Source organism: Saccopteryx leptura, chromosome 1, assembly GCF_036850995.1.
Source record: "Saccopteryx leptura isolate mSacLep1 chromosome 1, mSacLep1_pri_phased_curated, whole genome shotgun sequence".
NCBI lineage: Eukaryota > Metazoa > Chordata > Mammalia > Chiroptera > Emballonuridae > Saccopteryx > Saccopteryx leptura.
In genome coordinates this window covers 275,372,331-275,516,509 of record NC_089503.1, presented here as the reverse complement: position 1 = coordinate 275,516,509, position 144,179 = coordinate 275,372,331, and the positions used below count along the sequence as shown (strand labels likewise).

At 38.5% G+C, this 144,179-nt stretch overlaps 1 protein-coding gene across 4 annotated transcripts; it reads right to left on the bottom strand.

Moving 5' to 3' along the window:
* Positions 1-25,094: 25,094 nt before the first annotated feature.
* Positions 25,095-143,351, bottom strand: BCAT1 (branched chain amino acid transaminase 1). 4 transcript variants are annotated; one of them, XM_066354388.1, is made up of 11 exons: positions 143,208-143,351; positions 101,021-101,092; positions 93,879-94,079; positions 86,869-86,979; positions 84,196-84,315; positions 67,817-67,980; positions 51,832-51,974; positions 45,517-45,602; positions 42,601-42,741; positions 40,482-40,556; positions 25,095-31,710 (listed from the first exon to the last, which is right to left on the bottom strand). In XM_066354388.1, the coding sequence occupies exons 1-11, from the start codon at positions 143,232-143,234 to the stop codon at positions 31,669-31,671; spliced, it is 1,182 nt and encodes a 393-aa protein (XP_066210485.1). In that variant the 5' UTR covers positions 143,235-143,351; the 3' UTR covers positions 25,095-31,668. The 4 variants fall into 4 exon arrangements, with proteins under 4 accessions (XP_066210485.1, XP_066210466.1, XP_066210476.1 ...); XM_066354369.1 differs by lacking the exon at positions 143,208-143,351 and adding an exon at positions 102,171-102,357; XM_066354379.1 differs by lacking the exon at positions 143,208-143,351 and adding an exon at positions 101,518-101,884.
* Between the last annotated feature and the right edge of the window lie 828 nt (positions 143,352-144,179).

The following is a 144,179-nucleotide window of genomic DNA, read 5'->3' as shown; positions in this document are numbered from 1 at the left end:
TTGTTACTTCTCCACTCTCATTTCTAATTTTATTTATTTAATTATTATTTATTTATTTGTGTCCTCTCTCTTTTTCTTGGTGAGTCTGGTTAAAGGTTCATCGATATTGTTTACCTTTTCAAAGAACCAGCTATTGCTTTCAATAATCTTCTGTATTGTTTTTTTAGCCTCTATGTCATTTATTTCGACTCTGATCTTTATTATTTTCTTCCTTCCTTCTACTTCCTCTGGGCTTTACTTGCTGTTCTCTTTGTAGTTTTTTTAGATGCATGGTTAAGTTTTTTATTTGAGCTTTTTCTTGATTCTGAAGATATGCCTGTAATGCTATAAACTTACCTGTCAGGACTACTTTTGCTGTGTCCCATAAATTTTGAGTTGTTGTACGTTCATTTTCATTTGTTTAAAGAAAGTTTTTTATTTCTTCCTTGATCTCATTGTTAACCCATTCATTATTTAATAACATACTATTTAGTATCCATGTGTTTGAATATTTTTCTATATTTCTATTATAGTTGATTTCTACTTTTATGTCATTGTCATCAGAGAAGATGCTTGATATGATTAAAATTTTCTTAAATGTATTGAGACTCATTTTGTGTCCTATCATGTGGTGTATCCTAGAGAATGTACCATGAGCACTTGAGAAGAATGTATATTCTGCTGCTTTAGGGTGAAATGTTCTGAAGATATCTATTAAATCCAGTTGATCTAGTATGTCCTTTAAGGCTGCTTTTTCTCTGTTAATTTTCTTTCTTGAGGATCTATCCAGTGATGTTAGTGGGGTATTGAAATCTCCTACTATTTAGTATTGCTGTTGATATCACTGTTAATGTCCATCTAAATCTGCTTTATATGTTTAAGTGCTCCTATATTAGGTGCATAGAGATTTATAATGGTTATGTTCTTCCTGTTGGATTGCTCCCTTTATCATTATGTAGTGACCTGCTTTATCTCTTACTATAGCCTTTGTTTTAAAGTCTATTTTGTCAGATATAAGTATTGCTAACCCAGCTTTTTTTTTTCATTTCCATTTACCTGAAATATTTTTTTCCATCACTTGACTTTCAGTCTATGTGCATCTTTTGTTTTGAGGTTGGTCTCTTGTAGACAGCATATGTACAGGTCCTGTTTTCTTATCCACACAGCTACCCTATGTCTTCTGATTAGAGCATTTAATCCATTTACATTTCATGTTATTATTGATATGTAGTTGTTTATTCCCACTTTATTCTTTAAATCTACATTCCTCTTTTACTAGATTTTTTTCCCCTTTGTTCTGTTTACAACAGTCTCAAAACATTTCTTGCAGCATTGGTTTGGTTGTAATGAAATCCTTGAGTTTTTTGTTTGGGAAGCTTTTTATATCTCCTTTAATTTTAAATGATAGCCTTGCTGGATAAAGAAGTCTTGGTTGTAGACTCTTGTTTTACATTATTTTAAATATTTCTTGCCATTCCCTTCTGGCCTCAAGTGTTTCTATGGAGAAGTCAGATGTCATCCTTATGGGGGCTCCTTTGTAGGTTATTGACTGCTTCTCTTGCAGCTCTTAGTATTCTTTCTTTAGCTCTTAACTTTGCTATTTTAATTATGATGTGTCTTGGTGTAGGTCTATTTGGGTTTCTCTTTAATGGGATTATCTGTGCTTCTTGAACTTGTGTGACTTTTTCCTTCATCAATTTAGGGAAGTTTCCAGCTATGATTTCTTCAATCAGAGTCTCTATCCCTTGTTCTTTCTCCTTTCCTTCAGGAACCCTTATGATGTGGATGTTGTTTCTCTTCATGTTGTAACAGAGCTCTCCTAGAGTTTCCTCAGACTTTTTTTTTTCCTCAGACTTTTTGATCCTCTTTTCTTTTTGCTATTCTGCTTCTGTGCTTTCATTATCTTGTCTTCTAAATTGCTGATTTAACCCAGAAACATATTGGAAAGGGATTCTGAGAATTCTATTTCTGGAGTTCTCCCCTGCAAGAGGAGAATGTATAAGGGAACATGGATGAATGAAGCTACAATGCTAACAGACAATCCAGTGTCCCATGGCTGTTCCCCATGTTTTAATGCTTTCTGACTCTGCTCACTGACGCACCACATTCTCTCCTGCCCCTGGTACTTGGCAGGCTGTTAAGAGCCCAGAATTTGCCCACCACAAATATGAATGCCACTGAAGTCTGGCAAGAATACAATTGAAAAGCAAGAAATACCATATGAATGTGCATAAGGGCTTTCTATGTGAAAGTGGCCTGATTTCTTTCAGGGCTCATGGGCACATAGTAATTTGCTCAGCTAACTGACAACTATATCCTTTTACTCTTCTCAGGCGAAGAGAAGTCCATTTTGAGAAAATGTTATAGCAACATTGCCTTGGGCCACTTGACATATATAAGTCAATTGCTCCTTGACCATTCCCACCTTGCCCCAGCATTAGGCAAATACTCACCAAAACAGTCATGTTTGGAAATGAGAAAAAATATACCATAATATTTTTTAAAGTAATTCCAGATCCTCATCTGTCTCTAGGACCATATTCTAAAATAGAATTGAATTGACATCCTTTTGGAAGAAGACTAATGCACTTATTGATATAAAGTACTATGTAGAGAAATATATCCAAGAACTCACAAATCCATGTTAAATCTCTACTTAGGTAGTTAATTGGCAATTAAGTCCTCTTGGCAAATATTAATAAAACATTCCCCATAGATTATAGACAAAAAGTAAAACCATTAGCATAAACCAAATTACACCAGTATTAGAAAGAAGTTAAAAAATATTCAGTAACCTAAATGCACAAAATGTCTATATAGAAAAACTGCCAAGACATGTTTTTTCTAAAATTTTTACTTAATATTTGAAAAATAGAAAGCATTTCTAGAGACATGTACACATGAAGCCTGGGCACTAAAACTACCAAAAATATTTTAATGTTATATGAGAGTTTTCAAATTGGTATATCTAATTAAAAACATTTAATAATAACTTTTAAAATGACTTAAATGCTACATAATGAAACAATGAAAGAGAACACACTTATCTTAAAAACTAGCTAGATAGAGGAGGGTTCAGAGGATATAATTCTGATTTGTGAGCAATAGAAAGCATAAGTTAATTTTTAAATGTTTAACTTCTTCGAACAAGAAAAATGACAGCATTCTTTTATCAAACTCAGGGATTACTGTTCTTTTGCATTTAATCATTGCTTGCTTCAAAAAAGATGAGTGATGACATTTTCTTTGGTTAAGTTGTCCTTGTTTCCATCTCAAAGGTTAATATTATTAAATCACACGAGAAGTACAATGACACACTTTTAAAATTTGATTTTTTTTCTTTGTACACAAGTGTAGTGATATTATATAAATTAGTATATACGTCATCAAAATTTAGCTAAAAAAATAGCCATGTATTGAATCTTACAAGTGAAATCATTTATATAACACGGTATTTCAATTTTAAATAATTCCCATTTATTTCTATGTGAATTGAGACAATGGCTATCAGATTGTGATGAACAAAATTAACATTTTTTGGAGACCAAAGGAATTGCTAATTTTTCCTCAACAATAGTCAAATGGGTCTTGTTTATCTCCCTCCAGAAAATAATGCTTCTGGTTTTCTGTTGAAATATTTCTAAAATTCCCTCATGAACCAATTACTGATTTTAAAAAGGCAAAACTAAAGCAATTTGAGTACAGAGATCACACATTGATAAGCCTTGGACTTGTTCAATATCTCGTTTGCAAATGGTACTTAAAAGCAAGTCAATAAAATAGTATGAGCCTTAGAAGAGGCAAAGAGAGAAGAATGCTAAAGAGAATATATTAATCTCCGTAGGTTGACTCTGATATATCTCAACCATTCTCAACTACTCTCTCAACCCATTAGAGAAAACACTTTCTTTCTGAAATACTTATCCAAAAAACTTGTGACTAATGGATATTTGCCAAACATTCTGTTCAAGGATTTACTCTCTTATTTTTGCATAGAAGTAAACAGTAATTAAGTTAATGTCTAAACTAAGAAAAAAATAACAGTATTTTCTTTTCAAAATTTATCAAACACCTCTTGAAACATTTCTTTTCTCACTTGGCTATACTTCTTTACCATCACATTGTCCTTTCTTTTCCGCCCTCTCCATTACCCATTTGTTCTTTGCACCACCTTTGTGTGTTGTGTGTGACACCTTCTTGTGTTCCTTAGTTCACTATTGACAAATTCATGGGGAACATCTGTTGTTCAGATGTTCAATTCCTTTCTGTCTTAATCACTTCACAATCTTAGAATGAAGGGAGTTAGATAAGATTACTCATTTAAAATGAAATTACAAAATTACACTCATAAAACTAAATTCTCTAAACTTTTCTGTATTTACCAAACATGGAAAAAATGCTCATATTCATTTAACTAAAAGGTCCCCATATCTAAGAGACACAACTAGAATCATATCAATTTATCTCAGTTTCTTATTAGGATAGCAAAGTCAACATTGAGATATATAAGAAATAGGCAGAAGAAGTTTTCTAATATTCTGAGGAAGTGTGGAGTCTCTAGGAAGTTATCTATCCAGCTATATTCCTAAACTATAGCTGTAAATTCATGAAGTCTAAAAAGCAATCCAAAATTAATCCTACCCATTCTTTTTCCTTTTTTTTTTTTTTTTAGGTGAAAGGAGGGGAGATAGTGAGGCAGACTTCCACATGCACATTCATCCTGACCAGGATCCACCTAGAAACCATATCTGGGGCCAGTGCACAAGTACTGGACTGTTTTTAGTGCCTGAGGCTGATGTACTTCAATGGAGCTATCCTCAGCTCCCAAGGCCATCTTCGAACCAATCGAGTCACTGATTGTAGGAGAGGTAGAGGGAGAGAAGGGGTTGGGTGAGAAGCAGATGGTCACTTCTCCTGTGTACCCTGACAAGGAATCAAACCAGGGATGTCCATACACTGGGTTGTCTATCCACTAAGCCACCAGACAGGGCCAATCCTACCTCTTTTTTTCCTTTTTAAGTGAGAGAGACAGATAGACAGACAGGAAGGTAGAGAAAGATGAGAAGCATCAACTCATAGTTGTGGCACCTTAGTTGTTCACTAATTGCTTTCTCATATGTACCTTGACAGGGGGGCTTCAGCTGAGCCAATGACCCATTGCTCAAGGCAGCGACCTTGGGCTTTAAGCCAGCGATCACAGGGTCATGCCTATGATTCCATGCTCAAGCTGGAACCCCGTGCTCATGCCAGAAACCTCGGGGTTTTGAACCTGGGTCCTCAGTGTCCTAGGCCAACACTTTACTGTGCCACCACCTGGTCAGGACCTACCTATTCTTGACAAGCTAAGGTAATATTTGACTTTCCCTTACCATTCTTCCCCATTTAAAACATTAAGTTTTTTTAAAAAAAGACATAATTTTCTGTTTACTAGATCATAAAAGTTCTCAGGGACTTGCTGTGAAGAACGAGAATTTGAAGCTAGAACAAAGGGCATTGACGAAGTCACTGATAGGTGGGTGAAGAGAGATGGAGGGAGCAATACTCTTTTGTATTAAGGAAAAAAAAACAAATCAGATCTCCAAGCTAATTTAAGACAGGTAGAAGAGGCCCATATGGCCTTTTGAAAGTGAAAAAGTCATTGTGTTCACCTCAACATAACAAAATCTATGCAGAGTCTGGTGTGAAGAATAACCTGGAGTGATATGGCAGCCAGAATCAGAGGAGGCCTCTCTACTCCCTGGAGACCAGTATAAAACGTTAAGTAAAATGAGTAAGAGTTGAAAAGTACATTTCATCAGTAACAATATGCTCAAGCCACTCAAGCAATGAAAATTAGATTATTTTAGAAAAGCCAAGATAAGAAGATAAAAGTGAAAGTAATGGTTTGCTTAAAAAGGCTGCAGATTAAAACATTAATTTAAACTCTTATGGAGGAAGGCTCAGGAACTATAATCTATAAAGGTGTTCATCATCTTCCACACTTTAAAGAATGCAGATTTCTCTATTGAAGGATTGATTTTTATGAGGGCGATTTTGCTCTTTGAGGGGAACAAAATTACTCACTTACCTTTAAAAAGCCCCAAATATCAAGCAATGAGATAAGCTACAGTGTTCATAAATATACTGTAGTACTTTTTAATACATAATTTAAAAGTTCAAGCTTTTAGGAATGTAACATTCAAAACCAAGCCAAACTAATCTATACTGCTCCCAAAAATTAGGGGATATTTCAAAATGAATATGAAGTGATACAGTATCCCCTGATTTTTGTGAGCAGTGTAGTAGAAATGATAATGAGGGGGAAAAAAACAGCTAATAATCCACAGCTATGACTGTCATATAGCTATAGCAAATAAAAGATAAATGAGAATAAGCAGTTCAAGCAAAGCCATAAAACTCAATATTAAACACAGAGAGGAGAATTGGTCCATATTGGTAGAACTACAAATGACATAGGTTCTATCTATCTGGCTATCTACCTATCTGTCATCTAGCTAGCTAGCTAGCTAGCTATAAATTTTAAACCAGTTATATATTGAGTTAATAAGTAATAGTAAGAAGGGTGCGTGTGTGTGTGTGTGTGTATGTGTGTGTGTGTGTCTGCAAGCGCGCGTGTGTATCTGTATGTAGGGAAGACATTCAGATTAAATTCCCTAAATGAGAGCATCTAAGAGAAAACGATAGAATGATCCCCCTAACTTTTAGATCCCGGATTTACTTCAAAAAGCCTTATTTTTCTTATCATAACAAAAGCTGGCACTATCATTTGGCAATTTATCACATTTTGACTTAATATAGTTGTAAGTTCCACCTTTTTGTCTCTTAAGGTTCCATGTCTATTTACTCACAAGAAAAATTATCATTTTATTTATCTGAAAATAACTGCCTTTAAGCTTTGGTGAGTCTCAAGACAAAGTAAATGAAAACTACCAAAATAGCTTTAAATTTGTGCCAGGAAAAAATTAAATCTGGGAAAAACTAAACCAACTGGGACATTTCAAATAGAAAAGAGTAGTTGGGAAGATAGAAATTACCATCTTTTAAAGAGATATTAGATGTCATATAATTTTCTAGGTATTCTGGAGTAACAATGAGCTGATTCATAGAATAAGGAGTTTGAAGAGGAGCCAGAAATTACTTGCTAAAACTCCCCACCTCCTTTCTCTCTCTCCTTTTCCCTCTCCCTCTACCTTTCTTTCTCTCTTTTTCTCAAGAAGGGAATTTGGGACAATTCTCATTTAAAAAAAAAATCTAAAGCAAAAAATAAACTGCAATGCATGAGGCAATATTTTCAACGAGAATGGATGAGAAATAATCCATAATCTATGTGTAAAGCTGCTGAAAGAAACAATACTAACCAGAAGAGAAACTAAATTCAATGGCTTGGGTTACTTGTATATGATTGAATGTCCTGTTTAAGTTTATTAAAAATATTCAACAAGTGTTCAGAGCTACTACCATGGAGAGAGTGTGGACAGTGCCCATCTTAAATACCTGACCTGTAAAGCACACTTTTAAAATCACATTTTATAATTTTTAGAGTGGGAATAGAAATATATATATTTGTACTCAGTAAAAATTCCCTGCAGGAGCTTATTCTCATATTTGAATTCAAAATACTTTTAAAATTTTGGTTTAACAGAACAGTTCCAAGAATACCACAAGCATGTTCATGCTGGTAACTTTCTGTCAGAAATGATCAAGGAGAGAGGAGCCTGGTTAACAAAAGCCCTTTAGAAGAAAAAAAAATTCACATGTTATTTCAATTCTTTGAAGCTGAAATAGAGCAGTTTTTCCATCTAAAACTTCTAAGCAGTGTGAGTATCTTCAATAGGTAAAAAGACATTCCCCAACCTTTCATACTTGGAAATGCATTTATCAATTGTAAGAACTCGAGAGTTGGACAGTAAGGAAATTCCCAAGATACAGCTGTTTATGGGAACAAAGCGTTTTACAAACAGGGCATTAAGTGCCTCTGCTCAAGTCAAGTCGAAAGGAAGCTGTCTAACACATACAGGCCATCACTGTGTGAAGCAATCATTATTCATTCATTTTTCTTGCTGGAAATACATCTGTGGCATTTAAATTCAAGGAAGCTGTATCCTCAGTAGAGTCTGTTGTTCCGTTTTATATCTGGATAGTTCATTTTGGGAGAAAGACTGCACATAATGTATGATTAATAATCCCTTGTTGAGAATCTGTCCTATAGAGCTAGTGACCCTCTTATAAAAAGACTTTTTGTTTGCAGCATCTAAAGGCTTAGGTCTTGCCCAAAATAATGGTCTGCTGTGGCTTACTGAAATCTCTCTTTTAGAAATTTTGAGCAGACATTGAGAGTGTGATGGTGGTTATAACCCTCAAGTAAAGAAATATGTAAGGAAGTTTCCTAATAATCAGCTTGTCACAAACTTGAAGCTTCAGGCAATGAAGAGTTGAGGCACCAAATTCATTTTTTTCCCTTTTATAACCACAATTCCTGGATCATTCCTAACAACACTAAGAAAAGTTCTCTAAGAACACTTAATTCTCATTCCATATTCAAATTTTCCCAAAGGTCTTGGCAGCCAATTTTTGTTCCCAGCCAGGGTATAATCTATGATCGCACATGCTGTTGCTCCATCTCTAATGGCTTTATAAATCTTAAGCAACCCCTGTAACACTACCACCACCTTTACTTTCATTATTTTAAATTAAAATCATTATTAAGATAATTGTAGACTCACAGGCTACCCAGAGGAAATAATACAGAGATCTGGGTACACTTTACCCAGTTCACCCAAATATAAGTAATAGAATATAACACCAGAGGATTTTATCGCAACCGGGATATTGACATTGATACCATTCATTGATCTTATTCAGATTTTCCTAGATTAACTTGTACTTATAGGCCCTGAATGGTTGGCTCAGTGGTAGAGCGCCAGCCTGGCATGTGGATATTCTGAGTTCAATTCTGGTCAGGGCACACAGGAGAATTAACCATCTGCTTCTTCACCCCACACCCTTTCCCCTCTCTCTCTTTCTCCATCTCTCACTTCTCCTCTCGCAGCCTTGGCTCTGTTGGAGCAAGTTTTCCCCAAACTCTGAGGATGGCTCCATGGCCTTCACCTCTGGAACTAAAATAGCTTGGTTGCTGAGCAACAGAGCAACGTTCCAGATGGGCAGAGCATCACCTACTAGGGGACTTGCTGGGTGGATCCTATTTGGGGCACATGTGGAAGTCTATCTGCCTCCCCTCCTCTCACTTAATAAATTTAAAAAATAATAACTTGTACTTATATGTATGTGTCAGTTCTCTACCTTTGTTCATTTTTTAATATTAATTTTAACTAAAATATATGGAGTATCTAGTATTTAGGGGCACTGTTCTAAATTCATTACATGTACAATCTCATTTAATACTCAGGTATTAAGTACTGTTTTTACCCCTATTTTACCGATGAGAGAGGTTAAATGACGAGGTGGTGGCAAAGCAAGGCCAGCTCACTGACCTGTGAGCCACACATCTGTCATTATTTCAGGGCATCTTTCAGTCTACAACGTACAGTCTTGTGGAGTTAGACTGTGTCCCGAGGGGAGGAGGCTGGGAACACAGTTCTAAAATAGCTAGAAAACTAATTGGTTCTCATAGTGAACTTTTAGGGCAGTGAAATTATTCTATATGATCTTATCATGGTGGATACATGATATTACGAATTTGTTAAAATCCATAAAACTTTACAACACAGAAAGTGAACCTTAAGCAGAGTATGGATATTAGTTAATAATAGTGTAGCAACATTGGTTCATTGATTATAAAAAATGTACCACATCATTGCAATATGTTAATAATCGGGGAATGGCGGAGGAAGTATACCTTGATACCTTTGCTCAATTTTTCTGTAAATGTCAAACAGCTCTAAAAAACAAAGTCTATGGGTTAAAAAAAATTTTTTTTTTCTTTAAGTCAATGACTCTTTTAGATGGACCCAACTAACAAAGTAACTGAAAATACTTTTATCTTTGGAAATCTACAACCTGTGTGGTCACTGAACATTTGTACTTCACCAGCTGCCTTACAATACCTGAAGTGGCAGGAAAATAGTGACAAAAATTCAAACACTTAAAGAAGTATGTTAGCTTCGTTTTCCACGTCTTCCCCTGCACTGACCTCCGCCACTGAGCAGAATGAGGACAGTGTAGTAGAGTGTCTGTAATTCCCATCTATTCCTGGGACCTGTGGAATTTGAACAGAAGCTTTTGCTGCATTGTCACTTGAACATTAAATATTAAATGTCAAAATAGTCTTCAAGGCAGAGGACTTCAACATGGTATGCCAAAATCTCTTTTCCATACTTTTTGGCAGCTCTGAAAGAAAATTTTGCTATTGCTTTCAAAAATATTGTTTTCATGTTCTTGTGGAAATTCACAACGGGACTATAATATTTCATCTTTACCACAAGCACAAGTACTTATTTCTGATGGAAATAATATTAGACACAAATGTCATGGAAAATATTATCTAAACTTCTATATTGAGTAAGAATTTCATTCTGCACCTAAGGAGTATTGCACACCTCGAGCAAACGGGAACGTTGCAGTGACTGCCCACTGCGGAATTTGCTCCTTTGACAAACATGCTGTGCTCCCAGGCAAATTGTACCACCACACATTATCATACAAAACCAGACAGACAAATTAATCTTAACAGCTATTTGGAGGAAGATATCTGCATAGGCCTCACCCTCCTCTGCCCCAAATCACTATCCAATATTAACTCATAATCTTTTTCATCGGCTTTGGTAATTGTACCCTTTGAAGACAATCTATGAATATGTATATGGCCCTTAGGCACTTTAATTGCCATCTCATCCAACTAACCTACTAACGGATAATTAAAAATGCTCTGTATGTGTATCATTTTCCCCTTCCTTTTATCACCAAAGAATGAGCAGTGCTGTAAGGAAGAAGTGCAGGAAGCAGTCTGCATCAATGACTCATGTCAGGTGTATCAAAGGCGAACACAGCCAACTTCCTTCCATCTCTGAACCCTCTAGATTTGGATGTCATGATGGCTATTCTCCTTTAGCTAGTTAACTGCCTCTTATGGGACTAGTTATAAAAGCTTCCCAAAATTTTACTGTGTTGCTAAAGTCATTTTCATGTAGGGTTTCATGGGCAAATTATTTTAGAGCAAACAAGGAGTAAATCAAGCCTGAATGGTGGTGGCACAGTGAACAGAGTCGACCTGGAATGCTGAGGTCCCAGGTTCAAAACCTCGAGGTAGCTGGCTTGAGTGTGGGATCATAGACATGATCCCAAGGTCGCTGCCTTGAGCCCAAAGGTCCCTGACTTGAAGCCCAAGGTTGCTGGCTCGAGCAAGGGGTCACTGGCTCAGCTAGAGCTCCCAGGTCAAGATACAAACAAGAAGCAATCAATGAACAACTAAAGTGAAGCAACTACGAGTTGATGCTTCTCTGTCTCTCATCTCTCTCTCCCTTCCTGTCCCTTAAAAAAAAAAAAAAGTTAACCAAACTCATGGCTAAATTGGTGGTGAGACCCATTAATAGATAGTGTAACCAGCTTTATACTCATCAATGGGAGGAAATGGAAATAGAACTTGACTTAATAGAATAAGCAAATAAATACATTTTAAAGTTTTTTTTTTAATAACAACCAAGATAGGCTATATTATGAATTAACATACGGTAATGAATTAACCCTCAAATCTAATGACTCCATCCAGGTTTATTTCTCATTCATGCAACATGTTCAACATGGGTCACTAGGGGTCTCTGCTTAATTTAGTCTCGCAGGGACACAGAATGACAGAAACCTCATGCTAATTTATGATTCCATGATCACTGAAGCAAGAAAAAGGAAGTTTTTGGTAAGCATCACCAATTAAATGCTTCCACATGGAAGTGACACGTGTCCATTCCACTCATGTGTTATTGGCTGAAGCGAGGCACTGGCCAATCTTAACTTCAAGGGGTCAGGAAATTACAATCTTAGCAGGGCCTCCACAGGAGGAAAACCAGAGTATTTGTGAATAGTTCTAATTATTACCATACTGCTTATTGCCTACGATGGAACCACAGGAGATTAATAATTCAGTGCAGTTTGCTGAAGGTTGAGAATTTAGCACTGAGTGTTTTAACCTATATGTGAGTGAACCCAAAAGTCTATGATAAGGTATAATATCTGGTGGGAGGTAGCTGCTTAGCTAATGAGTTAGTTTTGTGGTTTTCTACTTGTTTCATATTTGCTGTAATTTAAGGAAAGGGATAAAAACTGTATTTCTTAGTAGCATACGTATTTGTCTCTTATAAGAACAATTTATTATTTTAGGTGTTAAAAAAAAAAGGCTTTACCTATCTCTAAATGGTTGGTTGTTTCCCCTTATAAATAATTGGAATCTGTTGACTTTGTAGACAACCAGGTTATAAACTTAGAAATAACCTCCAGAATTAGCATATTCTCTTACATGTTTTTAACCTTGTTTTCTCCTTTTTAGGTCATTTTAAAATGATATTATATTTATCCCTTTTATAAACTACTCAAGCCTTTTTGTGAAAAAGATGGAGAATGAATAAAGAATTTAAACTGAAAAAAAAAACAACAACCTGCCACTAGATTAAAAACAATCATTTTCCTGGTTATGATAGACTATAATAATGCAAAATGTTACCACTGAGGAAAACTGACTAAAAAATTTACAGGATTCCTGTGACTTGTTTTTCTTCAGGACAAGTCCATGTGAATCTATAATTATCTCAAAGTTAAAAAAAAATTAATCTACAATAGCCCCCAAAGATGGTTGATTACAAGTGTTTTAAGTATGTTTAGAAGACTTGGAAACACCAAGATTCTCTTGAAACAAATAATTTAATGAAGAAATGTCCAATTTACCATGCAATAGAAATCATTATGGCACAGATTCAGAACCCCAGTCATTGGATATTTCCATGAATTACGTAGTCAAAGTAAAAATGGCAAAAGATGCATACGTAAAACACACATGCTTACTCTCACTTTACCTCTCTTCCTACCTCTCTGTCTCCCTCCTCCCTTTCTTTCTCCTTTCTTTCTTTCTTTCTTTCTTTCTTTCTTTCTTTCTTTCTTTCTTTCTTTCTTTCTTTCTTTCTTTCTTTCATCTCTTTCTTTTTCTTTCTTCCTCTTTCCTTCTTTCACTTTTTTATTTTCTTTTCAAAGATACTATTAAATCCCTTCTATTGCTAAGGATTATGGTCTAAGTAGTTGAAAAAGTGCCTTTTCACATAGTGCTTATATTTTAATATTAATAGAAGAGACAGCAATATTGCAGTTAGGATATCTGCTTTGAGGAAAACTAAGACTGCTGAGATGAGAATAAGGGGTGAAGAGCCACTCTAAGTAAGGTGGTCATCTGAGGAGAAGAAGTGACTTATGTAGAAGGGCAGGATGGGAGTATTCCAAGCAGAAGGAACAACATGTGCAAAAGGCCCTGGAGGGAGATGGGTCTGCAGTATCTGAGAACCTGGAAGGTGGCTAGTATGGCTGACAGGGGTTAACAAGGAAAAGGCCAAAGGTGACATTGAAAACATTGTAGGCAGAGCCCCAGCTCAATAATTCCAAGGGTTGTTGTAGGTGACTCTCAACTGGGGTTGACCTAATTACCAATGTTTGTCTTAAAATAATAAAATTCATTGTTAAACTAATGCAACCTAAAATTGTTATGCTTTATCTCTCTGCTATATATATTATTATTGTTCCCATATTTTTTAATATTCAATTTCTAATGAGATAGCTAATAAACAAGGAAGGTAAACAAATACAAAATGGAAAAGTTAGAATTGTTGATAGGTCCCTACATATGTAAATAAAGCACCAGTGATGGGGGGAAAATGGATTGCAGTATATGTAGGACAAAATATAAGTATATTATGATTCTTAGAGCTCATTATTACCACTGGGAAGGACACTCCACTCTCCATATCTTTTCCATTTGTCAAAAAGTTCTGCAAAAGACCTCTACAATCTAGTTTATTATTAGAGTTTAAGTTGAATACAATATCCCTTGCAGGGGTAATACTATGACAAAAATTTATATTAAAGACTAAAGGATTATTCTGGAGAGAGTTTAACTCCTAAAAGTAGAAAAGGAAGTGCAACAGAGGGAAGGGTAGCCAGAGGATTAAACTTCATATAGCACTTGATTAAAGCTGAGATGTGGATGCATGGATGTGGCAGGTGTTCCTCTTTATAATGTTTGGGCTTTTATGTATATTTCTTAAAAGTTTCTTTTAAAAAGTATAGTGTTACCTTCAGATTCTCTCTTGTGTAATTTTTAAGCAAAGGAGCTCTAAAAACAGGAAAATTAAGGGAGAAGGGTGGGATGAAAAGAATGTTGGAAAAGACTGAGTCCACAAACGACAGAGTCCTCAGAGTTGAGGAAGCCGACAAGAGAAGGGGTCAACTAATGAAAGCCCTTTATTTCAGAGGGGTCAATCTGTTGGAGGTCATGCAGCAGGTGGTGGAGCTGGTGGAGGAGGTACGGATCAGAGCATCAACACCAGAACTCCTGACTTCAGTCGGTTGCTCAGCATTACATGGTAACTTTTTATTTTGTCACTGGTGACACTGAATTTCATGTTAGTGACAAAGGAGTATCTAAGAGTTAGAAGTAGACCTCAAAATGATATTTGTTGGCAAACTGGAGAAAGTATCTTAAACAAGAATGATGATGAGAAATAGGGACAATCACCATGGCTGAAGAGAAGAAGGCACTGAAGAAATCACTGCAATTGATTAATCATAAAAAGTAACACAATGTCACAAAACACAATGTCACAACATATCAATAAGTATAAAAGAATTCCACTTAAAAGGACTCTGTCCTCTCCATTGACTAGCATGTTGCTAAAGCTCATTGGCCCGGGGTCTGAATGGTGAGAGAAGCAGAGACCTTTGGGAAGCTTAAGACAATAGACACAAAATTTAAAGAGAAAAAATGAGACACAAAGAAGAATTGAAACTTCACTTAAAGAAGCGAGAATTATTGATAATATTCTAACATAGAAAAGGATGTTACATGGGAAACTCAGCTTTTCTTCAGCTTGTAGATGTCTGCCTGTGGATAGAGTATGAGCATGTCTTTGTCTGACAGCAAAAGAAAAGGGGGCAGGATGTAGATGTTAGAGAAAAGAATTCCTGACACTTTAAACATTAGGGTGATCTCCTGAAAGGTCCAGCTGCTTCTCCTGTTCTGCTGATACTTGAAAAAGAACAAATTCCTCATATCTGTGCTGGTTTAGTGTCAGTCCATCTCAGTGTAAAAGTTACTTCTGCTCTACAGTGCAATAAATAAGGAATCATATTTCTGGGGGGAGCTAAATCCAACTGACTTTACTCTCAAGTTCCTAATTTCAGGTTCTAGGAAACCTACTACACTCAGAACTGGAGGTAGATATCATTGGGATCCCCTGGCCTAGCACTGCACCTGCAGTTCTTTGCAAGAATACTCAAGTACCTCAGCTTACCTGCCAACCAACTGTCATTGGCAAAGAACTTACTTCAATGTTAAAAGGAAGCACTCGTCTAGGTTAATGATCTAAGAAACTTAAGAACAACTGCAACTTGGCTGGGAATCTTGTTTATCTTTTTAATTGTATGTATTTGCCCAGAGGCTTTCTAATAGCTCTAAATATAAAAAAATAAATAGTGTGCAGGAACTTAGTTATTAAGAGTCTCCTGTTGTTTCCTGTGTGGTAATTTTCACACAGACCACCATCATAATTTACTCACACAGTCTGAGACAGAAAGGAAGTACCAGGAGAAACCTCAAAAGGAATTAGCAATCTAGGAAGCACACATTTCATACACTTGCACAGGTTAGGTTTTGAGCAGACTCAAGTCTACCTTGTGTTCCATGATGTAGTCATTTTGACTTTGGAATGGATGCCTTCATTTCTAACATCCATCCTGCCTATCAAGTGAGACTTGTTCCTAACCTCAGGATAGTTTCTTAGTCCTACCTCTATTTTATGTGGCTTTGTTCAGCTGAAAAGTGTTTAGAGCAATGCTTTCACATTTGCAAGTGCACATGAATTATCTTGTTAAAATGTGGATTCTGATTCAGGTCTGGGGAGGGGCCTGAGATTCTGCATTTCTAACAAGTGCCTAGGAGCTACTGATGCTGCTAGTCCCGTAATAGTAACAATGCTTTGGATAGCAAAGTTTTAGCTGACTCATCTAGCAGTTGCTATTTTAGATTTTAAAAGATACTCTTGGCTCTGGCTGACTGGCTCAGTGGTAGAGCATCAGCCCAGCGTGTGGAAGCTCCAGGTTCAATCCCCGGCCGGGCCACACAGGAGAAGCGCCCATCTGCTTCTCCACCCTTCCATCTCTCCTTTCTCTCTCTCTCCTCCCCTCCTGCAGCCAACCCTCCATGGGAGCAAAGTTGACCTGGGCACTAAGGATGGCTCAATGGCCTCTGCCTCAGGTGTTAGAATGGTTCCAGTTGCAATGGAGCAACGGCCCCAGACAGGCAGAGCATCGCCCCCTGCTGGGCTTGCCGGGTGGATCCCAGTTGGGCACCCGCAGGAATCTGTCTCTCTGCCTCCCTGCTTCTCACTTCAGAAAATTTAAAAAACAAACAAAAAATCTCTGCAAAAAATTAAACTAAGCTCAGGTAACAGAAAGCTAGGGAGATTTTTACTGTCAAATGATTATGTCTCTTTGGGCCAAGAGAAAGCTTTTACAGGTTGAGACCATAAGAGCAAGCTGGCAGACCAAGCAAGGCTCCACCCTGTGGAAGAGGTAAAAACCAGCCCAAATCACCATGTCCACGGGGTTATGGCGAATTCAGTTCTAATCAAGGTCATTTCAATAATGAAGAGTTGCAATCTTGTTGATGGGGTCAGGAAATCAGCATAATTGAACAAGAAGCAGTGATTTGTTCCAAAGGTGTCAATCAATATTGAAACTGGGTCCATCTATGTCTGGTGGTAAGAGACAAAGTCCAGGCTTGAAGTGTCTGAGCCCCTGTCAAGTGGGCTGAGGCTGTGAGAAGGGTGACCACTAAAGAGAAAGCTATACCAGGGCAGAGATCCAATAAATCAGGATGGGTGGACATGCAGGTTGAGAGATAGAAAGAAAGCTCAGTGTGATCCAGCAGTTTATCCAAGAGACATCAGATGCTGGATTAAAGCAGCAAAACTAATTTCATACTCCTGAACTTCAGCTGTTAATGCACTATCAGCTGTTTTCAATTAGTTCATGAATTGAGTGAGACTGAGCCGAAAGATGAGAAGTATTCACTAGTTGGAGTTAAATAGTGCTTTAAGAAAGGAAGGTGTGGAGCTGCCAAATATTGTGTACCTACTAGAAGCTAGGCACTGCTAGATGCTTAATAGATATTATACTTCTTATATATGATTGAAGTTTCTAGCTCTGGGAAGAAAGGAGAATGAGTACAATATAATCCCTTGAAGAATTACTGCCATGGCTGTGTAGCTCAGTTGGTTAGAGCATGGTCCTGATACACCAATGTTGCAGGTTCGATTCCCAGTCAGGGCACATACAAGAATCAAACAACAAATGCATAAATAAGTAGAATAACAAATCAGTGTTTCTCTCTGTCTCTCTCCTGCCTCACTTTCTAAGATCAATAAATACATAAAATTAAAGAGTTACTAGTTATGTGGGAGGGTCAACCATTGACATAATTACAAATTCTCATAGTCACCTAGATAAAAGGGGAAGTATGAAAGCAGAACTGTCTGTGGCCTTAGTACACTTGACTGAATGCATGGTTCAAATAAGTGATTAGCAAGAAGAAATAGCTGTTGAATAGTATCAGGATTATTGCCATTAAAGAAAATTTGCATTTAACTAGGGGAAAATACTCTTGCATGAAATTAACCTTGTGATTCTGACAAAAGCAAGCCCCCAAAAAACACTGTTCCTTCTCATAGAAAATCGAAAATCACCTTCTCCTCCTGAGACAACTACTAAACTAGTGAGGAGGTATTTTGGATGACCTCTGTCCCCTTCACTTAGCCTCATTTGGCTTCTTATTGCCTTTTAGATTGCCTTGTCAAATCTCACTGGAGAAGCAGACCAATTTATTCTCTTCACTCAGGAGTTTAAAAAATGTCTTGCAAAATATAACTTTAATGTATGGGGGAGATAAAGAAAAGTCCAAATGATTAAAGGTGATTCCTAAATTGAGCATGGTCGTGAGCATTGGTATGTATGGATTTGAACCTGGTTGTCATGCTGTGAAGTCAGCATATGACTCCCATGATGGTTGTATGGCCAGTAGCCACAGTCACCATCACAGCCACCTGGCTCATGCAGGTTCGCATTAGATTCAGACAGACAGTAATGAAACAACAGAACCAAAAACTGGTGGGCCATTACCTTTAATCCTAGCTTGCACCTGGCGGGCAAGCAATACACACAGTGGGAAAACACTTCCCTTTCCATTCAGGGCTCCCAAAGCCACTGACTTATCCGAGTTTCCTAGAATCAAAGGTTTCTATCTCACCAGCCTTATTCACCTCTGATCCCCATCTTCTTCTCCCTGCACAAACTGGCTTCTCCTTCAGCACTCCACCATCTTGGCTGCTTCTCCTCTCCTCCACGTGGCCTTTCTCTGCTCTCCTCCAGCATGGGCTTCTATGCCCCATTTTATAGTGTAGAAATCAAAACCTTTAATCCAATATACAAACAAGGAAGTCTCTGATATAAAGTCACTTATCTGAGGCATAATGGGATTCCTCATGAGAGTGCACCACCCCCAATCATGCAACAGTCAAGGGTGTGGGGAAAAGCTTAGTCTTAAAACTAAGCCTTAGGCTATAAGGACCCTGCCTGCTTACAGCCTGTCCCCTACACCCAATGCAAACTATAAGCAAGCAAACATATATATCATATTTACAAACTTATTTGACCAACATTGGTCAATGTAGCCCTACATTTAGGGAATCTATAAAAATGATTATCAGGATGGCTGCTTACCTGAAGAAATAATCCCATCCCTCAATTATACCAAAAAGGGGATTTATTTGTGGTCACATAGTGTTGGGGACCAAAATATAAACTGGATGTTTTTACAATCTGGATATCTTGGGGACAGAGGTGCTGGGCCCAAAGCCCCACCTTACCTGCCTAGTTAACAAAAAGCTATACCTGATTCTCACTTGTCCTACCCATGTTCTCCGGAAGAGGCTGGAGGCTAGTTTCTTATTGGTGTTGTTGGGCGGATAAAATGTATTATGCTCACTTTGTTAAAGATGGAGGCCGTCGCCCAGGTGATAGTAATGTGTGTTGAGAATCCTTGTAGCCTGGGGCTTGGTTTTGGGATTAAGCCTTTCCCACCCTTTTTGATGTGGGGTGGTACAATCCAATCATGCCTCAGAGAAGTGACTTTGTATTGGAGACTTCCCTATTTTGTATATTGGATTAGAGGTTGTGAAGCTACACTATAAAATGGGGACGGAGTGGGAGCTGGGACTCTTGGTTCCTGAGGTTAGCATGAGAGAGCAGAGAGAGTAGAGCCAGCAGTGGAAGGAGGCCACATGGAGGAGGCCAGGAAAAGCAGCCAAGATGGTGGAGTGCTGAGTGAGATGCCAGTTTGTACAGAGTTTGTATCTGGGATAAGGAAGGAAATGGGGAACTGAGGAGAATAAGGCTGGTGAGCTAGAAACCTTTGATTCTAGGAAACTCGGATAAATCAGTGGCTTTGTGAGCACTGAATGTGGTTGGGTTTTGGAGCCCAGTGTGTGTTTTTACTTGCCTGCCGGGTGCAAGCTAGGATTAAAGACTATGGCCCACCAGTTTGTGGCTCCATTGTTTCTTTACCGACTGTCCGAATCCAATACGAACCTGCAGAGGCCGGGCAGCTGTGATGGTGGCCCTGGCCGTGGCCACTGGCTTTACAGGTGTAAAGTTAGATTTGAATGTTATGGTGGGGGTTGTCTCGGAAACAGTTGAATTGCAATTGGACCACGTTTTTATCCCTGAATAAAAACAAATGCGTCTTTGGCTCGGCCATTGCATCGGCTCTGCAACAGTAGAGACTGTTCATCGTGCTGTCCTCCCGAACCCATGTGTATGTATATATCTTTAAGTCTCTATCATTTATTTAATTCCATACCTTTTCCCTTTCGAGACCCCGGAATAGACTCATCATGGCTGGACCTTGACAACATAGTATTTTCAGGGCATACATTCAGGCCAGAAACACTAAGTTAACAATATTTTGGGGGACTTTTTGTGGTCCAAAACTCAGAAATATTTTTCTCACTGATGCCTGAAATTTCACTGGTGATGTCTGCTTTCATTTAGTTAGTTTAGGTTGTACAACCTTGCCAGTCTTGGAATTTTTATTTTCTCTGAAGTACCATGGTTACTGTTGGAGTCTGCGAGCTGACAGGGTCCTTGCAGTTTAGATTTTTGGGGAACAGAGGTGTGGGGGACTGCCAGTAAGCTGACAGGCTTCCCAATCCCCCCCCCCCCACCTTACGTGCTTAAGTTGCTAAAGGCTAAGTTTTCCCCCACACCTCCATGTTAGCTGTGAAGCTGGATTGTTTTTACTCATCCTATCCCCCATGTTTCTGGAAGAGACTGGAGGCAGTTATTTTTTATCCCTTGTTTTGTGAAGTTAAGATATTATGCAGGAAGGAGGGTTTTCTACACTTGGGAAAATTCTTGGGTTGCCTTGGAAATGCGACTTTGTATCAGAGATCTCTTTGATTTGCTAATGACTTTATTCTGCCCTATAAAGTGGTTTGGGGCTGGAGACTCACTCTTGCAAGCTATTGGCCTTGCAGAGACCTCCCGATCCCATCCTTTTTCTCTCTGAGTTTATTTCTTCATTCCACACTATTCTCACTCAGGACAGGGACAATTCCTAGCCATGCTAGTCCGCAGCAGTTACAATTAGAGCAAATCATTGTTGATACCTTATGTCAGTGGTCCCCAACCTTTTTTGCACCACAGACTGGTTTAATGTCAGAAAATATTTTCATGGACTGGCCTTTAGGGTGGGATGGATAAATGTATCACGTGACCGAGACAAGTGTCAAGAGTGAGTCTTAGATGGATGTAACAGAGGGAATCTGGTCATTTTTTAAAAATAAATCATCATTCAGACTTAAATATAAATAAAACAAAAATAATGTAAGTTATTTATTCTTTCTCTGCAGACCGGTACCGGTCCACATCCCCAGGGGTTGGGGACCACTGCCTTATGTGATTAACAATTTTTTGAACACTAGGCATGCCTTAAGTTAGATACTTGACTCAAAAGGGAATAAAACAGCACATGATTTTCTTCCTTAAAAAAAAAAAAAAGTTGTTTTATTAGGGCTCTATAAACAGAACCAAGACACATATAGAACTCATATATATTATATAATGTTATATATTTTATGTATATAACAAAGATTTCATATATATTATTGCACTAGGACAAAGACCTTTGGAGAACATGACCACGGGTGTCAATATAATAATTTATTATATTATTAATTTTAATTATATATATATATATATATATATATATATATATGAGAAAGAGAGAGAGCTTTTAAGGAATTGGACCGTGGAACTGTGGGGCTGGTAAGTCCATAATTCACAGAGCAGGATGACTGGTAGGAAATTAGATGTTTCAGTCTTGAGTCCAAAATCTCCATCATAGGCTAGGCAGGCTGGTGACTCAGGCAAGGTTTCTATGTTACGACCTTAAGGCCAAATTACTCCTTTGGATAACCTGTTTGCTCTTAAGGATCTAAACTGATTGGATGAGGCCCACCTGAATTACAGAGAGCAATCTGCTTTACTCAAATTATACCAATTTAAATATCACATCTAAAACATACCTTCTGGGCCCTGGCCAGTTGGCTCGGTGGTAGAACGTCGGCCTGGCGTGCGGAAGTCCCGGGTTTGATTCCCAGCCAGGGCACAGGAGAAGCGCCCATCTGCTTCTCCATCCCTCCCCTTCTCCTTCCTCTCTGTCTCTCTCTTCCCCTCCCGCAGCTGAGGCTCCATTGAAGCAAAGATGGCCTGGGCGCTGGGGATGGCTCCTTGGCCTCTGCCCCAGGCGCTAGAGTGGCTCTGGTCGCGACAGAGTGACGCCCTGGATGGGCAGAGCATTGCCCCCTGGTGGGCACATGGGGTGGATCCCGGTCGAGCACATGTGGGAGTCTGTCTGACTGCCTCTCTGTTTCCAGCTTCAGAAAAAATAAAAAAAATAAAAATAAATAAATAAATAAAATAAAACATACCTTCTGCACAGCAACACTTAGGCTAGTGTTTCACTGAACTGAGCACCGTAGCCTACTCAAGTTGACACATAAAATTAACCATCACAGTCATATTCATGTGGAATATTGTACTTAACTCATATTTCTAAAAACTAAAAATATCTAATTACTTCTTAATAATTTTATCGTTGTTTAATCTAGACCTGGCTCTTACCTCTGGGCTTGAACGTCAATAGATTACACATTACTAACTCCCCCTAAACACTTTGGGGAAGCTATATTATGCCACTCATTCTGTGACAACTATTTGTGTTCTGAATCTAGGGACTTTCACCGCTGTACTGGGCATGGACGAGGGGCTGATAACCACAGCATTTTTATAAAATATCTATTTGCCCTGTCTTGGGTTCATTCATTTATTTCTAATAAAATTCCATCAACTTAAACTTTACACATAAACTGTCATAAATTCTTTATAATATTAATTCATTAATTTTTATCACACCTGAGGTTAGTACTATTATCATCTCCATTATTTTCTCCAATGTAAGTAACTGGTTTAAGATCAGTGTCAGTTGGTGACTCTTAACCATGCATGTGAAGAAAGAGGTTTTGTTACATCAATCATGGCTTGGAAGAAGCCAGAGCTTAAAGGCTGTACCATCTCTGCTTATCATTAGCATAAATATTGATGAGTAATGTTTACTAGATTATTGTAGCTATCTTGAAAACAAATGAAGTTTAATTACCTCTTTTGCCTTTGGAATACAATCCTGAATTTCGCAAGTTTAAAATTTTTCATGAGTTAATCTCATAGGTATTTCAAAAATCCTATTGACTTAGTGATAAAGACCTATAGAGAGAATGACCATAAATTTCAATCAACACTGTCCCCATTGCCAAAAGCCACAGCTACAGAACAAATCCAGTGACTGTTGTATAGACATGTAAAAATTTACATCTGGGCTGTGGGCTTTTTGGTTGTAGGAATGTGATCCTACAATTTATCACCATTTTAAAGTCAGGCTACAATAGACCATTTCATTTAAGATAAGTTATCATGGACTGTAAGGCAAGTATGATATATCACATATATGGAATCATTCTTGATTTAAAAAATATGCTTAAGGCCCTGGTCGGTTGGCTCAGTGGTAGAGCGTCGGCCTGGTGTGCAGAGGTCCCGGGTTCGATTCCCGGCCAGGGCACACAGGAGAAGCACCCATCTGCTTCTCCACCCCTCCCCCTCCTTTCTCTCTGTCTCTCTCTTCCCCTCCTGCAGCGAGGCTCCATTGGAGCAAAGATGGCCCGGGCGCTGGGGATGGCTCTGTGGCCTCTGCCCCAGGCGCTAGAGTGGCTCTGGTCGCAACAGAGCAATGCCCCAGAGGGGCAGAGCATCGCCCCCTGGTGGGCAGAGCATCGCCCCCTGGTGGGCGTGCCAGGTGGATCCCCATCAGGCGCATGCGGGAGTCTGTCTGTTTCTCCCCGTGTCCAGCTTCAGAAAAATTAAAAAAAAAAAAAATGCTTAAGATTGAATTAAATCAGCTTAGCAGAAAAAGTCACCTTTGCCCCCACTCCCTCAATTTTTGCTTGTTTGTAAATGATGTAGAAGAGACATATTCTTTCTATCCTGAAGGAGACTGCTGTCTCAGCTGATCAATCATGTAAGCTCCAGTGAATGTTTGTCATCACCCTCAAGAATGGCAAGTCTATCTTTGTCACTCTTGTGGGATTTGAGCATTGACACTGTAAGAGGACTTGACTCAACAACCTTTTCCTGGACTTTCCAAACTCTGCATGCAACTTCTTGATAAAGATCATCATAGAGGCCAGTATTTCCAGTTTGATAGGGTCTGGAGAAGGTCATTGAGCACTTTGACACTTTTATGTTGCTTATAACTCCTTGAAAAATCTTTGGTTTTTCTGCACTTGCAATCACTGAGCCGAATCATAAGAAAATGAATATGAACTATGTGACCCTCAGATATACCGTATTTGGCTTTATTCTAAGATATTTGCATAGGAGGGCAATTTATACAAGGCCTGGTTTGATTACAAAGACACACCAATGTTTGGTAAGTGTAGATTAAATGCCTTTTCTTTATAGTGTTTTTTGTTATAAAGCTGGTTAGCTACATATGGGTGCATTGTTTTATCAATAAGGTTGGTTAATTATAACCATGAATGGAAAGAAGTAATCTATTCTCCTTGTTCTGTGCAAAATTCTAAAGATAAAGCTACATTTTACTACACATTCATACCTAGGAGAAAGGACAATCTCTAATGCACATTGTGTTTCTTAACCAAATATTTGAAAATATGTACATTTCTACTCCGCCTAGTTGTATGGTGTAACGGTGGTGGCTGAGGCAAGTTCTCGCTGAATTTGGGCAGACAGTAGAGAAGTTGCAGAGCCGAGTGTCGGGCCATACCCACTTATTGGAGACTCACCAAGACAGGCAAGCAAATTAACAACAAAAGAAAAAGAGCTAATACACAAAGAAAATCTGCTTTTCACAGTGAAGGGCAAGAGTGCAGGGAGAACTGCACCTCATGGTGGTGGGAGAGCGATCTGCAGCCATAACTGCGGAGGGGAAGCACTGCAGCCTTCCATAGACCACACACATAGCAATGCCGCTCAGACGAAGTGATTGCAGCCAGTAAACCCCTGAGCAAGCCGAACACAGCTGTTTCCCCCACATATGGTTTCAGGTCTTTTTGGTGTATTCAATTCTTTTCATTCTCTCTATGCCATTTGGGTTTAAAAATCCCATACTACATTTACATCCCACAACCAAAAACCTTGGAACAGCTTTAAAATGATTATTAAACATTATTATTTCATGCATCCAACAATGCCAATTTCAAGGGACTGCACAAACAGGATTCCTTTAAATGGTTTTATTGATGACAGAAATAGTGCATAATTAAAGACCTGATGAGGAACCTGCAAACAATGAAATATATGTCCATTGCTAGCAAAATACAACAATTCCAGGTTCTTTAGACATTACAAAGTCCTTTTCCCAACAGATGGTTCGTATGTAACAAAGCCATTTTATAATGTTCAACTGTGCTTCTACAAAACCTTCGAAGACTGAGGTAGTTTCCTTTACCCACTATGTTTTCCACAATTTCGTTACATAAACTTTTAGTGAGCTTAAATCCTTTTAATATCACCTTTAAAATTTTTTTCAAGAAAGCCAATTCTTATTTACAAAGTTTTTATTTCTTTCTACTTGATTTTCCTTAAAGAGAATTTCATGAATCATTACACAACTAGAGAAATTTGAATAGCAATGGCTGTGGTTTTTCATTACAATTAAATTTAGATGTGAAAACACATTCTAAAAATTCCACAGTTAAGCTGATATTTTCCTTCTCTATCTCTAAACTCTAATTTAAAAACTACATCCTCAAACAACTTATTTTCTCCCAGCCACCATAACAAATAAGCACAAATTCTTTAGAACAGTGGGTCAGGTTCCATATATAGCTAGTTGAGTGCATAGCAGGATCGCTCATTCCTGTAGATCAACAGGTTAACAATTTATAGATCCTCAGAGAATAGCTAGCTTATTTTTAAGATGATTCAAAATCTACTACAGCCATACTCTTGAGACTCCTGCATTCTTCAAAAATTCATCAACAAAGTAGAAACTGAGGCAGATACCTGAATTCCTTTCTTAACCCTGAGAATGACTTTAATGACCACATGCTGTTAGCTGGAGGAAACTGCATGTTGTTGCACATTTTCAGTAAAAACTAAATGATAACATTCAACTAGTTTCCAAAGCAGTCAACTTTCACGAAGGAAAGGGGATAATGGTAACTACTATTTCTAAGGAGGAAAGCCAGTCACAGTCTACTCCAGTCACAATCAACTCCTTGTCACTTATTCTTTTATTCAGCCTCAAGAAGCTTCACAAATCTTAGACTTAAATGATTGGAGAAATGGCACAACAGATCTTGTAGACTATGCAATTCTATAAGAAAGTGTTGTTTAAGTGGGTATTAATTAAAATGTTTTCCATATAACCCAACTCTCAGATTGTTACCTGATGACTCTGGCCTAATTCTGCTTTCTGTTGAACTGCCACTGTATTTAATCACTTCCTAACTGGCACTATTTGTATTACTTGAGAGCTGTGTTGAAAGCTGAAGATCCCTATGGGTGGTAGAATAAGAAGCTCCTTTGGAGTAAGCAGAAGCAAGTCTCATTCTTTTCTTTTTACTTGTTCTATCATTCCTTTCTTTCTCTACCTCCAATTGTTCTTCCTTTAAGATTTCCTCTAGATAAATTTTTCTCATAAGTCAATAATGGGTAGCAATGAGATAGTGGATATGCAGACAAATCTGTCAATGAAACTAAATTTTAATTCATTCCCATACCGCATCTTACGGTTGATTCTTACTTCCCAACATTAGATTCTGTTGAGCACTATACAACTCAAATTTTAGGCCATACTAACTGATCTACTGTGGGATGAGAAGTATACTTTCAGACAGAAAAGGATTATTTAAAACTTCAATTTTGTACCCAGCAGATTTTAAAGGCTGCTTCATTTTCTAAGACTAAATTTTATGCCTTTATCACTCATTAAAGCAAATGTTTACATATATATGACACCAAGGGGTTACTTACCCGCACACACTACTAATCCTGTTTCATGTTTCATGACCAAGCTTCCTCCCTCACTCAAAAACATATGAAGTCTTTTATATGTATGCTAAAGATGAAATCATACCTTTATATTTAAAGGGGCTTTTGGCAAGAATAAAAATGAATCTCTTAGCAATACTTTATTTAACTGGCCTTTCCTTTAAAATGTCAAATTTTGAAAAATCATTATTAAAGTTAGTCTTCCACCTGGTTTTTTTTTTTTTTTTTTGTTTTTTTTTTTTTTTTTTTTTTTTGAGTAGCTAGATCCATTATTTTAAAGCTAACATCCAAAATAGTTTGAGTCATAATAGACATTTTCCCAAAAAAGTTCACTCCAGGAACATTTCACTTCAGCATTACCTCACTTTTGAGTTTACAATGAGCAAAGATGCTGTAACTTGAGCTGTTCCTTTGTTAGATGTAACCTGACAACTCAACAGTGCTCCAAGAGAAGGCAGTTAACAAATGGCCAAGAGGCTGGTGGTAAGTAGCAAACCAGGAGGTTATCCGCTGTCACATCAGCAGTGGCTGAATAACCCCTAAAGACTAAGTAGACTGCAATTTCTTGTTAAGAGATGTGCTCTGGCCTTTGCCTCATTATCAAACTGCATTAAATGCTGTTTTTATATCTAAAATTTTAACTAGTAGCATATGAACAACATGAGGGTAGCATACAGAGGTGTGCAAAAGTAGGCTTGCAGTTGCCAGAACACAGAACACAGTTTATTCCGGTATTATATATTTTTTCATACAAACAACTGTAAACCTACTTTTGCCAACCCCTGTATATATATACTATTTATTTTCTAAAACTAACTTCCTAATCCTTATTTCAAGTTGTGTTAGATATACATTTGTGAGTGCTCAATTAACATTTATCAAATTAGCCAAAAAAAAATAACTTTCCTCTCCATGATCTTTGTCAATTAATAGGTTAGAATTATTGAAAGGCTGGCACCCTTGCCTCGTTTTGGAGGAGATACCTGGAAAAGAAATAGCTGAACAAATCTACGTGTAGCAAAGCAAAGAAATAAATGTTATAAAGTGTCCTCTAAAATTACTTGCCAGGATTACTCTTTGTAACTTAGGTTTTTGCAAATCCACATTACAAAGGAGAATTCCTTGGTTATTTAGAATCAGGACTTGGAATAAGGGATCCTTACAGTACTTCTCTAACCTCTAATCCAGCCCTTTGTTTTAATGAATCCAGCGAATATTTACTGCTCTAATATTTTTAATATCAGTCATTGAAAGTGAACAAATGCTATCATTTTCTGCTTAAATTCCATTTTTCCCAATCATAAGGGTAAACTGAACATATAATTTTAAAAAGAAACTTTTTAAGAAAGAAGAATAGAATACAGTGATGCCGCACCAAGTGGGGAAAAGAAATCAGCTGATTGGGTGGCTCAATTCACAGCACAAAGCCCTAACCTGCAGCTCAAGCTGCAGCGGTCATCAAGGGCCCCTATGACAAAGCTTTTGACTAAGATAAACTCATTAGCTGCCTTCAAGTGCCCAACAATGGTCTGAGTTGAGGAAAGCAAGACCGCTTGTTTAGAGACAATTGTATCAAGCAACAAAACTGATAAGGTGAAGAATTTTGACCCCGGGAGTGTAATGCAGCTTCCATCTTCAGGACTGCTGACAGCGCATGTCACATCATTGACGTCCCATGCACTTTCTTGCTGCTGCCTCTGATCTTTTCTCCCCCTTATAGAAATCTCTTGAGAAAAGAAGAAAGGGTATTTACCAGGGAGGAAAAACATAATTCCCTAACCAAGTTTCTTGGTCATTTCTCTTTCCCTTTTCCTTTGTACTTTTGAAAGCAAAGGGTAAAGCAGGCATTATGAATGCATTCATTCCTGCTAGCTGTATGGTATGCGCCCCATGTGCTGACTCTTCTCTTGGTGCATCATGAGTTAATCCTTAATAAATCACTGTACCTTAGAAAATTCCCCATAGTAAATATCTTTAAAAAATGCTCATGTTTTGTCTATGTTGGAACACTTCATTTTAAAATCTTGGTATCTACTGATGTGCTTTACAAGAAGCTGACAAACTCGGTCTGAAATAAAAAATAAACTGAAAAATGTGAGAGGAAAAGAACATGCAAAATCAGTTGATCATTATCATTTTAAGTGCCACCAGTTCTGTTTATATTCATGCACATGTGAATTGCTGAATCTCATTTGATCAACCAATTAAACATTAAATAATTGCAGCCAATTATGCAAATATCAGCAACAATATTAATTTGTTGATCTTTTTGAGCAGATTAGCCTTACATGTTCCTAATGCTAGACTATCTTATGCCTTAAATGATCAATTAGTGTTACAATAACTAAGTCTTGAAGAATGGATAATTGCCTAGTTATAAATGTGCCACTCTTGCTATATTAATCCATTGCAATTACACAAATAGTGCACAAGGAAAAAAGATGTTCAGGGCTACAGGGGTAGAAAGGGTTTCTTCTCAGAAACTAAAGCAATCATACCTCTGACTACAGAGAACATCATCATTAAAAAGGAGCATATTTTGTTATTTCTCAACTTTTATAATCTTGATAGGTTAAGCATAAGGTAAAAAATAAGATGAAAATGCTTACTTGTTTAGAATGCTTTTCTAGAAAAGGAAATCTATCAGATTATTTAATTAAAACATACTTGGCCTTTGGCATTCATTTCCTATCCACAGGGAAAATCCCATGTACCTACTATTACAAGCTGGAAGATGAAATTATCTTGGCTGAATCTGAGGTGAGTGCAGGGAGGTTTAAAAACATTCAACCACTTACTCCATAGAAACTTCATTTATTATTGTCAGTCATGAGGAAGCTAAATCTATTTAACAAGTTAGTGTCAAGGTAAATTTCCTGTCTTATAACTTAAAGGGGAATGGCTGATTTTGCTGTTTTAGGAGACCTTCCATTGTTTATTTTAAATGTATAACCTCAATTGTCATTAAGTCTGGTAGGAAAGGGTTAAAATGTTCTTAAATTTTGATAAAAGAAGTCATACAGACATCATGTGGAAACATTGTTCTCTAGTTTTTGGAATAAACATAGCTTGCCATACTCAATTTAGAAATGCACAGTATAAAGTGCATTAATAGCCAACAAATGATTGCCATTTTCAATAGGAATGTGGGTCTAGCCAGGTATGTGCTAGTTGACAGATTAAACTTACTTGGAAGTCTTTTCTAGATACTATATTAAAAATGAGGTCCCAGGATTTAGCGAAGGTGTTTACCATTAGAATGCTACCTGAGGAAGAAGCACAGACAGCAGATAAAGCACCTGAGGTCTGAAAAGTACAGACTCTCCCAACCTCAGATCAACAATTAAAAGCCCCTTAAAAGATATTTTTACCATTCTTTTTCATCCTAGACTTCCCTAATTTTCATTTTACCATTCCTGTCTAAAAAGACCCCATGGCCAACCGTCTTAGAAAAGAATCAAAGCCTTATTTGCTATGTGTTGCAAAATGCCTTAAGGAAAATTTTTCAATGCATCAAACTTTTAGAATGTTTTTTTCCTTTGCTTTGAAAAGTGAAAATGTGATCAGCAAGATGAAAGTTATTAGTAGCGAAGAAAACCAAAATACAATATCTGAGAGTTGACCTTCCAAGGGTAAATGTTTTCTATTTTACTTCCACTTTCCCCCAGTTAAACCAGAATACAGTTTTAACTCAGATCTCCTAAACAAGGAAAATACCTTCTAGAATCATTCTCCCTGTCCCCTAACCACATGCTCATCCAATCCTCACTCAATAGAAAACAGCACCCAGAAAATCAAAAGTATAAAAAGCAGAACATAACTCTCTTTACTTTCTACTAAAAATCTAATTATGATGATTTATCTTGTATCTAACACTTAACAGATAACATTTGTCATTTCCACTAGGTTGGTATGATGTCATGACTTCTCTGTAGAGTTATAACTTCAACTCTAAGACAGTCTTTACATATAAAATAATTCCTCCAAGGAACAATGCCTGTGAGTATCTCTAATGACTTAGCAGTCCATGGAAAATAAAGACAATAGGAGGTAAATATACATGTCAGAATCAATTACAATTCTAATAAAGAGGTTTCATAATATAGAAACAAAGAAGGTTCACTTCTATAGAAGGTAAATATTCATTTATTCATTATCTACTGAATACCTACTGTGTGCTAGGCACTGGGGAGACAAAGATCTCTAAGGAAAAGGCCCTCAGTGTTGTAGTAGAGCCTAACAAGCAGCCAATGACAACATGCATGAGAAGACTATGACATCAAGAAGAAGGACGAGATTTATCCTCAGATGAACTTGGGGGCCTGCAACAAAATGTGACGTGAGGAAATTAAGTTTTTCAATGTTCTGATTTAAAATAACAAACCACTTTCTGAAGATGAAAATGCGTCCCAGGAAGTGTTGCCTATGAAATTTACTCAGATCAGCTTTCAAACACCACAAAAAACTCATTTGGTTGAGGTGCAGAATATAACTTAAGCCAAAGAAAAAGCAAACATTTTTGTATCTGAATGAAGTACTAATGGAGGCACTAAGATTAGTGAGAAAAATTCTATGCTCTATGGCTTGCATTACTTTTCTAAGGGAAGGTAAGATAAGCCTCTACTACCAAGTTTACAAAACACCATTTGATGACAGCAATTCATTTTCTCTGGCAAGACGAAACAATCACCCTGCTAAGCACTGATACTATAAACTACATTATGCACAACTAAAATCAGGTAGCCAAAGAATCTATCATAATTCAAAAGCACAGAGATAATATCCTGTGTTTTCCATTCAGGATATGATGATTGTCCACTCGCTCTCTTCTCTTCCATACTACAACAAAAACAAGAAAACATGCGTCAGTAATAAGCTAACAGTGCTGGAACAGCTTATAAATAAACTCAATACAAACAATGTTGTACAAAAGTTTCGCTTGTTTTGAACATTAAAAGTATATTCACATTAAAAATAAGATTAGCAGAAACAACCAAATACCTAGAAAGAATCACAAATTTTATAATTATTGATGAACTCAAGTTTATAGTTGATGTAAGTCCCTTAGGGCAGTGGTCCCAACTCCTGGGCTGCGGACCGGTAACCGGTCCGTGGGCCATTTGGTGCCGGTCCGCAGAGAAAGAATAAATAACTTACATTATTTCCGTTTTATTTATATTTAAGTCTGAACAATGTTTTATTTTTAAAAAATTACCAGATTCCCTATGTTACATCCGTCTAAGACTCACTCTTGACGCTTGTCTTGGTCAAGATACATTTGTCCGTCTCACCCTAAAGGCCGGTCCATGAAAATATTTTCTGACATTAAACTGGTCCGTGGCCCAAAAAAGGTTGGGGACCACTGCCTTAGGGACTTAAGAGTGTGATTTTTCATTACCACTCTGCATTTAGCTTCTACTCTCCGAACAACATTGACTGAGTTGAACTACTGTTATCTTCACTCTGCAGAAGCGATGCTCAAAGTGTATTTTCGACACCGGTAGCATCGGAGTTACCTGAGGTAACTCTGTTAGAAATGCAAACTCTCAGCCGCACCTCAGACTTCCTGAGTCAGAAACTCTGCAAATGTGTCCCAGCAACTCAGGTTCCAGCAAGCACTTCAGGTGACTCTGATGGGAGCTGAACTTTGAGAATGGCTGCTCTAACGTCCCGCTTCTCAAGAGCATTTTATGTTCATGGCCAAAAATATATATTGACAAGCCCGGTGGGCCTGAACAGTGACTGTTTTCTCAGGGAAAGTTTGTATTATGTTAGCATCTCAAGTTTTCTTATCCCTTCTAAAATCACGGAGCTGCATCATAATCACAATTAGATTATTTGCACCAGCAGATTTCCTTTAGCAGACCTAAATTTCAACCTTTGTAACTGAATTAAATGAAACATAAAAGATATGCCAGATGTCAGAAATGAAAAGCCAGTTCTAAATTCATTTGTTCATTTATTCATTCAACAAGCATCTATGTTTAAGTGATTGTTCGCCCCCCCCCCCTTTTTTTTTCTGGTGTCAGAGAGGGACAGATAGGGATAGACAGACAGGGAGAGAGATGAGAAACATCAATTCTTCGTTGCGGTTCCTTAGTTGTTCATTGATTGCTTTCTCATATGTGCCTTGATGGGGGGTGGGGGGGCTACAGTAGACCAAGTGACCCCTTGCTCGAGCCAGCAACCTTGGGCTCAAGCTGGTGTGCCTTGCTCAAACCAGATGAGCCCGTGCTCAAGTTGGCGACCCTGGGGTCTCGAACCTGGGTCTTCCACATCCCAGTCCGACGCTCTATCCACTGCGCCACCGCCTGGTCAGGCAGAGTGTTCACCCTTTGAGCAAGTACTGCATGCTAGCACCACTGTACCAAGAGCTTTACTGACTTATTACCTCACTTATCCCCATAGTAACCCCAGATAGTATGTGCCATTATCAATCCTATTTTATGAATGAGGAAACTGTATACCAGAGAGATAAAATAACTTAAGGTTCTGGTTAGTCAATGGTAGACTCCATACTCTAGCCAAGGTCTCTCATACCAAATACCACCTTCTTGACCCCACGTAGACTTCCCTCTACATGTTCACATAGTCATGTGTGGACACTGACATTGGAACAGGTCTTCCCTACCCAAAGGAGCAAGCCATTAAGTCTGCCACCAGCTGTTTGCTTAAATCAGAGTTCATCTCCTTTTCACATGACTTGGCTCCTTAGTCCTAATAAAACTTCAGCTGAAATTAATACAAAACATCTGAAAATTGTGAATTGGAAAGAAACTAAATGGCCACATTATTTGGATGAGCCAAATATATGGGGCTCTTGGTGTTACTTTTTTACTTTAGAAGAATTCCCCTCTTCTTGATTCTGTATACTGGAATTTCAAGAAAGATTTCTTTTATACAAAGTACTGCTGCTTAAAAATCGAATGCGAAGAGCAATGAACTCTTAAGCCAAGCTTCTCATGTTCCACCTAAGGACACTGAGGCTCTAGGAAACTCATAGTCACAAGCTCAGCTCTCCTGCCTCTGTCCGTTGCTTTTTCTCCTGTGTCACATCGTCCAACTGCTGTGTTCAAGATCTCTGTGAGCAGAACCTATTGAACTAGAAAAATTACTGAGAGCCAAGAATAGGTCTACTTACAATTTCCTGGTTTACATGAAAAAGAGAAAGAAGGAAGCCCAGTAACTGACTAAAGTGACTTGCTGAATCCACATCAGAAATTAGTACCTAGAGTGTGGCTTTCCACTACTGATGCTGTTGATTCATGATGGATGCTGGATCAAACACCCAAATTCCACCTAATTTATGTATGGTCAACATGATGTAAGGTAAGAGCAAAGTACGTGTTTTATTTTTCTTATTTTATTCCCACTATTAGACACTTTACCATTAATAATAATTGAATGTCATCATACTGGCATTTTAGCAGGTCTAAAGAACTGTGATTTATGACCACTATGATTTCATTTTGAATCTCATCGGTTAAAGTAAATTTGCTTTCAATTAGTTGCTTTAGTTTTACAACCAGCGGAAAATCAATTTAGGTTACAATCACAGCCACAGGCCATATTACTCTGTGAATATGTATAATGTGCATTAAATTCTACCTCTTTCATCCTGCTTTATGCTTTTATGTAAAATCATGGCATTCTGAGATATATACAAGAGATAGAATAATACAGGTAATTCATAATGTCCAGACCTAGGCAGTTAGCAGTCATAGTTTTCATGTAGATGATGGATAGTTTAAGTCAATTTTGCATGGGCAAATAATTCAAAGTAGAGATGGCAGATTATAGCAGAGATAAAAATTATATGCATTCCCCAAGAGTAGGTGTCCAGAGGAGGAGGGAAAAGAGAACACATGCCTGCACAGGCTGGGCAGTCCTTATACTATTGTCAATGTCATTACAAACCAGAGCAGCAGGCCCACAACGTCAACATCTGTCAGGCCTTCTGTAAGCCACATTTACTTACTGTTGTTCATGGCAATTGAAAATGGAGCTAAAGCAACATTGGAAATCACCTTGAGGCTGTGAGGAAAACTATCTGTGTGATGTGCGGAACTTTTATCTTTTCATGAATGCCAGTTAGAACACTCAACCACAACATGACTAAGGACAAGTTCATTACCTCAGAGTCAACATATGTATGGCAAATATTTTACATGGCCCTTGCTAAAATGCCTCTGACAGTCAGCAGAGAATGTTTAGACACAGAAAAGGACATGGCCTTACTTTCTACAATGCCATAAAAATATAGTAAGTGCTATCGTTCTTCTAAAATAGTCTGTCATTCTTCTTCTATATCCTACCCAGTGGCCATGCAAAGCTCTGTAATCCCATAACAGGGAAAGGAGTGTGTATGTACTAGGAAACAAGGAGGGGCTGAGAAGCTGGGCAAGGGACTGCGTCATTAAGGCAATCTGGAAATGGTCACTTAGGCTGCACACAAACTGAAGGCGAGCTCAGGACATCTGCAGGGAAAAGGGTGGGGCCCTAACTTCTTACGCAACTGAAAGTCATCAAGCTGTTCCACTGAAAACAAGAAAAATAGTATAACCACAAATGCTCATTTAGTCTCGCAAAGCTGTAGCCGCTATTGGAAAAAAAGATTTTCTTTAAATTATTATTCCAGCTGGTAACCTGCATTCAATATAGATCCTGCTCTTATCCCACTCAGGCTTTTCTTTCTTTTAAAACAATTTTAAAACAGAGTAATCTTGAAATTTATTTACCTATTTTTTTAAGTTAAATTTATTGGGGTGACATTGGTTAATGAGATCATATCGGTTTCAAGGGTACATTTCTATGACACATCATCTCTATTACACTGTGTTTTCCTAAACCGGTTAAGATGTCCACCTCTTGGTCTTCACAATCGCTACTTCCTACCTTCTGAAACCTCAGTAGCAGCACTGCCAGTTAGTTACTCAAACACACCATCCCAGAGAGTAAGACCTGGGTTTCAGCTTTTAGCTAATCCTGACAGCCGTCTCCATGTGTATGTCACTCTGAAAAATTATAAATCAGGTTCTCTGGAAGTATTTTTGAAGAATAATTTGACATTATTCGAGACTTTCCTCCCACCTCTCCTCAGAATGTGTCACTATACAACAGCAACATGGTTTTTTGTTCTTTAGTATATGCTTGCTTGATCACTCACCCATTCATTCTTTTATTCCTTTATTCAGAAAATATTACTGTGTATGTACTATGACTCAGACCTTGTGCAGATGACTAGAGTGACAAAGAGAATAAAACAAGTCCTCTATTCAAACAACCTGAGAACAAAGACTAGTGTGTAACCAGTATATAATTTAAGGAACATATTGTGATAATCCCAGCTACTAAGGAAGCTGGAGAAAGAAGCATTATTTCAGCGGCTGAATGTGTGCTCAGACCAGAGGACAGGATGTTTTTCAAGAGAGATTTAAAAGGTTCCAAAGGACATGTGTCTTGAAGGACAGCCAATACCTTATAAAGTGGGAAAACTGTAAAAAGTACAGAAACAGGAAGAAAGCAGCAGATAGCAAAGCATACTGGAAAGCAGAGAAGACCCCAACTGGTCAGAGCACAGGTGACTAGGATGTTGAATAATGGAATAACAAAAAGTAATAGGAGAAAAAAGAATCATGAGCAACATGAAGAAAGTTCTCTGAGTTTAAGTTTGGGTAAGTATGAACACAGAAGTGTTATTCTCTGTTGCTTAAACAGAGAAAAAGAAAAAAGAAAAGAAACTGCCATTTGAAATGTTCCCCTCCAGAGAGGTATTTGTAGGGCAATCTAAGACCCAGGGAACGAATATGAATAATTAGCCCAATGGGATGAATACTTAATGTTAGAGATTCTTACTCATACACAGAAATACACAGGTTAAATGAAAATCGAATCTGCAGTTATGAAGAACTTTTCCCCCGACATCACCTTGGAAAGAATCTGAAGCGTGTTTTGGTTGTTGTTGTGCTCCTTTTCTTCAATTAGCCAGAACATATTGTAGTTAATAACCATGTTTCCATGTAACGTCAAAGAGATCAAACATGCAACATGCTGTAATTCTATGCTTTCTCAATAATTACTTAAATTAATTCTCTTGGAAACAGACAACCTAGTAGCTCGGCTGACAGCTCCAATTTGCCATATTGCAGAGAACAATTTTGAAACTTGAGGTTCCATTCCCACAAGCATAAAATAAGTGAAGAAGAAAGATGTGATCTTAAATTCTGCATGGCTGTCTTTTGTTATGTAACCTTTCGGAGCAGAGCTGGTGCTTTTGGTTTGTGGTTGAATTCAGAATCATTGTATTATCTCACGTGTTCTGTAACTGTACCCTTTTGTTTCTTTGTTCAGTGTAAGCTCTGAATGTCTCATTAGCTTTTAGTGTTACTACCATTATTCATTACATTTTACTACCTAGGGCAGGGGTCCCCAAACTATGGTCCACGGGCCGCATGCAGCCCCCTGAGGCCATTTATCTGGCCCCCGTTGCACTTCTGGAAGGGGCACCTCTTTCATTGGTGTTCAGTGAGAGGATGCATCCTGTGCTCCTGGAGTACTGTATGTGGCAGCGATGCAAAGTGCAGCATCACTCACGTACAGTACTACTTCCAGTGACGCGGGAGGCATACATCGCGGCTCCGGAAGCGTGTCATATCACTTGTTATGGCTAGCAGTGACAAATATGGAACTGGACATTGACCATCTCATTAGCCAAAAAGCAGGCCCATAGTTCCCACTGAAATACTGGTCAGTTTGTTGATTTAAATTTACTTGTTCTTTATTTTAAATATTGCATTTGTTCCTGTTTTGTTTTTTTACTTTTTTTTTTTTTTTTTTTTGTATTTTTCTGAAGCTGGAAACGAGGAGAGACAGTCAGACTCAAACGCATGCGCCCGACCGGGATCCACCCGGCACGCCCACCAGGGGCTATGTTCTGCCCACCAGGGGGCGATGCTCTGCCCCTCCGGGACGTCGCTCTGCCGTGACCAGAGCCACTCTAGCGCCTGGGGCAGAGGCCAAGGAGCCATCCCCAGTGCCCAGGCCATATTTGCTCCAATGGAGCCTTGGCTGCGGGAGGGGATGAGAGAGACAGAGAGGAAGGAGGGGGCGGGGTGGAGAAGCAAATGGGCGCTTCTCCTATGTGCCCTGGCCAGGAATCGAACCGGGGACTTCTGCACGCCAGGTCGACACTCTACCGCTGAGTCAACTGGCCAGGGCCTTGTTTTTTTACTTTAAAATAAGATATGTGCAGTGTGCATAGGGATTTGTTCATAGTTTTTTTAAATATAATTCAGCCCTCCAATGGTCTGAGGGACAGTGAATTGGCCCCCTGTGTAAAAAATTGGGGGACCCCTGACCTAGGGTAAAGAGAGAAATTATTAACTTCTTCTTAATCATAGGCACTACTAAAGTATACAGAGAATATATACAGGTAAAAGAAAATGTCTATTTCTATTCATTCTATGCTCTCCCTACATATTTATCTTTTATTTTCAAACCTTTTGACATGGTGTCACATTAACATTGAATATTCATTTTGTCCTTCTATGTCAGTGTGCTTTAACTGCCCGAATTTTCGGTCCCTTTTTTAACTACTACATCACCAGCACATGAACAACCTCTGGCACCCTGTTTGCCTATTTGTGCTCAATACATTTATTTGTTGAATGAATGAATAAAAATCATTCCCTCAAGTCACCTACATTCTTGGCTTCCATCATTTTACTTTTAAAAATGCCGTTTCTGAGAATTTTTGCAATGGCTTCCCATCTTGCCCCAAAATGATGTCTTGGGCTTCTCATTTACTCATGCCTCAGGGTTCAGATGCATTTTTTTTTATCACCATCTCAATGGTGATGCACATTTCTGCTTTTGCCTTCCTTAGTCAAAGCTTCATGATTATGTCTGTCAAACACCTCTACTTAGATCTTTTTTTCAGTTCAAATTTGACTTGATTTTTCCCTTGGCTTGATTGACTACTTTCCCCTTTCTTCTAATCCTTCACAATGAAATCAAGTCAGTTCAAACTTTCTAATTTCATATAATGGCCAAGAGGTAACTCAGAAATCTCATGTTCTGCTACAGAATATAACATTCTCTTCTGTACAATTTGTTCAAGAAAATTTTCCAAAGTGGTTTTTCTTTCTTATCACTATAACCATACTTCTTCCCCTCATAAAAATAAAAATCTCTCAACTTCAGTTTTGGATAAAGGCTTTTATAATCTAGCAAATTATATATTTTAGTTATATTTATATTTCTTATTTGAGCAAAATACTAATAACATTACTTTCATCAGATTTACTCAGACAACTCTAAAAATATATAATTACATAAAATTATTAAATTTCTTCAAGTTACTTCTAATTATTTCTATATCCAAAAGTAGAAAGCAACTCTGAATAGATTTTGTCTTTAATATTAAGACATTCCTTTATTTAATTTACAGAAAATCCCTATAGTAAATGTTTGTTGAAGAGTGGAGGTAAAATGACTCATTGATTCAAATACTATGATTATTATTTTTAAATTAATATTAGTAGTTTTGCATAAAAGTTTTAAGTATTCAAAAATATGCTTTTATCCAAGGAGCTCAATCACTCTGTACTAACCTGCTGCTTTCCCAAGCAACTGAATCTTTGTTTAGTTTTAAGACACAGCACCATCTGATGTCCCCCAAATTATCAAACTTCATTTTGTGTTTCAGTATAAATCTCAGCTCCTCTTGGCTATTTTCACTGACTGCCAACATGCGCTCAACAAAATCTTCCAATAAATTTTTGAAGTATTTATAAATTATAGAATAGTCTCTTATTTCCTGGTATTTGATATGCCTTCCTAGAAAGATGCTTAAATGCCTTGTGAGATGTTCATTTGTTGCTCCAAAGAAAATAGACAAAACAAAGCAGTAAAAAAAAAAATAAATGTGCATATCCTTTGACCCAAAAATTACAATTCCAGCAATGTATTCTAAACATATAATCAGAAATGCACTGTTTATAATAGTTAAAGAATTGTCAACAAAACCAGTGTGTAATAAGATTTCTTTTAAAAATTTTAGTATATAAATATAATAGAATTCAATTTAACTTCATACATGGAATTAAAATTATTCTGATATATAAAAAGCAAATGATTTATTAAATGTAAAGAACAGATAAAATTAGGTATAATTCTATTTAGAAAATATATTTATATAAAATATATAAATGCATACAAAACATTGAGTTGAGACGTCAAATATTAACAGTGGTTATATCTAAGTATTAGAATCACAAGTAATATTAACTTTCTTCTGTGCTTCTACTTTCAATTTTTTATTTTATAAAATTATGTGTTTTAATAAAACTTTTAGATATCAAAATTTATGTATGTATATATTTAATGTTAAGTAATTTGGAGTCCTTGATAATTATTTTCTCTTTTTTTAAACATTTATTTTCTTTCCCATTTCTGCATTGCTTATGCCCACATATACTATCAGGAACATCTTCCTAAAACTTAATTTGTTGACTTGAAATGGCAATACTTACTGTCTTCTCACCATTGAAATATGATTTGGTTCTAAGCTCCGATTAAAAAATGACATTTTAGCAGAAAGAAGTTCTTACCTGAATATCAGTCAATTTGTCCAAGAACCGCCTTGCAAGCTTAGACCCATTCTCCGAAAAAGGAATGTGTAGAGTCTGAAAGAAAACCAGATATGAAATAATCTGAGTATATTCCTTCAGTGACAACAAGGACGTCACTCAGTGATGCCACTGGGTTAAGACAATTCTGCTGAAATAAGGAATGGCACTATTATAATCTGATTACATATATTAGCTCCTTATACCAAAGCCTCTTTTTTATTCCAAATTTGAATAAAGAGTAACTAGCCAATGATAGGTTATTCATTGCCTACTAACTGATTTTAGGGCATAACTAGTTATAGGCCAGTCTTTGGAATCACTTGAGAAACTAATGAGAAGCTAGGGGTGGCTACTACAGTGTCTAAACTTAACAGAACCCTACCTCTTCCAGCATTTCTTGAATCAACAAGGATAAATAATTGGCCTCCATCTCTAACTCTCTCAGCAGGATATGAGAACTAAAAGATATTTTGCCATAAATTAAAGCAAGTCATTTCAGGGACATAAATTAAAGTGAAATCTATGCCTTTACAAAAGGGGCTTCTAAACCTATATTTGTTCCAAGGCAAACTTCCAGAAGCCAAGACCTCCACAAAGTTGGTTAGCGTGGTTAAATTTAGGGCTGAGAAAGATTTCACAACCCTGATATATTTAAGTTACGCCCATTTGTGCCATGCTGGCTTGTAGGCCTTTGACAGTTTGATTTTAATAGATAGTTCATGTTCTCGCCTTTCTTACTATACCCTTTAGGATAATAGAACAAAAGTTAGATATAACTTTGGGCTCTGAATGCCCTCTAAAATAAGGCCATTAAAAACATGTTAAATTTTATAAACTTTTTTCTAGAGGTGAAATAACAATTGGACTTAAAAATATCTGAACTAATATTGACAACCTTAGTTCATTAAAAAAGTAGACCAATATATTCATAGATACTGCCATAATAAAAGATGAAACAGTAGCTTTATAATAAATTCAAGTATTGAATGATAATAAAATCATTTGTTTCTCTTGAAATAGTCTATAGATGGAATTATGTCAGGAGCCATTCCTTAAAAGCAAGTTCAAAATTCTCAAGCAATGCCCTGGCTAAGTAGCTCAATAGGTTAAACCATCATCCCAACAGTCAAGGTTGCGGGTTTGATACTAGTCAGGGCACATACAAGAATCAACCAAGGAATGCCTATACAAGTAAAATAACAAATCGATGTTTCTCTCTCTCCCTCTCACTCTCTCTCTTTCTCTCTCTCTAAAAAACAACAAACCCTCAAGCAATGAAGCATTAAAATCAGCAGAAAGAAAGAAATCCACCAGCTGAGGAAAACTAATTATGGTATTGAATATTAAAACAATAGAATGTATATTTACTATGAGTAAATTAAGCCAACTCACACTTTAGGACTAATTAACACATGACTTTAAGTTATAAAGTTAGCTGCTGATGTTAATCATAAGTATTAGAAATAAAAAAAAGTGACCAAAAAATGGAAGTACAGTATATATAAAATCAGACTGGTTTACTGGGAGGTGAAAATTTCTTCCAACTAAATGTTTAAATTCCTTCTGGAAGATTTTAGTAAATGTACCAGGTTTGCCAAATAACAAATTTTTGTAAAGTGGTCTAAATAATAACAACAGCAATAATAGTAACAGTAATGAACACAGACATTGATAATTCAAATTAATTTTTCATAACTAATTTACCATTCCTACTTCAATAGTTGGGAAGTACTTTTGGAAACCAAAAATTGAAATCTGCCTGTAGAACTTACCCAAGAGAGCCAGCAGAAAGACATGAGTGGAAATCTAGTAACACATCTCAAAGCCTGAAACTGACAAAAGGCAGGTGCCATACTTGTCCAGGGACAAGACTGGCTTCCCACCATATTGGAGCTTATACAAAATCACTGGAAAGATGAGAGCAAGTAATTTGCTTATACAGGTTCATGAGGACAACCTGCCTCAGTTCATGGAATATTAAGCCATAAAAAATTCTTTGCATCCTGGGTCCAACTAGTATTTTGCTCACACATTACCAAAAACTTTAATTCTAGGCAAATGCTTAGAAATGGTCGGCAGTGAAGAAACGCTGTCTTACCTCCCCCTTGTACAGTATGTCAGACACTGCACAGACAATGCAGGCTGTGCCGGAGCCAAACATCTCCTTCACTCGGTCCTGCTCCAGCGCTGTTGCCAAGTCACCCATGGTGAGGTACCTCTCCGACACCTTAAACTCACCCTGTTTGCAATATTAAAGATACATATATATATATATTTTCAAGGAAAAGGCACAGGGAAAAAATGCCCTTTTTACTGTACATTCTTGCTGAGCCCAGATAACGTGATAATCATCCTAAGAGAAAATGCAACACTGTCTTACTGGAAAACACACTGAGGTGTTAAGCAACCTAAAGGTCACAGCCTCTTTAAATGAGATAATCAGAATATAAAACATAAAATCATTATTATAGCCCTGGATGGATAACTCGATTGGTCACTGTCCCGAAGCACAGAGGTTACCAGCTCCATCCTGGGTCAGGGCACCTATAGAAACAAATTGATGTTTCCTCTCTCTCCCTCTCTCGCCCTTCCTCTCTCTAAAATCAATAAAATAAACATTAAATAAAGATATCACTATAAAATACATGATATATTTTAATACATGTCTGCCTTTTTTTGTCATCATGGTTAAAGTTTCACAAGTTGATGCACACCAGTGCTATGTTACGTGTGCTTTATGCTGACAGTGTCTTAAATCCTACTTACCATAAAAGAAAATATATAATATTATCACAACATTACTATAGCTACTATTTACTGAGCATTCACTGCATATCATGTTCTCTCATTTTTAAGGTGAGCATTATCATCCCCATTTTACAGATGAAGAAATAAAGATTCAAGGAAGTTGAGGGCCACACAGCCAGTATGGCATAAAGTGAATCTGAATTCAAGATCTGATCCAACTCACTCCAAATTTGGTCCTTTCTCTACTCTGTCTTTTATGAAGTAAAAACATAGATTGTGTTTAAATATCTGAAAGATTTCATTTTTTTAAAACATTGAAAGTATATTTGGACTTCATTATATATTTTTTCTTCCTAAATTAAATTAACTGATTCAGGTGACTTTATAGCAGTAATCCTCTCCCTTATTCTTAGTATTATATTAGATTGAGTTTTATCACAGAATTATTGGTATAACCTCATCAACTTCTGCTAAACTATATAAATATTTTATTTGCCCCAGGATAAGAAATGAAAACAAAAAATTATGACTTTTAAGGCTATCTGTTAATGCAATCTATTTAATATGCATTCTTTCATCTGTTTAATTCTCATACTTTGATGTTAGTAGTTCAAGTTCAAAGTTTGTCAACAGGCTATTTGAATTAAGGACAACAAAGAATGGACAGATGTTTAGAAAAAGAAATACGATGAGAGTGTTTTTTAAAACCTACAAATACACAATAGATAAAAATGGAAATCACAGTCCTTGGCAAGATTCAAAACATTAGAAGAATGCATCATGCTGTAAGTATATATTTGGAAGGGTAGGAAAATGTGCCTGCAATAGAAATATGGCTTTTTGCAAGTTTCAATTTATCTCAGTCTGTAATTGCAATTATGTTGTTCAAAGGTAAATAAATTCCAGAAAATCAGCCAAGTTAACTGAAAACAAGCTGAGCTCTGTGCTCTGGGGAAAAAAAATTTTCTTGTAAATAAACAGAATTGTTTTTACTCTGCTCACCCTTCCTTATCTTTGGACAATTTCCCCTGTCTGGCAAGTAATGGTAACCCCCACATGCCTCTTGGCATTTATGTCTCACTGTTTTTAAAATAGCTTTTAAAATAAATTACAGCTAGGGAGTCAAGACAAAACTTCCTGCATAATAACCCATTTTCATGCTAGCAAATCATTAGTGCGGGAGCACATTTCCACTTGCAACTGTCATCAAACCTTCTGCACTTGGTTGAATTTTTTCTTTAATAAAACAAAAATTACTGAGCTTCGAAAATCTATCTTTCCAACTGCAAACATATTTAGGACAGGGCAAGCTGCTTGAAATTATACAAACAGTTTGTAAATGTCATGCCCAATGTGCCAGCCAGCATGTGGCAGTTGTGCTATAAATACTTCCACAAAACCCTGAAGTAGACAAGGCCTATTTCCTCCATTTCCAAAGTCTTTTCCAGAGAAACTGCTAGTACTCTTAGATAATGTGTGTTTCTAAACATTTCCCCTATTAGTAACTGTTTGACCACAGTATGCTCAAAGCCTTTTCATGTCCCTTGGACATCAGTTTAACACATGGGTCAAAAGTTCCATCCAAGAACCTTTGCCAGAAAACCAACTCATTCAACATTCATCTTGAGTATGTTATAATGTCATTTCCAATACCAAATAGTTTAACATGCTTGCCTGTGTCACATGAATCCAAAAGTCTACTGAAAACAATTTTACACTTACTTGGGTGTTTTGGTTTTTTAAAAAGCATGTGTGTGGATTTGGGAGGACAGAGGGCATGAAGGAGGGAAAAAGAACACAGCCACCTAGTAATGTTATGTTAGTAAACATTTATGTCAGTAAAATTCTTGAAATGATATAAACATGGTTACGCTAGAATAAACAGAGGAAGGGACAAACTACAAAACGCTGCCACTTGGAAACAATACACTTAGACTTGACTAGTTAAGGGCTGGCTAAATGGAAGCACACCAGTTTTAGCCAGGTGAGTTCCTAGGAGACACCTGATAGAGAACTTGAGACTAGTAGTAGAATACTCACTCACCAGGGCAACTTAACAAACTGGTTTTTCTCCACCCTTACTATAAACAATACCTATTTGATAGCCTTGCCAAGACAGTCCTAGAAGAGTTATTTTCACTTAAGTGAAGAATAAAGATTAGATAACACTGGTTGCTACTACAGGGCTTATTTCAACACTAAACTGGGTTTATTTTGATTACTTTTTGTTTTATGCTTATAAAAGTTGTTCATGTCAAAGACCCACCCACTTGCGTGCCAGGTCCAGAATGCTCTGCCTTGTCACTCCTGGAAGAATGATGCCATCTAGCGGAGGAGTTGCCAGCTCTTCTTCTGTCAAGTACAAATTGGAATATTTTCAAACTTTAATTCTATTAGCCACGCCTTGTACCAATAGCCATTTTAAAAGATTGTTTCTTGCAACTTTGCTAGTAATAAGCATAAAATAATGTTACTGTTCTGCATTGTCAAATTTCTCAAATCAATTTACATACACTTCAGGTAGACTGAAGAAAAAAAGGAAGAGGAAGATGAGGAAAAGGAGGGAGGGAGGGAGGGAGGGAGGAGGGGAGGGAGGGAAGAGGGAAGGAAGGAAAGGAGGGGGGAGGGAAAGAACCATTCATCGAATCATCTTCAATGTATCCTTAACCAGTAAAAACTGTGATGGTTTTCCAGTAACAGTTATAGAATACTCTTAAGAGGAACATTCTGAAGTCAAAATATACTTTAGTGGGTTAAAGCTAGTTAGTAATTAGAATAATGTAGACAGGAACTTACTCAGGAACACTGGTCATTACTGAACCTTTCAAGAATACTGTGGATGCGCCTACCCCCAAGAAGTATGGGTGCCTATTCAGGCCAGTCACTGCTCCCACACTGTCCTTTGATAAATATCTTCACAGTGATTTTCAAACAGCAGAGTGAGTATCTACATCACATATGGAGTTGCTGACTTCACCCTCTGAGATTCAAATGTAATAGGACCAGGATGGGCCTAAATATGTATGTAGCTAACAAAAAAAAAAAAGGAAAGAAAAAAAAAGAAATCCAAAAAACAAAACAAAATTCCACAGGTGACTCATGGGTCATGAGCCAAGGCTGAGAATGACCTCTACTTGAGAATGACCACAGGCACTCCAAGGCCCCCTGAGGGTTGGCATGATGATCCGTCTACATGAGCCAGTGTGGCCCCTCGTCCACAAGCACTCCTTCCAGAAGGAAAGCTCTGGTACTCAGCGCCCCTCTCTCCTCCCCACCTCTGGTGCCCAGGAATCTGCATCTTGTGAGAAATTCAAACCTTACATCACTGCCTTATAGAGATGCTGAACCTTGTAATAGATGGTGTGTTTCTCACCAGGTGTTTGTACAGGAATTCATAAGGTATGCCTGAAAGGATCACCAGATAGCAAAAGCTGTATAGAAATCACACTGGTGTCTCTGCACTTTCCCAAGCCATGTTTTGCATCTAAAAGAGACTTTGAAAATCACCTATTGCAATCCTTATTTTACAGAAAAAACTGAGGCCCTATAAATTTAAGTGACTTGCAAGGTTGTTGACACTGGGTGACAGGCAAGACCAGACCTTAAGTGTCCCAACACTGGGGTCTTTCCCTTTCCCTTAGTATACTGTGGTCTGGGCTCATCTGTTCCACCATGGTTAAAACACACACCCCAATAAACAAGCTGTCTGGAAAACCAACACTCCCTCTCTATTCATTCTTGTGTCCCCAAAACTCAGCATTCTGCCCAGCTCAGAGTGGTATATAATAAGTGTCTTTGAATTAAAAAATAAATGAATAATCCTCTTTGCTAGGCTACAGCAGTAAAATTTTTTTTTTCATTTGGTATCTGAAAATCATCTGCTAAAAACTGCTTTCTGGAAGAAGAAAAGTTTGGTCTTGTAAATGTCCTTTAGGCTACTTTTTATCATATTTAGGAATGTTGCTCTCAAAATAGCTAGCTAGTCAAACACATAAATGTATGAATCTACATGTGTATGTGTATATATGCACACATACCACACATCTGGACAAACATACTTCCAGTGCCCCCAAACTGGACCTTTTCCTAAGGCTTGTTGAGCTCTAAGACTCTATCAAGTTAAGTAAAAACAGCAGCCTCACATGTGCAAATGCAGTTTTGTGAAATATATTTAACACCCAACTGTAACCGCCAGCCTGAGGTCAAGGAACAGAACATCTGTTTCTCTGGTTGCCAGACAGAGATGATGACTTGACAACATTTGGGTGAGAATATTCATTTTCCTCTGCAACCACAAACATGCTCACCAGAGCCAGAACTGGCTCCAGATTGCCCAACATGAGGAAAACAGAGCCTACAAATGCAGCTTGTTTTTGACAGAGAAATCTTTTTTGGGAGCTGAAGAATTCAGAAGCAATAACAACAGGATTCATCGGTGACATCCCCAAATCAAGCACAAATGGGAACCAGGAATGTGGGTTTAGCCTAAGTACCCTAAACACCAACAACAATTATTCATTTATTCAACAGATTGACAGGCTCAACTTAACAATGGCTTCACTTAAGACTTCTTTACTTTAAGACAGTGTGAAAGTGATACTCATTAAGTAAAAACCAAACTTTGAATTGTGTCTTTTCCAGGGCTGGAGATATGCAGCACACTCTCTCTCTTGTGAGGCTGGGCAGTGGCAGCAACTGGGGGTCACGGCGCCCAGTCAGCCTCGTGCTCACAGGGGTAAACAACTGATAGTCTACAGTGCACTCTGTTGCTAGCATTTTGGATATTGTGTTCTGAGCACATTTAAGGTAGACTAGGCTAAGCTATGATGTTCAGTAGGTTAGGTGTATTAAATGCCTTTTTGACTTATGATACTTTCAACTTACAACGGGTTTATCAGGATACCGCATCATAAGGAGCAGCTATAGACTGAGCGCCTACCATGTGCAGCTGGCTTATCCACGCACTACAGCTACAACAGTGAACAAAACTGATAAAACTCCCCGACTACATTCTAATAGGCAGAGGCAAACAATTATTATGTTACACAGTATGGTAGACCATAAAGAAAAGGTGATAAATGCTGGGAAGTGACAGGGTGGCATTTACAATTCTCATTAAAACACTCAAGGAAAGCCTTACTGAGTATGGGACATGTGTGCAAAGACTTGCAGGCAGTGTATGCGGACAAGGGAGAGAAGAATGTTCTGAGCAACTTGGTGTAAACGTCTGATGTCCAAAAGGACTCGTAGGGCCTGAACAGTTTGAGGAACATCACTCATTGCCATGATCATTCCCCCAAACTATCTATCAACTAAGCCATAATAACTGGCTCCAATTCTCAGGGTGGCTCCAGTCTCCACTACAAGGTAAAAACTGTTCCAGTGAACAGCAAGTGAGTATGTGTTAAATGACTCATCTGCTGAGTAAAAAAGAGAATAGGGGATGTGTGACCCTAACCATCAGGGCTGCTGTTACTGATATCAAAATCAATATGAGTTATAGGACAAGTGCCACATGTAGGAATCAAGCACTACACTGTGCTGTGAGCAGATTATCTACCTTATCAATCTTTCTGGGGCAACCATCTTGTCAAAAAGAAGCAGGAAGTATGGAGGCTTATGAAAAGACGATGGGTTATTACTAAAAACCTCTGCTTATACCCACTGTGGTAAAGTGTGTAAAAAATATTTTGCTGATTTCCAACTTATTATTCTTTACATTTTTTTAATCCTTTGAGAAAATCCTCGTACCTCCTGACCATCTAAAGCAGGGGTAGTCAACCTTTTTATACCTACCGCCCACTTTTGTATCTCTGTTAGTAGTAAAATTTTCTAACCGCCCACCGGTTCCACAGTAATGGTGATTTATAAAGTTGGAAAGTAACTTTACTTTATAAAATTTATAAAGCAGCATTATAGCAAATTAAAGTATATAATAATAATTACTTACCAAGTACTTTATGTCGAATTTTCGCTAAGTTTGGCAGAATAAATCTTTATAAAACAACTTACTATAGTTAAATCTATCTTTTTATTTACACTTTGGTTGCTTCGCTACTGCCCACCATGAAAGCTGGAATGCCCACTAGTGGGCGGTAGGGACCAAGTTGACTACCACTGATTTAGAGTATGATCATACAAAAATTTTTATTTTAAAAATGTGTAAGGCAACATTAAAAAAAGGCAAATGTATGTACTTCTTGTTTCCATAAGTTGGTTATCAAACAACATGATTTTAAGTTAATAAAACTGGAACTAATTTTATTTTTTGAAAAAAACTCACTCCCAGGGGTCAGCAAGCATGAAAAAAACTCACTACTCAAAGGGTTAAAGCCACATGGTATAAATCAAAGTTACTATAGAGTTGCTTCATTGTCTTCTTTTGGTTTTAGCCCAAAAGTTATTCCCAACATTCTACTGCCTTCTCTTATGGTACTGTCCAAATATAGATTACATTTCCTTTCTCTTTACTTTAATTGCCATTTAATCTGTTAGGTGAACAACCTAACAGCCTAAATTGAAAGGGCACATTCACATTAAAATTATCTCAGGCAACCATAATCTGAATAATAACTCTTAAGGTCTCGTATATTTTCTAAGAGTCAGAAGAAAAATCCACTCATTTCTATTCTGACTTTTAAAAGCTATAGTGGAAATGGTTCATGATCATTGTTTGGATAAGGGGTAATTTTTCACCAAGACAATTTCTGGTTATATCATGTAGCTCTGATTCAGACTGTGCTTAAATCCTGACATCCCCCTCCATAAAAGATGTTGTCACTTCTATCTAGTGTAATTATTTCTATTTAGAGTTGTGTGGGTTTGGAGAGGGGTGCTGAGGATAAAAGTGGGCAGGTGGGTAGCACGAGTTGAGTCAATCTATTATCTCCTAATTGCAGTTTAATACTGCTGTCAATCTTTCAAGCACAGCTTTTGACATATGTCATATGTAATAACTCAAATTTAGAAATCACAAATATTCCAGTATAAGTTTTGTTTTTAAATAGTGCCAAGTACAAATAGCAGGAATGGAAGAATGAGCATGATCTGTATCCTCCCTTTCACATGCCAGGATTACCAACGGCCAATCTCAGGACAAGGTGCACTCACCACACCTCCTGTTTATGCTACCTCTCACCAGACTACATGGTTCAATCTTATCAGTCTCTGCAACTAAGGCTCAAGTTAGTGTAGAGCTCTATTGCCAGCCGTGAGTTACCATTTCCCTCTCTTTGTAGCCAAATAATAAAAGAGCAATAGAGACTATTCTAGCTACTTTAAGATAAAATTTTATTTAAAATTTTAATTGAAACCAATATTGAGACTTTGAAATTTAACATTTTATATTCCCACACTCAGTACTATGAAATGAATAGCCTAAGAATGCAAAAAGAAAAAAAAAAGCCTAAAAATGTCTTTACATTTTTTATGACTATTACAATTCTTTTTTTTTTTCTGGCTCTTTTTTTCTTTAATATTTTTTATTTAATTAATTGTTTTACATAGATTCTAGGGTCACCTCAAATGCATCTCCCCTCCCCCCTATTCCCCTCAATATTTCCCTTGTCCCCCTCCCTACAGCACCCTCCCCCCTTCCCTTCAGGTTTATCTCATCCTATCGTCCCCTTTCCCTCTGTCCTCTTTTTTTCTGGTCCTTTTGATCCCTCCTCTGTCTCAATTCCGTTCCTCAGTTCTCATTAAATAGCGACGATCTGGAAACAGCCCAAGTGTCCATCAGTGGACGAGTGGACTATTAAAATTCTACTAGAAATAAATGCATGCATCTGCAGCCCCCTCCCCCCCCACACACACATCATTACTGGCCACTTGATTCAGTACTACAGACAGTGATCTTCACTGAACTCCTATGGTCTCTACCAACTAATAATTTTTTTTTTAAGTTGCAAAGAGAGAAATGAGCATTTGGGATATTAAAGGTAGTAAAGAAGTACTCATTTTTATACTAGATATATAATAATAGACTTGAATGAACTGGATCTAAATACAATCCTAAAATAGAGCAGTGTGTCCTTAAAAAGTATGCTTCAATCTCACTGAGCTCCAGATAAAGCTGAAAGGCTCTTGATAGGGTATCAAAATATGTATAAAGGGCAACATTGTTGAAAGAATCACAGCAAGGGAGTATACTAAATTTCTTGTCAGTAGAATTAGTAGATTATGACTATAGCATTTTATACTATACATAGTATAGGGGGTGTGACCACTGAATTGATCTGAGACGTATCGCCCAATACAAGAAATTTTCAAGAAGAAAAATGTTAAGGTAGCAAAAGGGATAAGGCAGCAAATCTTCAAATCATGGAGATTTAAATTCCTTAAATTTATATCTCAATAATAAGTACCTCCACAGCCCAAAAACAAAAAGAAGAAACAAAACCTTGATAAATTATGTAAACTTAAACTCATATCTACTTGGACAGTAAAAGCATAGTCCCTAAATATTGGATTTGTGCTATTTACTCCCTTGTTCTAAGGTTCTAGCTCTTGTCTTTCTAATCCCATTGCAAATGACTAGGTGGGGGGGGGGGGGGAGCAAGGAGCTAAAATCTGAGTTGATTACCTCCATCTTCATTTATCCAGTAAAGAAAAACATTCATGGTTCCAACTTCCGTTATCTGATGGTCCTCCCCATATAGCCACAGAACCTGCTGACACCCGTAGTCCACTGCTTCACATTGGGCAAAAAGAGATGCGCCATAATTCCTTTCAAGAAACAGGAAGCACACTGATTATAAATATGCTTCAATCCTTACCTCCCCATCTTCCATACTAACATACTCAGGTCTTTAACTCACATGTGAATGTAATCATTGTGTACTATGCTCTTAGTATGTATATATGTATTTTATATACATTCTCTAGTTAACAGTATAGCATTAAATTAGAACCTAATAATCTATCTGCACTCATTTGAAAAAGAGAGAAAACACAAAGCAAAATTGTGAAATTATAACTTGAAAAGTAGAGATATAACAACACAGATAAATAGCCAAGTTAATAACAGTTCAAAGTTGAGTGTTTTTTTTTTCACCTACCAAGAATTTTATATGAATTATTTCATTTAAAACTTCATACCAGGGGAATGTAAAGTAGTACAACCATTATGGAAGAAAGTATGGTGGTTCCTCAAAAAACTGAAAATAGAACTACCTTATGACCCAGCAATCCCTCTACTGGGTATATACCCCAAAAACTCAGAAACATTGATACGTAAAGACACATGCAGCCCCGTGTTCATTGCAGCATTGTTCACAGTGGCCAAGACATGGAAACAATCAAAAAGCCCTTCAATAGAAGACTGGATAAAGAAGATGTGGCACATATACACTATGGAATACTACTCAGCCATAAGAAATGATGACATCGGATCATTTACAACAAAATGGTGGGATCTTGATAACATTATACAAAGTGAAATAAGTAAATCAGAAAAAAACAAGAACTGCATGATTCCATACATTGGTAGGACATAAAAACGAGACTAAGAGACATTGATAAGAGTGTGGTGGTTACGGGGGAGGGGAGAGGAAAAGGGGGGGAGGGGCATAAAGAAAACTAGATAGAGGGTGACGGAGGACAATCTGACTTTGGGTGATGGGTATACAACATAATTGATTGACAAGATAACCTGGACATGCTTTCTTTGAACATAGGTACCCTGATTTATTGATGTCACCCTAGTAAAATTAATTTAAAAATAAATAAATAAATAAATAAAAACTTTAAAACTTCATACCAGTACTGAACCAGTTCCCATGATTATTTCCATTACTCAGATGAGAAACTTAGACTTAGAGAAATAACTTGTATCAAGTGACAGCAATGAAGTAGCAGCACACCAAATCTGTACTCTCTTCACTAAGACTATTCAATATACCCAAGAAATGCCTAACTTTGCCAAAATGTGGGACAAATGTTAAAAATCCTAATTTTAATGAACATGTATTCTGAAAACCCACCCATTTTTTTTCAAACCTGCACTCTTCATCTTGAATTATTCCAAATCAAAGGAACATGATACATCTGCCTAAAATAATGAGTTAACTAGGTAATATTTTAATTTGCTTTTTATTCAACTTAAATGGAATATATTACAAGGTATGAATGAATGTTTAATGTAAAACATGAGTGTCCTCAAATAAATGTGATGCTTGCTTGCCTCCCTTAGTCTCTGGTTATATTATTCACTTTCCTTGACTTTCAGAGGACATTACCAAACAAGTTTGAAAAGTACTACCATATCATAGTCAAGGCTAGGAAATAAAGCCTAGACCCACTGTTGGACTAGGAATCCCCCAGAGGTATACAAAAAACAAGCAATTGATCTAACAAACATACAATAACTACTACAAAGCATTAATGCTATCGTCCACAAAATACCCTCCCAGGCCTTTTAATTGATCACTTTTCCATCTGGGCAAGATTAAAATGTAGAGAACTGTCTAAGTAAAAGTGTCAGGCACAAGAGCCATATAGTGCAGTGGCTATCCACCATTCTCATGGCACAGCTTCCCTTCCTTCTCCATTCTCTGTGGCTCTTCCCAAGCAGCCAAGCCGTTCTGCTTGAGTTGACAGGCATAGCATCCTGCCCTGTGCAACTGAATTAAACAGTGGGTGTGTAGCCTAAGCTGCTCATGTAACCCCACTGAGTTCATTTTCATCTACAGAACATGAAAGATGTGTTTCCTCACTTTCAAAGATGTGGCAGCTTGTTTGTTAGGATACCCAAGAAATGGGGTGTTTCGGGGTTGATGATCACCAGCCTTCACAGGGGAAGATATCTGAAATTGGACAGCCCTCAGCTAACACCTGCTGGAAGCTAAGACAGGAGATGGAGAGAGAGAGGCAGTACAAATGTAAGGGCATAACGACCTTGGCAACAACAATTTGAGCCCCAACAGATCCACTGCTCCCACTCTACTTACGAAAGCCAATCAATCCCTTTCCTGCTTAAGATGGCTTGAGTTGATTTTCTAACTTGCTACTGAAAGATGATTGATTAAGAACTAAAATATTCTAGAAAGCTATGGGAAATATGCATTATAGTCCAAGGCTATAGCAATCTGGGACATGATGAGATTTACTGACATGGAGGTAATATAAGCACCATTAAAAGACCTTCAGAACACAGATGATAAAATATAAATTATCAGTTAACCTAAAGATGATACAACTCTGGTTATGTGAGGTTTTATTTAATAAAGAGTCAGATAGCCTTTATTCAGAAATGGTAGTGAATAAGCAACAACTAATTTCAATTATAAATATTTTTTACTAATCAGTATTAACCCAACTTTAGGGGAGAGTCCAGTCAGAAGAGCCTGTGGTGCGGGCCAGCAGGCCAGGGGGAGCTCTGTGCTTCTACTGTTCAGCTCGCTGGGAACTTGTCAGTTCACATTTTTGCCTCATTGAATTTATCTGGCAAATAAAAAATTCTTGCTTCAGATACCACGTAGGGTTGTGTGGGAAAAATAAAACAATAACAATAAAAGCTAAAAAACAGGTTATATAGGCCTCCTATAGCCTAGTAAAATTAAATTTAAAAAATAACTATAGTGGTACCTTGAGATGAGTTTAATTCGTTCTGTAACCGAGCTCATAAGTCAGTCAACTCGTATATCAAACAAATTTCTCCCATTTATAATAATTGAAATAGATTTAATCCATTCCAGCCCTGTGAAACATCCCAAAACCATCCTAAATTATGAAAAAAGACACGTTTTTAATTAAGAAACACACATGTACACTTTACCAATGTATAACAAAATATATGAAATAAAAGAAAAAAGTGTTATTTAGTACTGTATTCTTACCTTGGAGACAGACGAGTGCGGCTAACAGAGGTGAATGGCGGAGGAGGAGGGAGGGAGGGAGGAAGGGATGCAGGCACTGTAGACACATAAACTAAAACTGCACTTTCTTAACACTAAATATAAACTAAAACTGCATTTTATTTACTTTAAACAAAACTAAAACTGCACTTTCTTTACTTAAAATGAAACCACAAAAACTTAATTGTAAAAAAAATGCACTTTCTTAACTTTAAACTTAACCTAAGCTTAACATTAGGTATTTTTCATTTAATCATCACCTGTTTTTGCCTTTTTGGCTGCACTTTCGGCACTTTCACTTGCAGGACTTTTGAATAAAAACCTATCCAAAGAGGTTTGCTTTTGCCTGCCTTTTAAAATGTTACAGAAATGTGACAAGTGTCATTAAAAAGTGCTGAAGCGGCAGTTTCCCGAATCACGACTCGTATCTCGGAATTTCACTTGGATCTCGAACAAAAATACGGACCAACTCACAGCTCGTATCTTAAGAGATTTGTATGTTGGTCTGCTCATATCTCAAGGTACCACTGCACTATCATTGACTTTTCTCTAGTTCAAAGACACAAATTGTTGAGATTTTACTGTGTCTGACAATAGAGAATTGATTTCTTTCATAAATGAAATTCACTTTATTAAAAAAAACACACATACAGAATTTTAACAAGGTGAATATTTAGCCTTTTGAAGACACTTCTGAGCATAAACACACACTTTTGAGAGAATGGGAGAACGAAAACTCTGGTTCCTTAGCAATGTATAGGTCAGGGGTCCCCAAACTTTTTACACAGGGGGCCAGTTCACTGTCCCTCAGACCATTGGCAGGCCAGACTATAAAAAAAAAACTATGAACAAATCCCTATGCACACTGCACATATCTTATTTAAAGTAAAAAAAAAACAAAATGGGAACAAATACAATATTTAAAATAAAGAACAAGTAAATTTAAATCAACAAACTGACCAGTATTTCAATGGGAACTATGGGCCTGCTTTTGGCTAATGAGATGGTCAATGTCTGGTTCCATATTTGTCACTGCTAGCCGTAACAAGTGATATGACGCGCTTCCAGAGCCGCGACGCGTGCATCTCGCATCACTGGAAGTAGTACTGTACGTAAGCGACGCCATGCTTTGCAGCGCCACCACATACAGTACTCCAGGAGCACAGGATGCATCCTCTCACTGACCACCAATGAAAGAGGTGCCCCTTCTGGAAGTGCTGCGGGGGCCGGATAAATGGCCTCAGGGGGCCGCATGCGGCCCGTGGGCCGTAGTTTGGGAACCCCTGGTATAGGTACTTGGTCAGGAGCGAGATTAAAGCTAACTGTTTAGTGCACTGAAAGAAAAAGGGTTTTTATTTGTTTGGTTTGTTTAATTATCTGATTCTATAGATGGTGTTTTTTCTAAACACACGTTTTTCTCAAAATTCTCTCAGGTGTAAAGTATTTTTAATGTCCACAGAGTGAGTGATACCATAGCAATATATTTGGGTTCCCTCCCAGATGTTACCAACATTCAGAAGAGAAACACATTTCCTTGGAGGAAAGAAAAAAATGAAAAAAGTGGGAAAACTGTCTATACAGAAACATTTTTAATAGAATTTTAAATAGAAAAAAATATCTGAGCAAAGAGATAGTAAATACATCTCTCCAGAAGACTAAATTCTGTTATGTAAAAGCCAACGGACTGCTCTTTAGATAAGAAAGAAAGCCTCATAATATTATCTGTTGTATGTTGAGAGGTCACTTCTTGCCAGATAAGAGTACTAGGTACTTCATTCCATTAGCTCATTGACTCACCTTAAAACAACCCTAGATTCTGTGGTACTTTTGTGGGTAGATGAGAAAAGAGGACTGAATTGGCATGCAGATGGAAGTGTATGACTCCCAGTTATCTCTGACTCCCAAGCCCATGCTTTTAACTGCTAAGTTATAACACCACATTTACTGAGAGCTTTCTATATGCCAACTGTGGTCCTAGGCACTTCCTATAACCCCTCACAGGTATGCTGGATATCATTACCCTGATTTTATAAACGAGGAAACTGAGGCTTAGAGAGCAGTTCAGTAACATGCCAAAGGTAGGTTGGTATTGTAGCTAGGTCATTCCAACTTCTAAGCATGCACTCAAGTGCAGAGTAAGAATGCAAGGAAAAAAGAAAAAAATGAAGCTAGAGGGGTAGGCCTGATTCTTTCCAACGGAACTAGAAAACTTCATAGGAATAACGATGCTTCTATGATGAAAGACCTTCTAGCTCCAAGTTTCTCATCTTTGGGGCCACATTTTAAAAATTCTGATGCTTAGGCTGTGTGCCAGACCAAAGAAACCAGATTCTTAGCAGCGGGACCCAGACACGAGTAGTAGGCAAAGCTATGCAGGGCTTTCAGCGTGCAGCCCCAGGTGGGACCGCACTGCCAAAACTCTCCTTCCGTCCTGTGCCACTGTGTCCCTTTTCTCATATATATTTAAAATAAAAGGAGAGTCTCATGTCTAGTGGCTTCAAAATAATCTTATCTCTCTCTGGTGGAATAATCTTAGTATTTAAAAAAAAAAAAAAAGCCTTCTCTGTTCTCCAGATTCACTTAGATACAAAGTGTTTGAGCTTGTGAGACTCAACAGCTTTTTAATAAATGCCGATTGATGACAGGTCCTAAAAAAATGGTGGGCTTAGAAAGTAACTGTTGAATTAACGATATTCAGAAATCATATGGTATTTATCTTTCTCTAATTGAATTATTTTATTTAGCATAATAACCTCTATATCCATCCATACTGTTGCAAATGATAAGAATTCATTCTTTTTGTGACTGAGTAACATTCTATTGTATATATGTACCATGGTATCCACACATTGATGAACACTTAGGTTGCTTTCATATCTTGGCTATTGTAAATCAACACTGCAATGAACATAAGCATTCATATATATTCTTTCAAATTAGTGTTTTGGGTTCAGAAGTGAAATTGCTGGGCCATAAGGCAGTTCCATTTTTAACTTTTTGAGGAATCTCCATACCGTTTTCCACAGTGGCTGCACCAGTCTGCATTCCTATTAACAGTGCACAGGGGTTCACTTTTTCCACATCCTCACCAACACATTATTATTTTTTAACTGGCCTCTAGTGATTATGTATTCTGTTGATACTGTATGATATTATCTTTATAATAAATAACCTACCCACAAACCAAAACTAAAGATTTCCCTGTAATTTCTCAATATCCTCATGTTATCTTTTCCCTAGGCAGGTAGGGGGAGCTAGAAAGCAAGCTATAAAAAAGAAAAACTATTTTAAATTATTACCTCTTCACCAAGATTGTTGATTTACTGTAAATGTGCACTCTAGGAGAGGTTTTAACAAAGTAATAATATAGATGGTATGAGGTGCATACGAAGAAGTCTGAACAAGTAAAACAGAAATCAGAGATTAAACAAAGGAAGTTTCAGCATGGTTAAGCCTAATACATATTCAGGAAGGAGTGCTCTAAACCAGAAGGAAAAGAAAGTGACTCTTAGTGCCTGACCAGGCGGTGGTGCAGCAGCAAAGAGCATCATCCTGGGACGCTGAGGACCCAGGTTCGTAACCCCAAGTTCACCAGCTTGAGCGCGGGCTCATTGGCTTGAGTGTGGGCTCACCAATTTGAGTGCAGGGTTGCCAGCTTGAGCACAGGATCATAGACATGACCCCGTGGTTGCTGGCTTGAGCAAGGGGTCACTCGCTCAGCTGGAGCCCCCCAGTCAAGGCACATATAAGAAAGCAATCAATGAACTACTAAGATGCTATAACTACAAGTTGATGCTTCTTATCTCTCTCCCTTCCTGTCTCTCTTGCTCTTAAAAAAAAAAAATTAAAGTAAAGTAAAATTAAAAAAAGAAAGAAAGAGATGATGTCAGAGTAATGGCGGGGTAGGAAGCGATACCGATAAATCTCCCCCAAAACTCAACAAGATCTTCAACCAGAAACAGAAAAACCTATACTTGGAGCCTCCAGATGCTTCACAATACACCCGAAGGTATGGTCGAGTGAAAAATTGGCTAAATATATAACCAAACCCCGAAGGAATTAGGGAGTAAGAAATGCTCCACCTTCCTCACTAACCTAAACAGGGCGGCTTTCTCTGATAACTGTGAATATAGAAACTGAGGCGGGCAAAGGGGGTGAATAGATCCAGGCCATGGCACAAATGGCCGAACCAGGCTGTGGCACGGAGATGCAAGCTGAGGAAAAACTGATCCTGTGGCAACCTGGGCAATACAAGCTAACACTCACGCCAAACCCAAACAAAGAAAGACAAGCGGGGCAGCCATTTTACCCGATCTCCTGGTCGGTGCGCAGTTAGTGGGCGAGAGATTTCCTGAGCCCCGGGAGTGGATGCCCGTGTTACCCCACAGAAAGGTAGAGTCAGAGGACTTTCTGTGGGCCGAAAGCAGAATCTCTGCACAGCCCCAGCGCCCTGGGAAAGCCATGCACGGGAGGGAGCGAGAACTAATTCCAACGGTGGAAATTTTCCGTGCTGGTGGGGGTTTCACTCAGAGGGAAACGCGGCTGGCCTCATATCCTGGTCTGCGTGTGCAGATAGGGACTAAGCGATTCCTCCGAGTGCCTCGGCAGTGCGCGCCCATGTTATCGCACAGAGGGGCAGAGTCAGGGGCCTTTGTGTGGGACAAAGCAGAATCTCGGGCCACCCAGCGCCTTGCAAAAGCCGCGCACGGGGTCGGAGCGAGACTCAATTCCAACGCTGCAACTTTTCCATGCGGTTGGGGGTTTCACTCAGAGCATGAGACTGCTGGCCAGATATCCTGGTCTGCGCACGCAGTTAGTGAGCGAGAGTTTCCTCCAAGCGTCCCAGAAGTGGGTGTCCGCCTGTGTTACCGGACAGAGTGGCAGAGCCAGAGGTCTTTGAGTGGGTGGAAAGCCCGCCTGATTATGCTAGCAGCTCTGACTGACTGAGCCTTACCCAGAGCCCTGTGCTGAGTGGAAATAGAGTGGGGAGTTGCCAGCTCTTTGAGCCTCTTACTATCCAGGCAGAGGCAGCAGCAACCCCATAGCTGGATTATCAGGCTACTAATTGAGGAAGGAAAGACTATGAGAAAGGCTCCAGGAACACGGACTCTCTCACTGTCGGAGCCTATAAATGCTAATGAGCCTCGACTGCCAACGAGACTAAAGCACAATACATGACATTGCCATAGAGACTTATCAACTGCAAACCTCTACCTGAGCGTGCCAAAGGGGCAGAACCCGGGGTACAGAGTCACCGACCAGGAAGAGGGAGAGAAAAGAAAAAGCAAGAAGATAACCTCTCAAAATCAAGAATAATCTGCAGACTTTATAACCTATCCCATTTTATTATATATGTTCGTTTGTTTCTCTTATCTTCATTCTTGATACTTTTTTTCCTCCTCCAATTTGGCCAATTAACTCTCTGCCGGTATTACTCTCTCCTCTTCTTGAACTACACTACCCATAAGTGTTACATCTCCCATTATCTTTTCTCTCCTCTTACTTTCTCTCTATGAGGGTTGCACTCCAAAACCCTTAACTCTCTCTCTCTCTCCTTTCTTTTTTCTTCTTTTAGTGGTTCCTGCTTTTTTTTTCTCTCTCTTTCTCTTTCTTTTCTCCCTCTATATTAGTTTCTTCCTTTCTCCTTTACATCTCCTCTCATTCAAACCTCAATAACTAACAAATTATCTTATCTGGGACTCAAACTTATGTTTGTGGCATTTTGGGGGATTTTTACTTCACCTTTTTAACTCACTAGCAGTGCTCCCATCCCTGGCTCTCCATTTTATCTAGTTCTTGTTCCACTAAATACAATAGTAATTTTTTAATTTGTCCCCCTATTTTTCTGTTTTCCTCTTATTCCTCTCATCATAACTCTTAGACAACCAACACCTAAAAGCAAATCATTTTATTCTTGACCCAAATTTTTTCCTTATTTGCTTTTTGTGAGCCCATACCCCCGTTTTTCTTCTTTTTTTTTTTTTTCTTTTTTTTTCCTTTTTTTGCCCCTTTATTACTTTTCCTCAATTCAGGCCCTCCATCACAGGCATTGTTTGTTATAATTCACAGTTCACCACAAGATTTACTCAAGAAAGAGGGGAGAGGAGAGGAGAGAAAAAAAAGAGGGAGGGAATAATTTCCTTTTTTTAAAATTTTTATTTTATTTTATTTTTCTTTATTTCATTATTAATTTTTTTTAAGAAAAACAACTCTTTTTGATTTTTTATTTTTTTAATTTTTTTTTAACTTTTTATTCTTTATTAAATCTCATCAATACTATCAACAAAACCACCCTCAGATGCCATTAAGGAAGAGAAAATCGAATATCATGGATAAAAAAGAAAGAGAGGTAACACAGCTAGATGAGGAAAAATCTATGAAGAAAAAATTTAATATATTGGAAACCTTGGAGCTAAATGACAGAGAATTCAAGATAGAAATCCTAAAAATCCTCCGAGATATACAAGAAAACACAGAAAGGCAATTTAGGGAGCTCAGAAAACAACTCAATGAACACAAAGAATATATGTCCAAGGAAATTGAAACTATAAAAACAAATCAAACAGAGATGAAAAACTCAATTCACGAGCTGAAAAACGAAGTAACAAGCTTAGCTAATAGAACAGGTCAGATAGAAGAGAGGATTAGTGAAATAGAAGACAAGCAACTTAAGGCACAGCAGAGAGAAGAAGAAAGAGACTCAAAAATTTAAAAAAACGAGATAGCCCTACAAAAATTATCTGACTCCATCAAAAAGAATAACATAAGAATAATAGGTATATCAGAGGGAGAAGAGAGAGAAAATGGAATGGAGAACATACTCAAACAAATAATAGATGAGAACTTCCCAAGCCTGTGGAAAGAACTAAAGCCTCAAGTTCAAGAAGCAAACAGAACTCCGAGTTTTCTTAACCCCAACAAACCTACTCCAAGGCATATCATAATGAAATTGACACAAACCAACAGCAAAGAAAAAATTCTCAAGGCAGCCAGGGTTAAGAAGAATACAACATATAAAGGAAGGCCCATTATATTATCATCAGATTTCTCAGCAGAAACTCTACAAGCTAGAAGAGAGTGGACCCCAATATTTAAAGTCCTGAAAGAGAGGAACTTTCAGCCACGAATACTATACCCATCAAAGCTATCCTTCAAATATGAAGGAGAAATAAAAACATTCACAGATACAGAAAAGATGAGGGAATTTATCATCAGAAAACCCCCACTCCAGGAATTACTAAAGGGGGTTCTCCAATCAGATACAAAGAACAAAAAAAAATAGAGCCACAAGTAAAAGCTCCAAGAAGAACACAATAAAACCAAATTTAAACTGTGACAACAACAAAAAGAAAGAGGGGGAGAAGATGGAGATTAACAGTAGCAAAGGACGATGGAGTGCAAAAGTACTCACAAAATAGTTCGCTACAATGAACAGGGTAGGGACCCTTTTCATTACTCAAAGGTAACCACAATTGAAAAAACCACCACAGAAGCACACGAGATAAAAAAGATAGCAACAGAGGAAAGATGTATGGAATACAACCAAATAAAAACAAAAGATAGAAAAACGAAAGAGAAGGATCAAACAAGACACAAAACTAACAGAAAGCAAGATATAAAATGGCAATAGGGAACTCACAAGTATCAATAACTACACTAAATGGAAACGGATTAAACTCACCAATAAAAAGGCACAGAGTAGCAGAATGGATTAAAAAAGAAAATCCAACTGTATGCTGCCTACAGGAAACTCATCTAAGTAACAAGGATAAAAACAAATTCAAAGTGAAAGGCTGGAAAACAATACTCCAAGCAAATAACATCCAAAAAAAAGCAGGTGTAGCAATACTCATATCGGATAATGCTGACTACAAGACAGGAAAAGTACTCAGAGACAAAAATGGCCATTTCATAATGGCTAAGGGGACACTGAATCAAGAAGACATAACAATTCTTAATATATATGCACCAAACCAAGGAGCACCAAAATATATAAGACAGCTACTTATTGATCTTAAAACAAAAACTGACAAAAATACAATCATACTTGGAGACCTCAATACACCGCTGACGGCTCTAGATCGGTCATCCAAACAGAGAATCAACAAAGACATAGTGGCCTTAAACAAAACACTAGAGCACCTGGATATGATAGACATCTACAGGACATTTCATCCCAAAGTGACTGAGTATACATTTTTCTCCAGTGTACATGGATCATTCTCAAGAATTGACCATATGTTGGGCCACAAAAACAACATCAGCAAATTCAGAAAAATTGAAGTTGTACCAAGCATATTTTCTGATCATAAAGCCTTGAAACTAGAATTCAACTGCAAAAAAGAGGGAAAAAACCCCACAAAAATGTGGAAACTAAACAACATACTTTTAAAAAATGAATGGGTCAAAGAAGAAATAAGTGCAGAGATCAAAAGATATATACAGACTAATGAAAATGACAATACGACATATCAGAATCTATGGGATGCAGCAAAAGCAGTGATAAGAGGGAAGTTCATATCACATCAGGCATATATGAACAAACAAGAGAGAACCCAAGTAAACCATTTAACTTCCCACCTTAAGGAACTAGAAAAAGAAGAACAAAGAAAACCCAAAACCAGCCGAAGAAAGGAGATAATAAAAATCAGAGCAGAAATAAATGAATTAGAGAACAGAAAAACTATAGAAAAAATTAATAGAACAAGGAGCTGGTTCTTTGAAAAGATCAACAAAATTGACAAACCCTTGGCAAGACTTACCAAGGAAAAAAGAGAAAGAACTCATATAAACAAAATCCAAAATGAAAGAGGAGAAATCACCACGGACACTGTAGATATACAAAGAATTATTGTAGAATACTATGAAAAACATTATGCCACTAAATTCAACAACCTAGAAGAAATGGATAAATTCCTAGAACAATACAACCTTCCTAGACTGAGTCAAGAAGAAGCAGAAAGCCTAAACAGACCTATCAGTAGAGAAGAAATAGAAAAATCCATTAAAAATCTCCCCAAAAATAAAAGTCCAGGCCCTGACGGCTATACCAGCGAATTTTATCAAACATTCAAAGAAGACTTGGTTCCTATTCTACTCAAAGTCTTCCAAAAAATTGAAGAAGAAGCAATACTTCCAAACACATTTTATGAGGCCAACATAACCCTCATACCAAAACCAGGCAAGGATGGCACAAAAAAAGAAAACTACAGACCAATATCTCTAATGAATACAGATGCTAAAATACTAAACAAAATACTAGCAAATCGAATACAACAACATATTAAAAAAATAATACATCATGATCAAGTGGGATTCATCCCAGAATCTCAAGGATGGTTCAACATACGTAAAACGGTTAACATAATACACCATATCAACAAAACAAAGAACAAAAACCACATGATCTTATCAATAGATGCAGAAAAGGCTTTTGATAAAATACAACACAATTTTATGTTTAAGACTCTCAACAAAATGGGTATAGAAGGAAAATATCTCAACATGATAAAGGCCATTATGATAAACCATCAGCTAACATCATATTAAATGGCACTAAACTGAAGGCTTTCCCCCTTAAATCAGGAACAAGACAGGGTTGTCCACTCTCTCCACTCTTATTTAATGTGGTACTAGAGGTTCTAGCCAGAGCAATCAGACAAGACAAAGAAATAAAAGGCATCCATATCGGAAAAGAAGAAGTAAAGGTATCACTTTTTGCACATGATATGATCCTATACATCGAAAACCCCAAAGAATCCACAAAAAGACTACTAGAAACAATAAGCCAATACAGTAAGGTCGCAGGATACAAAATTAACATACAGAAGTCAATAGCCTTTCTATATGCCAACAATGAAACAATTGAGAACGAACTCAAAAGAATAATGCCCTTCACGATTGCAACAAAAAAAATAACATACTTAGGAATAAACATAACAAAGAATGTACAGGACTTATATAATGAAAACTATAAACCAATGTTAAGGGAAATCGAAAAAGATATAATGAGATGGAAGAATATACCTTTTTCTTGGCTAGGAAGAATAAATATAATCAAGATGGCTATATTACCCAAAGCAATATACAAATTTAATGCAATTCCCATCAAACTTCCAATGACGTTTTAAAGAAATAGAGCAAAAAATCATCAGATTTATATGGAACTATAAAAATCCCCGAATAGCCAAAGCAATCCTAAAGAAAAAGAATGAAGCTGGGGCATTACAATACCTGACTTCAAACTATATTATAGGGCCATGACAATCAAAACAGCATGGTATTGGCAGAAAAATAGACACTCAGACCAATGGAACAGAATAGAAAGTCCAGAAATAAAACCACATATATATAGTCAAATAATTTTTGATAAAGGGGCCAAGAACATAGAGTGGAGAAAAGAAAGCCTCTTCAATAAATGGTGCTGGGAAAACTGGAAAGCCACATGCAAAAGAATGAAACTGGACTACAGTCTCTCCCCCTGTACAAAAATTAACTCAAAATGGATCAAAGATCTAAACATAAGACCTGAAACAATTAAGTACATAGAAGAAGACAGAGGTACTCAACTCATGGACCTGGGTTTTAAAGAGCATTTTATGAATTTGACTCCACAGGCAAGAGAAGTGAAGGCAAAAATTAATGAATGGGACTACATCAGACTAAGAAGTTTTTGCTCAGCAAGAGAAACTGATAGCAAAATAAACAGAAAGCCAACTAAATGGGAAATGATATTTTCAAACAACAGCTCAGATAAGGGCCTAATATCCAAAATATACAAAGAACTCATAAAACTCAACAACAAACAAACAAACAATCCAATAAAAAAATGGGAAGAGGATATGAACAGACACTTCTCCCAGGAAGAAATACAAATGGCCAACAGATATATGAAAAGATGCTCATCTTCTTTAGCTATTAGAGAAATGGAAATCAAAATGGCAATGAGATACCACCTCACACCTGTTCGATTAGCTATTATTAGCAAGACAGGTAATAGCAAATGTTGGAGAGGCTGTGGAGAAAAAGGAATCCTCATCCACTGTTGGTGGGAATGTAAAGTAGTACAACCATTATGGAAGAAAGTATGGTGGTTCCTCAAAAAACTGAAAATAGAACTACCTTATGACCCAGCAATCCCTCTACTGGGTATATACCCCAAAAACTCAGAAACATTCATACGTAAAGACACATGCAGCCCCATGTTTATTGCAGCATTGTTCACAGTGGCCAGCACATGGAAACAACCAAAAAGCCCATCAATAGATGACTGGATAAAGAAGATGTGGCACATATACACTATGGTATACTACTCAGCCATAAGAAATGATGACATCAGAACATTTACAGCAAAATGGTGGGATCTTGATAACATGATACGAAGCGAAATAAGTAAATCAGAAAAAACCAGGAACTGCATTATTCCATACGTAGGTGGGACATAAAAGTGAAACTAAGAGACATTGATAAGAGTGTGGTGGTTACGGGAGGAAGGGGAAATGGGAGAGGGAAAGGGGGAGGGGGAGGGGCACAAAGAAAACAAGATAGAAAGTGACAGAGGACAATCTGACTTTGGGTGATGGTATGCAACATAATTGAACGACAGGATAACCTGGACTTGTTATCTTTGAATATATGTATCCTGATTTATTGATGTCACCCCATTAAAAAAATAAAATTATTAAAAAAAAAAAGAAAGAAAGAAAGTGACTTAATGACCTACCTGCACTAGGATTTCTCTAGTCAGTGATAGAATGTAGTTGCTGAAATTGCAAACAGGGATGACAGGACATAAAATTTTATAACCCATTTTTCTTTTTTTGGTAGAAAATAAGAATACGGCTGCATGGAGTCAACGTCAGCTTCAACGTCTGTCTCACATCCCAGCAGCACGTCATTCCACTCTCCCAGGGTTTCCTGAACTACGTTGCACCAGGACCCAGAAGATCACGACTGAGTCACCTTCCAAGATGGCTGCTGCCCAGGTACATGATGCACATCAGTACTTGGTATTCACAAAGGAAGAGCCCACAGCGGTTAACGCAGCTATTCGTGCTCAGCCACAGGGGCACTCTCCATTCACAGCCAAGTCCACCCCTGAAATTGTCTAACACTTTCAAATGCTCTTTTATTTCCAGCCAGCTACATATGGCCTATGAGACTGGCCTGTCAGAGCCAAAACAGGGCTGTCCCTCAGCCAGTTGGCAGCAGGTATGGCTACAATCTGTGGCAATGAAGACAGCACTTCAGTGAAGACAGCACTTCCCCAGACAGAACTCCTTAGAGCAGCGGTTCTCAACCTGTGGGTCACGACCCCAGCGGGGGTCGAATAACCAAAATACAGGGGTCGCCTAAAGCCATCAGAAATACATAAGGTTGAGAACCGCTGCCTTAGAGCCACCAGAGCCCAGCACCAGCTGACAGCCTGCAGCCAGAGGACCAGCATCCAGGGGCCTTTCATTCAAAGCATGGACTTGAGCCCTGTTCTAATTACTTATTTTAATTCATGCCTAGGCATAACACACAATATTTCTCCCTATGGAGGAACACAGGTTATCCTTTAAACTAGCACCATGAAAACACTGAAAACTTAACACAGAGCAAAAACAAACATTACAATCTGAATGTTAATATACGCACTTGTATTAAAGTGAAATGGCAGCTCAGTGGTTGTGAGGAGCCCTTTCCTTTGGACAGGTGCACAGACTGACTTACCCTCCGAACTTGCAGTCCCCAGTCCCACCTTTCCAGGCTCTCACAAACTTCGGATTGGCCCACAGGGACACTGGACTTAAGGTGTCCTGAGGAAAGTAAGATCCCACTGGGCTCAGGATCACAAAGATCATGGCTTTGGTAGGCTTCTTGACTCCAAGAGAAGGCTGCAATAAAGTTAAAGTACACACGCCCTGTTAATTCAAAATGTAGACATCAGTCTTAAAATCTAGAATAGATCTGTGACTATCTCCCAAAAGGGTTATCGGAGGACGGTAACCTGTGACATCTAACATTGAGTTACACAAAGCCCGATGGTCTTCTGAGAGGAAAATACAGAGAATGGAGTACTTAAGTATCACTTGGCTTTGCTTTCTTAGTTATTTTGATTTTAGAGGAAAAGATAAGTATGTCCCTTTTTATTGTTGTTGTTAATAAGAGTATTTAGAGAAGTATATTTTTAACAACTAGCTATATGACACCCTTCAATGTTGCATTGATTGGAAATTGAAAAAGGGAAGAATTCAGACATGATTTTAGTCTTGGGGGTGAGCTATTGATATAATATTTGTTTCTCTAGCTTCCCCTTCTGTTTTCAGGAACTTGCCAGTGCCTCCAGCAGGGGGCAGGAGTAGGAAAGTGTGCCATTACCAGACCTCACTGGGACAGGTACCAGACAGCAAGAGTGTAGACCTGCTAGAGGCAAAGACACCAAACAAGATCAAAAGGCAGAGAATGAAGGACTCGGGAATGTGTGTCATGAAGGGCAGAGACAGACGATGGCCTTTCCCACCAACAGTCATCATAAGCCAACATTACAAAGTTACACAAATTCCTTCAGCACAACATCAATTATAAGTAGTGACTGTCAACTGTCTATGAAGGAGAAAAACCGAGGCTGGAAGTTTTGATGGCTACTTATCATATAGGCAACAGAGGTCCCTGGGCTATCCTGGGCCACTTAAGACCCAGGAAGTAAGAGAACAAGTCAGGACTGTTACAGTGAGAGTCCTGAAATAGAAAATGCTGTGGAATCTTCCCAGAGCCTGGTTTGCTGGAACGGGTAGGAATCTGTCACAGAAACAAGAGGAAACTCAGTTCCAGTGGATTCTGTTACTCTCATCATGTTTGATGAAACAAGCTGAAGGCGGATCTGGGATATCTTTTTCTGAATTTTAATTCTATTTCCCACTCCCCTACATAGGCCCTGCTTCCCCTACTTATGCCCAGGGCATCAAGAATCAGGTAGGTAAAATATTCGTGAGCGTAAGAAATGTACCGGTACACGGGCACAGCGACGCCATCTGAAAGGCATGCCACACTTAGGAAAAGGAAAGGTGATTCCACTCACAATCTATATAAACACGACGACCAAGCCTGGGAGGCCACAGAGCAAATGGACACTGGGTGGCAGGTAACCAAATTAAAGAAATTAGTCAGTAAACAACAGGTTTTGGTGTTTTGCTGTTTGTGTTTGTTTTTTTAATAGGAGAGGAAGAGGGCTCCCCCACCAATAAAGAGTGAAGAATCCTAAGGCCTCACTTGCCTTTTTTTGGTTTCTTTGTTGGGGAGAGACCCCTCAGGATATGCACATCTGCCTTTCTTCCAGCTTTGATAAAAACTGACTCTCATCTCTGCATTTTTATTTACCGATCAGTTAAGTAACTACAATGACCACTTCATATCAGAGGAGCTTTTAAGCTTAATATTTTAAATATTTTATGAACCTTCACATTGAGTAATAAGAGAAGCTTCCCAACATAACTTAGAAGTACAATTGGTAAGACACAGTCTCAGTAATTTATCTATTTCCTAAGTTTCTAAATAAAATAGCTTTATTTGTGGATAAGCATTTTATTAAATATCACATGAATTCCTGTACTTTTTTCACTGTGAACTCACGTATTTTTTACAACCTGCATTATACTAAAAGAGTAACAAGAACTCATCATCATGGAAATTTTTTATGAGGCAAATTTCACCTTACTCATTTCCTTCTCACAATGTTAAATGACAGGCAAACTTCATGTATTCCACTAGGTGGTAGTAAAGAGAACACAGAATGGAATGGAATAATTCTAGGCATTAATATTTCTGAGAAGAAAATTCATTCAACTTGTAAGCAATTCTTCTATTCTTAGCAAGCAGGTAAACTACAGACTAGCATTTTTAAATGCTGAAGAGAATGTGTTTATAGTAGTAACTTTTTCTGAAATTTAAGCAAGGCCAAATATGTCTTACAAGTACTTTAAATACTAATGCTGATGACAAGCTAGTCACCTTCAAATTACTCATTTTGACTATCTTTTCATGAAAAGAGCTCTGTGACTTTACTGAAAAATGGTCACAGTGCTTTAAGAGTGAGAATAAATAAAATGTAACTGCATCAGAAAGGAAGCTTGATGGTTGGGTTTCTATACTCCAGAACTATTTGTTTCTTTGTTTTAATTCTCCATTTCTTCCTCAAAGGAAATTTAAATTCTATGTTATTGTTACAATTAAGAGTAGTTTATTATATAATATTAATCAAATGGAATAAACATAATTTTATAATAACAAGGTCAAGCAAAAGCCATACAAGTAGAGAGAAAGTATGAAAAACAAAAAAAAAAAAATTATGTAAATCAGTTTCAGTAAGTATCATTTCCTTATGAACACTTTGATTCTGTATTCTTCTCTACTAGTATATTTTATTATTTTAATACATAAGAAATTGAAAAGGGCATTTTAAAAGCCATATGAAAAATGAAGACTATAAACCTTAGATGCAGAGTATACAACTTCCCAGGGGACCACAATGACTTTGAAATTGAAATTGTGATGTGAACAAAACAATACAGATTCTTCTTACTTCACATTATACCTTACAAAGACATATGCATGGGTATTAAATACATACATAGTTTGCACAGAATAACAAGGCATTTGGGAGTGACAAAAAATAAAGAGACATGTCACCAGTGAAAACAACCACTTCGGTTTAAGTCAGTCAGAAAATTAATTTATAAAAAGGCAGGATTTCAGATTCCAAGATGGCAGTGGAGTAGGCAGATGCACAGACTGCCACCTCCCACAACCAAACTGGATTACAAATTAATTTAAGAAAAATCATCATGGAAAACCAGATTTGGAAGAAAATAACAGGACTCAAAAACCAAGGAACACAGAAGAATCCACACCGATCCTGGTAGGGAGAACAGGGGCATGGTGGGGGCTCCCCCGCTTCCAAAAGCAAGGGGAGACTGAAGCTGAGGGTCCAGAAGAGCTCTCATTACAAGGAGAGAGACCCCAAGGTGGGGTCCTCAGTCCCAGGACCGGAGCCCCAGCCTAGAAACCCAGGGACTGGAGGAGACAGCCTGACAGCATTGAGTGGGGAGAGAAGTGAGAGTTTTGCCTGTGGGAAGTGACTGGTAAAAGAAAGCACAGCCTTAATGAGCCAGAGCAGAAAATATACCTCACAGCCATTTACCTGGAGCTCTGGGGGTGAGGAGGGCTGAGAGGACTGGTTTGGTATGAAGAGAGTGGGGAGATTGAGACACAGAAACACAAACAGTGATGGGGAGAGGACAGCTTGAGCTGCCATGAGTCATTCTCCAGTGCTGAGGTGGCCATAGCTGGGGACAGGGTCGTTCCCTCTGCCCTGCATAAGCCAAGCATGGAACCAGCTGACCCACCTCCAAAAAGCTCTCCAGCTCCAATTAGCACAAAAGTTGTTCATAAAGAAGGAAGTAAAGGGGAAGGGCAGTGACTCAGGTTTTCAGGGGAACCTGAGCTACACCTCTCCCTTAATACTGAGAAAACAGCCCATCCACAGAGAGGCACTAGGCAAACCACATTCAGAATCTCTGAGGTCACACCCACCATATTCCTGGATACAGTTTCAACTAAAAAAAAAATACGCCACTTTTCCCTCCTAAAAACAGAAGCCCCCTGCTGGGATCAGCAAACACAGAGGCTTCCTGCTGGACTCAGCAAACAAACAGCAGGGAAATTAAGACTTTTAAGCGGCTGGACTAGTTAAGGAGAATTACAATCCAAGCAACAAGCAGAGGCTGAGGAATAAAGTCCTGGAGAAGAAGCCACATTCCATAAACCAACCTCAGACCCACAACTCTAACAAGATTGCAAACCACACACAGAAAGAATGGGAAGACAGAGGAACAGAAACCACATGAATCAACAAAAAATATCCCCAGAAAAAGAACTGAATGAGATGGAAGTAGTCACATTACCGGATGTACAATTTAAAATAATGATTGTTTGGATGCTTAAGAATCTCAAAGCTACAATAAATGAACTTAATGAGCATCTAAATAAGGAAATTGCAAGCATCAAAAAGGACACTGAAATCATAAAAAAGAATCAATCAGAAATGGCAATTACAATATCAGAAATGAAGACGACACTAAAAGAAATCAACAGCAGGCTGGATGAAGCAGAGGATTGAATCAGCGAATTAGAGGACAAGATAAATAAAAACACAGAAACAGAGCAGCAAAAAGAAAAGAGGCTCAAGAAGTCTGAGGAAACTATAAGAGAACTCTGTGACAATATGAAGAGAAACAATACCGCATTATAGGGGTTCCTGAAGGAGAAGAGAAAGAACAAGGGATAGAGAACCTGTTTGAAGAAATCATAGCTGAAAACTTTCCTAAATTGATGAAGGAAAAAGTCACACAAGTTCAAGAAGCACACAGAGTCCCTATAAAAAGAAACCCAATGAGGCCTATATCAAGACACATCATAATTAAAATACCACAGTTAAGAGATAAAGAAAGAATATTAAAAGCAGCAAGAGAAAAGAAGTCAATTACCTATAGAGGAGCCCCCATAAGGATGACATCCGACTTTTCAACAGAAACACTTGAGGCCAGAAGGGAATGGCAAGAAATATATAAAGTAATGCAAAACAAGAGCCTCAACCAAGACTTCTTTATCCATCAAGAGTACCATTTCAAATTGAAGGAGAAATAAAAAGCTTTCCAGACAAAAACAAACAAACAAACAAACAAAAACAACTCAAGGAATCAATTGCAACCAAACCAGTACTGCAGGAAATGTTAAGGGGCTTGTTGTAGAAAGAGAAAAGGAAAAAGGAAATTAAAAAAAGGAACATTATAGACCTAAAGAATAAAATGGTAATTAAACAACTACATATCAATAATAACCTTAAATGTAAATAGATTAAATGCTACAATCAAAAGATATGGGGTAGCTGCATGGATAAGAAAACAGGACCCATACATATGCTGCCTGCAAGAGACCCATCTCAGAACAAAAGATGCACATAGACTGAAGGTAAAAGGATAGAAAAAAAATATTTCATGCAAACAGAAAGTAAAGAAAAGCTGGGGTAGCAATACTAATATCTGACAAAATAAACTTTAAAACAAAGGTAATAGAAAGACATAAAGAAGGTCATTACATAATGATAACAGGAGCATTACAACAGGAAGATATAACTATTATAAATATATATGCGCCTAATATAGGAGCACTTAAATATATAAAACAGATGTTGATGGACAAAAAGAGTGAGATCAACAGCAGTACTATACTAGCAGAGGATTTTAATACCCTACTAACATTAATGATAGAAAACCCAGAAAGAAAATTAACAAAGAAACAGTAGCCTTAAATGACATACTAGATCAACTGAATTTAATATATATCTTTAAAACCTTTTAGCCCAAAGCAGCAGAATATACATTCTTTTCAAGTGCTCATGGTACATTCTCTAGAATAGACCACATGTTAGGACTCGAAACAAGTCTTAATAGATTTAAGAAGATTGAAATTATATCAGCACCTTCTCTGACCACAAAGGCATGAAACTAGAAGTCAACTACAACAGTAAACTGAAAAACATTGAAACACTTGGAGACTAAATAGCATGCTATTAAATAATAAATGGGTTAACAGTGAGATCCAGGAAGAAATAAAAAAAATGCTTGAAACAAATGAAAATGAACATATAACAACTTGAAATTTATGGGACACAGCAAAACAGTCCTGAGAGGGAAGTTCATAGCATTACAGAAATATCTTAAGAAGCAAGAAAACGCTCAAATAAACAACTGAACCTTGCATCTAAAAGAATTAGAAAAAGAATAGCAAGTAAAGCCTAGAGGAAGTAGAAGGAAGGAAATAATAAAGATCAGAGCAAAAATAAATGACAGAGGCTAAAAAAACAATACAGAAGATCGATGAAACCAAGAGCTGGTTCTCTGAAAAGGTAAACAAGATTGATGAACCTTTAACCAGAGCCACTAAGAAAAAAAGAGAGAGGGCTCAAATAAATAAAATTAGAAATGAGAGAAGAGAAGTAACAACTGACAGCAGAAATTCAAAGGATTGTAAAAAAAAATACTATGAAGAACTGTATGCCAAAAATGGGACAACCTCAATGAAATATTTAAAGTCCTTGAAAAATATAATAATTTAAAAATCAATATGGAAGAATCTGAAAACCTAAACAGACTGATTACATCAAAAGAGACTGAAATAGTTATCAAAAACTCCCAATAAACAAAAGTCCCAGGCCTGATGGCTTCACAGGAAACTTTTACCAAATATTCAAAGAACTAACTCTTATCCTTCTCAAGCTATTTCAAAAAATTCAAGAGGAGGGAAGACTTCCAAACTCCTTTTATGAAGTGAATGTAATCCTCATTCCAAAACCAGGTAAAGACACTACAAAGAAAGAAAACTATAGGCTAAAATCCCTAATGAACTTAGATGCTAAAATTCTGAACAAAATATTAGCAAATTAGCTCCAGCAATACATAAAAAAAAATCATGATCAAGTGGGATTTATTCTGAGGAGGCACAGCTGGTACAATATTTGCAAATCAATCAAAGTTATTCATCACATAAACAAAAGGAAGGATAAAAACCACATGATAATATCAATAGATGCAGAAAAAGCATTTAATAAAATCCAGCACCCATTTATGATCAAAATTCTCAGCAAAGTGGGAATACAGGGAACATACCTCAACATGATAAAGGCCATCTATGACAAACCCACAGCCAACATCATACAATGGGCAAAAATTCAAAGCAATCCCCTTAAGAACAGAAACAAGGCTGTGCACCCTTTCAGCATTCTTATTCAACATAGTTCTAGAAGTCCTAGCCACAGCAATCAGACAAGAAGAAGAAATAAAAAGGCATCCGAATTGGAAGAAGTAAAACTTCCATTATTTGTTGATGATATGATACTATACATAAAAAAACCTAAAGTCTCAGTCAAAAAACTACTGAAACTGATAAATGAATTCAGCAAGATGGCAGGTTATAAAATCAATATTCAGAAATCAGTAGCATTTATATACACCAACAATTAACAGTCAGAAAGAGAAATTAAGGAAACAAACCCCTTCACTATTACAACAAAAAAATAATAAAGTATCTAGGAATAAATTTAACCAAGGAGGTAAAAGACTTGGAAAATTATAAAACACTGATAAAAGAAATCAAGGAAGATACAAATAAGTGGAAGCATATACCGTGTTCATGGAGAGAAAGAATAAACATCATTAAAATGTCTATACTACCCAAAGCAATCTATAAATTCAACACAATTCCTATCAAAATACCATGGACATACTTGAAAGATATAGAACAAATATTCAAAAAATTTATATGGAACCAAAAAAGAACACGAATATCCTCAGCAATCTTGAAAAAGAAAAATAAAGCAGGGGGTATCACAATTACTGATATCAAGTTATACTACAAGTCCATTGTACTCAAAACAGCTTGGTATTAGCATAAGAACAGGCATATAGATTAATGGAACAGAACAGGGAACCCAGAAATAAACCCACACCTTTATGGACAATGATATTTGACAAAGGAGGTAAGAACATACAATGGAGTAAAGACAGTCTCTTTAACAAATGGTGTTGGGAAAACTGGATAAATACATGCAAGAAAATGAAACTAGACCACCACCTTACATCATTCACAAAAATAAACTCAAAATGGATAAAAGACTTGAATGTAAGTCATGAAACCATGATCATCTTCAAAGAAAACATAGGCAGTAAGCTCTCCGACATCTCTGGCAACAATATATTTGCTGATTTAACTCCACGGGCAAGTGAAATAAAGGATAGGATGAACAAATGGGACTACATCAAACTAAAAGTGTTCGCACAGCAAAAGACAACATGAACAAAATAAAAGAAAAACCCCACACAATGGGAGAACATATTCGACAATATGTTCAATAAGGGGTTAATAACCAAAATCTACAAAAAACTTGTAAAACTCAACACCAGGAAAGTAAACAATCCAATCAAAAATTGGGCAAAAGAACTAAATAGACACTTCCCTAAAGAGGACATACATATAGCCAATAGGCAGATGAAAAAATGTTCAACATCACTAGAAAAATGCATCATTAGAGAAATGCAAATTAAAACCACAATGACATACCACCTCACACCAGTCAGAATGGCGCTCATTAACAAAACAACACACAGTCAGTGCTAGCAAGGATGTGGAGAAAGAGAAACCCTCCTGCACTGCTGGTGGGAAAGCAGACTGGTGCAGCCACTGTGGAAAACAGTATGGAGAAAACAGTATGAGGAAAACAGTATTTTTTTCCTCAAAAAATTAAAAATAGAACTGCCTTTTGACCCAGCTATCCCACTTCTAGGAATATATCCTAAGAATAACAAATCACCAATTCAAAAGAAGAAATCTACCCCCATGTTTATTGCAGCATCGTTTACAATAGCCAAGATCTGGAAACAGCCCAAGTGTCCATCAGCAGATGAATGGATTAAAAAGCTGTGGTACATATACACAATGGAATACTATGTGGCCATGAAAAAGAAGAAAATTTTACCCTTTGTGGCAACACAGATGGATGTGGAGTCTATTATGCTAAGTGAAGTAAGCCATGCAGAGAAAGAAAAATATCGTTTGACTTCACTCATATGAGGAATCCAATGAACAATGAGAGCTGAGGAATGAAGAGAGGCAGAGAAAGGGTCAAAGAGTCCAGAGGGAAAGAGGAAGAGAGGAGGGGATCAAAGAAAGGAAAGACATTAGCGAAAGTATATACACATAACATAGAGAGAAAGAGGGCAGGATAGTAAATTATAGAGGAAAGGGGGGAAGGCGGTGGGGGGAAGGGGCAAAGGGGGTATCAAGGAGAACAAGGGGGGGAGGGAGGGAAATACATTCGGAGGAACACTTGTAACTATGTAAACACAACAAATCAAAATCCATATTTAAAAAAAGGCAGGATTTCAAAGGTGATCATAATGACGGGTGAAAGAGCTTAGCAAGCTGAGAAAGGTACTGACAGTCACAGCATTTGGCCTAGAAGACAGGAAAGCACTGTGGCAATGTGAGGCTTGAGAATAATTCTGCCTCGGCATGGCAAATAAGATACAGAAGAAATAAGATAATTGAGAATAGCAGAAACATTTTTCAAAAAAGAGAAACATGAGGGTTTTTTTTAAATATAAAGAACTTTTTTTTTTTTTCAAATCTAGCCAGTTCTTTAGAAAGATCTGGAGAAAACAGTAAAGAATACTGGCCTGAGGGGCGGTGCTTGCAGGGCCTTGAGTGTGTATCACAGAGGGAGGGATAACAAATCCATGCAGTGTTTCTGTAGGAAAAACTAGTTGGTTTGGGGTAAGATTTAAAAAAGAATCCACAATAATTATACATTACTGTTTTTGTTTCTAAAATATTTTGGTCATTATCTTATATCATCCAACAATCCAGGAAGTCCATACAATAAAGGTAATAGTATGACTATTTTTAAGTTAGAGAAACTGAGATTCAAAATAAATGATTTGCCCGAGGTTTCACAGTTCTTAAACTTTAGATCTTTTGCTCTAAACTTGGAGCACTACTACAAAATGAAAGTGTAAGGGGAAAAAAATCAGTGGAGTCCCTAAAATCCCATAACCAGAAGAGAGTTCAAATCCAGGCTCGCTCCCTACACACTCAGCCTTCAGCAGAGCACTCCATTGTACGCTAAGCTTCTCATGCTCCAACCGCAGGGAGCCCTTTCCCTGTGGATTCCTCCTCACCTTCCTACCTCTGGATGCTTTCCTGTCCTACTCCTTCTACCTGGATACTCTCCTTCCATCCTCTCCCCATTATAAACCAAAATGTGTCCACCCTCAAAATGTATATGTTGACACTGTAACCACCAATCCCCTGTATTAGGAAGTAAGGCTTTTAATGAGATGATAAAGCTAAGCGGGCTCAAAAGGGTAGAGCCTTAATCCAACAGGGCTGGTGTTGCTCTAAGAAGAGTTACAGGAGGATGGCCCACCAGCCCCTCACCTTTCCCCACAAACAGATGCCCTGTAAGGACATACGGGAAGGTGAATATCTACCATCTACAGGGTGGCCTCACCAAATACGATTCCTGTTGGAACTTTGATCTTGACTTGCAGTCACCAGAATTATGAGAAAATAAATTCTGATGTTTAAGGCACCCAGTCTGTGGCAGGCAGAGCAAACTAAGACAACTCCTCTCTCTCCTAAGTAACACAAACACTTCCATCTCAATTTAAATCTCATTTCAGTGTTATTTCAGAAAATGGGACCTCTAGACAAGGTTAAGTGCTTGTGTAATGTGCTATTATAGCCTCCTGCACTTCCTTAAGTTTAGATAAAATGCCTATCACACTTTCTTACAACTGTTTGATTTTCTTCCTCTTATTAATCTGTACACTTCATGCAGTGCAAGACCATCTCTGTCCCCTACACATAACATCACACATTGTGATTCCAAGATAACTAAATATTTGTCAAAGGACTGTCCATTTTAATAAAACATTGTTTAGAGAAAAGGGCTGTGAAAACCACTTAGATGACTATTTATCATCCTTGAACTATTTTGATTTTTTAAAATCTCATGCAAATCCTAATACATATGTTGTACTGACACCAGAGACAAGATATTCTTTTGTCTCTTGCCTGATTTCTTGTAGTGCCACCTCTAGACTAACAGATAGTTGATATGTAAACATTGAAACACTATCCTGGGGGAAGCTCAAGTCTAGACTTTTCCGAGGCTTGCTATAAAATGGGTGAGGGGTGAGGCCAAGTTTATCTCAGTCTCATCAAAGGGAAAGATAGTATAAATGTAACTGAGCCATCAACTCTTTTTTAGTTTTTAAATAAGAATGATCTTAAAATTTACTTTAAAAAAAAGTTATGTGAAAGCAGTGAGGTCTGCTCACAGGATTAGTATGAGGATTACATTAAATAGTCTGTGGAAAGCACCCCAGACCTAATCTTTTTAGAGCATTTAACAAATAGCAATTGCTATTTTTGTTTTTATAAATAATAATTGATAATTGTAATAAGGGTAAACAAATTCAATGCATGCCACTACATAGAGCATTAAGACGATAGTAGGTGTGACCACATAACTGTATTCAACACATACTGGAATTGTGAAGAATAAGTATTTAGGGAAAAGATAAGAATTATTATACTACTGCCCTGGCCAGTTGGCTCAGTGGTAGAGCGTCGGCCTGGCGTGCAGAAGTCCCGGGTTCAATTCCCGGCCAGAGCACACAGGAGAAGCGCCCGTCTGCTTCTCCACCCCTCCCCCTCTCCTTCCTCTCTGTCTCTCTCTTCCTCTCCCGCAGCCAAGGCTCCATTGGAGCAAAGATGGCCCGGGCGCTGGGGATAGCTCCTTGGCCTCTGCCCCAGGCGCTAGAGTGGCTCTGGTCGCAACAGAGCGACCCCCTGGAGGGGCAGAGCATCGCCCCCTGGTGGGCAGAGCGTCGCCCCCTGGTGGGCGTGCCAGGTGGATCCCGGTCGGGCGCATGCGGGAGTCTGTCTGACTGTCTCTCCCCGTTTCCAGCTTCGGAAAAATACAAAAAAAAAAAAAAAAAAAAAAAAGAATTATTATACTAATGATCTGGGAATACAGTTTTGTAAATTTGAAATCAATAAAAGTTTTAGCCTGGGTGATTAAACAAGTAACCAAAACTGCTTGATGGGGAATTCCTCAAGAAGAACCAGAATGAGTCACTCTTAGAAATGACTCTGACTCTAGATCTGGGGCCAGCAAACTTCAGCCTATTGCCCATTTTAAAAAATTGTATTAGAACATGCGCATTCATTCATGTGCTGCCTGTTGCTCTTTTTGTGCTACAAAGGCAGAGTTGAGAGTTGAGCAGCTACCTCGCCCTTCAGTTCTAATATTTGTTATATCAACATTATGGATGACCAATAAGACACTGGTTATGTAAATTGTATTATCAATATTTCACAAATTCTAAAATGTCCATTTTTCTCACAGTTAACACACCTGACATCTGAAATCAGCATTTTACACTTGCTAGTGCTAACAGCAGTCATGTGACACTGTCACACTTGGAATTAGCTGTTCATACTTACGGCAACTCCAGTGTCTTGTGGGCACTGGTAATGCTATACACGCTGAGTTGGCCATTTACAGTGTTTTCAAAGGTTTAGTATGATCTGGCACTAAAAGAAAAGATAGTGCATAGAAAGGCACAAAAATAGGAGCAGGACATGTATTTGATATCAATGAAACAAATTTTTTTAAAAAGAAACAAATATGGATAATAAAGTTAAACAAATGCAACTTAATATACTATTGCAAAGAACAACCATGATTTCTAATGGGGCCTACAGTAGAAATAAATCCACAGGAAGATAGAGCTGTGTTATTAAGATCCACGCAAACATAAAAATGCCCACCACACGCACAGAAGTGAAACTAATGGCAGAAATTGCAGATTTCCCCGGCAAACATATATTTTAAAAAAAGAAAAAAGGCTGGTATGACCAATGACCATGAATTGCTCAGGATTACTGCAAAAATACTATCATAGTTTAACTGACAATGTTTTTCCATTTCAGCGCATAAAGTAACGGTATATGTTATAATGTACAGCATCCTGTATTCAAGTAAGTCAAAGTTAAGTGTAGTATATGTGTATAATGATATAAATGCCTTTTAGCTAGGAGAAAGGGGGTGGAGGGGAATGGAGGGCAATCCATGTGTGCTGATATGGAAGAATCTTCAGGACAAATTGTAAGTGCAAAGACAAAAATACAAACAAAAGTGTTCACAGTATGGCTACCATTTAGTGTGTGTGGGGGGGAGAATAAGAGAGAGAGAACAGATAGTGAGCCAGAAACAGTGTTCACTAGGGAAACTTGACATATCAACAGCTAGCGTTATAGAGCAAGGAAGAAAGAACAGACCACTCATTAAAGAGTGATGGAACAACTTGGTACTCATATAGAGAAAAATTAAAATTAAGTCCTTCACACAAAGGTCACTTCCAAATGAATTTCATTTCATTAGAAAAAACAAAACTCTAAAACAAACCATAAACAGGTTTGTTGAGACCTTGGAGTAAAGAAAAATTTCTTTACAACATAAAAATCACAAAACATTTTAAAAAACTAAATTAAAATTAAGTACTAGTAAGAGTGAAAAGACACAAAAAGCAAACTACACACTGAAAAACTATTTGCAATACATTTATCTGACAAAGGATTTCCCACAAACTGGAGTAAGGAAGAGGTTGCTGCTCAGCACTGTATCCCTAGACCAAACACCGTGGCTAATCTACAAAGATGTCACCACATACAGGGAAACAGACTGGGAGTTCTTATTTTACCACTTTGGGCCTCAGTTTCCTCATCTCTAAAGTGAAGCCAGTAGCATCTACATATAGAGTTGCTGTCAGTTAATGCACAGAAAGAACTGAACCCAACAACAGTAGGAGAGCTTCATAATACCAGTAATGGCGAGGCTGACACACCAAATAACTATTTCATCAAAGAGAACCAGACTTTCCTGGAAAGCAGCAGGGTTTTCTCAGGTTGGAAAAAGTAAGATGGGCCATGGGCATCTTGCTGGGAGAAATAACTCTTTCAATAATTTCTGGGGTCACGCTGACTGGGTTACTCAAAGGATAAAGTGTTGTCCCAGTGCACTGAAGTCGTGGGTTCAGTGCCCGGACCGGGCATCAGACAAGAAGCTATCAGTCAGTGAGTGCACTACCAAAAGGAACAATTAAGTGGAACGAGTTGATGCTTCTCTTTCCCTCTCTCCCTCCCCCCTTTTACTCTCTCTTTCTCTCTCTCTCTTTCTCTCTCTCTCTCTCTCAGATCAATGGAAATTTTAAATATATATAGATATATTTTTTAAAAATAATAACAATAATAATTCCCTGGGTTGTATATTTTCAAACAGTTCATTGCAGCTTTACATGCCAGTAATGGGGAAATGGAACCCCAGCAAGGGGCACGGGCAAAGTGCGGTGGAGGTCGTGTCCAGAGTGGAGAACTGGCAGCAGTTAGAAGTGAGAGACTGGAAATACCCAGAGTAACCTGGATAGAAATGAAAAAGAGTGCTGAAGGAAAAAGTTAAGAAACACAATGAGATCTATAAAGAGCAAAATCCTTTATATAAATTAAAATGACAGACATACAAAGAAATAAGGGATACTTAAAAACACCTACAAACCAAAAGAATCTTCACTCAATACAGGAGAGTAATTTCCAAAGTGGGAAGAGGAGAGGAGTGGGAAATAAAGATGAAAGGGAATAAATTATGCCCCTCACAGAAGGTGTAATTAGTAAGCAGATGCACCATAACTCCAAAGAGTAAAAATAGAGATAATCACAATTGTCCTCTGCAATACAGTTGAAATAGACAAGTGCAGCCTCAAGAAAGTGTCCATTGGCAGGAGAGTTTTGATAATAACAAGCTGATGGTCACAGATATAAGCAATGCAAATAAGCTGGGTCTCTAAAAACAAACTCATGGAACAAAGATACTGAAATTGGGCTGTGAATTTGAAATATGTTAACAGAGTTATGCAAATAAGAATATTGTTTGTAAACAGTGAAATGAATATAGAGAGGTAGGCAAGAGTAGGTTTACAGCTGTGAGTATGCAAAACAGTTTATCCTTGTATTATTATTAATTATTATATTATTAATTTATAACCTACTTTTGCCCACCCCTATATATATCTCAAGTTGGAAGAAGAAAACATTAAAAGTGTGAGCAAAACCCAAGTTAATGATTACAAACTGCTGTTGTTACATCTACTTTCAAATCTATTCAGCTTCTTTGCTTACAGAGGCTAATTATGAAGAGAAAAGATAAGATGTATGTCTAAATAGACAAATGCAGTAAATAAAAGGAATTTTTTCATGGAACTGTTATGATTATTGGTTAAATTATGTGTAATATAACAACTTTACAAGGTGATAAAAGGAAAAGAAAGACATGTCTATAAAATGAGGATGTCCTTAGGCTCTCTTGGAGTGAAACAGAAATCAAGAACCATGTGGCAGCCAGATTTTGAAATGCAAGCTCTAATGAAAATTTTGTACTGAAATATTTCCAGTAAAGTTGTTAATGAGAAAATCATTTATATGAAGAGACTTACAATGTTTCTGCATTATTCAAATTGTATTCTGTGTATCTCAGGCTAGGTATTAACCAAAAGCAGACTGCTTCTGTAGCTGAGCTCAATACTATTGTAGAAATGTATGCAGGGGCACTCCAATATGGAAGTAAATGAGTTAACTGAATATGAGAAATTAATCAACTTCCACATGAGCCAAGATCAGTGTGTCTTTGAGTGCAGCTGGAAAGTCCTATCTGCTGATAGTCCACAGATCTTCTGGGACAGCCTGGGACCTGGTCAAAGATGGCTGAGTGACATGACTCCACACAGCCTGGAAGGTAGTCCCCACCATCAGACTCAATCCTTCTAGCGACACTTACTCTCAAGTCCTGATATTATTTAGGACTTTTTCATTCCACGATCTGTCTAATGGAGAGAATGATAAAATGGGACTGACTGAAAAAGTGGAAGGCTAGGAGCAATAATCAAAGGAATTTCAGAGGTTGTGGTGGTGTGTGTTGTGCTATTGACTGTGGTCAAAGCATCTGTACACTTATCAGAATCATTGAAGAAATAAAAGTCTGCGTTCATATAGCTATACCTGCCTAGAGTTACTAAATAGGATGAAATTGGATAAAATAAATGCTGAAATCTGTAAACCCTGGCTTTTCTAGATGTAGCATTATTAAACAACCAATATTAAACCTGACAGTCATGTAATTTTAGCTTCTTATCTGGTAAGAAAAAATTTAGAAACAGTTGAGTAGTTGTGACAGAAAACAGATGGCCTACAAAGCCTAAAATATTTACTCTGGCGCTTTAAATAAAATGTTTGCTGACACCTGGTATTGATCATCTGGAGAAAGGAGTCATTAATAATACTATTGGGGGCAGTTTCACACTGTACCCTATTAGTTTCACACAAGAATAAACAGTAACTTCCCCACTAAAAGCACTCCAAAACAGGGGGTCTGGTGGTACCTCAGTTCCAATGAATGTAGGGCGAATATATAGACTAGTAGATGTTGAATATGGTACCCATTCTTGATCCAATTTCACAAGCTGTTGAATACACTTCATAAGCTCTTCTTTGTCAAATTCCTGAAGAAATAAAAACACAATGAATAATGAAATTTTTTTCATTTGTAGCAAGAAAAAATAATCCTCGTGAAAGCCTTAGACTGTTAAAAATAATAATAAAACAAAACAAGAATTTTTTTTTTCTGTGATATTCCCTCCCTAAAATTCTGATGGGACAATGGGTTATCCATATGGGGAAAGTATAAAATTGGATCCTTACCTCTTACTACACCCAATATCAACTATAGTTGGGTCATACACTTACAAGTGTAAAACATAAGACTTTTACATAAAAAAATAATATAAGGTCTACTGGAAAGTTCTGTCTATTTTTGGAATAAAACATAATACAAATTTTTCTTACCGTCAATAAACTTTATTAAATATAATTGCCATTATTATTAATGATTTCTTGTCAGCGTGAGGGCAATTTGTATATCCCATTTTTGAAAAATGTTTTATCTTTTGATGCAAAAAATTGAACCAGTGCTTGTTTGATACCTTCTTCATTTTTAAATTTTTTGCCCTTCAAAAAATTTTGTAAGGACAAAAACAAGTAATAGTCGGAGGGTGCTATAAGTCCGGGGAATATGGTGGATGTGACAGAAATGCTTCTGTAGCATTTCTTCCTTGTTGAAATTCATAAAAATTACAGTGGCATAAATGAACTTTATCAGTAATCATGGGTACATTATGGCTTCACACATAAGACTAATGTGAATCAACTTTGTTTTAGTTAATTTGCTACATCAGTATGTATACATTAAGTGATAAAAATAGAGAGGCACACATGCGCCAAATAAACATGTGCTTACGTGTTGAAACGTTGTGATGGAAACTGACAGAACTTTCCGGTAGACCTTATATATACATGTATACATACATATATATATATATTTAACCTTAAGGTAAGAAAGAATTCTTAAATTAGAAACATAGAGCACAAATTATAAAAGGGGAAAAATGGATAAAATTTGACTACTTAAAAGTTAAGTAATTTTGTTCTTCAAAAGATGTAAGAAGCAGCAAACTGGGTGAAGTTATTTGTAACATAACCAACAAAGGGTAGTACTGGAATAAGTTACAACATCCTGAAAATTAGTTAGAAAAAGACAGATTACCCAGTAGGAATACGGGCAAAAGCTAAAAGCAATTTATTTCTAAGGAAAAAAAAGTTTTTCATATACTAAATGGGTAACAATTTGTAAAATAAGTAGTTTCTACTCACTTGGCAGGATAGAGAAACATGCTTTCGGAGATGTGATAGGTTATACAAGATAGAAATAAGTCAGAATCGTGCATCTGAACAGAGCTCATACATCAGAATTTGGCTATTCAAATACTAACTTTTTAACATCACGGTGTAGTGATATTACAGAAACTGGGACTGCTAATCATACAGAACACACCATCTCCCTGCATCACCTGCTCAGGCCCCTGGTACTGCTATCTAGAGAGCAGATTTAGTGATTTTCAAACTTGCATCCACTCTCTTACCCTTCATTCTGTGTGACTTTAGGCTAGTCATTTAAAACTCTGAGCTCAGGTGTTCCCCTCTGTACAAAAGTACTACTAAAATTGATAATACATACCTTCTTGACAACAGCTTATTGTTATGATTATCAGAGGAAGAATGTAAAACTACATAAGACAGTTTGTAGCAGAGTTGCTATCTAAAATATGTGACTTCCCTTTCCTTCTGTCCCTAATTGTAAAGTTCTCCCCAGTAATCTGTCTGTAATGGTAGAAGAGTGAAATTGGGACCAAGTCCAAAGAACTCATTTTAATTTCCCTTCTGCTACCGTATTAGGGCCTCTGAAGGAGGTGAGTTACAAAAATAGAGAGCAGAAGGAAGAGCCCGACTAAGAAGGAATAGTTATTTGGGCTTAGCAGCTCCCAGGCTTCTTTAGTTTGGGCTAGGTTCCTGAGGGCTCTGTACTCAGAATTCAGAAAAGAAAAGACTTCTTAATTTCAGAAAGGCAGTGTGATCACATCTCAGGCACAGGAAATAATCAACATCACCTCCATCTCCATGTGAATCTTAGCATTCAATCCAACCTACCTTCTATTGAATTCTGCTATATAACAATGCCATGCTAGGATCCAATGGCCATGAGAAACTATTTTGATATATTTTTAAAATAAATATTGGGATAAAATGTCAAAATAATAAATAACTCTATACTTGCTAGTGTCTAAAGCAACTAGACAAAACATCCCCCAAGTCTCTGTGTGGCATACCATGTTTTCCATTTTCAATATTATTAATTCACACATTCTTTAAATTTTATTTATTTTAGTTTCAGGTATATTTTTATACCTTAGCTTTTCTCTTCCACACAAACATTAGTTCCCCACAGACACTCAAAGATACAGACTGTGGAATTCCCAAATGTTATTGGTTACTTCCTTACCTTTCTACCTCACTAATTACAAAGTAAATCAGACATAACTTTAGTGTTCATATGGTTTGTACTGAATATCTGAGTTATTTGAAATGAATTCTTTGCTGGTGAACTAACAGTGAACCAGTCCATCAAGAGAAACACAAAAGAAATCCTTAAATTTACATACCGGCAATGTTGCCCTCAGAGCTGACTGGTACATTCTATCCATGTTGAGGTTTGGCCGAAAGAGTCGAATTTTATTATCCACTCCTCGATATGCCTTCAATCCTTCAAATAACTGTAGATCAAAGAGAGATAAACCTTAAAAGTGAACTAAATGAAACCGATCACTCGTCTCTGGACGCTCACCTTCCCCCGAAAGCTGCTGACACACACTCCACCAGGAAGCCCTACATCTAGAAACACAAACAACGGACAGATTGGGTATTGTAACCGGCATAGAAAGAAGTCATTTTACTCCCAAAATCTGGTGGGGATTCAGAGTTATCCTGTGCTTAGGCAGAGCCATATTGCTAAATAACACATTTATGAGGGTTGGAAGAAAAACATCCCCAATTGCACAACATAAACCCACAACAGGCGGAAACCAAAAGCCCCGGGGGCACCTCTCAAAATACCCACACATCTTTTCGCTTAATCTGGCTCATTCAATTCAGGAGAGTGGATAATCTAGAGGTGACCAGAACTGGTTTACTCCCCAGAACCAGAGAAACCAAGCAGGTCAAGGTATGCTGTGTCAGGGCTATGTCACCTTTCTCAAAGTGCCGCCCCCGAACACATCACGTCGCAGAGATGGGAAAAGACTGAGAAGCAGGTACATACTTGCAAATACAGAGATAAAAGAAAAGTCAGTCATTTTAATGGGAAATTTTAACACAGGTTCTCCAGGTAATCAATAGAACACACATGCTAAACTGAATAAAGATAGGAAAGATTTGAAATAGAACATCACACTAAACTACTGGACAAAACAAAACCCAGCCCACACCACCTGCAAAAGGCAGTTTTTTTCCCACGTTTTTCTCCAGAAGATAAGCCAGAAATATAACTAGAAAATGTCCACATTTTAGAAAAAAAGAAACCCATGAGTCAAAGAAGAGAAATAATGGAAATGAGAAAACATATTGAACTAAATGATAATGAGAAGTAGGGCCATTAAGAGGATTATAGCCTTAAAGCTTATATGAGAAAATAAATATAAATCATGTAGCACAATTACAAAGCACAAAATTCAATGTTTTGAATAACTCATTAAATAGAATCAGCGTAAAGCTTCAGTTAAAAGATAAGGCTGTCAGATTGGATTCAGCTAAAAAACATCTAAAACAGAAAGATATAGAAAGCAAAAAAAAAAAAAAAAAGATATAGAAAGCAATACATCATACAAATACAAATACTTCCTAAAATAGAGCTAGTAGGTGGAAGAAGTAGATAAATTAGGATTAGATATTTAATGCACAGCATAGTGAATAAATAATACCTGTTATTATAAATAATACTATGTTCTAAACTTCAAGGCTGCTAAGAAGCTAGATCTTAATTGTTCCCACCTCAACCAAGAAATGATAATTTTTTAAAATAATAGAGAAATTAGCTAATGTTACACTGGCAATCATGCTGCAATAGTAAATATATCAAATCAACTTAATATACACCTTAAACTAATAAAATGTCATTTGTCAATTATATATTTGTAAAAAGCTGTGGAGTCATATTACTAAATAAAACAGATAACATCATAAAATTTAATTTACTTCACAATTTTAAAATTGTATGCATTTGATGTAGGTTCAAGTAGATGCAAAGATTATATAATATTGAGCAATACAGAAGCAAAATATACAAAAGGATAATTTAGGTTTCCTAGATAATTAAGAGAAAAAAGGAAGTTTCCTTACATGACAAAGGATATCTAAAATAAACTTGCAGTAAATATTATACTTAACAGTAAAATATAAAGCTTGCTTTTTAAAACTGGAAACATCATAAATTGTCTGCTGTGACTACTTTAATTCAATATTCTACAGCCAGTATAATAAAGCAAAAATAATAAAATAAAATGCATTTGGTTTACAAAAGTAAAAAGTAAAATTGTCATGGATCAGGAAGCAGAAAAGAACAAAAACCTAGAAAATCCAGAAAAACTGACACAATCTCTTAAAATTGTTTGTTTAGGCAAGGTCGCCTGAGGCAAAACTATTTTCCTATGTAAAAAAAGCAGGTGGAAGATAATATTATTTATGATAAAATTAGAAGGAATATTAAGGTGGGAAAAACCTAACAAGAGAAGTGAAAGAACCATAAGAAAGATATAAAATATTACCGAGTCATTAACGATCTAGCTAAATGTACAAAGTAATCTCATGCTCATGGATAGAAAGAGGTAATATGATAAAGATGCAAATTCTCTTCAAATTGATTTATATATCCAATGCAATCCAAATGAAAATCATGTCAGGGCATTTTATTTTATTTTAACAAACTGAACTATGAAAGTTGATTGACTTGACAAACTAATCTAAAAGTTATATAAAAACTGAAATGACCAAAAATATTTAAGGCATGACAGAAGAGCAAATAGGCTCATCAGAGCAGACATCAAAGACTCACAATGATTTGGAGATTAAGACAAGGTAGCATTTGTGCAGGTAGATGAGTAAAACATTCAAACAGAATAGAGACCCAAATGGATAAGACAAGGTAGATCCAGAAGCAGGCGCATGACAACATAGCAGAGATGCCATGACATATTAGAAGAAAAAGAACAATCTTTTTAAATGTTGCTAGGACAACTGGGTTATTTGTAGCAAAAAGAAGAAGGAGGAGAAGTAGAAGGATAGGGAGAAGGAGAAGGAGGAGGAAAAGAAAGAAGAAGAAGAAGAAGAGGAGGAGGAGGAGGAAAAGAAGGAGTAGAAAGAAGGAGAAAGAAAGAAGGAGGAGGAGAAGGAGAGAAGAAGAAGGAGAGAAGAGAAAGAAGGAGAAGGAGAGAAGAGGAAGAAGGAGAAAGAAGAGGAGGAGGAGGAGGAGGAAGAGAAAGAAGAAAGAAGAAGGAAGAAGAAGGAAAAAGAAAGAAGAAGGAAGAAAGAAGAAAGAAGAAGAAGAAGAAAAAATTGAACCCTACTTCATATAAAAACCAATCACCTAACTGTGAAAGACAAAAATCAGTAATATAGGAGGATATCTCTATAATCCGGGGGTAGGAGAAGAAAAGTTAACCAAGGTACAAAAGAATCAAACCTTAAGCAAAGATTGGTAAAATCGATATTTAGAACCTTAAATAGACTTCTCATCATCAAAAAAAATTTTTATATAGAGAGTAAAAAAAGTGTAAAGATATTTAAAACACATATAATAGACAAAGGACTCATATCCCAAATATATAAACTACTTCTACAAATCAAAAAGAAAAACACAACAGAAAAGTGAATAAAAGATTCAAACAAGCAGGTTTGTCAAATAAGATATCCAGTTGACCAGTGAACATGAAAATGTATATGGAAATTAATATCACAGTAAGATACCATTACACTAAATTGGCTACAACTTTAAAATCTGACTATACTAATTTAAGAGCTGACAAGGTTGTAAAATAATAGAAATATTTATTCATGTCTGGTGGGTATAAAAATTGGCAAAACTATTATACAAAAAGTTTCTATATTCTTGCAAAATTGAAAATATATCCTATGACTAGAAGTATCATTCCTAGGTATATCTTTAAGCAGTATTTCTCAAATTTCTGGTGTCAGGATGGTCTAAAATTTATACTCTTGCCCTGGCTGTTTGGCTCAGTGGATAGAGCATCAGTTTGGCATATGGACATCCTGGGTTAGATTCCCAGTCAGAGCACACATGAAGTGTGACCATCTGCTTTCTCTCTCCCTCCTTCTCCCTCTCTTCTCTCTTTCCCTTCTCAAATCAATTTTCCATTGATTTGAGGAGAGAGAGAGAGAGGAAGAGGGGGAGGAATAGAGAGAGAAGTATCAATTCATTGTTTCACTTATCTGTTCCCTTTGGTTGTGCACTCACTGATAGCTTCTTGTCTGATACCCTGTCCGGGCATTGACCCACAACCTCAGTGCATTGGGACAATACTTTATCCTTTGAACAACCCAGCCAGTGCGACCCAGGGAATGATTGAAAGAGTCATTGTTCCCCAGCAAGATGTCCATGCCTCATCTTTTTCCATCCTGAGAAAGCCCTGCAATCAACTAAATGGAACAATTAAGTGAAACCAGTTGCTGCTTCTTTCTCTCTCTCAAAGGCAATGGAAAAATTAATAATAAATAAATAATATAACTATTATTGAACTTAAAAATCACATTGGCATTCTATAATGTAAGTGCGTCAGTATAAGAGAAATGGTCATACCTATGGAAAAGTCTGAAACATGAATGTTTAAAACACAACATTTGGAAAGAAACCCTTGAAATAAGTATCAGCCTAACTTAGTGGGTGTTAAAAAAGGAAAGAAAATAATTCTGAGGGCAAGACTGTGTCTAGTTTGTTTACTATCCTACCCCAAGCACTTTGCACAGTCCCAAGTACATAGCCGACACTCAACATCCATTGAATGAGTGAACAGGAAATGGAGTGCATATGCCTCATGAGAAAACTCAGGGACCCTGAGGGTCTCTGCACATGGCAATCACACTTCCAAAATTCCCATGGTACTGTCCCAATATATGACCTGTTAAACCTAAGCACCAAGCTGACAGAGAGGTAACCAAATGCATCACTCTATGTATGACCCCATTTATCACTGATATATGTAACAGACTGTTTTTTCAAAAATGGCCATACAATCTTTCAAGTCCTTCATGATCTCCTAGAACTTTGACATTCCTCATCAAGAGGTGAAGTGTGTATCTTCCCTCCTTTTGAATTTGGGCAGGCAGGTCTTTTGTGACCACTATGACCATAGAGTATTGCAGAGGAAGGCTATGATTTTGAGGTTAGGTCATAAAAAGCACAGACCTTCTATCAAGGTTCAGTTGCTTGCAACACACAACTTTGGACCTCAAGTCACAGAGCACATAGCCTAGCTACTCTCGGGACACCATGCTTGACAGACCACATGGACAAAGAGTAATGCCAAGAAAGCTCCAGCTTTTCTACCACCGCCTCTTTGAATTTCACTAAATGTGCGAGGCAGGAAGCTTTTGAGCCAACTCCAATCCTAGTTACTATCTGATAGCAACCACATAGGAGAAAACAAACAAGAACCACCCCCCCCATCCTAGTCAACCCCTAAAATTATGAAAGATATAAAATAATAGTTGCTGGTTCAACTTTTTAATTTTGTTTTGTTGCAATAGATAACTGATATAATACACAATCCAATTCTTAATGCAAAACAATCCCTGTATTGATATTATGCATGGAACACTAATAATACAGATTTCAGTTTTTATTTAACAAAGAATAGCAGCAACTGAAGATTATTAAAAACATAAAAATCCTGGTGACAAAAATCTAAATTGTCAAAATACATCAACTCATTTAAATAGATTTCCAGCAAGTTTTAAAAACGAATGACCATCAAAGTCTTTAACTTTCAAAAATAACACTAATCCTTTATTTACTTCCCATAAGTGAGTAGCTCTCAAAATGTACTTAGAAGGTATTACCATCACATGGGAACTTGTTAGAAATCAGAACCTCTGAGGTGCAATCAGGTGATTCTGATGAGTTATTTGAGAATCACTGCCCTAGACTTTGCCAGATTCCTTCTTTCAAATTTGTAAGTACTTGAGTTCATTTGCTCTTCATTGTACACAATGACACATTTTAGAAATGAAGAAACTGAGGTTTGAACTCAATGCTGAAAGAACTCATCCAAACTGTTCCAGTTAAGACGCAAAGATGGGAATGGAAGCTTAGATTTCTACATTCATCATTTAGTGGGTACATCAGGGCAGTAAATATGTTTCCAACCATTGGAATTTATAATTTTGAACAAGTTAATTGGACAGGCCTTTTTGTAATTTTAGTGTATATATTTTGAGGTAACATCACAGGAAGTATGAGCCTGGGATTTAAAGCTGACTCTTCCTTTAATGCTGTATAATTTTGAGCAAGAAACTTAACTTTTCTGAAACTGCTTCTCTAATAGACAATAATAGTGCTTTAAGGGTTAATAATAATAACTAACAACTGGGCTCTCATTATACACCAGGTATATAGCTCTATATGCTTCAATCAATCAGCTTACTGTATTTTTACAAGAACAGTATGAGGAAGGTATTATCACTACCTCAATTTCATAGGTAAAGAAAGTGGAAGCACAGAGTCATTAAATAACTTTCCCAAGTCATGGAGCTCCCTACGGCTCAACAGAGACAGAATTTGAGCCTAGAAACTTTGAATCCAGACCCATATGCTTTCTCACTTAAAATAATAAAATGAGATGAGCCATATAAAGTAACCAGTACAAAGTACATTGCAGAAATTCAACAAAAACAGTAATGTTATCATTTATTGTTATGAATACTTGCTATTATCATCTTTTAGTTCCTTAATAGGTAGACATTGTTTATTTTCAGCACCCCAATATTCTGGGAAAGATGTCCAACACATTACAAATAGGTAAAAGAAAACTAGGGTCAAGAGAATGGTAATGTATTGTGTATCTGGCTAAGTATAAATCCTGAGAAGGACCAAAGAAACCATCTCTAAATATTTAATATTTTATGCTTATAATTATTCCACTCATGCCTGAAGGATGACATTTAATTACACGTCTCTTAACATGAAGAACTACACATTACTGCTGGTTATAAAAACATGTACCGGTAGTTAGCATTAAAATCTAACCATAATATTGAACTCAGTGGCCTCTTCTCGATCATTAGAAGATCTGAGAAGACAAGTGGTTTTAGTAAAAAGTAAAAGTACAGGCTTTTTGATTGCTGATTTTCTTACCAAGCATCCTTCCTATTTGCTCTAAATGACTTTTTTACTGGCATAGAAAACTCAAGATTATCTAAAAAATTAGTTCTTAGGACTTACCTTCCGTGAGAATGTTTAGAGGAAAAGTTTTAAAGACATCTATGACCTCCTTGAGTAAACAGGATAGAGTCTGTACTGTCTTAAAAGCTATTTGAGCCAGGGGAGCTACTTGGTGCCCACAATGAAGAACAAGCATGTCACCATCTTTCAATTCCATGTACTTACCTCCACTGCATACTGCAAAGCTGATGAGCCAGGATGCAATGACAGGTTTTGAAAAGGTTTGATATGTGGTTTCTCCCACCCAGACTTTGAGGACCACTCGATTGTCAACATGTGATCAGTGAAAATGGTTCCAAAAGCCACAGTATTTGGGTCTGGTTTCTCCTTTAAAATGGTAGCTGGTGTGATTATTAGATCTTTAGCCTGGGAAAGAAAAATCAGAAAAATTAAAGACGAATACTGAACATCTACTGACTATAGTTAAAGAGGGTTAAAAAAATTTTAAGTCACTGGCCATCAAAAATTGAAATCAGACTCTTTTTTTCTATCCCCAGAACTTGTTTATCTTATCATTATAATTGCAACTCTGTGTCTTTTGACCACCTTCACCCATTTCCCCCATTCCCTACCGCCACTTGACTTTTAAATGTTGGCAACTAACACAGAAATTTAACAATATGTAAGCCAAAGAAATCATGCCTACATTCAGAATTTGGCCTGCTGTTTGAAATGTCGACAATGTACTCTGCCTAATAAATTATCAGAACCAACATTCAATGATATTTAGAAACAGGAACAAAAATAGCACATGGGGTAAAAATGACGCAAAAAGAACACATCCCCTCTTTGTTACTATCACAGGGCTCACATTGAGCACTTGGCAAAGATGAAAGGGGCGTCTTCAATAATAAATGTAGCAACACCAGCAATAACTTGTTAAATTAAAAGAAATGTCATTAAAAACTGGACGTCTTGGTGATGGTTATTATACCTTGACACAACAGCAATAACTTACTAAACTAAAATGAATGTTATTGAAAACTAAATGTCTTGGTGGTGGTTATACTTCAACTCCCCCAAAGAATTCTTGGCTAAGCCTTAAACCCCCATGGGAACTGTAGAAGGAATGAGAAGAGCGAAGCCACTGTTTTCCTCTTTAAAAACAGAGAAGTAGAAAATGAACACCAACATATCAATCCTCTATTCTGTACTGAGGAAACAATGAACAAAGGGAGCTATTACTGAGAGAAAGATAAATAAGAGTAATAGGAAATAACCTCACACAACAGTATTTCACCAACACTCCACATAGCTAGCTTGCCCATTACAGGTGACTACGCACATAGCATACAAATCACAGACAATAATAATACCATCACTGACATTTTAATAGCTATATGATGTGGACAAAAACCACAGGTGAAGGAGGTTTTTGACCAGTTATAACAATATTAACTAGGCACATGTTCATCCTGTTAACAGGCTATAAGGTCAAATCCTACTTGCTTTAACCAACACTCAAAAGTACTTATCCACCCCCCACCCCCAAAATCAAATACAAAACTTCACTTTATCATCAGTTCTTATCATTATTTTTAAATGATCTAATTACTTCTGATTAATTCACTGTCTTACAGCTGTCTTAGTCATTTGGTATATTATGAATGATAGTCAGTTTTATTTTTAGAATAATATTCAGGCTGAAGTATATTCTAAAGCAACCAGAAGGCTCATTGCAAATCTGAAATGAAACACAATTATTTCCTCCAAAGCTTGGTCCCTATTTCTGACATTCATGGTACTTCCTACTTCTTTAATTCTTAATCCTTAATTTATTGAATAAGAGTAATGCATGTTTATTTTTACTTTAAAATGTGACTACAAAGAAAGGAAGAAAAATGAAAAGTATAAAATCCCCATCAGTACCCCAGTCACCACATTCTCATTTGCCAGGGATGATCTGAAGGTCATTTATCCTGCTCACATTCTCACAACCAGTCACTGAACTGAGACATTGTCCTTTCCAGTATTTCTTTAATAAGTTTGACTCCTCAGTTTCTATTAGCCCCTCAAGTAGCAAACACACTGCATTTTCCCCCTGTTCAATGTCCATGAACAGTTAAATGGCCACAGGTACAAGTCCAAATATTTTAGCCCAGCTCACTCCCTTTTCCAGTTCTACCTCTCACTGATGTTCTGCATAAGTCTTTACTTATTGCTTATCAATGCATTCAGCTGCACGGAAAGCAAATATTAACGGGAGTCTGTTTTGTTAAAGAACAAGTCTAGAGGAGCCAGGCCTGGCAGTACTCTGGACCGTCAAGTTTTGGTGATTTTCTTGGCATTTCTCCTCAAGGTCAAAAAAGGTTGCTGTGGTTTTAATAATCTAACCAAAGTCTAAAAAAGGAGTGGTGAGAACAGTACCAGACTGTTTAAAAAAATTAAAATTTGGCCAAAATTTCCCTTATGTCTGATTGGTTAGACATGTGTCACATGGATCTCTAAGCTGCAAGAAAGGGGAAGAATGCAAGGTTGTCACCTAGGGATGGTCAGCAAACTGCAAACAAAATCAAGGTTCTGTAACAAGGGACAAGAGGTGGCATGGGCTGTATGCAGGGTTCACATGAGCCCAGTGCAGGAAAACAGTAGCCGTCCTTAAAGAATTCTTGTTTCCATGCTCTAACACGGAAGGAGAGCCAGAGGACTAAACTTGGCTACAGAAGCCCTCCCCGCCAACATACACACACCTTTTTTTGCCCCTGCTCTTTCCTCTACTGGTAACACTGGATATGAGGTGCCTCCAGTTCAAACTCTCTTCTTTCTTCCGCCAGCAGTGAGTGTGAAACTGTTGCACCCCATCTGGCACAGTGACCTGCTGTAGCAGCCTCAGCTTTCAAATTCCCTAGCTTCTGCTTCATTTACTGCTCTGACCATCCCTCTAGAGAGACAGCCCACCCTCCAAAAGTCTTCATTTGACTCTATAAATTCCTTTTAATCAATATGAAAAATAGGGAAACAGGAGTCATGTTTCTTTATTGTGTTGGCCAAACTCATTTAGAACAGTAACTGTTATACATATCACTTGTGTCTGATTAATTCAGTTCTAAACTTTACAGAACTTGGATTGATCTTCATGGTTTGGAAACTGACATAATAGACTGCTACATTTTTTACTTTTTTTTAGAGAGAGGCAGGAAGAGAGACATTGAGCTGCTCCTGTATGTGCCCTGACCCAGGAATCAAACCGGCAATCTCTGTGCTCTGGGAGGACACTCCAACCAACCGAGCCATCTAGCCAGGGCTTTTTCTCTTTCTTCTTCAGAGAGAGAGGGAAGAGGGGAGGTAACCATTCATCTGTTGTCCCACTCAGTCATGCATTCATTGGTTGCTTTCCCTGGGTGCCTTGACCAGGGAATCTAACCTTGTAACCTTGTTATTTGGGGAGGATGCTCTTAACCTAGACTGAGCTAACCAACCAGAGCCAGTTTTCACTTTTCTAAAAAAACTGTACTTATTATATTTCATAAAAGACCTTTTTGTTGTTACAAACACAGAGTCAATGTTAAGAATGATCATAGCCCAGTATATAATTTTTACTTTACTGAATGTGCTCTTTAAAATACCCCTGGATCACCCGTAGTGAGCCATTGACCCAGAGAGTTGTCAACTTAGTTAAGAACAAAACAGAGATATTGAATAATATGTATTTTTTGTTGTTGTTTGTTTGTTTTGTATTTTTCTGAAGTGAGAAGCGGGGAGACAGACAGACTCCCGCATGCACCCAACTGGGATCCACCTGGCAAGCCCACTAGGGGGCGATGCTCTGCCCATCTGGGGCTATTGCTCCATTGTAACTGGAGCCATTCTAAAGCCTGAGGCAGAGGCCATGGAGCCATCCTCAGCGCCCAGGCCAACTTTGCTCCAATGGAGCTTTGGCTGCGGGAGGGGAAAAGAGAAACAGAGAGAAAGGAAAGGAGGAAGAGTAGAGAAGCAGATGGGCGCTTCTCCTGTGTGCTCTGGCTGGAAATCAAACCCGGGACTTCCACACGGCGGGCTGATGCTCTACTACTGAACCAATAGGCCAGGGCTGAATAACATGTTTTTATGTTCAACATAGTGTCCTTGTAGTAAGAACTTGCTAAAATTAGTTAAGTTCCTAGAAACTGAATATAAATTATTACATTACCACATACTAGTTCTATTTTGATAAAGCACTATATTAAGACATGCAATTTCTTAATGATGTGAACAGCAACCCTCTAACTTCCTGATTTGTACATAAGGATTGTCCTGTATGCAGTTTTTCTAAGCCACTGTTTGATGGCTTCAGAATTTCATCAAGAAATCCAATTACCCTTTATTTGAGAAAATTCCTGCATTTCTGGAAACAAAAAATAACAACTGTTAACCCGAGTTCAAAGAGAAATTACCTAAGAATACTAAATTTAAACAAGTAAGTGATACAGTTGAATGAGGTTGACAAGTTAACAATATTAACAAAAGGTGTGTTATTGGTCTAAGTAGGCATGAAATACAGTTCTAAGGTAAAAAAATCATTAGCATAAAAGAAACATTTTATAAACAATTTTTATCAGTGTTCTTTAGAAACCAATTTTTTTTTATACATTTTCTTTCTAAAGATGAATAAAAAATTATTCATAAAATGATACTTTCTCCTGCACAACTAATCTGTCTCTTCCGGGTGCCCATGTTCCCTGCTGACTTCAAGTCAGTATGTTTCATACCAAATGCTTGTGGAAGAATCTGGAAGGCCACCATAACTGGACTGCAAAATGACAAGAGATACTGAAATAGAACAGGACATTTTAAACAACAATTTCCCGGCTCAAAACACATGTTTGGGTAACCATTTGCTCGGAAACAGGGAAGCCCATAGCAGGCTAGCGCAACTTGGTGGAGAGCGGCTGAGGGCGGGAGGAACCAGCAGTCTGGCACCAGCCCAGGCTCACCATTGGACACTGCACCTGCCCGTCTCTGCATGGGCCACACACTTCCGCTTTCAAAGACTATCTCTGCATCACAAATGTATCAGAACTTATATAATTTTGTTCTATAATAAATGCTTTTCCCTCCACTCTGTTTGGAAGGTGTTAGGTGCTCTGTTCTTTATTATAAGAGACACTTGAAAACTAATAAGGAGGTATGGGAGAATTACAGAGTTAGAGTGCTGTATTTCGTGGAGATGGGTAAAGCAGGGGGAATGAAAGAAAGAGACAGCTGACCTTTTCAAAACAAAGCAAACTCTGGAGTTCACAAAAAGATTTCATGGCATTCCCCAGTAGTAGGCATCTCATTGCCGGGCCCTGATAGAAAACTGCATTCTCCCTGTAAAATGACTGCTTCGAAATGGGGGAGGGGTTGCAATATGGAAACTATCCAGGATTCCCAAAGCATCATTTAAAAAGTATAAATGGGGTAAATCAAGAAAGAGATTAAAAAATACGTCAAAAGCAAAGACGGCCTTATAAAATCTACCATTTTCTCAAGTTATCAAGTTTTTCATCTGCCTCATCACACAGGCACTATGAATACAACCACCATTAGAACACATTTTGATACAAAAATTCAAGTGGTCAAGGTCAACATGCCCCACCCCAACAACTAAAATCTAATACGTAGAGGTCTAAATTAACAAATAAAAAAATTATCTGCTTTGTAAATTTTTTACTTTGCAAAAAAAAAATAAAAATCATTGCATGTATTAAGGTATAAAGCAGGCGTCCCCAAACTACGGCCCGCAGGCCGTATGTGGCCCCTTGAGGCCATTTATCTGGCCCCTTGCCGCTCTTCCGGAAGGGGCACCTCTTTCACTGGTGGTCAGTGAGAGGAGCACTGTATGTGGCAGCCCTCCAACGGTCTCAGGGACAGTGAACTGGCCCCCTGTGTAAAAAGTTTGGGCACCCCTGGAGAGTGCACTCCCCCTCCTGGGAGCACATCCACACCTTTCTCCTCCCCCCTTCTCCAACACGGTTCCTAAACTCTAAGGCACCCACAAAACGTGACCAGAAGAGCAACTGGCAGCAGCAGATCGCAGGCTAACCCCCTGAACCTGTCTCCAAGGCCCCCTTTTTTCTGACTTTCCAGTGAGCCATCAGCAACTCACTTCTTTTCTGTAACATTTCTAGTAATGTTATAGTCCTGCCTAGTTTCTCACCTGTTGCTTCTTCTATCCTAGACCCGTCCTTGTTTCACTGTCTCCAGCTTTAATAAATGTACTCTAAAAAGGGGGAGAGGGCATAGAAAGGTATAAAGACCCTTTGGGAAAAACTGTACTTATCTATACCTTCTGAGGAATTAATTTACTGTATAAGATGACCCTTAGAGGTTATCAAGTAGGAGTCCCTTCTATCTCATTCTTTAAGGATCCTATGTTAATATCTAAGTCCCACAAGATGTATTATTAGATTTTAGTCATTATAGACTAACAAAAGCAGATTGGCTACAATGTTACAAGAGATATTACCTTTCAAGGATCAGGAATAATATAGACAAATAAAATTCACAAATTTATTTTAGTGAGGAAATTATTATATCATATTGTTTGTTTTTTAAAAAATCCTGAAAGTAGAGGCCTTATCTTGACTATATCTTTTGATTTTCAATGCCTAGCATGGTCCATGGTACTTAGTAAGACCTGGATGTGTGTGTAAAACTGACGTGTCAAGTTTCACGCCCTCTCTGAACTCTGCCAGGATGTGACATCATTAGGACACTCTGTGCTACAAACAACAATTGACAGTGACTGAAACAGACAGCAGGAGAGCAAAATCAGGCTTAAAGAAGTAAATACCTCCTTGGTTGGGGAGGGACAGAGGAGGTGGAGGGGGAGGTGGAAATAATGATCTATAAAGAGAATAATAACTTACACTTGTATTTTATTGATTCTCAAAGTACTTTTACAAGATTCTCAGGAGTTGCTCACTATTCCTCTGTAAAGTATGAGATTTACGACATAAACCCGTAAGTCAGAAAGAAAGAAAATACAACTCTTTTACAATATTAGGTGCTGCTTAAAGAGAAAAATCCTGAGTTTAACATTTTCCACAGATGGAGTGAGGCTTATATTTATTATACAATTAGATGAACCTTTCGGTGAATATTTACAAATTGATTACTTTCCCAGAAAAAGTTATGGTTTTTAAAATACAATAAGCAATTAACTGCCAGGTAGTCTTAGATGTGATGAATGTACTACTGCTCCCCAAAATATTTTTTGTCTTAAGAGTGGAATTTAAAATGCATATCACCATGTCAAACTACTGTATAACTGCCCCAAATGTCAACAAGAAAAGAATTCATTCGGTTGAACTGTCGTTTCACTTTATCTCTGGCACATAATTTACCTTGAAAGTTCTCATGACCGCATCTGATCCAGCTTCTCTGGTACAATCTTCCAAGCATCCATTATTGCAGTCCTTAAAAAAAAATAAAAAGAATTAAACCCATTATGTCAAACCAGGTAGGTAACTGGGGCCTGGGGTAATCAATATTACTCACCATTATAACGTGTGCTCTGCCGCCCGTACTCAAGCAGGAAAAGGAGGATGCAACACCCAAGCACAGCCCCAAAGGAGAGCGTCCTGAGAACGGGGCCCTTCACTTCCCACCCTGCCTGAGGTCTTAGCTGATTTTTGTCCTCCACCGCTGGCTTAAAACAGACTGCTTAAAACCCAGGTTCCCCTACAGAGCCACAGTTCACCAGCAAAGAACAAGATGGTAATTGTCTCCCTTATATCCGAGCAGATAAGTCTAGACTAGGATTTTAAGCCATTTATAGAAAAATCTCACAGGCAGGCTCAAGCCTCGTGATCCCATCAATCACTGGCACACAATAGCAAACCTGGAAGAGGAATGGGGCGGAGAATGGACCATTTTCTCCCCGGGCAGGTTCCTCCGATGCAGGCGCAGGGACAATGAACCCCACACACCAAGGACAAAACCACATGTAATTGGGGGGTAATTTAAAAGATATTTAGGGACACAATGGAAGAAAGATGAATTAGGAAAAGATGCAGACCTGAAAAAAAATAAAAAGAAACAGCCTAATCTGTAAACTACGGGAGTGGGGGAAGAAAGGGATCCAAGGAGTCAGAAGGCTGCGGGCAAAATATTTCTGGGTGGCGAAGGCACGCAGGATGTGGCTGTCAGTTCTGGCAGCTCAGAAATCCCGCTCCCGCCTCCTTCGCCAAAGCTGCTTCCATGGCGACCCGCACGTCCCGGCTGTGGTGGTGCGCACAGCGCTCTGCTGGGTCACTGTGGGGGCGCTTTACACTTGGCTGGCGGGGCCTCTCCGAGGCAGAGTTGGCAGGCTGGGACCTTAGATTTCAGGCAGGGCTGCGGGGACAGGGGCCGACTTGGTGGAGGCGGAACTGCGGGGCAAGGGGAAGCAGGATGTTGCGGGCAGGGGCAGCAATGCGCCCGGCCAGGCCCGCTTGCTTCCGAGACCCGGAGTCTAATCCGCCTTCATTTCTCAAACGCCGGGGCCCCAGGTACCTGGTGAACGAGGGCTGCAGTGGCGCGGGGCAGGCTGGCCATGGGGAGGCTCGGGAAGCGCGCAGATGCGGAGAGTGGATGCGAACGCAGGCGGCGCGGCCAGACTCGAGCGCACCGACTGTGTGGCGAGGACCGCCACCGCCCCGGGCCCAGCGCAAGGGCCAGACGAACGGAACCACGCAGCCCCTCCAGCATCTCTGAAGGAGGAGCCTCTACCCGTCTGGTCCCTCCTCAATCTGGAAAATCAAAGCCCTAGTCCCTGCCACCGGGTCTCTCCGGCTGGGGCACAAGGAATGCGAGTCACCAGGGGGCACTTCACGAGGATCCTTATTTATTAAACAACTCATGAGTAAGCAGCAGGGACATGGTCCTCGGATAAGGCGAAGGCAACCTCAGGGAAATATATTTACATAGGGCAGATTTTCTGCTGACAAACCGACAAAAGGCAGCACCGCCATCCCCACCACCTCCCCGTTCCTGGTCTCCTTGCTATACCCCTGCAAGTTTGCAACCCGATTTGGACAGTTGTGCGTGGGCTCTTGTCTGCCACCAACTCGCATGTACAAACTAAGTCGGATTGGTAACTTGAGGTGTTGCGAGGCTAACGGTCTACATTCCATTAGAGCTGTGTCTACTCAGAAACCTCGACGCCCCTTTGATCTACCTAGTTAGTCATCATTTTCAGGCAAAACACACCATCAGAAGCTCCCAATGAAACTGACAGTTTTCTGATATAGGTCTGTGATAGCAAGATAGAAAGAGGTCTGGGAAAGTGATGTTTGAAATACGACTGGAATAGAAAAAGAATGAAAGAAATGCATACTACTGGAATAAGAAGAGAAAAGAAAGATTGTAATACCTATTGTCTCCTCTGATGTGTTCCTCCTCCCCACCCCACCCCCCACCCCGTAGTAGGGCAACGTCAGATTAAATTAAGGACCCTTCAAAAAGGCTTTTAACCTAGCGTGCGGAGGACCCGGGTTCGATTCCCGGCCAGGGCACACAGGAGACGCGCCCATTTGCTTCTCCACCCCTCCGCCGCGCTTTCCTCTCTGTCTCTCTCGTCCCCTCCCGCAGCCAAGGCTCCATTGGAGCAAAAGATGGCCCGGGCGCTGGGCGTGGCTCTGTGGCCTCTGCCTCAGGCGCTGGAGTGGCTCTGGTCGCAACATGGCGACGCCCAGGATGGGCAGAGCATCGCCCCCCTGGTGGGCAGAGCGTCGCCCCCTGGTGGGCGTGCCGGGTGGATCCCGGTCGGGCGCATGCGGGAGTCTGTCTGACTGTCTCTCCCCGTTTCCAGCTTCAGAAAAATGAAAAAAAAAAAAAAAAAAAAGGTTTTTAAGTCAATAGGAAGTGGTGACTTAGGCTGGCTTGAACTGGGGAGGGGAGAAGGGCAATTTAGTCTGGTTTTAGAATATTTTCTACAGTCCTAAAGATAATATAGCTGCAATCTTATCAGAAAACAACATTCCTTTCCTCCATACCCCCCTCCCTTCAAACAAGGCTCAGAAAAGCCTCTTTTACTGGGGTGGAGTCCCAACCTCCAAATACCATGCAGCCCAGGCGGGTCACGTCATCAGAGTGCCTCAAGAAAACTGGAGTCCCTTTCAAAAGAAATTTCAAATCAATCTTAAATTAAAAATAAGGGCTACGTGAACTTTAGAGCTACTTGTTTGAGACTCCTACCCCAAGTTTAAGAATAAGAAACCCTTAGTTGAAGAATTATAAACAACTCATTCCTTATTTGCATTCAAAAGGTTGATTTAAATGTCTACACTAGACATCCATTCAGAGCCTGTTACTGTTTTACAGGTAGTGACTACACACCTTCAATTTTCTTGCAATTTTAAAATTTACCTGATATTCCTCCCTTTTCATTCAAGAGAGCATATATAATACAAGAATGGTGGTATGAAAGAACGACCACAGTACCACGCTACCTTTCCTCCCTTTCAGAGCCCAAATCTGTGAAAGTGGCATCTGTATTAACTTTCCAATTTCCTCCCCCTTCAAGTGACTATAGTGTGACTTCTGTCCAATTATTCTACCTACACAAGGTTCCTAATAGCCTATGTTTTGCTTAACTCAATGGTTTTATTGTGCATTTCCTTGCTGCATCTATATGCTAATGGCTAATTTTTCATTCTACCTCTTTCCTGAGCAGTAAGTACTTGATAGTTTTTAAAAAAACTGTCTAAAATAGTCTGATATATGTGACAAATGTGAAGGCACTGGGCTAGCAGCTGGAGAGGCAGTGTGAGCCTCCCTCCTTCCTGCTATCATGCTCTTCAGCCAGGTAGAAAAATGATACTTATCATTAAACTAATGATAAGTTAACTAACATGAGATAGTTAACTAATCTCACAAAGGTAAAATTGCAAATGTAACAAGTGAGACCTATGCTTTAAGAGCCTCTAATTATGAAATGTGACAGACACAGAAAGGCCTGAAAACGCTTTCCAGCAAGGTATATCTAAACAAAGATCTGGAGGATTAAAAAAGAAAATTATTATAGGAAGAAGGGGTGAAAAACATCTAGAATAAAATAAATTTCAGGCCAAAAGGACATCTCTGAGAAGGGAAGGGGCGTGGTGACTGCAAGGGCCCTAAAGGGAGCCCAGACTGGGGTAGAGACACACAGAGGGCGCTCAGTCCCCGGGGCGACTAGCAGGGCAGATGGTGTAGTGCCTTCTAAGGAGAGTTAAAGGATAAGTTTCACCCAAAAAAGGTAAAACCATGACTTTCATATAGATATAAAATGAACTTGTATTATAGAGTTGTTTCTGGAGTTCATTTAGTGAAGGTATTACGAGACAGATGTTAAAACTGACTCCAAGAACAAATATATTGCTGGATCTCGACTAGTGAAATGAAAGTGTTTTTTTCCTTATACCTTACTCTACCTCTCCCACCCACCCCCAGCAATCACCACGCTGTTACCTGTGTCCACGAGTTTTTTTCCCTTTTTTCTTTTTCTTTTTGCTCAATCCTTCCTCCACCACCAGCCCTTTGCTAATGGCTTAAATCTGGCTTCTTCCACAGTAGGGGAGAATAATTAATTAAACTTCAGAATTTAATGCATATTTGCAACAAGAATTACTTTGTGTTTTTATCAGCTATCTATAAAATTACTCAAAAAAATTAAACAATGTGAAAATACAATGAGGGACCTGTGGAATCTTAAAAACAAGAAGAAAACATTGAGAAACAAACTCACAGATAGAAAACAAACTGATGATGGCCAGAGAGGAGGGAGGTTGGAGACAGGGTAAAAAAGGTCAAAGGGGTTGGAAGTACAGATTGCCAGTTACAAAAATAGTAACCAGGATGTAAAGTACAATTTTAGAAAATAGAGTCAATAATAAAACTATAGATGGTGTTAGATGGGTGCAAGACTTTGGATGATCACTTTATAAGGTATATAAACGTCTAATCACTATGTGGTATTTAAAAATGAATTTTTTAAAAAAAGGAAAACAACAAAAAGGTTATAATTAGGTAGGGAATGGGAGATAAAAGGTCGAGAGGATGGAGGCGCACTCTGGGTGCAGTTTGGAGGTAGGAGGGGCCTGCATGCGTGTTTGTGAGAAAGCTATTACAAAGTCCATATGAGATGATCCTACTGATAGCTTGGACTTGGCAGGTGGTAGGTGAAACAGATGTAGGGAAGCAGTCATGTTTTAGCAGTCTTTAGATAGAATGGATACGAGAAGGAATATGGGAGAGAGAGGTGCCCCGGCAGGCTCTTTGGATTCTGGCTTGATCTACTGTTTGGCAATATTACTAAGTAAAGTGGAACACTGAAAGGTAATGTCATTTGAGGGGATGAGCAGGAGTCTAGTTGGGGGCACACTAAGTTTTGAGGTATCTCTGAGACTGGCTGTTAGTTCAAGTGAGAGGTCTGGATTAGAGGTAAGCATTTGGATGAGTCACTAGTATGTAGGTAGATGCTGAAGCTATGGGTGTGAATGAGAATTTCTTATCTGTGTTTTAGTTTTCTCACCTATAAATAGGACAGTAGAAACACTTTGTGCTTGATAATTGGGATAGATGATCATAACATACCTAAAATACTTAATATCTTGTCTGGTCAGTCTTACTCTCCCATAAATGTAGGTAATGATCATCTATCCCAGTGAGAAAATAATTTCTGAAAGAGCCAAATACTAAATATTTTAGGCCTTTAGGGCCATGTGGTCTCTGCTGCAACTACTTGACTTTTTTTCTACATCACAAAAGCATTCATAGACAATATGTAAAAACATGGTCATTACTGTGCATAAATAGAACAGAGTGAATTTAGCCAGTGGTGGTATGTAGATTGCTGACCCTACTGTAGGCAGTTGCCCTAGCTAGAAACATAAGGAGCATTTTTCATACCCAACCAAGTGTTCACCAAGTGATACATTCTAACTCCAAATATCCTAACAAAAACCTCGTCTCCAGCCATTATTACCACTACCCTATCCTAGTACTAAATAGTTTCCAAGTAACCTCTCTGCCTCCATACTTGCTTCTTTTTTATTCTTTTATTATTATTATTATTAATTTCAATGGGGTGATATTGATAAATCAGGGTACATATGTTCAGAAAAACATCTCCAGGTTATTTTACATTTGATTATGTTGAATACCCATCACACAAAGTCAAATTGTCTTCCGTCAAGCTTATATCTGGTTTTCTTTGTGCCCATCCCTTCCCACCCCCTCTACACCCCCAAACCCCCATAACCACCACCCTCATGTCCATGTCTCTGACTCTCATGTTAATGTCCCACCTATGTATGGAATCATGTAGTATTTAGTTTTTTCTGATTTACTTATTTCACTCAATATAATGTTATCAAGGTCCATCCATGTTGTTGTAAATGATCTGATGTCATCATTTCTTATGGCTGAGTAGTATTCCATAGTATATATGTACCAAAGCTTTTTAATCCACTCGTCCACTGATGGACACTTGAGCTATTTCCAGATCTTTGCTATTGTGAACAATGCTGCCATAAACATGGGGGTGCATTTCTCCTTTTGAAACAGTGCTATGGTGTTCTTGTGGTATATTCCTAAAAGTGGTATAGCTGGGTCAAAAGGCAGTTCAATTTTTTATTTTTTGAGGAATCTCCATACCGTTTTTCACAGTGGCTGCACCAGTCTGCATTCCCACCAACAGTGTAGGAGGGTTCCCTTTTCTCCGCATCCTCGCCAGCACTTATTCTGTGTTGTTTTGTTGATGAGCGCCATTCTGACTGGTGTGAAGTGATATCTCATTGTGGTTTTAATTTGCATTTCTCTAATGATTAGTGCTGTTGAGCATTTTTTCATATGCCTACTGACCATCTGTATGTCCTCTTTGGAGAAGTGTCTATTCATTTCTTTTGCCCATTTTTTAATTGGATTGTTTGTCTTCCTGGTGTTGAGTTTTACAAGTTCTTTATAAATTTTGGTTATTAACCCCTTATCAGATGTATTGTTGAATATGTTCTCCCATTGTGTGGTTTGTCTTTTTATTCTGTTCATATTGTCTTTAGCTATGCAAAAGCTTTTTAGTTTAATATAGTCTCATTTGTTTATCCTGTCTTTTATTTCACTTGTCTGCAGAGATAAATCAGCAAATATATTGCTGCGAGAGATATCAGAGAGCTTACTGCCTATGTTTTCTTCTAAGATGCTTATGGTTTCACAGCTTACATTTAAGTCTTTTATCCATTTTGAGTTTATTTTTGTAAATGGTGTAAGTTGGTGGTGTAGTTTCATTTTTTTGCAGGTAGCTGTCCAATTTTCCCAACACCCTTTGTTAAAGAGGTTGTCCTTACTGCATTGTATGCTCTTACCTCCTTTGTCAAATATCAGTTGTCCATAAAGATGTGGGTTTATTTCTGGGTTCTCTGTCCTGTTCCATTGATCTATATGCCTGTTCTTATGCCAGTACCAGGCTGTTTTGAGTACAATGGACTTGTAGTATAACTTGATATCAGGAAATGTGATACTTCCCACTTTATTCTTCCTTTTCAAGATTGCTGAGGCTATTCATGTTCTTTTTTGGTTCCATATAAAATTTTGGAATATGTGTTCTATATCTTTGAAGTATGTCATTGGTATTTTAATTGGTATTGCATTGAATTTATAAATTGTTTTGGGTAATATAGACATTTTAATGATGTTTACTCTTCCTAACCATGAGCACGGTATATGCTTCCACTTGTTTGTATCTTCCTTGATTTCTTTCATCAATGTTTTATAATTTTCTGAGTACTAGTCTTTAATCTCCTTGATTAAATTTACTCCTAGGTACTTTATTTTTTTGGTTGCAATAGCGAAGGGTATTGCTTCCTTAATTTCTCTTTCTGACAGTTCATTGTTGGTGTATAAAAATGGCTCTAATTTCTGAGTATTAATTTTATATCCTGCCACCTTGCTGAATTCATTTATCAGGTCCAGTAGTTTTCTGACTGAGACTTATGGTTTTCTATATACAATATCATATCATTTGCAAATAATGATAGTTTTACTTCTTCTTTTCCAATTTGGATGCCTTTTATTTCTTATTCTTGTCTGATTGCTGTGACTAAGACTTCCAGAACTATATATGTTGAATAAGAGTGGTGAAAAGGGGCACCCCTGCCTTGTTCCTAATCTTAAGAGAATTGCTTTTAATTTTTGTCCATTGAGTATGATGTTGGCTGTGGGTTTGTCATAGATGGCGTTTATCATGCTGAGGTATGTTCCCTGTATTCCCACTTTGCTGAGAGTTTTGATCATGAATGGGTGCTGGATTTTATCAAATGCTTTTTCTACATCTATTTAAATGATATTGTGGGTTTTTCTCCTTCCTTTTGTTTATGTGATGAATCACATTGATCAATTTGTGAATATTGTGCCAGCCTTGCCTCCCCAGAATAAATCTCACTTGATCATGATGTATGATGTTTTTTCATATATTGCTAGATCCAATTTGCTAATATTTTGTTGAGGATTTTAGCACCTAAATTATCAGGGATATTGGCCTATAATTTTCTTTGTTTGTGTTGTCTTTGCCTGGTTTTAATCAGAATTATGCTTACCTCATAAAAGGAGCTTGGAAGTCTACCTTCCTCTTAAGATTTTTTTGAAATAGCTTGAGAAGGATAGGAGTTAGTTCTTCTTTGAATATTGGTAGCCCTCAGGCCCAGGACTTTTCTTTGTTGGGAGTTTTTTGATAACAGTTTCGATCTCATTTGTTGTAATTGGTCTGTTTAGGTTTTCTGATTCTTCCAGATTGTTTTGAAAGGTTATATATTTCAAGGAATTTGTCCATTTCATCTAGGTTTTCTAATTTCTTAGCATACAGTTCTTTATAGTATTTTCTTACAATATTTTGTATTTCTGTTGTGTCAGTTGTTATTTCTCCATTCTCCTTTCTAATTTTATTTATTTGAGTCCTCTCTCTTTTTTTCTTTGTGAGTCTCATTAAAGGTTCATCGATCTTGTTTACCTTTTCAAAGAAACAGCTCCTGGTTTCATTGATCCTCTGTATTGTTTCTTTAGGTTCTCTGTCATTTATTTCCACTCTGATACTTATTATCTCCTTCCTTCTACTACCTCTGGGCTTTAATTGCTGGGTTTTTTACTAGTTCTTTTAGATGCAGGGTCAAGTTGTTTATTTGAGCTTTTTCTAGCTTCTTAAGGTATGCCTGTAATGCTATGAACTTCCATCTCAGGACTGCTTTTGCTGTGTCCCATAAATTTTGAGTTGATGTATGCTCATTTTCTTTCATTTCTAGGAATTTTTTTATTTCTTCTTTGATCTCATTGTTAACCCATTTGTTATTTAATAATGTGCTATTTAGTTTCCAAGTGTTTGAGTATTTTTCAGTTTTTCTGTTGTGGTTGATTTCTAGTTTCATGGCATTGTGATCAGAGAAAATGCTTGATATAATTTCAATCTTCTTAAATTTGTTGAGACCACTTTTGTGCCCTAACATGTGGTCTATCTTAGAGAATGTACCCTGAGCACTTGAAAAGAATGTATATGCTGCTGCTTTAGCGTGAAAGGTTCTGAAAATATCTATTAAATCCAGTTGATCTTCTGTATCCTTTAAGTCTGCTGTTTCTTTGTTAATTTTTTTTCTTGAGGATCTATCTAGTGATGTTAGTGGGGTATTGAAATCCCCTATTATTATATTATTGCTATTGATCTCGCCCTTTATATCCATCAAAGTCTGCTTGATATATTTAGGTGCTCCTATATTAGGTGCATAGATATTTATAATGGTTATATCTTTCTGTTGGATTACTCCCTTTATCATTATGTAGTGACCTTCTTTATCTCTTACTATATTCTTTGTTTTAAAGTCCATTTTGTCTGATATAAGTATTGCTACCCCAGCTTTTTTTTTATTTCCATTTGCACGAAATATTTTTTCTCATCCTTTTACCTTCAGTCTATGTGCATCTTTTGTTTTAAGGTGTGTCTCTTGTAGACAGCATATGTATGGGTCCTATTTTCTTATCCACGCAGTTATCCTATGTCTTTTGATCGGATCATTTAATCCATTTACATTTAAGGTGATATGTAGTTGTTTATTGCCATTTTATTCTTTAATTCTGTATTCCTCTTTTACTGTATTCTTTTTCTCCTTTGATCTGATTATAGTAATCCCCTTAGCATTTCTTGCAGCATTAGTTTGGCTGTAGTAAATTCCTCAAGTTTTTTTTTTTTTTTTTTTTTTTTATCTGGGAAGCTTTTTATTTCTCCTTTAATTTTAAACTATAGCCTTGCTGGATAAAGGAGTCTTGGTTGTAGGCTCTTGTTCTGCATTGTTTTAAATATTTCCTGCCATTCCCTTCTGGCCTCAAGTGTTTCTGTTGAGAAGTCGGAAGTCATCCTTATGGGGGCTCCTTTGTAGGTGATACCTTTTTTTCTCTAGCAGCTTTTAATATTTTCTCTTTATCACTTTGCTTTGGTATTTTAATTACGATGTGTCTTGGTGGAGATTTCTTTGGGTTTCTCTTTAATGGAATTGTCTGTACTTCTTGAACTTGTGGGACTTTTTCCTGCATTAATTTAGGGAAGTTTTCAGCTATGATATAATTAAACAAAGTCTCTATCCCTTGTTCTTTCTTTTCTTCCTCTGGAACCCCTATGATGCGGATGTTATTTCTCTTCGTGTTGTCACAGAGCTCTCTTAGAGTTTCCTCAGACTTTTTGAGTCTTTTCTTTTTTTCTGCTCTGCTTCCATGCCTTCATTTATCTTGTCCTCTAGCTTGCTGATTCAATCCTCAGCTTCATCATTCCTGCTTCTAATTCCTTCCATTGTGTTCTTCCTTTCCTATATTGTATTTGTCATTTCTATCTGATTCTTTTTTATTATTTCAATGTCCTTTTTTATATTTGCTACGTCTTTATTTAGGTGTTCATAATGACCATCTTTTGTTGTTCTAAGATCTTTGAGCATCCTAACAATCGTTATTTTAAACTTTGTATCCAGTAATTTGGTTATATCTGACTCATTCAGGTACTTTTCTGGGGATTTCTCTTGATTCATTTGTGTTGCATTTCTCTGCCTTTCCACTTTGTCTGTGTATAAGAAGGTTTTGGCCACTGTAGTCCAATGGGTGTAGCCTCTGTGTTCCCTAGGTGTGTTCTGTCTACAGGCCCACCACCCTCTCTGCCGCTGCTGCCTAGGGCATTTGGGTATGGGTGTTGCCAGTGCCAACCCACTGGTGCTGTCGCTGCAGTTTCCGCCTCTCCTCCACGAGAGGGCCTGTGATCACATGCTCAGATCTAGAAGCCTCAGAGGCCTCGGCTTCGCTCTGCACCGTGGGTGTGGTTATGCGCCATGTCCAGGCTGCAAGCCTAGGCCCCGAGGGCAGGGGTGAGCACCTTTGCTCAGTTGCAGGACTCCACCTGTTCTAGGCTTTCGCCCCATTCCCACGGGAGGAGCCCGCTCCCACGTTGGGCCGCAAGCCTTGGTTCAGTGGGCCGGGGAGGCTGCACACCCCCTGTCCTTGCTCAGCGGCAGGTCTCCACCCCTTCTGGGGCTCCCGCCTTCCCTTGCAGGCAGGATTGCAGGTGGCCGGTGGTTGGGCTTGACCACTTTTGCGTGTCCCCTCCGCCCCTACCGGGCAAGACTGAGCCCACGCCCGGGCCTCAGTCGTGGCCAGCCGGCTTCTGCCCTTGCTGATGGAACCGCGCTTCCACATCCCCCCACCGCCAGCCCTCCAGCAAACCCTCAGCCGAGTGGGTGGGGGCACTGCAGCTCAGACCCTAACACTCCATACTGTAGTCCTGAAAGCTCCCTCCTTCTAAGCAACTCTGCTCTGAGAGCTTGTTTGGCTGGTGTCCTGCTTCCCTTTGCTCGTATTGCTGTGTCTAGGGGAAATATTTGCTTCATATTTGGGGAGTGACTCAGCCCAGGGGTTAGGGTGGCTCCAGCAAACCCTCAGCCGAGTGGGTGGGGGCACTGCAGGGGTTAGGGTGGCTGTCCTTCAAAGTGCTTCTCCCTGTGCCTCCTAGATTACACTCTCTTCCCACTGCTCCCATCCTCTCCTTTCTCCATCATTCCCCGGAGCCCCGGGTGGGTGGTTGTGAAAGAGGTTTTCGGCATGGTCCCTTTAAGAAGAGTCCTGGGTCTGAGAAATCTGTCTCTTTCTCACAAACAGTATCCTGACTTGTTTGTAGCTAAATACTGTCCGTACGCCTCTTCTAGGCTCTGGGGCTGCAGGTTGGGGCTTTGTTCCTGTGGCTCAGGACCCTCCCCTTTCTGCTAAAATCACTTCCCGCCAGGCAAGTCTCTTTGGGCTGCTGTTCGCTTCGGGGAGCTGGGAAGCCCTCTCCACATTTCCGCTTTTCCTACCAGTCTCAGTGTGGCTTCTTCAGTGTTCCTTGGTTGAAGAGTCCTCTTAGTTTAGTCCAAACTTGTTTTTTCCAGATGATGGTTCTTAAAATTAAGTTGTAATCCACTTTGGTTCTGGGAGATGGAAGTTGGTACATCCGCCTACTCCATTGCCATCTTGCTGCTCCACCCATACTTGCTTCTTATTAAGCCATTCTTAGCATGGAGATCAGAGAAATTGTGTCAAAATGGAAAATGAACATCTCTCTTTCTTGGCTGAAAAATCTTCAAGGTTTTACATCACGGTTTTTTTGTTTGTTTGTTTGTTTGTTTTTTTGTTTTTTGTATTTTTCTAAAGCCAGAAACAGGGAGAGACAGTCAGACAGACTCCCGCATGCGCCCGACCGGGATCCACCCGGCATGCCCACCAGGGGGCGACGCTCTGCCCACAAGGGAGCGATGCTCTGCCCCTCCAGGGCGTTGCTCTGTTGTGACCAGAGCCGCTCTAGCGCCTGGGGCAGAGGCCAAGGAGCCATCCCCAGCGCCCAGGCCATCTTTGCTCCAATGCAGCCTCGCTGCGGGAGGGGAAGAGAGAGAGAGGAAGGAGAGGGGGAGGGGTGGAGAAGCAGATGGGCGCTTCTCCTGTGTGCCCTGGCTGGGAATCGAACCCAGGACTTCTGCATGCCAGGCCGATGCTCCACCACTGAGCCAACCGGCCAGGGCCTTACATCACATTTAAGACAAAATATTTTCACAGATTCCCTTGCCCATCCCAAGTTCTGGCTCGTAACCCCCAACTCTACAGCTCACCTTTTGCTACTCTCCTTCTATTCAGCACACATTTAACTTATGTTGGTCCTTCTTTCTGACTTCAGGCCTTCTCAGAGCTGGCCATCTGCATGACACACACCCCTGCCACAGCCTGGTTCTCCCATCCTTTCTCAGCTTATAGTGGCACTCCTTGGGGAGACATCACAGAAGCCACGGTGGGTCTCTATTATTTATTGCCATGGAATTCTTTCTACTTCAAAATAATTATCCTAATTTATTCAGATCATTTGATTTGTTGCTCTACTTTTTATGATAGGTAGGAAATTGTGTCTGTCTCCACCTAGCGGTGCCCTGCTCCTCCTTACCCAATGTTAGGCACACAATTGAGACTTAACAACTATCTTGAACTCCAACTCTCTAATTTTTGTAAAGTCTATATTTACAAAATACTCTAAAATTTTTTAACTGCCAAAGTTTACACTGTAACAGACGAAAAATGCCCTCAGAGCCTACACTCTACCCTTCAATACAGGCTTATTTCTCCAACTGTTACTCCTCAATTTAAATCTTTTCCTCTATTCTCTTCCTCCTGCTCTTCCTTCTCTTTACCAGCCATAATATGTGCTTTCACTGTCTTATAGCTGTGAAGGGACTAGTGCTTTCCAGTAGAACTTTCTGCCCTGAGAGAAATGTTCTATACCTACCATTATTAGCCACAAAGCCACATGTAGCTAGTGAGCCCTTGAAATGTGGTTAACAATATTTTGACTTCTGCTTAGTTTTATTTTTTCTTTTATTTTTTTAAGATTTTATTTATTGGTTTTAGAAAGAGAGAAATGTGGTTGAGGGAAATGGGAAGCATCAACTAATAGTAGTTTTTTGTAGGTGCCTTGACCAGGCATGTCCAGGGTTTCAAACCAGTGACCTCAACATTCCAGGTCAATGCTCTGTCTACTGCGCCACCTCAGGTAGGCACTTCTGCTTAATTTTAATGAATTAAAATTTAAATCTGAAGAGCCACGTGAGGATATGGTCTTAGTGTAAGTTTAGTTATTGTCATGTTTGATCATAGTTGAAGCTTTATAACTCAGATCTATCCATATGACTTTTAGCAAATTACTAACCTCTTTTGAGTCTCATTTAAAATCAAAGTAAGTAATAAGATGAGATTCAACATGAAGATCTATATAAAGGACTCAGCAGTACTTAGCATCTTGTAATTTCTCCATAAATGTAAGCTATTATTATATTTCTACTTTTTTTTTAAATCACAACTGTTTTTCACTTATATGTAGCTCTTGGATTAAGGTATATCAGTGATCAGAACAATATTATATGAGGAAAAATCTTTAAAATATACATCTGGCTTTTCCATGGTTTCTTTTTAAAAATGTAAAGTGGTTTAAAAAAATGTTGGGTGATTCATAAAACAAACTGCATATCTATTATTTACATGCTTCCTCTTGGCATTGGGAAGACAGAGTTGGCTCAGGCACAGTCCTACTGCCATGAGAAGCCTCTACCTCAAGTCTTCAGAAAGGTGAGCCATAAAGAAATTTTGGCCAAAAAATTCTCACTTGTGTTTAGTACAGTGACTTTCAAACTTTTTCATCTTTGAATACCCAAACTAATTACTAAAATTCTGTGGCACACCAAAAAATATACTTTTTGCCAATCTGATGGGGGAAAAAATGGTATAATTTGATTCACTCACACCTGATGGCTATTGTTCTGTTGACTGTCATTTTTTTTTTATTTGACAATCTAAGGGAAAAGAAGTCAATGCCCCTGACTAAAGAGTCAAGTATTGCATGTTTCAAAAATTCTTGCAGCATACCAGTGCGCTGTGTCACACAGCAGCTAACAATCACTGGCTTGGTAAAATGAGCAATTCTTTGTAGTATGTATATAGTAATCAGTTTCCTAGAGCTATTGTAACACAGTAACATAAAATGGTTGCTAGGATCACAGTACTTCCTGTCTTATAGTTCCGGAGGCTAGATGTGGGCAGGGCCAGGCTCCCTCTGAAACCTGCAGGGGAGAATCCTTCCTTGCCTCCTTCATTTTTTGATAGCCACAGAGATATTTCTTGGCTGGTAGCTGCAGCATTTCAGTCTCTGAAGGGAGATCCCAGTCACCCCCCCCCCCCTTGTTGTGTCTTGTTTCCCTCTTCTTATAAAGTCACCAGTCATACTGAATTAAGGGCCCACACTAATTCAGTTTGACCTCATTCAACTTGATTATATCAATACCTGCACAAACTCTATTTCCAAATAAGATCATATTCACAGATGCTAGGGTTTAGACTTCAACTTATCTTTCTTTTGGGGGGGGGGGGACAATTTGATCCACAACATTTAACTGACTAAATTTAACGATCATGGTATCTTTCATGTTTTCTACTTTAAACAATACCTTTTTACTGATAAAACTGACTTAAAAATCTGTGACTTTCACACAACTTTTAATTTAAGATTTTATGATTATATGGGAATAGGTTCTTAACCCTTTGAGTAGTGAGTTTTTTGTTAACCCTTTGAGTGAGAACGTACATGAACGGTCATACTACTCAAAGTGTTAATAAAATTTACTTGTAATCTACAAAGGATTAACCACAAACATATGGCTTTAGATTATCCCATTTTCTTTCTCACTCCATTCAATAAGTCACCAAGTCACATTGGATCTCTGCCTGCGTGTCTCTCTTCCCACCTGCTTGTTTCCTCACAACTGCTCCTCTCTCTTCGAGATGGTCTCCCAGGTGGTCCCTGGGCTCCCTTCTTTATCTTCCACCTCCCCACATCTGATATATCCTCTCTGCTGTCATCAGAGTGCTCACTTGAAAAACGTTTTCTAAACCAATCACTCCCCAACGCAAAACCAGAATATCTGCCAGTGGGTTCCGCCAGATATCACATTATGGGCACTTTGGGTCCCCGTTTCTTATCTGATACAGAAAAGAGTCCCCCTCCACCACCACCACACACCTATAAAATAAGTTCTATTTTATTGCTTTTCAGAGAGGTCAGCTAAATTTCCCAAGGTCAACCAGCTGTAGGTCAAGTCAAGTAAGTCAGTTTGACCATAGGTTGGTAGTTTTGTCTACAATTCCAATGGCTCTAAACTTTATGATTCTGCTCCCCTAACAGTAAAAATTTGAACATGTGTGGTATATTGTATTTTTCAAAGATCAGATTGTATGTTTCAAAGTTAGCTGCAACCTTATCTTTCATTGCATATGCTTTTCTGCTCAACCTCATTGTGAGGTAGAGTTAATTTTCCCTACCCATTGAATCTGGGTGGGCCCTGTGACTCTTTTGACCAATAGAATATGGCAGAAGTGTAGAAGTGGTGCTGTACCGATCCTAGATTTACACTTTAACTGTCCTGGAAGCTTTTGCTCCCTTCCTCTTGAAGGCTCTTGGAACTTCCCCATTTGGAATGCAGCCATCAAGCCCCATGGAGAGGCCATGTGCAATCTCACTAGTCAACAGCCCTAAATAAGCTCCCAGCCAACATCCAGTACCAACTACTAACCGTGTGAATTGTCTACTTTGAACATACAGTGCACTCAAGCCTCTTGGTAACTGAAACCAAATGATAAACCCCAGACTGAAGCTACCTAGCTGAGCCCAGACAATCAAGCAGACCATTCATACAGCAGTGTTAACCTGAACAGCATGTAAGCCTACCATGTTTATTTAGTTATTTATGAAAATAACCTAATACATAAGTCAAACATAAAAATAGGAAAAAAAATGAGAGAAAGATGACAATAAGTATTTTAAAATATCTTTCTAATTATGGTTGTTTTCTTGTACTGTCTTTGGCTAAAGATCCAATATACACAAGGACCAAGTAAACATAAATGATAGTAGATATAAACACATTTTAAACAGTCCTATTAATGACTCCAAAATCTTGTGGCCTGCTATTTGTCAGTTCTGACTATATCATTGATATTTTTATTTCATAATATGGATAATGGAGAAGTTGTAGTAAGAAATGGAAAAATATACCCTTGCTGGGTTGCACGGTTGGTTAGAGCATCAGCCTGATATGCCGGAGCTGTATGTAGGTTCAAACCCTGGTCAGGGCACATGCAAGTATCAACCAATGAATGCATCAATAAGAGGAACAACAAATCGATCTCTCTCTCTCTCTCTCAAATCATTAAACAAATTTTTAAAAATTAAAAAATAACAAAAAAATGGAAAAATACTAGCTCCATTTTGTTTTTGTTCTTTTCTGGTTTTTATGTTACTTTTATTTATTCTGGTTTTATGCTGTTGAATTTTTTGTTTTGTTTGCAGAAATCTTTTAAAACCAGAGCCCCTTTTGCAAGGTTTATCCATGAACACTGGCTGACATAATCTGTAAATCTCCTTAACCAGGCTCACACGGTCACAATCACAATCACAATCACAATCAATCTGCTAAATGAGGGTGGACACACAGGCTGCATGACCCCTCCTCCAAGCAGTGAAGCTGCCCTTCCCCCGCCCCCACCAAGACACTGCTCGGAGTCTGGGACAGTGTGATAATCCAGACTGCGCAGAGGGTAGGTCAACCCATGTCAGCTCATGTGAGTTAAATACAAGAACAATTTAATTTTCTTCCTACATGTTGGAGAAAACATAAATATATATTTAATACTCTGACACCCCAGTGGTCTCTGTTACATGCTCCACTTTGAAACCAGTAGGCTCCAAGTGCAAACTCCTGAGCTCAGTGTGAGGGTTTCTAGGTGCCTGGAGCTCCTGTCCATCAGAATGTTCTCTTCTTTATCCCTCCTTTCCTGACCTTTCCCTTGTCCTCATTTGCACTCCCTATTTCCTTTGGACACAAAAGAAACCCTTGCTCGTGGCAAGTGTCTAGGTCATCTCAAGATAACCCCGAAAAAGAGTGACAGGTAGACAGAAAAACAGACAACCAAAGATTCTAGATAGAAAGATTAGAAATTTCATTTCATGTTTGGAAACAACTCAGCTTTTGCTTTTTACAGAAACAGAATCACATATCAAGTTCTGAAAGGGAGAAATTAATCCTAATTAAATGAGGCTTTTTTTTTTTTTAATCCAGGATATTATATTCCGGATTGCTTTGGAGAACATTTTGTTTTACACCAGAACATAAGTAGCTGCTCTGCTTTTAGGAGAGTGGGTTCATTATTTTGAGAAAATTATGTACAGTAAAATCCACGACATAGTCTTATTGAGATAAACTCATTTTAATAAGTACATGGTAAGTATGGAAATGAGAAGTGGTTGATGATTAACAACGACCAAAAGATATGCACCAAGGGAAAATTAGATATTTTGGAATCCTGTAATCTTTGGGGAAATGTTAATGAAAATGCTTTTCCTGTGTCATATATGTCCAAGAAAATAAAAAATACCAACTTCTCTCTGATATGTTTCCTTTACTCTATCAGAAGTGAATAGGCACTTCATGCCTCCTCCTCTTTGAAAACATTCCAAGGATGCAACAGAGACACAGATGGGATAAGAGGGTCTATCAAGCTTTCTCACAGTGAAAATGCTAAGGGTACACACACCTCATATATGTGCCATTCCTGGGATGCATTTTATAAATCTCAAATAGTTGAATATTAATATGGAACAATAAGGCATGGAGCCATACCATACATGTCACCTGGATGAAATAAGGGCCTGCCATTGTCAAGCTCCTCACCAGCTCTGATGATTTACAGACCAGTCAAGGGGTAGAAGAAGGCTAGGTCTGTAAACAAAATTTGTCCTTGCTCCTGCTGTCTCCATTGTTAACAGTCTGAATAGAGAGTATCACCACCATGCACAACAGAACTTCCTGTTTCTAGTGTCGAATTCCACCCAAGTGGGAGCGTAAAATAGCAATAAGACAAAGACATGAAGCCTGATAATGGCTTTGTGGTGACTTGATTAAAAGAGGTTTTACTGATAGAACAATCTCACCAATCTGGTAAGCCCTGGTGGTATGGAAGCTTGCTAGACAATTTAGAGTGAATGAAAGAAAAGCTTTTCTTTTGTAGAGTGGGTGAGACGGTGAAAAGAAAGATGGGAAAGGTGTACTGGCAAGATGCTTCCTCCTCCTGACAAGACTTGGGAGAAGACTTAGATAAAGGCTGAGAACCTGGAAGCTGATTGGCTTCCTAAAACTTGTGTGAGTTCTGCAGGTTGGAGACACTAGTTTAACTACCATTTACCTAAACAGTTATGACACTGGATAGTTGCTCGCTGGTTGATGTGCCAGTCCCCTCCTGTCTGGGCACTAACTTTATTCTGACTTGGATTTCTAGTGCTTAGTATACAGTCAGGCACTCCATGCCCCTTCCACCCTCTGAAACTTTCAGCCTTTAGAATGATGTCATGCACACTTACACTACAGACTCCCAGGGGCACATCAAAGGAAAGCATGAATGGAAGGGAAACTGTCTCGCTTTGTTCAGGCTGCTCTAACAAAACAGGCTGGGCATCGTATAGATGACAGACATCTATTTTTCAGTTCTGGAGGCTGGGTCATGGTGTCAGCGTGGCTGAGTGGGGCCCCTCTTTTGATTTGTTGACTTTTTCATTGTGTCCTCAAGTGGTAGAAGGGGCAAGGGATCACTCTGCAGCCTCTTTTATTTTCTATTTACTTTTTGATTGATTGATTTTAGAGAGGGAGAGAGAAATACTGATTTTTGATTTTTTTACTTATTAATTTTAGAGAGAGAGAGGAAGGGAGAGAAAGAAAAAAAGAGATAAAGAGAGAGAAACATGGATTTGTTGTTCCACTTATTTATGCATTCATTGGTTGATTCTTGTGTGTGTCTGTTGGGCAAATAAAATATATTATGCTCCTTTGTTAAAGATGGCGCTGCCCACATGGAAGCCCCTCGCTCAGGTGATTGCTTGGGATAGGCGTGATTGTATTAATGTGTGTTGGGGGTTGGGGGTGGGCTGTGGGCAGGCAGGATCCTTGTAGCCTGGGGCTTGGTTTTAGGACTAAGCCTTTCCCACCCTTTTTGATGTGGGGTGGACTTTATATTAGAGACTTCCCTATTCTGTATATTGGATTAAAGGTTTTGATTTCTGTACTATAAAATGGGGTCAGAACGGGAGCTTGCTCTCTCAGTTCCTGAGATTAGCATTAGAGGAGGGAACAGAGAGGAGAGCAAAAAAAGGCCACGTGGAGGAGGCCAGGAGAAGCAGCCAAGATGGTGGAGTGCTGAGTGAGAAGCCAGTTTGTGCAGAGTTCGTGCAGGGAGAAGGAAGGAGATGGGGAACAGAGGTGAATTAGTCTGGTGAGCTAGAAACCTTTGATTCTAGGAAACTCGGATAAGTCAGTAGCTTTGTGAGCCCTGAATGTGAGTGGGTTTTGGAGCCCAGTGTGTGTTTTTACTTGCCCGCCAGGTGCAAGCTAGGATTAAAGATGATGGCCCACCAGTTTTTGGTTCCATTGTTTCTTTACCGACTGTCTGAATCTAATGCGAACCTGCATAGGCCAGGCGGCTGGGATGGTGGCCGTGTATACTGGCTTCACAGTGTCTGTACTGGATCAATGCTCCAACTTCAGAGTATTGGGATGATGCTCTAATCAACTGAGCTACCCAGCCAGGAGTGGAACCTCTTGTGTCAGGCACTACTCCTACTCCTGAGGGACTAGTCACCTCCCAAAGGCCCCACCTCCTCATACCATTACATTTTGGGGTTAGGATTCAACATGTGAATTTTGACCATTTAAAAAAAAATGCTACGAAATTGTTTCATGTTTATTAGGTGATGAAACTAACACACACACACACACACAATTTAGTGAAAGAACTATGGGTCTTTACAAGTTGGCATGTATCCTGTTCTCAGCAAATGAGACATCCAAGCATTGATTTTCTTCAGAGAATGTGTCAGTATTACTCTGACAAAAAGACATGAGCATACACACACAAACTCAAGTGTTCTTTATAGGAACACACTCCAGAATATCAACCACCCTCTACCAGATGCATCTTACATCAGGTCTTTAATTACACACATATTTCCTACTCACAATACCACTTATAAAGTAGATATTATCATAATCCCCATCTGACAGATGAGAAAATTGGTCACAGTGCTGCTCACAGTTGTGATTTATTATAGAACTAAAAAGAAAAAAAAAGACATAAGACAGATAAGCAAAGGGAAAGGCAAGTGGGACAAAGTCCAGGAGAAACCAAATACCAGCTTCCAAGAGTCCTCTCTCTGCAATCACACAAGACAGACTTCATTCCTCCACCAACAAATTACAAGTGTGAAATGAGTTTCACTAGATACTCTGTGCTAAGGTTTCTATTGGCGGGCCAGTCGTGTAGGCACCCTGTACGAAGCATGTACCAAAATTTCAGACTCCAAGAACAAAATCAGATGTTCAACAGCAACCACAGTGTTGGTGCAAATAGTTTAGGCACAGTGAGTTACTCTTATCAGGGGTTTGTGAGGACCTGCTAGACATACAAATTCCCAGACAGCATCCAAGGGCCAGCCTTGTAAGTAGACCTTTTCAAGTCTAGCCATCTCAGGCCTATTTGTTAGCTTTTTGCACAGGAGTAGACAGAGATAATGTTTTGTGCTGGTCTCAGTATAACGAAAGTAATGTTATTGGCTAGAAATGCCTGGGGGTCACTCACCTGGGCCCAAGAAGTATCCCAGTGAGCTTCCCACTGAAACCTCCTCTTTCCAAACTAGTGTTACAACTGGGCCAGCCCTTGTGATTCTTAGATTTGCAAGACATCTTTCAATAACCTTAAGAAACTTTGAAGAAAAAAAAGTTACCACTTACAGGGTCATAGAAACTTGGACGAAAAAAGTGTTTATCACTTATAAGTTCATCACTATGGGCTCTAGCATGACAAAAGAAGTTATCACACAGAGAGATCACCGGAGGGGCCTGTGGAGAGCGCAGGCACTTAGGTGCCTGCTTTTATTATTATTAGGGTCCTGCCTTTATTAGGGTCAAGGATGGCGGACAAAGGTTTCATTGGTTCACTCTTTACTGATGAATTTGAGCTTGGAAAGAGAGAAAAAGAAAAAGACTGGTAGTCTAAATGGTCAGTTATCAGTATCAATCAAGATCTCCTAACACAAAGAAGGCTCAGTGGGAGAGAGGTAGCTTGGCTCTTTATCTAGTCCTGGGGCTGGCAATGTGTTTATTGGAAATAGCCTTCCTAGAAGTAGATATCTCTTTGAAAGGATGGCTCAGCAATCAAAATGCAAGTTAGGTACCTGCATTACAAAAAGAAGAGCCAACTATCAGGGTGTACACTACAGAGGCCTTAAACAACAGTGGAGAAGCAGAAGATAGGGGTTGCCACTAACAACAAGGGACATGAAGTATCCAAGTACAGTATTCACCACACAACTATGCTTAAGTCAGTTAAGAGCCATATATAGATATATGATGGCTGGTCCCATGAGATACAATGGAGCTAAAAATTGCTATAGACTAGTGGTGATGTAACCATAACATGAAACACATTACAGAAATACCACTGTTACAAGTGCCTACAATATTCAGTAGGGTAACATGCTGTACAGGTTTGCAGCCTAAGAGTTGTAGGGAACAGAAATTGTTACTCCAAAATAGGTCTCTTTGGCATAAGGATTATTCAGGCTGGTTAATTTGAAGAAAGAGCAGACATAGGAGAAGCTCTGAAAATCAAGTAGAAGTTCTCATTTTTACAGTTACATTTGCAAGGGAAAACTCCATTTGTCAAGGTATCTCCCTCCCCTACCAGGAAGTGGAGGATGACCTTATCTTCAGAAACCAGAAGTAAATTCTTGTTGACAGGCGCTTTTCCTGAGCCTATAACTGATTCTCCCATCTCCAACCTCTTTTGTCTTCAGCTAAAAAGGCAGTATTTAAGATGGTGGCTTCAAACATTTTAGTGAGTTTACTCATCTTTCCTGGGACTCTCCTTGTACACAAAAGCTTATTAAACTTTTGATTGTTTTTTCCTGTTAATATGTCTGTTCTTACATTGATGTATCTATCTACCAAGAATCCAGAAAGGTTGAGGAAAAACTACTTTTCCTCCCCTACAGGGCAAAAGGCTATATAATATAGCGTTGGTGTGTAGAAGCCTATACCACTAGGTTTGTGTAGGTGGGTCTCCATGCCCACCCGGCACAGCCAGGTAACTACCCTTTCCTGACTGCAATGGGATGTAGGAGGTTTATTCACTAGAGAAATGAGCCACAGAAGGTCCACTGTTTGGGGAGAGATTAAGTGAAAATCCACATACTAAGTGATGAAATATCTAGTTTTCTACCTCTGGTGGGCCCACAGAACCCTGGCAGAAGCTCTATGCATATTGGGTGATTTTTTCCTGCAAAAAATTACATAGCACCCCAAGAAAGGACATAGCAGTTAGGAATTCCGCAACCAAATGGCCTAGTCTTCCATGTGGTCATAAACAGTGAAAGAACCAGAGAAAGAGTGAAAAGTGTGTGCACAGAGCCTCCCCTAGGCTTCTTATTGGCTCATCCTTAAGTATAAATAAATTGATGTAAAGTATAGCATAGGAAACACAGTCACAGATATTGTAATAACTATGTGCAGTGCCAGGTGGGTACTTGAAATATCAAGGGGAATACTTTGTAAAGTATATGATTTATTACCACTATGCTGTACACCTGAAACTAGTACAAAATAATATTGAGTGTGTTGGGCAGATAAAATATATTATGCTCACTTTGTTAAAGATGGTGCTGCCTATGTGGAAGCCCATCGCCCAGGTGATATTAATGTGTGTTGGGGGCGGGCTGTGGGCAGGCAGGATCCTTGTAGTCTGGGCCTTGGTTTTCGGACTAAGCCTTTCCTACCACCCTTTTTGATGTGGGGTGGTGCAACCCCTCATGCCTCAGATAAGTGACTTTGTATTAGAGTCTTCCCTATTTTGTATATTGGATTAAAGGTTTTGATTTCTGCACTATAAAATGGGGCAGACCGGGAGATTGCTCTCTCTCGGTTCCTGAGATTAGCATTAGAGCAGAGAGCAGGTTGGAGAGAACAGTAAGGCCACGTGGAGGAGAGGAGAGGCCGCCAAGATGGTGGAGTGATGAAAGAGAAGCCAGTTAGTGCAGAGTTTGTGCAGAGAAGGAGATGGGGAACAAAGGAGAATGAGGCTAGTGAGCTAGAAACCTTTGATTCTAGGAAACTCGGATAAGTCAGTAGCTTTGTGAGCCCTGAATGAGTGGGTTTTGGAGCCCAGTTTGTGTTTTTACTTGCCCGCTGGGTGCAAGCTAGGATTAAAACTAATGGCTCACCAGTTTTTGGCTCCATTGTTTCATTACCGACTGTCCGAATCCAATGTGAACCTGCATGGGCCAGGCGGCTGTGATGGTGGCCGTGGCTACTGGCTTTACAGAGTGTTAATTAAAATTGAAAAATAGCCTGACCTGTGGTGGTGCAGTGGATAAAACATCGACCTGGAAATGCTGAGGTCGCAGGTTCAAAACCCTGAGCTTGCCTGGTCAAGGCACATATGAGAGTTGATGCTTCCAGCTCCTCCCCCCTTCTCTCTCTCTGTCTCTCCCTCTCCTCTGTAAAATGAATAAATAAAAATTGAAAAATAAAAGTAAAAATGCATATATATAGAAATCAACACAAATCACCATATATTTGAGGAAAGTCTCCTACTGGGACATAGGAAGCAAGCACTTCCCTTAAAATCCTGATGAAAAATTATTTCTAACCTAGAAGGCTATTCACAATCAAATACCAACCTAGTGTGATAGAACAACATTTCATGCATGCAAGGAATCAGAATATTTACCTCTCATGAGCTATTTGCCTATTATTGCAGGATATGCTTTACACAAATGAGGAAGTAAACTAAGGAAGAGGAAGCCACAAGATTCAGAAATCTGGAAACCCAACAGAGAAGATAATGGGTGTAGGACATGGTTCTACTCCTGTCATTTCCCCTGTACTTACTAAACCCCTCCCTGGAAGTCTCATTTGCTGCTTCCTATACCTGGGACACTACCTCCAGATCACCCTAGTTCTTTGTTTTGTTTATTTATTTATTTCTCTTTTGGGAGGGGCAGTGGTACTCAGGTCTTAGTTTACCTTCTCTGTGAAATTTTCCTTGACCAGCCACTATGAATTAGTGCTGGCTTTCCCTAAACTCTGCCCCTGTAGCACATTTTATGTCATTAAATTTTCATTTTAATACTTAATGTTCTTCCTGTTGCATCACTGGTTGAAATATTTTGTTCCTATCATCATGCATCACTTAACAATAGGAACACATTCTGAGAAATGCACTGATAGGTGATTTCGTTGCTCTGTGAACCTCAGAGTGCACTTACACAAACCTAGATGGTACAGCCTACTGCACACCTGATTGTCCTCTACCTTCTGGGTTCTTGGCTGACACATCCTGCAGCCATCATGACCAAAATGTCATTATGCAGCACCTGACTGCATATAAAAGTAAATTGTGACAATATTAGTTAATATTTATGTATTACTTATTTGCAGTAGGCACTGTTCTTTACTTTTGTTAGTTTATTTAATCCTCACAGCATCTCTGTGAGGTAGGTAATAATAATACTACCAACAATGTATAAATATAAATGAGGCATGTCAAATAACTTGTTGGAGGTTACTAAAGAGCAAAGCTGGGTTCTACACTCTGCAATCTGGCCTCAGTTGCGCTAAAAGCCACCATGTTCTATGGCCTTTCCCTGCAAGTGATGTGAGAACAGAGACTTGACGTCCTCTTCGTTGCTGTAGCCTCAAGATCTTGAGCAGCTGCTTCCACTTATACAGTGAGTACTCTTCAAACACTTGCTCAGAAAATGCATTGCAGTAGTCTGAGGTAATCATGCTGAGGGCAATGAAAAGAAGAGGTGAAATGAATTCCTTTGCTATCAGATGTATCATTTAACACATTTCTGTTTTGTCTACCTTTTGTCACCAGGTGCTCTGGTTCTTCTGGTTTTAGAATCTCTTGACTAAGATATTTCTGTCTTTATAGGCTTCAGGTTATTTTGCTGCATTAGTCTTGTCCATTACCCAATGACTACAGGACACAATGGTCCTACCCTTTGGTCTGTCCCCAAGGCAAAAATGAGTATAATGGTGATTTTTCCATGGAACAAGTGGATCCAGTATTTCTTAAAAAAAAATCCAGAAAACTCAATGACGGAGTTGTGTTGGAGAGGGCAGAAAGCTGCAGGCCACTCCTCATTGGATCTTTAGTCTGGGGAGGAATCCAGCATGAATGCATGCAGAAAAAGATGCTCTGTTCCCAAGGACGAGAAGGCAGAGCATTCCCGAGGGTTTAGATGGTCAGAGCTCTACAGGAGTGGAGCCACATGCTTCTGCTTATGGGTTCTACACCACTACCAACCACTAGTCCAAACACCACCATCTCTTCCTTGCTTCCCCAAACCTTCCTACCTCAAACTATATGTAGCTTAACCCTTAGTTTTTTCACCAAATTATGCCTTTCATTTTCTTTTTCTTCCTTTCTTCCTTCCTTTCTTTCTTTCATTTCTTTTTCTTTCCTTTCCTCCCTCCCTCCCTACCCCCTCCCTCTCTCCCTCCCATCCTCCCTCCCTCCCTTTCTTTTTATTTTTAGAGGTTGTTTATTAAAGCTGGGACAGTAAAACAGGACAGTCTTGATATGGAAGAGGTAACAGGAGAGGACTAGGTGGGGTTGCTTTGGCTCCCTGAGAAGTCCGAGAAACAGGGGCCTTGGAAACAGGTCGCAGTGTTAGCCTAGGACAAGTTGCCGCTGCCCATTGCTCCCCTGATTGCAAGTCTCAAGGGGACCCTTAGAGTTTAGGAGAGGCACGCCTGTGGGGGAAGAAGAGGGGTGCAGAAAAGGTGAGTGTGTGCTCCCAGTAAGGAAAGTGTGACCAGATCATGCTTTTCTAATGATGAATTCCTTAATTTCAGCATCTTTTATAATCTGAAGAGTCCAGTAATTTTCCAAATCATCAAGTCCTAGTTCCTTTTTTCTTAACCTCTTCCCTCAATTTATCAATTTTCTTTTATATATATATATTACTTTAATTAGCAAAAAGAAACCAGGATGTACCTTCAATATTTTGCATGGAAATCTCAGCCAAATATCCATGTCCACCACTTACAAGTTTTGCCTTGCGCATAACAATAATAACTCCACTGAGCTTTCTTCCACTATGTAACAAGGATGCCCTTTCTTCTGGTTTCTATAAACAGGTTCTTCAAGTCTTTTGTGCCCTTATCAACAGTGCATTTCCATAATTCTACTAACAGCTAATAACTTTAATATTTTGTAAGAGTTTATGCATTTTTTTCTACTATGTTGCTCATTTCCTCTGAGTCGTCACCAGCAACACCTTTAAACTACATATTTGTACTGACATCTGTGTAAAGCAGTCTAGGCATTTCCGATCATGCTCTGCCCAATGCCCAATTCAAAGCTACTTCTACTTTTCTAGGTATTTGTAAACAGCAGCACTCCGTTTCCAGGCACCAAAATATGTACTAGCTTTTTATTGTTGCTGTAACAAATTGCAGCTAATTTTGTGGCTTAAAAGAACAGAAATTTGCCCTGGCTGGATGGCTTGATTGGTTAGAGAGTTGTCCTAATATGCAAAGGCTGCAGGTTCAATCCCCAGTCAAGGCACATACAGGAACAGCTCTCTCACTTTCTTTCTCTCCCTTTTCCTCTCTTCTAAAATCAATAAATTGGTTTTTGAAAATATAAAAAAGAACACTTTTTTTAAAAAAAAAAGAAAGTTATCATTTTAGTTTTTGAAGTCAGAAGAGTCAGCAGGGTTGCGTTCCTAAGAGGCTCTAGGGTAAGAATCTGTTTCCTTGTGTTTTCCAGCTTCTTGAAGCCACCTGCATGCATTGGCTCATGGTCCCTTCTTGTATCTTCAAAGCAAGCAGTATTGTATCTTCAAATCTCTCAATCTCTCTCTCTCTCTCCCTCTCCTCTGCTTCCATTGTCACATCTTATTCTCTGTGATCATCCTGTCTTCCTTTTAGAATAAATGCCTGATCCCTGTGATTATACAGTGAGTCCATAAAGTCATGGTGCACTTTTGACTGGTCACAGGAAAGTAACAAAAGATGATAGAAATGTGAAATCTGCACCAAATAAAAGGAAAACCCTCCCAGTTTCTGTAGGATGATGTGGCAGCATGTGCGCATGAGCAGATGATGATGTAACACCGCATATACAGTGGAGCAGCCCACGGCCATGCCAGTCGAGATGTGGACAGTACAGAGGAAAGTTCAGTGTGCTCTGTGGCTCACTAAATTCGAATCCGTGACCAAAGTGCAACGTGAATATCGGCGCGTTTATAACAAAGCACCACCACATAGGAATAACATTACTCGGTGGGATAAGCAGTTGAAGGAAACCGGCCATTTGGTGGAGAAACCCCGTTCTGGCAGACCATCAGTCAGTGACGAGTCTGTAGAGGCTATACGGGATAGCTACCTAAGGAGCCCTAAAAAGTCTGTGCGTGCATGTGCTCGACAATTACACCTAAGCAAGACTACAGTTCATAAGGTGTTAAAGAAATGTCTATGTTTTATGGGGTACAAATTGCACGCTATCAAACCAGTGGATAGACCCACACGATGTGTGTTTGCTACAGATATGCTTCATGAGATCGACAATAATGCAAGATTTTTGCAGAAGATTGTGCGACCTTCCATATCTGTGGACATGTTCATTGCCATAAAGTCTGAATATGGGCTGCTGAACATCCTCATGCCTATGCTGAGTACGAACGTAACACCCCTAAAGTGAACGTGTGGTGTGGCCTGATGCATGATATGGTGATAGGCCCATTTTTTTTCGCGGAGCAGTCTGTGACGGCAAAGTCCTATCTTGACATGTTGGAATTACATGCAGTGCCACAATTTCCAGAAGGTGTCATCTTTCAACAGGACGGCACTCCTCCACACTACGCCACCATTGTTCGTGAGTTTCTGGATAGAACATTCCCCCGGCGGAGGATAGGCAGGGGTTCTGTCAAGCCATGGCCACCACGATCCCCGGATCTGACGCCCTTAAGACTTTTACTTTTGGTGTTATGTGAAGCAACATGTGTACACTGAACATATCAACGACATTAATCACTTAGAATCACAGACATTATTCACTCTGTTACACCAGATGTCCTTACCCATGTGTGGCAAGAACTTCACTATTGTTTGGATATGTGTAGGGCAACAAATGGAGCCCATATCGAACTACACTGAATAGGTATGAAACTGGGAGAGTTTTCCTTTTATTTGGTGCAGATTTCACATTTCTATCGTCTTTTGTTGCTTTCCTGTGACCAGTCAAAAGTGCACCATGATTTTACAGACACATGGTATTGGGTCCTCCCAGATAATGAAGGATAATCTCCCCATGTTAAGATCTATAACTTAATTACACCTGCAAAATCTCCTTTACAATAATAATTTTTGGGGATTGGGACACTAGCATCTTTGGGGATGGGTATCAGTATTCAGCTTTGTACAGTCACCAACTACCTATATAGGTCAGGCATTGAGCTCTATGCAGTTGCACAGTGGTTCAAAAAAAACCACAACTATGTAGATGTTTCCTGCTGTCAAGAAAAATATGATCTAATGGAAGAGTCACACATCAATCCCAACCAAACAGATAATCATACCAATAAATAATTGTAAATTGCATTTAGGGCTCTGAAGAACTAGGAATCATGGGGTCATGAGGGTCTCTCTGAGGAAGCAGCCATTAAATCTGAAGCTGGCAGGGTAATAAAGAGCAGGCTAAGAGTAGAAGATGGAAGAAGACCTTCTGGTCAGGAGGATCAGCAAGTGTGAAGACTCTGAAGCAAAAGTTGGGGGATGAGGAGAGATGGAGATAGCAGCAATGGTGAGGCTGTCAAAGTGAGGGGGGCCAAATCTCACAGAAACTTCTAGAGCAGGGGTCCCCAAACTATGGCCCGCGGGCCACATGCGGCCCCCTGAGGCCATTTATCTGGCCCCCGCCGCACTTCCAGGAGCACTTCTTTCATTGGTGGTCAGTGAGAGGAGCATAGTTCCCATTGAAATACTGGTCAGTGTGTTGATTTAAATTTACTTGTTCTTTATTTTAAATATTGTATTTGTTCCCGTTTTGTTTTTTACTTTAAAATAAGATATGTGCAGTGTGCATAGGGATTTGTTCATAGTTTTTTTTATAGTCCGGCCCTCCAACAGTCTGAGGGACAGTGAACTGGCCCCCTGTGTAAAAAGTTTGGGGACCCCTGTTCTAGAGCATGGTAGGGACTTCAGGTTTTACTTTAAGCATAACAGGAAAGGGTTGATTTGTTAAGCAGGTGATGTGATCGCTCTGCGCTGAGAGAAGAGATTAGGAGTCGAGGACAGAGTGCACTAAGGCAGAAATGTATAATGATAGCTAGTGAAGTGAAGACAGTGGCTTGAACTGGGCATGTGGCAGCTAAAATGGGAGAACTGTACAGATGTAAGATAGATCTTGGATCAAAAATAACCCATGGGACTTAGTGTAAAGTTTGGGATATGACTATGGGTAGGGATGGCATATGAGGGATGTAGCAAGTTAATGGAGACATTAAAAGGACTGAGACGCCAGAAAGAGAATAGGATATCCTCGCACCTTGAAATATATGGGAAAACAGGACTCGAAATGAGAGAATCAGAGCAAAGTGCTAAAATCTTCAACAGATACTGGGCGCAGAGTGACCAGAATGTCTTTCAATTATAGCTACAAGGAAGAGAGGGGCGGTCCAGACTGACGGTAGGAGTAGCAGAGCGGGGTTTTATAGGAATCTGATGTGGAGACAGCACTGAGCAGGGTGCAGACCAGCCCCCTCCAACTCCGACAGAAGAAAATGGAAAAAATGGACAACCTCCACTCAGGATGATAGAGAAATGGCCTCACTAAGGGCAGGAGGAGCAGGAAATATTTAAGGGAGGTGAAGAGGAGTATGCTAATACTTATCCACAGAAGGTATTGTGGATAAATTTGAGTGGGAGGTTCTAGTGAGTGTTGAGCCAAGAGGAAAAAATGCAAAGCATCAAGAAAGAGCAGAGGGGACGAAGACATTTTTTAAAAAGATGTGAAATGGTGAGTTTAACTGGTTGCCTGTTGTCAATGTTCTGAGTTCCATAATTTCATTCCCTAGAGGATGTTGGTTATTTATCACTGGTATGGAAGGGAGGCCAGGCATGTTTTTCCTCGTGATCTTCTATGGTAAGGGAATAAGATTGAATCTAGGTCCAGAAGTCTGGGGTTGGACCACACATGTGCCTAAAAGGCTCTTACTTTCTTGTTCATCTGGCCTTCTTTATGGCTCTGCTCAACCATCACCTGTACTGGAAAGCCTTTCGTGATTTCCCTGACTAATCTTTCTCACGCATCTTGTGTGGAATTTTATTAAAGCATTTGTTTTACTTTACTGTGTTTGATTTTTATTTATTTTTCTCCTTGAATAGAGTTATTTCTCAAGAGTAAAACTAATGCTTGAATTATTTTCACTTGGCCATTACCTAGTACAAAGCCTGCTAGTTTTAATAAGAGCTACATAATTAAATGAAACTTGAATCAATCTCAATCATTGTTTGCTGGTCAGTCTTGTAATATATAAATGTTAGGTTTGAAGAAGAGTTTGCACAACTTTTCATATAAAGTTTGGTATTTATATTATTTTTTATTTGTTTTGTATTTGTATTTTTCTGAAGTGAGAAGCAGGGAGGCAGAGAGACAGACTCCCGCATGCACCCAACTGGGATCCACCTGGCATGCCCACCAGGGGGTGATGCTCTGCCCATCTGGGGCATTGCTCCATTGCAACAGGAGCCACTCTAGTGCCTGAGGTGGAGGCTGTGGAGCCATCCTCATCACCCGGGACAACTTTGCTTCAATGGAACCTTGGCTGTGGGAAGGGAAGAGAGAGACAGAGAGAAAGGAGAGGGGGAAGAGTGAATAAGCAGATGGGTGCTTCTCCTGTGTGCCCTGGACAGGAATCAAACCCAGGACTTCCACATGCTGGGTCAACACTCTACCACTGAGCCAACCAGCCAGGGTCTCTTCATATTATTTTTTAAATTGATTTTTTAGAAAGAGATAAGGGAGAGAGAAAGAGAGGGAGAGAAACATCAATTTGTTGTTCCACTTATTTATGCATTCACTGGTTGATTCTTGTATATGTCCCCACCAGAGATCAAACCTGCAACCTTGGTGTATTGCAACAATATTCTAATCAACTAAGCTACCCTGCCAGGGTCACATTATGTTTAACCTACCGTATTTCCCCATGTATAAAACACACCCTGTTTCTAAAAATTTGGGTCTAAAAACTATGTGTGTCTTATACAGTGGTTGTAGATATTTTACTTGCATTTCCTGTTTTTTTGTACTTGTTTTGTGCTCATTGTTGAAGACAGTGATTTGTCATCAGATACAGATGAGGACAAACTAATGGATGAGAATTTTGATAGTGACAAGGAGTTGTATGAATTTTATGGTGAATAAAACTTGAGTTCAATAACTTTATGTAATACAATTTTTTTCAAATTTCAAGCCCCTAAATTAAGATGTGTCTTATACATGGAGCATCTTATATTGGGGGAAATACGGTACTTTCTCAATAAATCCTTTCAGTTAGTTACAGTTAGATACAACAGTGTAGGAATCTGTCAAGATATATATTCTTAGTTGTAACTGTGCTGAATTACCCAATTATTTCATATTTTCTTGATAATGGCTCTAGAATCAAATTAATTTCACTATTAGACATTTTCATTGTTTAATTTCAGCTTTGAATATCATAAATTTAATGCATCAAAAATAAAACACTACAGTAAAAATATATACAGTGAAAAGATTTATGGAGTTTTTCTCTTATCTTTGGAGAATTTACTTGTTTTCCCTCCATCAATTTTATTCACCTCATTCTTTCTTATACCTGATGAATAAACTTTCAGTCTTTTGTTATTGAAAACAATACTGAAATCTTCTTGTTTATACATCATTTCACACATGTGTAAGTAACTACACATGTAAAACTACAAGGCACTTCTAGTTAAACTAAGTATTAGCAAAGATGTTAAGCCATTAAATCTGTATCAAACTATGTAGTTCAATTCATGTGGTTGTAAATGACCCCTCATGCCCAGTTTCAAATTCCCTTTAACATCAAGGGATAGACTGATGGACTGATGAACTGTAGGAGAGAGGGTGCCTGGTTCACTGTCAGCACAATGGTAGTGTAAGAGGCATGCATGAAATTTTTAAAGGAACATAAGCCTCCTTAGCACCCTATATCTACATATTTACTGAATTACTGACATTATTAATAGAATATCTGCCCTAGTGTTACTGGAGAAAAGAAAGAAAAGGAAGGGAGGGAGGGAGGGAGGGAGGGAGGGAGGGAGGGAGGGAGGGAGGGAAGAATTTAGTAAATAACCAAGTAATGAAAACATGATAATTATAAGGAAGAGAGAGGTAGCACAGACTGATGGAATGAATACCAAAGAGTGGTTTCATGGGAGGACTTAAAAGTATAAACATAAAGACTTGTGGCAAACTATAAGCATAGCCAAACATAAATTGTTGTTAATGTGTATAACCAAAAGAAAAGGGAAATAAGTTAATTTTCTCAAAACTTTTTAATAGTGAACATAGTAGGTAGCAGAATTTTCCACAGAGGATTTGGCAAGTATTGGTTCTCGGGGGATAGATTTAAAAGTGAGAAAAATAAACTCAAAAGAACAATCCTTCTTTGGCAGAACTGAATGCCTAAAATGACCTAATAGATTTCTTTTTTCAAAATTCCAGTATTCAGTGAACACTGCCTCTAAGTGCCCCTTTTGTTGAGTTTGTTTGTCCATGCATGCATTAATTAATTTGCTTAAAAACGGCATTGTTTGCAACAAACGAAAACCATGTCAAACAGTATTGGAATTGGTGAACAATCCCAGATTCATGATTTTGTTCTATATCCTAAATTAGTTTTCTGGGATGTGATATGGGCCATTTCCCTTTACATATTGCCTAAATCTGAAAATGGTAATGGTTTAGCACACTGACATTGCTTGGTTTGCTGTTTTTAATCATTTTCATGGTGTTCAGTTCATATGGCTATATTGGGCATTTTTTTGTATGAACTTTCCCAGAAATATTTACAATGCATGCTTGCAGTCTATAGACAGTTTCACCACTGACATTCTGCAAAGATCAATGAGAAAATAGCAGCTCTTTCTATAAGGTGAGTTTGGCAATAGGCATCATAGCATGTAAATATTTACTATGTATAAGCCTCTATCTTTTGAGGGTCAATTTGACTCCAAACAAATCCATATATGGAAAAATTATCTGCTGTTTGGAAAAAAAAAAAGTATAAAATAAAATCAATTAGCTTTCTAGACGAGACAAAGCTAAAAGAGTTCATCACCACCAAACTTATATTACAAGATATACTAAAGGGACTTCTTTAAGAAGAAGAGCCCTGGCAGGTTAGCTCAGTCGGTTAAGATCATAGTCCCAAAACAACCAAGTTGCAGGTTCAATGCTCGGTCAGGGCACACACAGAAGCAGCCAATGAATGCACAACTGAGTGGAACAACAAATGTATGCTTCCCTCCCCCCTCCTTTCCTCTGTCCTTAAAAACAAAACAAAACAAAAAAACATTAAGCCCTAGCCTGAGTTGGAGCATTCTTCTGGAGCATGGAGATTTATACCCCAATCAGGGCACATACAAGAATCAACTGATGAATGCATATATAAGTGAAACAAGAAATCAATGTTTCTCTCTCTCCCCCTTCCTCCCTCTCTCCTAAATCAATCAATAAATTAACATTTAAATTTAAAAAAAAAGTAAAAGATGGCTGACCTTGGGCCCAATGTCCACTCTTGCTGTGGCAGAGGTAGGGTAACCTGTCAGAAACATAGCCATGTAGACCTATCCCTTTGACAGGAACAACAGGGAGTAGTAATGTTATCTAAGAAAAGGAAAGGCTAGTCACCAAATTACGTACTACATTCTGCTAAGAAACTATGTATTAACGCTATTTAACAAAACAACCATCACACATTTCAAAATAAAATTTTTAAAAATTAAGACTGCAGGTTCTGTGAATCAATTCCTATTCTGTGATTATTGTAGGGATCAAAGTACGCCACTTTGGCATGAGAATTATTTTGAGCAGAAGGCTTCTAATATCCAACAGACGCAGAAGGAAGCCTTCATAGAGCTTTCTTTCCTGACTATAAGCAGAAACCTCAGAAATGGAAACTGCAGTAAACCTTCTCTCCTGAAGAAGGTTTATGGCCATGAAGAAGGCAGAAAGTCAGCAATAAACTGGCCCTTCCCAGGCAAACCTTACCCTGTTAGTTTTGCCACCCTTGTTAGCCTAAAGCCTTCCCCTTTGCCTTGTCACTTCTCCACAAATGTATTAGCCTTTGTTGAGATGCTATGTAAACCCAAGGTCTAACCCCTCTGCATTATACAGCACTGAATTTCCCCCTGTATCTGCATGCTGCCTATGTTACTAAACTCCTGTTTTTCTATTGTTAATCTCTCTTTTTTCCAGTCTAATTTGCAGGGAATAAACCTAAGTGGAAAAAGTTTTTTCCTGCCCCAGACTATTGAAACATAAAGAAAAAAATGATAACTCATATGCTGATAAAAATTAAAAAAAAAAAAAAACTATTGGACTATTGGATGCCTTTAGTTTGAACTAAAAGCAGATGATTGGGCTTTTCATTTTCAAAGGGCAGTGTGAATCTCTTGCTCACATATTTTTATATCTCAGCTGATTGCATGGGCAAGAAACAATAGTTCTTTGCTGCTTTAACTAACTAGATCATTTCAGTATTTTCTTCCATGAACTCTACTGCCCTAATTTTAATAACATATAATTTAGACATAAATTTGTGTTTATGTTTACATATTTTGCTGGGGATATTGTCCTACTTGACGTAAGATTTACAAAGTGTTGTCAGATCCAAGAGAAGCCAGAATCACTAATGATGTGGAAAGTGACTGTACTAGGTTGTCAAAATATCTATTGACTCATTATACTCTGCTATTTCTGATCTTAAGCAAATCTAATAAGTGTTTGAGCTTAATTTTCCTCATCTGTAAAAGGGTTTTGTAAAATAGTTGCACTGCTTTCCTCCTACAAATGTTCTAAAGTTAAAATTCAATGTTATGTAATTTATATGACACTTAAAAATATACAGCATCATTATCTTCGTTGAGCAGAGAAGTCTTTCCTCAAGCCTGCTAAACGTCAGCATTAACTAACCTTGCAAGTGTACAGAATAGTCACCAACACTGAAAACCATAGGATCCCTAAGTAATGCATTGTGTTTATGTGTGAAGACTTTACATCTCTACCTTTTATCTTCAAAGTTCAAAGAAACATTTATTGTTATTCCAGCTTCCTGAACCAACAGCTAGTAAGTGCTAAAATCAAAACAATTTAACTTTGAACCTGAATCTGCAAAAAGGAAATGAAATGTATATGGCAAAATCACCCTTTGATGTGTTGGTGGAACTCTTTAACAACTGCTAAGGGATCATCCTCTGCACGCCCTGTCTCTCTTGGCATCATGACCAAACTGTGTAGTGATCTTTGTTGATCATGTTAGATACATCTGTGGAATGTTTGGCCTACTCAACAGGTGCTCTTTCTGTCTAGTTATAAGGAGTCAGACATAATCTGCACACTGTATCATGTGCCCTCAAATTACATCCTAAGCTTCTCAGGGCTTCTTATGTCAAATAACCAATTATGGTCAAAATAGTTTAAAACATTTTTCAAACTAAAAGACTGTAAATGCAGTTGATCAAATATTCAGATCTACAAATCAAAATAAAGAACAAATTGGTTCTTTTTAGCTGAAATATAGGACTATTAATAATGGACTACACTGAGTTCACAAGTATTCCAAAATTTTTCATCACAAAGAAGCATGAGTCCTTTAGTATGACTTCTCTGGATTATTTCTTGCTAAAATGTTATTTTCTCTATTTTTATAAAGTTGTTCTCTTTTTTCCTTTCTTCTTGACTGTTTTCGTTATTTTTGGAGTATGACTATTTCTTTAAGATTTTCCTTCTCAGAAGGTAAAGAATTAAGCAAAATACACACACACACACACACACACAAAATACATAAACACAACAACAGTGTGGTGATAGGCAGAGGGAAAGGGGGGTGGGACCTTAGTGGAAGTGGGCAAAGTGGGGAGAATGCAGAGACTTTACTTGGAGTTATAGGCACACAATGCAGTATGAAGATGTTTGTTGAGTTGTATACAGGATATCTGTATGCTTTTAGGAACAAATGTCACTTTAATAAATTCATTAATAAAATAAGTAAATTAATTAATTAAAAATGATTTTCTTTCTCTCATTAACCACTGAAAACAAGAAAAATATTTTGCAAAATAGCTTTTCACACAAAAAGGTATGGCCTATATAACAATAGAAAACTGCCTATGTATGATGCTGTATTAATAAGGTGATCTAATTTCTAAGGTATTTTAAGGATATAAGTACTCAATTGCTAGAGATAATATTATCAGATTGTGAATTTGAGAGGACTAATTGGAAGCATAAGTACAGTTAGCACTTGAACCCTGGTCTTAGAGAAAAGACCAATTCTGCCTTGGTTTTGCATTCACCATCAACATTATGAATCACAAACTAAATACTATGATAAAAATGTTGGCACAGATTTGCAAAGTTATGATTATGAATCAGAGCATCCCAAATCCTTAATTTTGAAACATTTCAAAAATTTGAGTTGCATGTCATTTATACGTCAGTTGATTTTGAGATAAAATCCAGTTCAGAGGCCTTAGTGGAGGGCACTGACACTTATTACCAAATGGGCTAGAAGCTCAAGAAAGCCCATCAATAGGAATGTTCACCATAAGTCACATTAAATATTCAGCACATTTGAACAGCTGTTAAGGGGATAAAGTTACAACACAAAGATTGCTCATATTTACAACTGTAAAGTGAGCAGACCAGTCACAGTTTCTCCTGTGCTCAAGAAGAATGATAGTATCACAGAGAAAGTAGAGGATGCCTGGGATAATAATGTCTATCCTGGAAAGTTCCAGATTCTTATTCTGATATGGTCATTAAACCCCTTGGGCATATGGATGAACATTCCAATGGGTTTTCACAGGGTGTTGGTGGCCAAGCCCAAAGGGAAATAGAGAAAGCTCTTCCCTTTTCCACCTTCCTACACCCATTGAGAGGATGCCATTTAAAGAAGCAGACAACCTAAAATCCCACAAAATACAACCAATCCAAACACTCAAGATGCCCACAGTTTAGAAACAAGCCTTTATTTATACATAGAAATAGTTTACTATAAGCCCAGAACTCCCTGATCTATAATTCAATATTAGAAATAAAGAAGCAAAGGGGAGCAGCATATGCCATCCAAAAAAATGTCTCTGAGTGGCTGCAGACAGAGGAGAATCTCTGAAAACAGAGAAATTGTCTTTCTCTAAGGGAAATCTCCATTTGTTGGGGTGTCTTCCTCTCTGTGCTAGGAAGAAAAAAATAACTAAATCTCTAGAAACTCTTACCGATGAAGAAGTCTCCTACTTAAATCTGAATAATAGCTTTATCCTTGTTTATGTGCTTTCCCTGTTAATCTCCCATAACTCTCCCCCCAACATTTGTTTTTTATTATCATTTTTTTTTGTCTTTAGCTGAAGATAGTCTGTAAGGTGGTAGCTTCAGCCACGTTAGGGAGTTCCTAGGTTTTCCTAAGTATCTCCCATGTATACTGGAATATGGTACCTCGATTAGAGCATCATTTCAAGGTTGTGGATTTGATCCCCGGTCAGGGGACATAAAAGAATCAACCAATGAATACATAAATAAGTAGAATGACCAATTAATATTTCTCTTTTTCCCTCTCTCCCTAAAATCAACCAATCAATCAATAAATTACTTTTTTTAAAAACTTGTTTGTTTTTCTCTTGTTAATCTGTTTTACAACAGGAAAATCTCAGCCAAGAACCTAGAAGAGTTGAAGGAAAATTCTTTTTCTTATCCTGTAAAACTAAAAGTCCTTACCTGAACTAAGGGACAAAATCCTTAATTATGAAAACAATTGGAAGATCCACAGCAACTGCAGGAAATTATAACTTGGTTTTAATTCTTAGCAAGACCTCTGCAACAATCAAATGACTTTTTAACTCTCATATGGTTTTAAACCCATTTCAAGTAATTAGACCTCAGTTTCAATGAGCGACAGGCAAGAGAAATTCTTGCATTCAAATAGAAAATTGTCTTAACTCTTCTTCTTCCTTTCTCTCTGTAGTCCTAAAGTCAAAGGAAGTTATTTACTACCAAAATAAAATGAATGCAATATTGGCCAAAATTAAATTCTTGTCTTTTTTTTCCCTTTTTCCTTTTTCCTCACCAATGCATGTTCCACCTTGTATACCATTTTCAGCTGAAGACAAAAATAAAATAATAATCAATGTGGAGAAGGGGGTGGCTCTGCACCTCTGATGCACCTGAGGGCCACATCTTGTGTCTGAAATGGAAACCCCTTCTCACTGCCAGCCTTCAAGTCCTGCCCCTGCAAAGATATTGTAAGATCAGTGGATAATGGGGGAAGGCCATGTGAGGAACTCAGACCCAGGAACTTTGGCTAGGGCCGCCCACAACCAAGCACGCCAAAAGAAACTTCCCAGAGGTCCTTGGGAAAAGAGTGACCATCTGTCAGCCAGTGAGATTTCACCACGTCATATTAGCTCGACCACGCTAGAGGACCCCTTTAAATATCTGTCATGCAGTTTAATCCCCTTGACTCCTCTGACCTCTGTCTCCCGGGACCAGAGAACCTCGTCGGGTGGGATAAGCTGTACTAAATAAAGCCTTGCTATTCCACACTTCGTGGCTATGGCCCCTTCCTTCCTTCTCAGTGGGGAAAAATACCTTACAGATATAAACAGCCCTCTTCCCTTTCTTCACTTATCCTTTACAATGACTTTTCTTATATCTGCCCCTTTAGGGCAGGGGTAGTCAACCTTTTTATACCTACTATCCACTTTTGTATCTCTGTTAGTAAAATTTTCTAACCACCTACTGGTTCCAGAGCAATGGTGATTTATAAAGCAGGGAAGTAACTTAACTTTATAAAATTTGTAAAAGCAGAGTTACAGTTAAAGCATATAATAATAATTACTTACCAACTACTTTATGTCAGATTTTCGCTAAGTTTGGCAGAATAAATCTTTATAAAACAACTTACTATAGTTAAATCTATATTTTTATTTATACTTTGGTTGCTCCACTACCGCCCACCATGAAAGCTGGACAGCCCACTAGTGGGCAGTAGGGACCAGGTTGACTACCACTGCTTTAGGGTATGTGTCTCTTTAAAGTCTCCACCTTAAATTAATCTAGTAAAACATGGCATGTATATAACATCTTTATACACATGCTATTCAATATATGTACTATTTTTTTTTATAATTCAGTTGTTCATTCTGTGGGTGTCCATCTTAAATTACATACAAGCTCCCAGGCCAGACAACTGTCTTGAGAATTTGCTGAGAACAGAGCTTATCATGGTGCCACATGTAAATAACACTTAAGAAATAATTATAAGGATAAGCAATACAGTACTTAGGTAAAAGTAGAAAGGTTTTTGGAATACTAAAAACAAACTTAAAGAAACCTGACATACTCCTTAGATCAGGGGTCCCCAAACTTTTTACATAGGGGGCCAGTTCACTGTCCCTCAGACCGTTGGAGAGCCGGACTATAAAAACAAACTATGAACAAATCCCTATGCACACTGCACATATCTTATTTAAAAGTAAAAAAACAAAACGGGAACAAATACAATATTTAAAATAAAGAACAAGTAAATTTAAATCAACAAACTGACCAGTATTTCAATGGGAACTATGCTCCTCTCACTGACCACCAATGAAAGAGGTGCCCCTTCCGGAGTGCGGCGGAGCTGGATAAATGGCCTTAGGGGGCCGCATGCAGCCCGCGGGGCCGTAGTTTGGGGACCCCTACCTTAGATCATGCCTAGAGTACAATCCTTCTTTTCCAGATCTTAGTAAAATTTCAGAACACAGAAATGAGACTATCTGATGATATATCCTCTAGTTTTCTTCATATAAGAGTACTTTGTAAAAAGGACTGGGATTTTTAAACTCATGTTAAAGAGTCCATGAAATTACAAAATGCATAAATCAACTATAAATCTATGTAAGAGAGAAGAGCTAAAAAAAAAAAAAGCAAGGATGTTTATTCTCATAATTTTCTCCTTTCATTCATTAACATTCCACTCAATCGAAGTGCATTTTTCAGCTGCAATTAAACAGACTTCAGCAAACCAGAAGAAGAATATCTAACTACAGAAGAAAAGGGTGCTACATTTTTTTGCTGTGGCACATTTGCATGATCTCTTTTTAATACAAAACAGTGTTTCCACTCAGTTTCTGCTTAATCTTAGCGGGCATTTTTGTCTGATGAAAAACGGCACCATTTACTTATTATTTCCTGTAAGTGAGATTGTGAAGAAGTGCAGTTGAGATCCATACTTGATCTCTTCCTTTCAAAACTCTGAAACGTGGCTTTGTTCTCCTACAAGTTCAGATGGCATATAGGAATTCCTTACTTCCTAGATGTTAGATGGCAAGACCAGTTGCTCATCCTCCACTTTCCTTCTAAAACGCGGCTCTTCTGTTTCCAATGTCATTGCAGCTTTCCCAGGTGTAAGAGCAGGAAAACAGAAGGCTTAGTGTTCACTCTACAACTAAACCTTCAGAAGTAATAGGGAGCTTAGCTAATTATTCTTGATTAGCATAAGAATAAAAGCCATTAGGGTGCTCACTCAGTTTAATCAAAGAATGAATGGCCTCAGGCTCACATAATTGTAACTCACTCGGAGTACCCTTAATTTTCACGTATAAAGAAGAGAGAGAGAGAGATCTGTGCTTCTCCTGGCGATGAGACGGTTTTACGTCTTCCTGCCACCATCGTCATCTAGACACCCTCCTCCTTTATTAGGTATACACGGCAGAAACCCCCTGTTTACAGCCAGGGACATCCCCAGACCTCTTCTCCAAAGTCCCCCACCTCCTGTGCATCTTAGAAATTGAGAAACGCTTCCCCTTCCTTTCAATAAAGTTGGTAACAGGCAGGGGAAGGGGCTGCCGGCCGCCTTTTATCTCCATTCACAAATGCGGCTGTGAAAAAGCCCGAGGAGGCACATCCTGTGCGCGGATGCTAAGCAGAAATTTGAAAAGAATGGGAGGTCCCGTCCAGCGATGATGGACAAAGACGTTACAAACGTTTGCGTGGACACAAACCACGATGGTTTTCCATCCGCCCCCCTTCTGCCAACCGTGTCTGAGGAATCGCAGGCGCAACCCATACACACACTTTGTGTAAACTAGAATCAAAGTCATAAACAGTTACCTTCGTTGTTCCGGCGGCGGTGGGCATGGCTGGAGCCGAGCGGAGGCCAAACCCAGCGCGTCCCGGGCCCTCTGTGCCTTCTGGGTTGCTGGCTGCGGGACGTCTGGGGAAGTGACCGGCTTAGGGACTGCTACACGTGGCGGCGGGACTGCAGAGTGGAGAGATGCTAGCTCTCTAGAAGATTGCATCAGCAGGAAGAGCCGTAGGGGTGTTTCCCCAAAACCGTCCCCCTGGAGGATAAAATCTCTCCCAGCATGAAAATCCAGACCCCAGGCTCAGCCTAAACCTCACCCACCCACCACTCACAACTGGTATTTGGCCATTTCCAGAGTAGAACACTTTGCAGTTGCCATTTCAGTTTCATTCACTGCTAACACCAAGCACTGCAGTGTTTAGACTCATTCTATTCCTTGCTTGAGAACTTCCAGTTTAGCTTGGTTAGTGCTTCTTATTGTACATTCCACCCCCCACCGTATGTGTTGTGCGCAGCGTTCTCTTCCTTTCACCCTGGGGTAGTACTCAGCCACTAGATATTCTTTGGGCTTTGGACATTAGCAACAATGCTTTGTGTACTTTAGTGCTCACAAAAATTAGGGGATGTTTCAAAATGAATATGAAGCTATAAAATATTCTCTAATTTTTGTGAGCAGTGTTGTCCTCTGTTCTTCCCAGGACCTCATTGCTTGCCAACCTGGGAGTCTCATCTTTCAGCAATAATGGTAGTCACCTCTAGCCACATCTGACTGTGGAACACTGAAAATGTAGCTAGTGTGCCAGAGGAACCGAATGGCATCTTATTTTATTTCACTTAAATTTATATTTAAACAGCCACAGTGGGCAGCGTGGATAGTTATATGAGCTCAAGTTCTTACAAAACCGCTGGTGTGGTTCCAGAAAATGGGTGATGTATAGACTGGTCAATCGTGGTCTCAGTGATCACAACTATTGTAGGTCAATGTATAGAGGGGGTAG

What these genes read in the sequence shown, in the direction of transcription:
- BCAT1 (XM_066354379.1), bottom strand. Translation starts at nt 101,622, where the DNA reads ATGTGGTTTTGTCCTTGGTGTGTGGGGTTCATTGTCCCTGCGCCTGCA. An exon ending in CTCTGAGGGCAACATTGCCG is followed by an intron (nt 84,316 to 86,868) that starts GTATGTAAATTT and finishes TTATTTCTTCAG; the next exon opens with GAATTTGACAAAGAAGAGCT. An exon ending in GGGGACTGCAAGTTCGGAGG is followed by an intron (nt 51,975 to 67,816) that starts GTAAGTCAGTCT and finishes GTTTCTTGAAAG; the next exon opens with GAATTATGGCGCATCTCTTT.